General features: G+C 41.0%; 2 protein-coding genes across 2 annotated transcripts; both read left to right on the top strand.

The window, feature by feature from the left end:
* The first annotated feature begins 6776 nt into the window (after positions 1 to 6776).
* entpd3 (ectonucleoside triphosphate diphosphohydrolase 3) lies at positions 6777 to 85849 on the top strand. Its single transcript, XM_028817945.2, has 10 exons — positions 6777 to 6910; positions 12725 to 12852; positions 18973 to 19090; positions 29955 to 30114; positions 33607 to 33766; positions 36318 to 36545; positions 52712 to 52984; positions 68832 to 68942; positions 80195 to 80332; positions 84193 to 85849. The coding sequence occupies exons 2-10, from the start codon at positions 12733 to 12735 to the stop codon at positions 84412 to 84414; spliced, it is 1530 nt and encodes a 509-aa protein (XP_028673778.1). The 5' UTR covers positions 6777 to 6910; positions 12725 to 12732; the 3' UTR covers positions 84415 to 85849.
* On the top strand, positions 44565 to 112356 carry rpl14 (ribosomal protein L14). Its single transcript, XM_051935691.1, has 5 exons — positions 44565 to 44570; positions 108587 to 108681; positions 109112 to 109211; positions 111732 to 111785; positions 112240 to 112356. The coding sequence occupies exons 2-5, from the start codon at positions 108629 to 108631 to the stop codon at positions 112306 to 112308; spliced, it is 276 nt and encodes a 91-aa protein (XP_051791651.1). The 5' UTR covers positions 44565 to 44570; positions 108587 to 108628; the 3' UTR covers positions 112309 to 112356.
* Positions 112357 to 121896: the final 9540 nt, after the last annotated feature.

Raw genomic sequence — 121896 nt, 5'->3', positions numbered from 1 at the left:
GGATGGCTTAGATTTACTGACAAGATCTGAGATTTCTGAGAAAGTAGGAAGCTGAAAAGAGGAAAATGAGTGAGTTGGTGGGTGAAATTTTAAAGTCAATTCTGAATGACACAGGTAACCAGTGTAGTGACACTAAGACTGGTGTGATGTGCTCGGATTTTCTTTTCCTAGTTAAGATTCTAGCAGCTCCATTCTGCACTCGTTGTAATCGATTGATGTACTTTCTTGGGTGGCCCTGAGAGGAGTGCGTTACAGTAATCTAGCCGACTGAAAACAAAAGCATCAACTAATTTTTCAGCATCTTGCAAAGTTCTAAGGGGTCTAACTTTTGCTATATTTCTTAAGTGAAAAAATGCTGTCCTAGTATTCTGATTAATATGTGATTTAAAATTCAAGTCAGACTCAATAGTTACCCCTAAATTCTTTACTTCCGTCTTGACTTTTAATCCTAATGCATCGAGTTTATTTCTAATAACATTATTATATCCATTATTGCCATTCACTAAAATTTCTGTTTTCTCTTTATTTATCCATCCATCCATCCATTTTCCAACCCGCTGAATCCGAACACAGGGTCACGGGGGTCTGCTGGAGCCAATCCCAGCCAACACAGGGCACAAGGCAGGAACCAATCCCGGGCAGGGTGCCAACCCACCGCAGGACACACACAAACACACCCACACACCAAGCACACACTAAGGCCAATTTAGAATCGCCAGTCCACCTAACCAGCATGTCTTTGGACTGTGGGAGGAAACCGGAGCGCCCGGAGGAAACCCACGCAGACATGGGGAGAACATGCAAACTCCACGCAGGGAGGACCCGGGAAGCGAACCCGGGTCTCCTAACTGCGAGGCAGCAGTGCTACCACTGCGCCACCGTGCCGCCAGTTTGAGAAAATTACTACTGATCCATTCAGAAACACAAGTAAGACATTGGGGTCAGTGAATCAAGAGAGTCGGGGTCGTCAGGCGCTATTGATAAATACAGTTACGTGTCATCAGCACAGCTGTGGTGGCTCACATTATGCCCCGAGATAATCTGACCTAACGGAGGCATGTAAATCGAAAAAGAGCCGTGGACCCAGGATAGAGCCTTGTGGACCACCATATAGAATATCAGGGGTCTTTGAAATATAATTACCACAACTAACAAAGACTTTTCTACCTGCCATGTAGGACTCAAACCAATTTAAGACCCTGCCAGAGAGGCCCACCCATTGACTGAGGTGATTTCTAAGAATAATTACCTGTGTTTGAGCCCTGAAGTGGATCCCCTGACCATTTCTCCTACCTGCCATTGCTTGAAAAAAGTCCCAAAAAGATGTCCCTCTGACTCCTCTTTCATCGCGACAATGCGCCATCACACAGGACACATGTGACAGTGGAAACCGTGCAGGAACGCAACTTCAAACAACTGCCTCACCCTCCTTATTCACCAGATTTGGTGTCTTTTGACTTATTTCTCTTTCTTGAGATGAAATAAAAACTGGCTCCATGTAGCAGGACTTACTAAGTTCAAATCTTTCCTGATTTCCTACAGAGTAGTCAATGAGTCCACACCAACAGTAGAAAAAACACGAGGGGTGTCTGATGGGCGGTGAGTCTTTACTACGAAGGAAGGTTTCTTTGTAAGTAGACCAGACCTTGTTCGTAATTCCTGTCAACTTTCTATCCAGCCACCATGTCTCCTTCCAGCCATTGCTGAAAAACATCTCACAAAGTTGTCCCTCAGAGTCCTCTTTCATCACGACAAACACTCCACCACACAGAGCACTTGTGACACTGGAAACACGTGCAGGAATGCAACTTTGAACTGCCATCTCACTATCCTTATTCACCCGATTTGGCTCCTTCTAACTTCTTCCTTTTTCCCGAGAAGAAGAAACGCCTGTGTGGTCATTGGTGAGGTGGTACAGTGAGGTGACTCACCAGAAGTTCCTTTTTTGTCCCCTGGAGGACCACACGGTATCGGCTAGGATCTCGGCATGCATGAAGGAGGCACCATCACCAACCCAACCTGGCACAGGTGACCCTTCTTATTATCTCAGTTCATCCATCTCTTCAGCTTGGATCACCATTTCCAACATTCGCCAAGTGTCTACGCCACCTTGATGACCTGCTGTCCCGCAATGACCACATCGAAAATATCTCTCGATCATGCAGATTCACTCTTGACGACATCCAGAATGATCAGACTATATCTGACAAAGTATGTAGCACATCTGCTGGTCCAACCTTTGGAGTTGTCACATCTGGACCTGCTGCAGATCTCTGCTGGCAGGAGTACTGACACATGTCACTGAGCCGCTGCAGGTGATTCAGAATGCGGTGGCATGACCAGCCGAGGTGGGCTCTCGTCACTCCTCCTTTCAGATAACTACACTGGCACCCTATAGTGGCACTTATTAAGGTCAAATCCTTGATGCTCACCTCCAGAGTAGTCAATATATATGGAGATCCTGCAAACTGTGCCCCCCCCATCCTTATTCACCAGATTTGGTGACTTCTGACTTCTTCTTCTTTCCTGAGATGAAGAAACATCTGTGTGGTCACCATTTTGATGCAGGTGATGCTGTCATTGATGAGGTAGTGCAGTGGTGGGACTCACAAGAAGTTTCACTTATTTCCAAAGGCATTCGCAGGTTGGAATACCGGTGGGAGAAGTGCAGGAAGACTACCTTCAAAACATCCCTAAAATGGCATCGTGCTACTCCACTTCCTTCCCAGGTAGGACTCACTTCCCATCATCCCGTCCCTTATCATCTATGGAGGCCTGTGAACTCATCTGCTCCTTGTCACATACTCAAGTCTGTGGATGCCACCTCTGAATGGGGTCAAATCTCAATCCAGACTATTCATGTGTAGCTCCTAGTGGTGGGACTCACAAGAACATTTTTCCCCCCCCCCCAAGGGCGTCTGGATGTTGGTAAACCGGTGGGAGAAGTGCATTCACCTTCAGGAAGACAACCTTGAAAACATCCCTAAAACAGCATTGTGCTGCACCACTTCCTTCCCAGGTAGGCCTCACTTCCCATCATCCCATCCCCTTTCATACAGTATATGGAGACCTCTGAGCTCCCGGGTTCCTTCTCGCTCACTCTGGTCTGCTGATGAATGGCGTATGGTGAAGCCCCCTCTGTGTGACATTGAATCTCAATGCACATGTAGCTTGACGCTGGTTGAACAAACTGCCCACCTCCTTTCTCAGTTCTGCTTCCCTCCATGTATTTATCGTATGTGAAGACCTGTGAGTTCTTTTGTTCCTTCACACCCACAGAGGTCTGGTGATGGCACCTCTGTGTGGGATCAAATCTCAATGCAGATTCCTCAGCTTCTAGCTTGTGGAATGAGCTGCCCACCTCCATTTGAAGTTCTGACACCCTCAAAGGATCTAAGAAGCATTTGAAGATCCTCTCGTTCTAGCAATTTTTGGCCTACGAGAATGATGGCTTTGACCGTGTAACCACAAGTGGGGGCACCAGAGAGCCCCAAACCACAGACACAGTAAAGCACCATGCATTGATGGGGTAAAATAACGGAGTTTTAATTCCTTTCCCAAGCACCTCTTCACAATCCTCCCAACAACAAGCCACAATTATACAATAAATGAACATCAATCATGCAATTCTTTCTCCTTTTCTCCTCCGCTGAATGTTGCCCACTGCCTCTGACACATCCATGTGTGGAAGTGGGCTTCCTTTTTTTTTTATGCCAGGCCTGGGGCCATTCTGTCTCCTCTTGGAAGTACTTCCAGGCCAGAGACAACGAGGGATGGTCCTCCCCTGACAGCGCCCTCTACCGATCCCAATGGACTGCACTTCTGGACTCCCTAACACCTCTATGTTCTCATAAAAGGACCACCGCCACCTAGCATACGGGGGATGGAACCACTCCCAAGTTCCGGCTTCACCTGGTCCATCCATTATTTTATACCAGCTGGGCACAGAGTTATGTTTCTGCCCAGCCGGCCAATCAGTGTAGCATTCTTCTCGGGCCTCCAGTCCAGGTAATAACCCAGGCTCCACCTTTGTTCCCCCCTGGCTCCGCCCCTGCTCCTCCCTGGCCAGGATGCCCGTTCTTATCCCACAAAAAGTTCTTGTAACCAAGGAAGTGTAACTAGCTGGCATTTTGTCCTGAGATCCCCCAGAGTGATGTGACAACATATAATAATAATAATAATAATAATAATAATGGCATGGAGAGCTCTTTGAGTAGTGAGAGAAGTGCTACATAAATGTAAAGAATTATTATTACTATTATTTTTATAGTGCCTTTCCCATGCTCAAGGTGCTTGAATATCAGTGAGTATTTTTTGATTAATAATAATACATTGTATTGTTAATAGAATTGTCAGTTCATTCTTACTTAAAAATTATTAAATAATTATAATCACTAATGATTAATGGCTTCATATTCATGATTATTTGAAGACAGAAGGCTTTTTTGTCATATTATTAATACACCATATTGCAGCATACAGTGGCACGAAGTAAGAGCACCAGCAGCAAATACTAAAACACAGGACAAGTGCAACTATTCTTTAATGGGGACCGGAAGTGATGTTCTTGGGGGTGGGGACAGAAGTGACGTTCTTGGGGGTGGGGCCGGAAGTGACGTTCTTTACTGGGGACTACAAGTGACATTCTTGGGGGTGGGGCCGGAAGTGACGTTCTTTACTGGGGACTACAAGTGACATTCTTGGGGGTGGGACCGGAAGTGACGTTCTTTACTTGGGACTACAAGTGACATTCTTGGGGGTGGGACCGGAAGTGACGTTCTTTACTGGGGACTACAAGTGACATTCTTGGGGGTGGGACCAGAAGTAACGTTCTTTACTTGGGACTGGGAGTGACATTCTTGGGGATGGGGCCGGATGTGACGTTCTTTATTGGGGACCGGAAGTGATGTTCTTGGGGGTGGGGACAGATGTGACGTTCTTGGGCCTGGGACCAGAAGTGATGTTCTTTACTGGGGACTGGAAGTGACGTTCTTGGGCCTGGGACCGGAAGTGACGTTCTTTATTGGGGACCGGAAGTGATGTTCTTGGGACTGGAACCAGAAATGACATTCTTTAATGGGGACTGGAGGTGACGTTGTTGGAATCAGGCAGAATTTCCCGTGTCTGGTCTGCAAAGATAAAAGAGAAAGGTTTACTGCAGCTCGCCACTCCCTGGCCTGGCGTGGAATGACCTTCCTTTGGTCCTTCTAGCTGCACATGTGTGATTTAGGTAAGTGAACAGATAGTAATAATTTGAAATAGATAATAATAATAACAAAAACAACAGTAGCAACAAGTGTAAGAAACGTACTGCATATAAATAAATTACCAGGAGCAGATGTGAGGGCAGCACTGACCTGGTTCTTCTTGCTCCTTCCTTTATTTCATTAATTATTAGTTTAATTTTGTTAGCTGTTGTATCTCATTAAATAATAAGTTACAATCCCGATCAATGAGAAGTCAAGCCAAATGACACCTTTTATTGGCTAATTAAAGAGATGACAATATGAAGTTTTCAGGCCCCTTCTTCAGGTGATATCTAATGATGTAATGATGGAGTTGATCACATCTCGCCTGAAGAAGGGGCCTGAGTTGCCCCATGCATATTGTAATCTTTCTAGTTAGCCAATAAAAGGGGTCATTTTGCTGGACTTCTCCCTACATCCATAATTGCTAACACAGTACAACACCCTGGTACTAATCCCAATCAATATCCTGAATATTTATTTGTGGTGTGGCTCTCTCAGGTCTTCTCCTTCAGTGACTCCCGAGCGCGGCCCTCAGCGGCTGCTCCCTCCTTGTTTGTGCGCCTGAGCTGATCCTCCTAATGAACGTTGATTAAGCGCCTCTCGTGTCCAGACTTGCCTAATTAGGGAAGAAAAGTCACATGACACAAGCACTCAGATCAGCTGTGTGCCCCGACCGTCCACTCCGGTTACTTCCCAGGCCTGATGGCCACCGTCTTCTGCTTCATTCCCTCTTTCATTGTTTATTAATGGACCATTCTGTTCAATGAATTATTCATTCTTGCTTTTCTTTTTTGTGGTTTCGTTTAGTCCTCGTTTCAAAAATGACATCAAGTGAAGATTTTAAGGACCATCCCACACCCAGGGTTCTTCTTAAGACACATTTTCACGGTCAGGTTGCTGAACTCACAAACAGGGCCATTTTTATGGACGTGGAGCTGAGCATCGGGTGCAAGGTGGGACTTCAATGAGCCCACTCAGGAACCGTTTTAGGGCTATGGATGGTGGGCAAAGAGCACCCAGATTATTTACATTTACATTTATTGATTTGGCTGACTCTTTTATCCAACGCATCTTACAACATTTGAAGTACACTCGGTTCCATTTCTTTTGTTTTTCCAACTGGAGCACAGGCAGGTGAAGTGACTTGCTCTTCATCACAGAGTGGTGTCAGTAGTGGGATTTGAACCCACAACCTCAGGGTTTGAACTCTAATGCCTTACCCCTCTGTGACACGCTGCCGAAAGCAGGGAGAACATGAAAACTGCACATAGATGGATTGAACTGGATTACAGATTGACTCAGCAGGGTCCTGGAAATGTGTGGCTGAAGTGCTAACCACTGAGCCACCCCAGAGAGCTGCAGTACCTGTTTATTTCTCTTGTGGCGGATTCTCAATGAGCCATGAAAGATCAAGGAAGAAGCGGGCACTGGCTGGTCTGGCCGGTCGGTGGTGGTGGTGGTGTGGGAGGGGTCGCTCCATCATAGTAGCCAATCCTGAAGCCGGTCTGCTAAATATGGGAGGGGCTTCACCACAAAGACGTACAAAACTCCACAGGAGGCACAAATCTGCTTATCAGCATCAACAGAGCAGCACAAAGCAGCCGGTGGAAACCACAAGGCACTCCGCTGCAAAGAGGCGAGTCTGCTGGGAGACCTGAGAGGTACGCGGAGCGTTATTAGTCTCATTTCTGCATGCTTCTGGGTTATAAAATGAATGTTGTGGCAGGAAAAGAAGTGTAGCCATCAAAGACGAGCAACACGTCTTAGCCTGCACAGATAGTCCGATTGCCAAGGAAGTGCTGGAAAAAAGTCAGAGCTCAGAAAAAGAAATCCGATGAAGGTTAGACAGTCACCTATAATAAAGAGAAATGTCTCTTAGTACACTGGAAATCAATTTATAATGAAGAAAAACAGCCAGCAGCACTTTAGGATAGCCATTGAAGCAAACAGAGATATCCATTTATAATAAAGAAAAATGTCTCAACACATTAGATAACAACGTACAAAAAATATCAAGTAGTACATTAGGAAGTTTCAAGTAGTGCATGAGATGCACATTTATAATAAAGTAAAATCTATTAGGACATTAGATATCCGTTTATAACAAAGAAAAATGTCTCAGCACATTGTGTATTGATTTGTAATACAATTATATATATATAGAATTTGTATGTATTTAGGTATTTTTATAGATATGTATGTATAATAAAGTATATATATGATAGATAGACATTTGTCAAAATAAAAAAAGATTTCTTAAATTACATAAAATGTGATATTTCTGAACCAACACTTACTGTATATGAGTATATTATACAATGCAAATGAAATCTCAATAACATCAAAATATGACAGTCAGATTAGCAAGGAAGAGCTGAAAAGAATCAGAGCTCAGACAGAGAAACTCAGTGAAGGAATTTTAAGGCAAATTGCTATCAGTACATTAGATATTCATTTATAAGAAAGAAGAATATCTTTTTGTATATTAGATGTCAATTTATAAGGAAGATCTATATTACTAACCGAGAATGCTAAACCGGATGATGGACGCAGGCACATCCGGCCATGGGCCGTAGCTGCAAAAAGACGTACTGCGCAGGCGCAAAAAGAGTCCGCGAGAGGCGGATGAGGAGCCGCGAGAGGGGGACAAAAGAGGCCGCGAGAGGCGGATGAGGGGCCGCGAGAGGGGGCCAATCACGTGGCAGCAGCAAAGTACATAAATCCCTGCAGGTACAGGCGAGGAGCTTCAGTTCAAGTTCACATCAAACACCAGAATGGAGAAAATGCTAAACCGGATGATGGACGCAGGCACATCCGGCCATGGGCCGTAGCTGCAAAAAGACGTACTGCGCAGGCGCAAAAAGAGTCCGCGAGAGGCGGATGAGGAGCCGCGAGAGGGGGACAAAAGAGGCCGCGAGAGGCGGATGAGGGGCCTCGAGAGGGGGACAATCACGTGGCAGCAGCAAAGTACATAAATCCCTGCAGGTACAGGCGAGGAGCTTCAGTTCAAGTTCACATCAAACACCAGAATGGAGAAAAATGACACCTCGGTGATTCTGACTGTGGTATGAGTGTTGGTGCCGGATGGGCTGCTTTGAACATTTCTTGATCTGCTGATGCACATAATTACACTCGCACATACTGTATCTACAGTATATGTATATGAGGTGTGGCAAGTTAATTCCCCAAAAACTGCTGTGTAGTGACAATCTGAAAACCTTTCAAAAAAATGTCTTCACTTTGTCATTAGGGGTCACTGAATGTGATGGGCACAAACAGCAAATGCCTGCATTTAAAATTAATAAATTAAAAATTAATCTCATAAATGGATATGTAATGCAATAAGAGAAAATTTTCTTCTTTATAAATCGATATCTAATGCACTAATAGAATTGTTTTTACATTATAAATGGATGTCTAATGAAGTAATAGACTTGCTTCTTTTGTTTTAATTGAATATCTAATGCACTAATAGAAACTTGTCTTAAGGAAAAAGTCCTTGATTGGATTTTTCTTTCTAGGCTGTAATTCTTTTTAACATTTCTTGGGCAAAGTGACGTTCACATTTAATGTTAGTTGAGATTTCTGTCGATTTAAATGCACTTTATAAAGGAATATCTAATATACTCACATGCTGCAAGTTTTGTTTCAGAAATATGACATTTAAGATTCATTAAGATAACTTTCTTATTTACTAAATATCTGTGTGTCTGTCTATTTACACATTATGAAAGGATATCTAATGAACTAATAGAGTGTTTTTCATTTCAAACAGATATTTAATGACGGATTTTGACCTTCACTATAAATGGAGGCTGAATAGAAGGCACTCATAGAAATTTGCCTTAATATTGTCACATCTATCTATCTATCTATTATATAGAGCCTTTCATATCTATCTATTTATTATAGTGCCTTTCACATCTATCTATCTATCTATTATATAGTGCCTTTCATATCTATCTATTTATTATAGTGCCTTTCACATCTATCTATCTATCTATCTATTATATAGAGCCTTTTTCATCTATCATATAGTGACTTTCACATCTATCTATCATTATATAGTGCCTTTCATATCTATCTATCTATCTATCTGTCATTATATAGTGCCTTTCACATCTAGCTATCTATCATTATATAGTGCCTTTCATATCTATCTATCTATCTATCTATCTATCTATCTATCTATCTATCTATCTATCATTATATAGTGCCTTTCATATCTATCTATCTATCTATCATGATATAGTGCCTTTCACATGTCTATCTATCTATCTATCTGTATGTACTGTGTATTAAATGGATATCTAATTCTCAATGATTGCAAATGACATTCATTAATCAGAATGAATTTTCCTGGTGTATATTTTGCTTGTGCCGTTTGAGAGGCGCGTTGTTGCATGTGTAGTATTTGGGACGTGTTGTTTTGGAGCTGTAATCGATTTGCCTGTGCTGTGTGAGAAGCCCGTTGTAGCCTTCCTTGCCGTTAACGTATGTCTGAGACGGGAGCAGCTACGGCCCATGGCCGGATGTGCCTGCGTCCATCATCCGGTTTAGCATTCTCGGTTAGTAATATAGATACCTTCTTACATGATCAGAGTAAAACTGAATGTGCCACTTTAATGATGCCATCAGTTGTGGTTAAATCAGTATACCTCCCAAAAAGACAAACATACAAATGACAGGATTTGCACGGCTTTGATGCACAATTGTCACTGCTGTTAACATTTTTCTGCTTTGCATCTGCAATGGCTTGACCTGTGACATTTACTTCAACACATCAACCTTTTCTAAATATGCAATGAATTTTTGTCATTTTATTTTTCTTATGCATACCATAAATGCATGCATTAGAAAGTACTGCGACCTCAAAGTTTACTGGATTTATATATTTTAGGCATACTTAACCACAATTTGATCAGCTGTAAAGCTACTATATACTAGTTGGGTAGATGTTAAGACACTAAATGATAGATAGATAGATAGATAGATAGATAGATAGATAGATAGATAGATAGATAGATAGATAGATAGATAGATGTGAAAAGAACTATATGATAGATAGATGAAAGGCACTATATAATAGATAGATATATAGATGTGAAAGGCACTATATAATAGATAGATAGATGTCAAAGACACTATATAATAGATAGATAGATAGATGTGAAAGGCACTATATAATAGATAGATAGATGTGAAAGGCACTATATAATAGATAGATAGATAGATGTGAAAGGCACTATATAATAGATAGATAGATGTCAAAGACACTATATAATAGATAGATAGATAGATGTGAAAGGCACTATATAATAGATAGATAGATGTGAAAGGCACTATATAATAGATAGATATATAGATGTGAAAGGCACTATATAATAGATAGATAGATGTCAAAGACACTATATAATAGATAGATAGATAGATGTGAAAGGCACTATATAATAGATAGATAGATGTGAAAGGCACTATATAATAGATAGATAGATAGATGTGAAAGGCACTATATAATAGATGTGAAAGGCACTATATAATAGATAGATAGATGTCAAAGACACTATATAATAGATAGATAGATAGATGTGAAAGGCACTATATAATAGATAGATAGATGTGAAAGGCACTATATAATAGATAGATAGATGTGAAAGGCACTATATAATAGATAGATAGATGTGAAAAGAGCTATATGATAGATAGATGTGAAAGGCACTATGTAATAGATAGATGTGAAAGGCACTATATAATAGATAGATAGATAGATGTGAAAAGAGCTATATGATAGATAGATAGATAGATAGATAGATAGATAGATAGATAGATAGAAAGAAAAGGCACTATATAATAGAAAGATAGATAACTGTGAAAGGCTCTATATACGCCATCAGTGTTGGTGTGTCAGAGAGAGGATGTGCAGCATCATTCACAATGGCACTCAGTTTTGTTTTACTTCTCTCCTGTGCCACGACCTCTAGGGGGTCCAGAGTGTGTCCCATAACTGAGTTTGCCCTTTTAATTAGCTTGTTGATTCGGTGGGCCTCTCTTGAAGTGATGTTACCAGCTCAGCACACCACAGTGTAAAAAATCCCACTGGCTATCAGAAGAGTTGTAGAAGATGTGGAGGATGTCACTTCTCACATTAAGGGAACACTGAAAAGCCTGATGCTGCCACCACCATGCTTCACTGTGGTGTATTTTTGATAGTGTGCAACATGTTTAGTCTGATGGCCAAATTGCTCAATTTCAGCTTCTCTTCAGACCACAGAACCTTCTTCCAGCTGACTCCAGAGTCTCTCACTGGTCTTCTGCTGAAATGTCTTGTATGTTTTCTCTCTTTGCCGCTTTCCCATAAAGCAACTGGTGAGGCATGTGACTGGTGAAACAACCGGGCGCAGTCCAATGTGAGCCACAGTAGCTTGTGACTCCTTCAGAGTTGTCAGAGTTTCCCTCGGTGGCCTCCCTCCCTCATTCTTTTTAGTTTTTGGTGGATGGCCTGCTCTAGCAGATTTCCAGCACTGCCATATGTTTTCCATTTCTTCATGACAGATTTAACTGGATAGTCAGTGACTTGAAGATTTCTTTGTCTCCATCCGCTGATGTGAGCTTTTTGTAGATTTGCTTGTTGTGTTCCTTTGTCTTCATTGTGTTGGTTAGGCCTCCATACTGACTTGCAGCACATTCAGGCTTATTTGGACTTTAATCAAGAGAATCTCCAGGCAGGTGACCTAATAAGGTGACATCTAAAACCGATGTGTTACACCAGTGAGGTGTCATATTAAAAGGGGGGTAAATACTTATGAGACTAGTAACTGTATGTTTTATATTTGTAATTGGTTTAGACAACTTTGCAGAAATCTGTTTTCACTTTGACATGAAAGAGTTTTCTTCTGTTGTTAGGTGTCAAAAATAAGCCATTTTAAGTTATATTGATGTTGTAAAAGAGACAGAACACAATGAAATAGGTTTGGGGGTCCTCCCTGCATATATTGTGAGGTTTGTCAAAGAAAAATGAGCCGTGTGATACTCTGAGTCGAGTAACCTTAAGAGACTGAGACCAAAACTGGACTGACTGCGCAGCTTGGCTGTTGGCTTTTATTGCTGTGGAAAGGAAGAGGCGGGACATCAGTGGGCGTGATCTGGAGTCAGAGGAGGGAGGAGTCTAGGTCTTACTGCTCCAATAGGGAGGGAAGAAGAGGCTTTAGCACGCCTGGTTACCCCCTGTATCTGTGTGACAGCGGTAGCTAGACCCCCCATGAGCGCATGTGTGACAATGTATAACAAGGGAATGTGAGAACTTCCATAAGGATTGAAGATTTTTTATTGGAGCTGAACACCAGAAGGCCATCCCACTGCCAGAGTCAATTGATGAATTCCTCTTTCCTTCACATCACTCACGCACTGCACAACAAGCTCTTCCTTCCATCGCAGCGCATAACTAAATGCACATCTGCTGTGTTCTTCTCATGCAGGAAAGAAAATGACTTCCAAGCCCACCGGAGCCGCTGCCCTCTGTTTCCTCCTGATAAGCCTCGCCGTCATCATTGCTGTGGCTGTCATTCAGATTCACAAGAAGCGTTACGTGTCTCCGGGACTAAAAGTAAGTTTGGGGAGCAATGAAAGCAAAGAGACAAATAAAAAAACCAAACCTCAGAATGTCTGAGCAGGCAGGGCTGCCTCTTTATTATCCATCCATCCATTATCCAACCCGCTGAATCTGAACACAGGGTCACGGGGGTCTGCTGGAGCCAATTCCAGCCAACACAGGGCACAAGGCAGGAACCAATCCCGGGCAGGGTGCCAACCCACCGCAGCTCTTTATTATCACGTTAGAAATAAAAAAGGGTGACGGGGCAGATCCAAGTAACTAACTGTAGGCCAGTAAGCTTCATGTGCATCACAGGACAATTAATAGAAGGAATTATTAAGGAAAAGATTGAGCAGCACATGGCAAGAACAGGAATTTTACTGAACAGTCAGCATGGGGTCGGTGTTTTACTAACATGTTGGAATTCTATGAGGAAGCAACCAAAGGATATGACCAGAGTAGAGCAGATAATATTATTTATCTTGACTTTCAGACAGCATTTGATGAGGTGCCATATGAGAGGTTGGGCATCAAATGAAAAGAAGTGGGATGGGTACAGAATTGGCTCAGACACGAGAAGCAGAGGATGATGGGGTGAGGGCCCTCATCAGAATTGGGTGACATTAAGAGTGGTGACCAACAGGGGGCAGTGTGGGGCTGATGCTAGTTTTAATACACAGAAATTATTTAGATAGGAATAGCACTCGGGTGTTGTACCGTGTTAGCCGTTATGGATGTAGTGAGAAGTTAAGCAAAATGACACCTTTTATTGGCTGACTAGAGAGATGACAATATGAAAGTTTCAAGGCAACTCCGGCCCCTTCTTCAGGCAAGACGTAATGTTTGTGCGAAATTTCCCCTTCACAAGTTTCCAACTGTGTCCCCGTGTTCTTGATAAACGCATTTTAAAGTCTCCGTCTCGATCCACTGGACTAATTCCCGTCATGATTTTAAACACTTCCATCATGTCACCTCTTAATATGGCAAGCCGAATTAACATTTAGAGAAGATTTTTTCTCTAAAATAAAATAATTTCCTTTACATTTTAAGATATCTGCAATACATTCTGAGATATCTCAAATGGATTTCATCCATCCATTATCCAACCCGCTATATCCTAACTACAGGGTCACCCCAGCCAATACAGGGCACAAGGCAGGAAACAAATCCCGGGCAGGGCGCCAGCCCACCGCAGGGCACACACACCAAGCACAATTTAGAATCGCCAATGCACCTAACCTGCATGTCTTTGGACAGTGGGAGGAAACCTGGGAGGACCCGGGAAGCGAACCTGGGTCTCCCAACTGCGAGGCAGCAGCACTACCCACTGCGCCACCATGCCACCCAAATGGATTTCAAGACATCTCAAATATATTTTCAGATATCTTAAATTCACCTATCACGTATTTTAAGGTACCTCAAATGCATTTCAAGATATCTCAAAGCCATTTCCTGTAAAAATGCCTATTTTTTATGGGACTTCCTGTTTATTGTAAGATATCTTAAATTAAATTGTAGATGTCTGAAAATGATTTTGAGATATCTTGAAATAATTAAGTGTCTTTTTAAAGATATCTAAAAATGTATTTTAGATATCTTGAAATACAACTTGAGATATCTAGAAATATATTGTAAGATATCTGAAATGGAGTAGAGACCCATTTTAAGATATCATGAAATGAATTTTACATATATCTAAAAATGTATTTTAGATATCTCAAACAACAATGAAATTTAAGTTATCCTAAATGCTTTTAAAGATATCTTAATTATATATTGAGATATCCTAAAATAGGGGCGGCATGGTGGCGCAGTGGGTAGCGCTGCTGCCTCACAGTAAGGAGACCTGGGTTTGCTTCCCAGGTCCTCCCTCCATGGAGTTTGCATGTTCTCCCCGTGTCTGCGTGGGTTTCCTCCCACAGTCCAAAGACATGCAGGTCAGGTTCATTGGCGATCCTAAATTGTTCCTGGTGTGTGTGTGCCCTGCCTGGGGTTTGTTTCCTGCCTTGCGCCCAATGTTGGCTGGGATTGGCTCCAGCAGACCCCAGTGACCCTGTAATTAGGATATGGTGGGTTGGATAATGGATAGATGGATATCCTAAAATAACTTCCCACTAATTTTCAGATATCTCAACATAACTTCCCGTGCATTTCAAGATATCTCTAATACATTTTGACATATCTTAAAATAGACAGGAAGTCCCATTGAGAGAACATGAAATTTTACAGGAAGTGATTTCGAGATATTGTGAAATGCATTTCCGATATCTCAAAATATACAGCATATCATTTCAAGATATCTTGAAATCTATTTGAGCTATCATAAAATGCTTTTTAGATATCTTAAAATAGATGCATTTTTAGATATCTGTAATTCAATTTGAGATATCTAAAATGCATTTCCAGATATCTTAAAATTCATTTTGAGATATCTCTAAATGTTAATTTGGCTTGCCATACTCTTAATCTTCTTTTGCTTAAACTGTAAAGACTCAGTCCTGGGAACCCCTCGGGATTCTCCCGGAACAGCTAGAAGAAGTGGCCGGGGAGAGGGAAGTCTGGGCATCTCTGCTCAAGCTGCTGCCCCCGCGACCCGACCTCGGATAAGAGGAAGAGGATGGATGGATGGATGGATGGATGTAAAGACTCAGCTCTTTTAATCTTCCCTCATAACTCATGCCCTGTAGTCCTGAAATCAGCCCAGTCGCTCTTCTATGGACCTTCTCCAGTGCTGTTATGTCTGGTGGGCCCAAAACAGCACCCAGTACTCCAGATGAGGCCTCACCAGTGTGTTATAAAGGCTGAGCAGAACCTCCTGTGACTTGTACTCCACACATCAAGGCGCTATATAACCTGACATTCTGTTTGCCTTCTTAATGGCTTCTGAACACTGTCTGGTAGTCGATAGCTTAGAGTCCTCTACGACTCCTAAATCCTTCTCATAAGGCGTACTCTTGATTTTCCGACCGCCCATTGTGTATTCAAACCTAACATTTTTACTTCCCATGTGTAATACTTTACATTTAGATAGATAGATAGAGATAGATAGATACTTTATTAATCCCAATGGGAAATTCACATACGGACATTAAATGGTTAAAGGCTCAGCTCTTTTAATCTTTCCTCATAACTCATCCCCTGTAGCCCCATAATCAGCCTAGTCGCTCTTCTCTGGACCTTTTCTTGTGCTGTTATGTCCTTTTTGTAGCCTGGAGACCAAAACAGCACCCAGAACTCCAAATGAGGCCTCACCAGTGTGTTATAAAGCCTGAGCAGAACCTCCTGTGACTTGTACTCCACACATCTAGGCGCTATATAACCTTACATTCTGTTAACCTTCTTAATGGCTTCTGAACACTTGTCAGGCAGTTGATAGCGTCGAGTCCACTACGACTCCTAAATCCTTCTCATAAGGTGTACTCTCAATTTTCAGACCTCCCATTGTGCATTCAAACCTCTTGTTTTTACTTCCTAATTTCTAGAGAGATCTAGAAGGACAGATGGACATACTGGTATCTATAGCCAGCTATAATATGTTACCAACAGCAGGTAGAACCATTTTGGTGGAGTGGCCCTTCTTGAAGCCTGACTGATCAGGACATTCATTCAGTGCATTGTTAATCAAAGAGTTGCTGACTTTCAACGCAAAACTCAAAATCTTAATTTATTCATAAAGACCAAGTCTCCGTCAATACAATCCCAAAGTAAAATGGATGATCATGTAATATCATAAAATAACACACTACACAGATCTGGCAGCATTGTAAAATGTATGCATGTACAGTGCAAACCAGGCAGGGAATGCCAATTGGGCAGCCACACTCACCTCCTCGAGACCCGCTCTTCAAGATATTTATATTTTACTAGCTGTATAAGCCTGTGCTGTAAAAAGCCCAGGGTCCTAGAAACTATTGAAATCGTCAGAAAAAAAAATTGAAATGTAAAGACGTCAGGTCATTGAAAGGAATTACTATGGGCGTCTCTCTCCTAGGAGGATTCATTTTGCTGACATGCTTGCATCGTTTCTGCATTAGTGGCGGGAGGAAAAGTAAAAGGAATATCATTTTGCCGATGTTAGCAGCTAAGCGACTTTGTCTTTCTTTGGTGGTTTTGTTTTGCTGACGTACTGACCCCACTTGTGTTATTAACAGCTAAGCGAGTTTTCTGTTTCCCTTACCCCGACTCCACCTCTCACTTCTAGGCCGGACAGACACACACACTTCCACACATAGACGTGTATATATAAGATTTACTAAGAAACGTGTGTAACGCAGCTAAGAAAATTCTAGTTAAGTCAGTAATTATAATGTGATGTCTGACTTTAAACTGTAACATTTGTGTACTAGAAAATGTAATTATCAAAAGCTAATATTGAGAATCGATAACATTTTTTACATTTGGGGAGAAATTAACAGATGTTTACCATAACTAATAAAATAATCTGTTTGCTGTCTTTTTCTAGTATGGGATTGTGAAGTAATGCAAGATTGTCACTCTCTCTACTAGAAAATGCAATTAAAAATCAATAAAATTCAAAAATTCTGGGGAAAAATTAACAGATGTTCATCATAACTACTCAAATATTCTGTTTATGGATTAATTTAGTATGGATTGTCTTTGATTGGGGGTTGTCGTTCTCTTTACTAGAACAAGTCATTAGATTAAAGTAATGCGTTACTTCGTAACGTTTGGCACCCGCCTCTTCATGCAACTGGCTACAGTATTGAAAATCGGGGAAATATTAACAGATGTTCACCATAACTAATCGAATATTCTGTTTGCTGTTTTTTTCTAGTATGGGATTGTCTGTGATGCGGGGTCGTCGTTCTCTGTACTAGAAAATGTCATTTAACATCGATAAAATTAAAATACTCTGGGTAAACATTAACAGATGTTCATCATAACCACTCAAATATTCTGTTTATGGATTAGTTTAGTATGGGATTGTCTTTGATGTGGGGTCGTTGTTCTCTCTACCCAGAAATTGGCATCAGATTAGAATAATGCGTTACTTCATAACATCTGGCATCTGCCTCTTTGTGTAACTGGCTACATTATTGAAAATAGGGGAAAAATTAATAGATGTTCGCCATAACTAATCAAATATTCTGTTTGATTTTTGTTCTAATATGGGATTGTCTTTGATGTGGGTTTGTCGTTCTCCCTACTCGAAAATATAATTACAGTAAAGCGTTGTAGTAGCGCTACATAAATAGTAAATAGTACTATATATCCCAGTAGCCCCGGCAGTTTTGGAATGGAGCAGGTGCTGCTGGGAAGAAAATTGAGCCAGCAAGCTCTTCAAAAAGGGAACTGGCAAAACGTCAATGGCTTGCAATCGTCCGTCTGTCTAGTCATATCCTATTCACACCAAATTGGATTACAGCTCATCCTTTGGATTACAGTTTCCGTCTGGATGTTTGTGCTGTCCTGTGCCTGTCTATCTGTGTAAATTCGTTGAGATTTAATATGTCTTCGTCTGGGGAGTGCTCGCCATCACCTCCTGGCAAATCAGGAACTGGTAGGACAAAACTTTACATTCCTTTCGGAGAGCTGTTCACGAGGTATTCTTTTCGCACATCCATCGTGATCTGCCCCTGCTGCACTGCACTGTGTTTCGGACATTGTTGTTAATGTTAATTGTTAGGTGTTTATTGTTGTTGAGCTGCATTACAAACGTTGTTAAGTATCTGGGGAGGGCATTTTGCATACATGTTTTTGTTATTTCATGTTCTTTTTTTCATTCGATGAATATATTTCATTATTATTTGTTGATTCATTGGTCTTCTAACTGCATCTCTGTGAGTGAGTATATGTGTGTTGGGTCAAGGCTGGGTGAGTTCTAAATAAATCACCGTCTTTCCCAAACGGTGTACATCTTAGCATCACCCCGACCGCTACAACTTCATAACGTTTGGCACCTACCTCTTTCCGTAACCGAAAATCAGGGAAATATGAACAGATGTTCACCCTAACTAATGCAATATTCTGTCAGCTGTTTATTTTACCATGGGAATGTCATTTCTCTAATAGAAAATATACTTAAAAATTGATAAAATTAAAATATTCCGGAGAAAAATGAACAGATGTTCACCTAACTGATCAAGTGTTCTGTTTTGCTGTTTATTCCAGCATGGCGTTGTCCTCGATGCAGGGTCATCACGAACGACGCTATATGTGTACCAGTGGCCTGCCGAGAAGGAGAATAACACGGGTGTGGTGGATCAGACCCTGAGGTGCGACGTCCAAGGTAAAAAACCCTCAATGAACGACGAATGCAGGCCTGAGGTTATCTTACCATCCATAGCCATGTTTAATACAACTGCCAGTCCGTTTGATAAAACTGGGGGACTGAACTGGTATTGTGATTTGGGTGACACTTGACAACTGGGGATCGAAGGGCTTGCTGTGGCCACTTATTGCTATTTATGAAAATCAGCAACAACATTTATTTTTATACAAAGTGCTTTACAACATGTCAAAGAAGTAGTGACTGCAAAGCAAATTACATTTAGATAAGGTATAAAGAGTATACAAAAGATAAATAAATAACGCACACCTACATTCAAAAGATAGATAATTAAGAGAGATAGAGGCCTTAAATGTAGAATTGTTCTGAATGACAGTCCAACGATTTGGTCAGATGGTCAGGGTGGGCAAAAAAAAAACAAAATCTGCAATTTTTCCAGCGAGGGGCCAAAAGACCACCCAGCCCCCATTGGGCATTCTGCTTAATATAATTGTTCTTGAGTTGCTCTTTATTGGTCCTTCTTAGGCTCCATCGTCTTCGAGGATTCAACGCAGTGGGTCTTGGGGCAGGTTGGGGTATCCGCTTTCATTCAGGCATCACCAGCGGCCACACAGGACTTTGATCAGGTGGTCCACCTAGGAAGGAACCGCAAAAGAAAACCAAGAAAAGTAAAGATTAATAAAGATTGCACGTCCACGGAAGAGAATTATAATTGTATGCATATCTAGGTACGAAAAAGCACATTTGAAGAAAGTGAGATTCTAGAAGCTTCTTAAAATGTTTAATTAGCCTTGGCGTATCTCAGTTGGTAAAGTATTCCAGATTTATGGTGTGTGATAACACCAAAAATATTGCAAAAAAGTCCTCCTTTAGCCTGAATATTTTTTGAGTCAAAGTTATTTCTTCATGATCATGGTATTGATTAATCTGCCACATGAGACTGCTTTCTGAAGTGAAATATATTTTACTAATATTTAAAAATAACTATCACGCTCTTACATTTTATAATGGAGTCAATGGGTACTGGGGTCCCATTGTTTAAAAACAGCCTTCTAAAATTACCGAATACGTTGTCCACATTGAAGCAGCGAAGGTTCTGACTTAAGAAAAAGTGCCTTCTGCATTTCAGAGGCATCCTTGTGATAACAAAAGTAAAGCAGAATAGTAATACATTTTATTCCCAATTCTTGCTACTGTTTTCATTGAGGTGAGGGTGCGTTTCTGGCTCGCTTGTCTGCTCGCAGCGGCCGTCAAAGGTGGAGTTATGACAGCCCACCTTCACCAAGCTCTCTTCTGCAGACAGAAGTGCTCTCAGATCATACAATTGCGAAGATTACATTTACATTTATTTGCTTGGCAGACGCTTTAATCCAAAGCGACTTACAAAAGAGGTAAACATAATCAAGTAACATTAGGCTGGGGCCTGTTTGTTCAGCAAGTGGAGTAGGACAGGTAACAAAAGTTGATTGTCGCAAGTGAAAAGAGGTGATAACTAATAAATACACAATCATAGATTACAATCAATACCGCATTTAAACTTAAACATCAAATCAAGGTTATTATAGTTAATGAAAACTAAAAAAAAAACTGAAACTATTATTAAAATAACATTTTCGTAAACTGAAATAAAATAATGAAAAAAAATTAAATGAAAAACTCAAACTAAACAAAACTATTAAAGTAGTTGGAAAGACTAAGTGAAATAAAATAATAATTTAGTAAAGTATTTTTAGTTTTCGTTTTTGAATGAATATTCTTGCTGTTAGTCTTTAACCCTTGTAATTTTTAACTATAAAACACAGGTGTCGAACTCCGGTCCTCGAGGGCCGCCGTGGCTGCAGGTTTTCATTCTAGCCATCTTCTTCATTAGTGACCAGTTTTTGCTGTTAATTAACTTCTTTTGCCTTAATTTGAATTAACTTGACTCAGGCCCCTTGTTTGTCCCTTCTTCCTTAATTAGCAGCCAAACAATAATGAGACACAAAACAAGCCACCACGTGACCAGCTCACCTGTGCCCATCACACAATATCTGAAATTAAAGAAAGGTGAAGGTCTCAGTAAGGTTGATCTCACAGAAAATCATCAGTTTTAGAAATGTCTACTGTGGTAGAATGAGAGCAGCAACAAGCCATGGAATTAAATAAGGAGTTTAATTAACAGCAAGAATCAGCTTATCATTAAGAAAGTGATTGGAGTGAAATTAGTTGGAATTTGAAATCCCAGTTTAGCTGGTCATCTGTTGGTTCATTTCACGTATCATTTCTGTTTAGCTGCCATTTAATGAAGAAAGAAATCAATTCAGGGGACCTAATCCTTAAAAACAGGGCTATTGAAATGAAGGGAAAAGAAGTTAATTAGCAGTGAAAACTGGTCACTGATTAGGAAAAGGGTCTGAATGAAAACCTGCAGCCACTGTGGCCCTACAGGCCTGGAGTTTGACACCCCTGCTCTAAAACATAAAGTCATCCACCACGAGCCGCCGCATATTATTCATCCAGTGAACAGTGGTTGGTGATGGAGGGCGGGTGTTCACACAGCATTTGTGGTGACAAAGCCCGTGTGTGAAACAGAAAGCGATTTACATGCCGCCTTTCTTTGCACTTGTTGTATATCAAGATGTAATTTAAATGGCTGAAATCCGAATGTGCTGGTCAACAAAACCTTTACCATATGGACAGAAAAATCACGAGTGAGTAACGTTTCTGTTTTTTACTCAGGTGACTGCTTTTTGTTGACAGCAATTCATCTGCCATTTAGCACAGGAGAAATCGTTTTTACTTTAGTATATACTTACTTTACTTTACTTTAGTATAGTAATCATGAGAAAATGGAATGATCTTTGTGTTTGTGTGTGTGTAAACATGATAACTCAAAAACGCAACGAGCTAGATGGATGAAATTCGGCATGTGGTTGTTACAACAAAATTGTAGATCTGTATTAACTTTTGGGCCAAATCCATTAACCAGAACTGGTATTTTACCTTCCATCCATTATCTTCCATCTATTATCCAACCCGCTATATCCTAACTACAGGGTCACGGTTCCCAGCCAACACAGGGAAAGGCAGGAAACAAACACTGGGCAGGGTGCCAGCCCTCTGCGGGGCGCACTCACACACACACACACGACAATTTAGAATTGCCAATGCACCTAACCTGCATGTCTTTGGACTGTGGGAGGAAGCCAGAGTACCCGGAGGAAACCCACGCAGACAATGGGAGAACATGCAAACTCCACGCAGGGAGGACACGGGAAGCGAACCTGGGTCTCCTAACTGCGAGGCAGCAGCACTACCCACTGCACCACCCTGCCGCCCATCCATTATCAAACCCGCTATATCCTAACTACAGGGTCACGGGGGCCTGCTGGAGCCAATCCCATCCAACACAGGGCACAAGGCAGGAAACAAACCCCGGGAAGGGTGCTAGCCCACCACAGGACACACACACACACACACACACACCAGGAACAATTTAGAATCGCCAATGCACCTAACCTGCATGTCTTTGGACTGTGGGAGGAAACCCATGCAGACACGGGGAGAACATGCAAACTCCATGCAGGGAGGACCCAGGAAGCACACCCAGGTCTCCTTACTGCGAGGCACTGTGCCGCCTTTACCTGAACACATACTCGATTTTTGCTTTATTCATTCAGCTGCAGAGTCCGATTTATTCAACTTTACTTTTATAATAATTGTTCAACATATTAATTTGATTTCATTTGATGTTGATGGTTCTTTGATGTACATAATGTAAAAATATAATCATTGTCTTGCGGCTTACTTCTCAAATATTCATCCCCATATCTGAGTATAAAGTCAAGGCGAGACCACTCACGATTATTGAAAATAAAACGGCGCTGAGCAAGAGACTGATTAAGTCATCATACAAGATCAGCATATTGTTACTGACCAATCCCTTTGCTTTAAACGCATCGTTTAACAAAGAAGCGATATAAACAAAGGTAGGTAGGCGAAGAGAGTCTGCGAAGTGATGAAAAACTAAACATACTAATGTATTTTTGTATTTATTCTATATTTCTTTATCTTTTTTAGTTCATACTCACAACTCAAAATACCTGATATTGTGAAAATGATCCATTAGCAGAATTATATTTTAAAATATTTGTTCCCCTTTTTTCAATGTTTCTCTCTCTCTCAAAATAGATAGTTGATATATCATATTCTTTTTGTTCTTAACATCGCCCATATCATACATATTGCTTACCAGGGATTTTTCCTGCCTTACATCCAAACCTGCTGGGGTAGGCTCCAGGTTTCCTGTGATCCTACTCTGGATAAACAGGTTTAAATAATGTGTGTATATTGTTCTTAATCTCAGATGCTGTCTCTGTAATTTTGTGCCTGTCCATACTCTTATCACCTACTCTTACTCTGCTCATTCAGGGTTTACTGTTCTTATGGTGGGCTATTCAAGTCTCATCACCCCTAACCTTGACACTACATGCTTGTTTTTCTTTGTTTCCCTCTATACAGCTAGGTGGGGTCTGCACACTGATTCAAGCCTAAGACTCCTTTTCTCCCTAAGCCCCCGTGATTTTCATAATCACACCTGTCAGAACACAGTAGAATCTCTTTTCTGATTTTTGATATCTTTTCAGGCCTGCAGGTGGCAAAATTCTGTGTATAAATTGTATGTGCCTGAGATGGAATCAGAGATCAGTACGGCTGGTAGAAAATAACAAAGCCCAGTATGGAAGATTTTTTAATGAAATATTGAAGGCATTCATTATAAGCACATTGTTTTGGAGGAGATATGTTGTTTGTTTGAGTAAAAAACCCTCAAACCTTGAAATTCACCTAAATTTCATTACAAATTGGCCCATTTTGGGCAATAAAAGAAAAAGATAAAAAGTGCCAACAGTCAGCACAGATTTGTTCAGCATAAAAAATATTTCAAAAATTATAAAATTGTGTAAAATTGTTTATATTCAGTATCTGGTTTTGATTCTGCTTGTTTTTATCAGACAAAAACAAAACCAGATAGTAAACCAAGTAGTGTAGTAAGCGTTTATTAACATTAAACTCATATCCAAATCTATTAAGTGTATAGTTCTGTGTGATTATGACACAAAACTAAACTCCATAGGAGCTCCATGCCATAATTACTAAAACAGCAACTAATAGATATAAAAAAAAATAGAAATGTCTTTGTGAAATAAAAACTAAACTAAAACTAAAAATACATGATGAAGGAAAGCTAAAACTAAACTGAATTTCCAAGTAAGGTCAGAAAAAATATAGAAATAATAACTAATATAAAAAGGAAAAACTGTAACTGTAACTGTAACCCAATTGCAGTGGGTCACGCTTTGATGATTGCGCTTGATTCACTAATCAGGATCCCACCCATTTTGACCATCACACTTGAATCACCAGAGGGGACCCTTAAATGTCCTCTTTAGTGGAGTCACTTAAATGGGAAGAAGTGAATTGTGACACTAAAAGGGATGAGAACCGCTGGCATAGAAAACACAGACAGAGCAGATCAAACCATCAAAATGGCAGCAGGACTGCAGCGCTTGAAGGCATTGCTACTGGCTGATTTCATTCAAGCAACATTCTACATCTGGACATAATTCTTTTCCAGGGAGATATGTTACATCACTCATCCAAGTGACTTCCTCAGTCTTAGTTGACTACAGGTTTCTCCAACCTTATAAACAGTACCTTGGCATCATGACCGCGACTAGCACCATTGACTAACAATGGGCCGTGTGATCAATGATATGCAAATTGTCCATTGATCAATGGCCATGAATGCCATTCACAGAGAGTTGGGGAATGGCTGCAATCACAGCATTGTAAGATGGTGAAAGATGTACCGTTAGCCTCCCCAGGTTCAGAGATGGTCATTCCTTTTTCACGTAAATGGCCTCCTTGACTCCTCACTCAAACCAGCATTCCTCCCTGTCCAGGATGTTCACATCTTCATCACTGAAAGAGCGACCACTGTCCTGTAGCTGTAAATAGACTGTGGAGTCCTGGCCTGTTGAGGTAGCTCTTCTGTGTTGTGACATCCGCTTTGCCAGTGGTTGTTTTGTTACCCCGATGTATAATTCACAGCAATCCTCTTGGCACTTAACTGTGTAAACTATATTACTCTGTCTGTGCCGGGGCACCTGGTCCTTGGGGTGGACCAATTTTTACTGTAGCGTGTTTTGGGGTTTGAAAGCCAATGAGACCTGGGGCCTCATGTATAACGCCGTGCATAGAATTCACACTATAACATGACGTAAGCACAAAAGCGGACATGTGCATACGCACAAAAAAATCCAGATGCATAAATCTGTGCGAACGTCAACTTCCATGTTCTTCTGCTCCATAAATCCCAGTCAGCGTGAAAAGTAACACACGTGCACGCGCCTTCTGTCCCGCCCCAACTCCTCCCAGAATTACGCCTCTTTGAATATGCAAATCAATATAAATAGCCCTTAAGCTCAGCCTTCAGTGAAAATGCAATGGCAAATGCAAGAGGGAAAATAGAAGAATTTCAGCAAATACCAAATGGAGGCAAAGAAAAACGTACTATTTGTTGGTTTAGTGATATAAACAACAAAAGGAAGTTGATCGAGTGACATAGAGTGTCGGAGAAACTTGAAAGCTCACGTTCACAAAGTCGCAAAGTGCCCGAAATAAAAAAGAAGTTGTCAGATATCAAAGTCAAATGAAAGCTTATTAGGGTACAGAGAAAAAAAAAATAGGTACACAGTGGGGAAAAAGCACGAAATGTCAACTTTAATCTCAAAATTTCCACTTTAATCACATAGTTTACAGTATTTTGTCATTAAAGTAGAACATCATAAACTTCATCTTAAAATCGTTTAATTTACTAGTTTCTCAAATCCCATCGTAACTAAAGTAGCACATTAAATGCTTTGTTCTGTATTTGATCTTCTATGTGCTCTATGTGTGTGAATCACTATGTGCTTCTTAAACGGGCTTTCTCTTCCTCCGACAGGACACAGAATTCATCACATTCGTGATATTACAGTTCTCTGAATGATTAAAATACTGAGATGTATACGTGATATCATTTTCATGATGATAGGAGTTAAAGCATGTTATTAAACTTGAGAACACGGTGGTGCAGTGATTGTTCATGTCTCATGCAAGATGCTTGCTGTGTCGTGCGCGACCTTCGATGAAATACTTTATTACAGAAGTACTGTCTCTCTCAAACGTACTAACCTCCAATTCCTGTCCTTACTTTTCTTTTTCCAAGTAACCAATCGCCACACAATCAGCTCTGTAATAGACGTGAAGCCATCTGTAAGCTTAGAACTCCGATTCTTCAAAACTTTTAAGGAAAATTGAAATATCTTCATAGTAAATGTTTAATTATTCTATCCATCTATCCTTCCAGTGTCGTGTCAGCACCAGCAAGAATACAACACGAGGCAGGAGCTATCCGTGAACGGAGTGCCAGGTCCTCGCTAGCGCTGCGACACCGTCTCCTCACGTGTTTAATTATTAACTTTATAGATTATTTAAATGAAGTTAACGTTTTATCTGTATAATATAATAAATGTATTTTGCTGCATTTCATTTTAAAAATGATATCGTCATCATATGTAAATATGTGCTTTATAAAGTGGCTCAGTTTGTGCAATATTATAACTGTATCACAAGTTTACAGTGAGGTGATTGTACTTATAAGTACAGACAGTTCTACAAGGAGCACTTGATGGACTGATTGAGTGCGTTTAGAGTTCTTGGGATGAAACTGTTTGTGAACCGTGAGGTCCGTACAGAAAAGACTATGAATGAAAGCAGTCAGTAGACAGCATGGCGGAGGCAGCGTGTGCTTGATGCTGTATACCGATAATTCCTGTAGATCTGTGATTCACACTCAGACACAGTGATATAAATACTCCGAGTGGTGCAGTGAGAGTCATATGGAAAAAGATGATCCGCTGTGGCAATTGCTAACGGGAGCAGCTGAAAGAAGAAGGAGGTGCAGTGAGAGTAACAACGCTAAAGCAGTTATGGTATTTAGAATAGTTTGACCATTCTGTGGACCATTATATTGCTACAGGTTAATTACAATCAGATGCATTAAACTAATAAACAATATGCAGTAAGTTTCAGTGTATTTATAAAGCCGCGTCAGGGATGTGGATCTAAAAAAGAAAGGGTAACCACACAGGAACAGTAGCACTGCTTTGACGCTGGGTGCCGCCAGTCTACAAAACCGAGCGGAGAACTTGTGTATGACAGGGTATGACCTACCGTGGAAATGTGCGTGGCTTTATGCCAAGTGTAGGTTTTATACATCGCGATTCGAGCGTGGAAACGTTCGCTGACACATAAGGGATCACCAAAGGTTTTCGCTTAGGCAGCGGTTGTCCTTCCTCTCTCCTGGATTGCTTAGAGCATTCTTTAGGTGCCTTCCCTGCTTTGACAAAAGTCCAGCTGGGATAACCACATTTTCTTACATCTTTCACCATCTTACAATGCTGTGATTGCAGCCATTCCCCAACTCTCTGTGAATGGTACTCATGGCCATTGATCAATGGACAATTTGCATATCATTGATCACACGGCCCATTGTTAGTCAATGGTGCTAGTTTCGGTCATTACGCAAAGGTTCTGTTTATAAGGTTGGAGAAACCTGTAGTCAACTGAGACTGAGGAAGTCACTTAGATGAGTGATGTAACGTACAGTGCATCCGGAAAGTATTCACAGCGCATCACTTTTTCCACATTTTGTTATGTTACAGCCTTATTCCAAAATGGATTAAATTCATTTTTTCCTCAGAATTCTACACACAACACCCCATAATGACAACGTGAAAAAAGTTTACTTGAGGTTTTTGCAAATTTATTAAAAATAAAAAAACTGAGAAATCCCATGTAAATAAGTACTTTGCCTTTGCTCAATACTTTGTCGATGCACCTTTGGCAGCAATTCCAGCCTCAAGTCTTGTTGAATATGATGCCACAAGCTTGGCACACCTATCCTTGGCCAGTTTCGCCCATTCCTCTTTGCAGCACCTCTCAAGCTCCATCAGGTTGGATGGGAAGCGTCGGTGCACAGCCATTTTAAGATCTCTCCAGAGATGTTCAATCGGATTCAAGTCTGGGCTCTGGCTGGGCCACTCAAGGACATTCACAGAGTTGTCCTGAAGCCACTCCTTTGATATCTTGGCTGTGTGCTTAGGGTCGTTGTCCTGCTGAAAGATGAACCGTCGCCCCAGTCTGAGGTCAAGAGCGCTCTGCAGCAGGTTTTCATCCAGGATGTCTCTGTACATTGCTGCAGTCATCTTTCCCTTTATCCTGACTAGTCTCCCAGTCCCTGCCGCTGAAAAACATCCCCACAGCATGATGCTGCCACCACCATGCTTCACTGTAGGGATGGATGATGCCTGGTTTCCTCCAAACGTGACGTCTGGCATTCACACCAAAGAGTTCAATCTTTGTCTCATCAGCCCAGAGAATTTTCTTTCTCATGGTCTGAGAGTCCTTCAAGTGCCTTTTGGCAAACTCCAGGCGGGCTGCCATGTGCCTTTTACTAAGGAGTGGCTTCCGTCTGGCCACTCTAACATACAGGCCTGATTGGTGGATTGCTGCAGAGATGGTTGTCCTTCTTTAAGGTTCTCCTCTCTCCACAGACGACCTCTGGAGCTCTGACAGAGTGACCATTGGGTTCTTGGTCACCACCCTGACTAAGGCCTTTCTCCCCCAGTCACTCAGTTTAGATGGCCGGCCAGCTCTAGGAAGAGTCCTGGTGGTTTTGAGCTTCTTCCACTTACGGATGATGGAGGCCACTGTGCTCATTGGGACCTTCAAAGCAGCAAAAATTTTTTTGTAACCTTCCCCAGATTTGTGCCTCGAGACAATCCTGTCTCGGAGGTCTACAGACAATTCCTTTGACTTCATGCTTGGTTTGTGCTCTGACATGAACTGTCAACTGTGGGACCTTCTATAGACAGGTGTGTGCCTTTCCAAATCATGTCCAGTCAACTGAATTTACCACAGGTGGACTCCAATGAAGCTGTAGAAACATCTCATGGATGATCAGGGGCAACAGGATGCACCTGAGCTCAATTTGGAGCTTCATGGCAAAGACTGTGAATACTTATGTACATGTGCTTTCTCAATTTTTTTATTTGTAATAAATTTACAAAAATCTCAAGTAAACTTTTTTCACGTTGTCATTATGGGTTGTTGTGTGTAGAATTCTGAGGAAAAAAAATGAATTTAACCCATTTTGGAATAAGGCTGTAACATAACAAAATGTGGAAAAAGTGATGCACTGTGAATACTTTCCGGATGCACTGTATCTCCCTGGAAAAGAACTATGTCCAGATGAACTGAATCAACTTTCTAGAATTTCCTTACCTGGATTATTGAGCATGCATCGAGACAAATTCAAGCTACAATTATCCGTTGCAATTCACGGGGGAACAGGGGAAATGCAACAATCCATGAATACATTTTGAGTCCAAGATTATAAAGTGTTTTAAGTTTATTGCAGAAAGTTGTGAGAAACGTGAGCTAGAATGATCGCTGTGTGAGCAAATCATGTCTGTGAGGCTCAGACAAAGATGTGTGGTGTTCCACACTTCTTTAGTGAACTGTAACTTTTTTACTAAATTTAATATGATCATAAATGTGTGTATATTTCACCTTCTCATGGGGATGCATGGGTGTCCCCCTTCCACCAGTGGGACCATTCAGTCTCCCCATTCCTAATTATTAAACAAATAAAAGACTTTAGGCCTGCATTCCATCGTTTCTAAGCTTTTGGATTGATCAAAATGTTTACCAAAGGAAAGAAATATGAAATAAAGTAAGAGAAATGCTGTCAAACTGGTAACAAATTGTCATTCTGCAGGTCCTGGCATCTCCAGCTTGGGGATCGACACCAATGTGGATTACCAGATGTGGCATTCCATGGCAGACTGCATTAACAAGAGTAAAGATGTCATACCTCCCACCCTGCACAACACCACCCCCATCTACCTGGGGGCCACTGCGGGCATGAGGCTCCTGAGGTAACTCTGAGAGTTGAATCTTGTGGTCAATGCCACCCTGACTGAGTGTGATGTGGTTTTCACTTTAAATTTGTACCAGGGTGTAAAATGGGCAGGGGGGCATCAGAAACTTTAAGGCTGCTTTAAAGAACTCAAAGTTGACTGTCAAGGCTGAAGTGCTATCTGTGTGGAGCTGCCATGGTCTCCCTGTGTTCCTCTGGGTGTCAGTCCAATGACCGGCAGTCAAGTCAACGTGTGGTGTCCTGATTTACTCTGCTGTGTCTGTGTGCTTCCACTGAAGAACTTGCTTCCCCTGATACCCCATCCTTAATAAGTAGGCCACAGAATGGAAGAACATAAGAAATTTGACAAACGAGAGGAGAACATTCAGACTTGTTGGTTTAGCTAATAGCAAAGCTGTTCAAGAGTAGAAGAGTGAACTGATGTGTCGATCAATGAGAGGCTGGGTAAAGAGACAGGTGGTCGAATGAATGAACGTATAGAATGGAAGATAGGAGAATGAATGCGGGAGGGGAGAATGAAGGAAAGGAAGAATGAATGAATGGAGATCTGGATGGATGGTGTTGTGGAGAATGGACTCGCTCTAACCTCAAAGTCTACACACAGAGTCCCGAGATGAGCAAGCAGGATAGACTTTATTGTAAAGCTGTCTCAGTTCAATGAAGTGAGCGCCCTTTGTTGGGTGAATCTTACATTTATTACAGTTCTTATCAAGTATCTCTTTTGAACTTGAACATTTTTCATTATTATCTGACTCCAAAAACGAAAATCTTTCATTCCTAAAATGTGTCCGCACCACCAATATTTTTTCATGCCTTATCAGAAATCATTGCTTTTCTGCCCCTATGCTGTGTCTCCATTATTCCTAAAACTAAAACTAAAACCATCCACCCCTCAGAGTGACCACCTCTCTTTGTCCACAAAATCACTTCTCACATTCCTGATCTAACGGTGGTAGATACTGTAAGGGTGATTCTCCATACATTAAGAAAAGTAAAAAATATATATACAGTTGACCCCCAAAATTTGTGGGGGTTATGTTCCTAGAGCAACCATGAATTGTGAAAAATTGCAAATTTTGGATGTGGTCAAAAAATGCCTATTTTTATAGTTTAAACCATAAATACGCCCCCAAAACACTTTAATTTCATTTCAAACTCAGCTTAATACATTACAATACAGTGCTAGAATGTAAAATACCGATGTTACCCCTATATGTACTGTAATTCATGCAAGCACATTTTCTTTGGTATGCGCTGTAAATTTAATTAATAATTTAATGTAATAAAAATACAGTAAAATGTACGGGTACTCACCAATAATGAATGATCTTCATTGAAGATGATGATGAATTAGCTTTACAGTACGATGAAGGTATGTAATGAAGATAATGACTGCACAGCAAAGCAGATGATTTACAGCTCTTCGGGTGACGGTTCTTCTTCAGGCACTTCAGGAGGAGACGTATTTTCTGACGGGTCTTCTTCTGGTGGGGTTTCCTGCTGGCTTTTCTTGATAGGTTTGAGGAACATTGTGATGGGAAGTTGCTGTCGTTGTTTCTTCATGGTGGAGAGGAGGGTTTTATATGTCTAAATGGCAGCATCGATGCCATTATTAACTTTGAGAACCTGAACCATATAGGGATCCCATGCTTAGGTTCGTTGCCAGAAGCCTTGGAAGGTGCAGGGTGTTTGGGCTGACATCTTAGGGCTTTAAGAAGAACACAGCGAAGCACTCGAGATAGCTACACGCTGTAAACTGTTAGGATGCAGGAATGCTGATCTGCATCTGCTAGAGGTGCATCACAGGGCAGCAGCCAATCAGCAGCAAGGAGAAATTAATAATGCTCTTGGATTGGCTAGTTTCAAACCTCCTGCCTCTGAGTACAGGGGTACAGCATTTCACCGTCCCAAGCCGGGTTTTCCTCTATGGTTGCTTTGTGTTCTCTCTACAGTACTAAAAAATGTACACAGTATTATATTTTATATGGAAATTTAGCTGAATTTACGTTAATATTTATGATACAAAATTAGTAAATTATATTGCTCTTAATAATTTAACGTTAAAATGCACGAAAAATTATATATTGCCATAAAAAAATTGCGGAGGATATTTGCGAACAATTATTAGTAATTATTAAAATCTGTGAACGACGGAGGTCGCGAACTCTGAACCACAACTTTGCAGGGGTCGACTGTACAGCCAATGAGCCTTTAATGGCTTCACTCTTTCAAAACCAAAGGCTAGCTAATACACTATGGTCCATTTAAATTTGAATGGAGATTACATTAATACAAGTTTTAAATTCTCTGTATGGATGGATGACTTGACAGGTGCATAGGGAGTAGCAAAGATAGGCCAAAGGATGGATTGAGTGTAGGAGGATAAATGGCTGGACAGTATGAAAAAGTGGATAGGTACAGTCAGGGCCATAAGAATTTGGACAGGGACACAATTTTCTTAAATTTGTCTCTAAACGCCACCACAATGGAACTGAAATGAAGAAATCATTACATGACTGAAATTTTAATTTATGCCGTCAGGGTCCTTTAAATGGCGTTTGGCAAACTCCAGGTGGGCTGTCGTATATGCCTGATTGATGGAGGACTACTGAGATGGTCGTACTTCTGCCATCTCAACAGAGGACTTCTGAAAGTCCATTAGAGCGACCACTGGGGTCTTGGCCACTTCCCTGGCCAAGGTTCTTCTTGCCCAGTTAATCAGTTTGACAGGACGGCCTACTGTCAGGAGAGTCCTGGTGTTCCCAGACGTCTACCATTTTACAATTCTTGAGGCCACTGAGCTCCTGGGAACACTCAAAGCTTTAGAAACATCTTGATCCCCTTGTCCTGATCTGGACAGCCAACTCTAGAAAGGGTCCTGGTGCACCCAGACGTCTTCCAATTCATAATTATTGAATCCACTGCACTCCTGGGAACACTCAAACCTTTAGAAATGATTTGACCCTCCCCGCCCCCCTTGCCCTGATCTGTGCCTCAACAGGATTTGATCATGGAGGTCTACCTTGGACTTCATGGCTTGGTGTTTGTCCTGACCTACAGCCCTATAGACCTGGACACAAGTGTGCCTTTCTAAATGATGTCCAGTCAGTTCAGCTGGCCACAGGTGGACTCCAGTCAAGTTCTAGAAACATCTCAAGGAGAATGAAAGCAAAGCAGGATGGACCTGAGAACAATCTGGAGTACCACAGCAAAGGGTCTGACTACTTCCAGGAATGAGAGATCTCAGTTTTTGATTTTTAATAAACCTTTCTGAAAACATGTCCTCACTTTGCCATTATGGGTTATTGAGTGTAGGTTGATGGGCACGAATCAGAAATGTATGTATTAAAAAGTAAATCTATGACCCAGTAGAGTGTGTAGAAAGTGATGGAGTCTGTGGACGTTCTTAAGAAAACAACTTATAAATAATGACACACACTGGCTGGTCATTCCTAAAGCACACTAATGGCTTTCTGGTGCCTTCCTGCAGGTCACAAAATGAGACGGCTGCCGATGTGATCCTGTTGACTGTGCAGCGGTACCTGCAGTCCCTGCCGTTTGATTACAAAGGAGCCTCCGTCATCACCGGGCAGGAGGAGGGCATCTATGCATGGATCACTGCCAACTATCTGATGGGCAATTTTCTAGAGGTACGTGAAAATGCACAAAGAGTGCAGATTTGTTTTAGGAAGGTGATGTGACCTCTGGCGATGGGCAGGCACCAGGCTCCTGCTTTGGATGCCCAGCACTGCCACAATACAATATGGCACCCTTAAAGGAGTACTAAGTATGGCTTTTCTTTATATGTTATTTAGTGATGGCTGAGGAAAAATATTAATGTTCTGTTATTATGGAGAACGGAGATGACATTTCTGATAGAAAGGGACCCAATGGTGACTAACATCAGACAACAGCAAGTGGTATTGAAAACGTCCATGACAAAAATCTCAAATGCTCACAGCGTGCTTCCAAATGTGTTTTATTTTTGTTAAGATATCATTAAATAAAGTTGGCGCAGTGGTGACGCTAATGCCTTGCAGCCAGAAGACCAGTGTTCACAACCAGGATGCTACGTGAGGGTATCCTCTGGCTGCTCCCATTTCCTCCCAAAGACATGCAGATTAGGGGAATGGTCATTGCTAAAATGGCCCAAGTGTGTCTGTGTGTTCCCTCTATGATAGACTGGCACCCTGTCCAGGGGCTGTTCTGGCTTTGTGCCCTATGCTTGCATAGGTTTAGAAAATGGATCACCTGTGCTACCCGTCTAAGACTGCATGAAATTTGAGTAATCAACATAGACCTCAGTGGTAACGTTTGCACTGCAACACCTATTGGAATGTACAGTATTTTGTAATACATGTAGTATTAAAAGGCATTGCATTTATCATTTCAACAGATGACGCATTACAAATATTTCCAGCAAAATAAATGCATTACTACAACTGTTTGTGATGTGCCTTCTGTTGTAATGACAAAAGCAATGCACATGTCTCTGTTATATGTCATTTGGTTGGGATTCATAACAGCAGTTGGAATGACAAATGCAATGCATATGTCTCAGTTATATGCTATTTAGCATGGGATTTGTAAAAGCAGTGTTAGTGTTTGTGATGCATCATTTGTTGGAATGACAAATACAATGCACATCTCTGTTATATGCCATTTGGTTGGGATTCATAAAAGCAGTGGTAATGTTTGTGACGCACCATCTGTTGGAATGACAAATGCAATACATACAGTATGTCTCTATTATAAGCCATTTGGTTGTGATTCGTTAAAGCAGTGTTAATGTTTATGATGCACCATCTGCTGGAATGACAAATGCAATGCATATGTCTCAGTTATATGCTATTTAGCATGGGATTTGTAAAAGCAGTGTTAGTGTTTGTGTTGTGACATTTGTTGGAATGACAAATACAATGCACATCTCTGTTATATGCCATTTGGTTGGGATTGGTAAAAGCAGTGATAATGTTTGTGATATGCCATCTGTTAGAATGACAAATGTAATGCATATTTCTCAATTATATGGTGTTTAGCATGGGATTTGTAAAAGCAATGTTAATGTTTGGGATGCACCATCTGTTGGAATATTATATGCATGCATATGTCTCTGTAAGATCTCATTAAGTAAGTGGTTGCATAAAAGGAGTGTCAATATTTTTGATGTGCCATCTGTTGAAATGACAAAGGCAATGCATTTTATTACTACAGGTGTTTGTGATTTGCCATTTTTTGGAATGACATAGTTGTAGCAACCAGACAAATCCACAGACACTTGTCCTTTTATTAAGGTGGTGGATGGATGGATGGCTTGTTAAAGAAATAAATGTACAACATGAATGTAGTCCACAAGCAGTATCCCCTTCAAATAGGATCACACGTTTGAACTGAAGACCGGACTCATGACCAATGAGGAAGAGAGAGAGCAAGAGAGACAAGTCATTAATTCAAAAGCACAATCCCGTGCGAAGGGTCTTTTTGATTAGGAAAGTTATAATAAAAAAGTTGTTATGGTTTTGTACTTGATGAACAAGAGGATCATGAGTGAAAGCGTTTTTATTTTCCAGTGATTCACTTCAAAGCTCAAAGCATAATAAGTGAATGGAACGAGAATTGTAAATCAGACAGGTGAGACTCGCACATGTGCTTATAACATTTACCTGCGAAATGAAAGATACTGATGACAGCACGCATGCAGTGCAGATTTGTAACCAGTGAGGCAGCAACACTAACCACTGTGCCACTCAGTTATCGAAAGTCTTAATCCGAAAAGTCTTAAAAAAAAGCAAAGCATTATCCATACATATAGCGCCTTATACAGACAGGGCGCAGGCAGAGATTCAATTCTGGTTGGCCCTGCTGTGTGTTACTTTTGTGTCTGTTTATAACATTTGAATGAGAATTGAGAAGATTCATACCACAACTCCCTTTTAAAACAATGAAACGTGCTCTTTAATTTAAAAGTAATATGTCTACTATAGCGTCAGTATCAAAGAGCCCTTCAGATTTACTAATACTGTAATTTGCAGTTTTTCAGTAAAATTGATCTTTCCTCACAGAACTGGCCCCTGCCGTGTGACCATCAAGGGCTCCCACGGATAATTCCTGCGTTGCAGACACTCGGGGTCACTCAGGTTAGTGTAGATAATGACGTCTTCTGGTCAACTTTAATGAGCATTTTACTTTGATGTTGTTTAGAAAAACCTTTGGAACGCCTGGGTGCGACCCCACGGTGCTGAGACTTCGGGGGCCCTCGATCTCGGCGGAGCGTCAACCCAGATCGCCTTCACTCCAGAGTGGGAGGACCGAGGCGACAGCACCCTGAGCGTCATGCTGTACGGCTACGAGTACCACGTGTACACGCACAGCTTCTCGTGCTACGGCCGGGACGAGGCGGAGAGGCGTCTGCTGGCGACCCTCGTGCAGGTAGGTGCCTCGGGGCTCGTCCGTGCGGGTGGGCTTGAATTGGGAAATCAGAACGGGAGTCCATCATCGGATTGGAAGAAACACGTTATGCTGCGGACTGTGAATGGCGCTATATGTAATAAAAGGTTGAAGGAGTACATTTTCATTTGATGATTTATTTGTAAACATAATTCTTTTAAAGCTCTGTGAAAGGGGATGTGACTAATACAGTTTGACGGATTGAACTTGAATGTGGAAAGAGTTATTCTGCTGTCTGTGAAGAGTGCTAAAGATGATGAATATTAATTGAGCCATCGGTTCAGTCATTTAATTTGTGTATCTTTTAGTTTGCTTATATATTTATTTATTTGCTTATTCATTTTCAAAGGACAAAGAGGAATGCTACTAATGCGAAGGGCACTATGTAAAATAATTCATTTATTCATTTATTATGTAATCTCTTTATTCCCTTGAAAATCACCTTATGACACTGACATTTGAAAAAAAATAGTGATTAATTAATTAATTTTATTATTATTATTATTATTATTATGTAGTTGTTTGGCAAAAGCACCGTGTGATTTTTTTCATTCATTCATCTCTACGTTAGCTTATTGCTTTAAATAAAATAAAAAAAAATAAATATATATATATATATATATACATTGCATTATTTCGCAAAGGTATTGCATTATTTCAAAAAACACTTGTGTTGTTTTGCACAAGTATTGCATTTTCTCACATTCATTGTTGCATTATTTCACAGAAGTATTACTTCGTTTTGCGAAGGAATTGCCTTATTTTGCTAAAAAATTGTTATTTTGCTTTATTTCGCAAAAGTATTGCCTAATTTTAATACTGCATTATGATATTGTTAGAATTATTGCGTTGTTTTGCAAATACGAGTATTTTGCGTTATTTTAAAAAAGAATTGCATTATATTGTAATAAATGTTATTTGCAAAAGTATTGTTATTTCTCAATAATTATTACATTATTTTAAAAAAGTATTGTTTTTTTAAAGAATGATATTATTTTGCACAAATAATGCATTATTTTCAATACTTTTTTTGCAAAAACACCGTATGATTGTCTACGTAAGCGTATTTCCTTAAGTCAAGAAAATATATATATATATATAATGTTATGTATACTGTATATATATATATATATATATATATATATATATATATATATATATATATATATATATATATATATATATTGCATTATTTCAAAAAATAATTGTGTTGTTTTGCACAAGTATTGCATTATCTCACATTAATTGTTGCATTATTTCACAATACGTATTGCCTTATTTTGCAATAATTATTGTAAAAAACACTTTTGCAAAATAACACAATAATTATTGCATTAATTCACAAAAGTATAGTTTTTTTTTCGAAAAATAATTGCGTTATTTCACAAAAGAATTGCTTCATTCTACAAACGAACTGTGCTCTTTAACAAAGGTATTGTTTTATTTTCCAATAATTTTTGTTTTATTTCGCAAAACGTGATGTTATTTCTGAAAAGAATTGTGTTACATTGCACAAATTATTTCGCATAACAATTGCACTATTTTGCAAAAGTATTGCTTTATTTTGCAATAATTGTGTTATTTTGCGAAAATATTATTATTTCACAGTATATTACTGAATTGTTTCACTAAAGTATTGCTTCATTATGCGAAATAAGGCAACCCTTTTGCAAAACAGCGCCATTATAATTATTACGCTATTTTGCAGTATCTGTTGAATTGTATCGCAATTATGTTATTCCGAAAAATATCACTTTTAACAGAACAATTAGACATTAGTAGTAAAGGAGCGTCACTTTTATCCATCATACATTTTTGACAGGTGTTTGTCCCACCCCCCTGTCATTTCCGGTACCCACCGTATGCCACCTGGGTTAATTTGGGTGTTTCCCCGCGCTCTGATCTCTGCCTGTTGTCGGGGCTTTTGTCAGTCGTGCGTATGGAAAATGGTCGGCTGCTCTTAGCCTTGATCCTAAAAAACTGAGTCTGTTCATCTTTGTGATCCGAACCGGTCCTTCGGGGCCCCGGTAATGTGTCAAAAGTCAGCGATTTTGGGCGGAGCAGGCATCCAGCTCCTGTCTGCGCACAGCGCCGGGTGCGTGTACACAGAGTACAGCGTGCTTGAGTGAGCCTGCTCTTATCTGCTTACAGCGCCGGGGTGTGTACAGAGAGCTTGAGTGACAGACCCCTGCAAGAGGATGGAAAAGAAAACTTTAGAGAGACTCTATTACACACCCAAGGAGCCTGGCAGTTTTGCTGGTATTAACAGCTTCTTGAGAAACGTATCAAGTCGTCGAAAAAATGTTAAGCGAAAAAATGTGTTTGAATGGATGACTGGGGAATACACTTACAACGTGCACAAACCAGCACGGCTGAGGTTCAAGAGAAACAGAACCATTGTTTCAACTGTCGATGGCCAGTGGCAAGCCGATTTGGTAGAGATGTCTTATTACTCAAAATTCAATGATGGATATAAATTTATCCTTACGTGTATCGATGTACTGTCAAAATATGCTTGGGCTGTACCGTTAAAAGCCAAGACAGGGAAAAAAGTTTCTCGGGGTTTTAGTTTGATCTTTAGACAGGGTCGTGCTCCTAAGAAGCTACAGACAGATCAAGGCAAAGAATTTCATAACACTTTGGTACAAAAACTACTAAAACAGAACAATATTGTACATTTTGTCACAAACAGCGATGTAAAGGCCAGCATTGTAGAACGGTTCAATAGAACTTTAAAGTCCAAAATGTGGAAATATTTTAAATATGCCATTACTTTTCGGTATATAGATGTCCTGTCAGACTTTCTAAAGAGTTATAACCACAGTTTTCACACCACGATTAAAACAAGACCTGTAGATGTGACTCCGGAAAATGCTCTGAGTGTTTGGAAAACAGTCTATGGTAGGGCCGGGCAAAGAACATCTACTCCGTGCACTATGAAAATAGGGGATCATGTCCGAGTTTCAAAATTAAAAGGTGTATTCGAAAAAGGCTATGAGCAGTCGTTTACAGATGAAATATTTATTATCGTGGACTGTTTTAAACGGATCAAACCTGTCTATAAACTAAAAGATTACGCAGGTGATGAAATTCAAGGGACGTTTTATGCAGAAGAGTTACAAAAAATAAACCCCGTTTTGGGCGAAGCCTTTTACAACACTAGGGCCAATCAAAGCATTTAAAGATAAGATTTTTTTAAGATAACCCGCCAGCATATTTTTAACCAATCAACAAACACAAGCCTCATGTTAAGCTTGCCAATGACATTACACCAGGCTGGTTCGGGCATGCGCTGGCTGCATCGAGCGCTTCCTATGTTCATAACAGCCAATCAGGATACAGATCTGTTGGCGGGGATGTGAAAAGCCTATGGATTGAAGGCAACATGGCGCCGCTGTCAAAAATGTACGAACGACTCTGTCCTTGGAAAATGTATTAGCATATGAATTAAACAGCAACAGACAAAAATATTGTAATACATACATTGATGGTTCGGGTATTCGGGCGGTCGTTTTTCTAAGCCAGGAGATTTCACTGCGCATCCGAGCAGAGTGCAAAAGTAAGACATTTACCCTACTTTTAAAGTGTGCATATTATTATGATTGTGCATTACGTTGTGATATTCTATTATAGACCGATAAACTAAAAGGTAAAAATGAAATGCTCTTGTTGTCATTTTTAATACGCGCCATTTAAATGGTCTTGTAAAATAAATAATGGTAAATAAAAAAAATAAAAAATGGTCTTGTAAAATAAATAAAAAATCCGATAAAGCGTTAATATTTATGTATATATAGGTTATGATGGTGTGTACGTTTCACTAGTCTTTTTATCCCTGGTATGATGAACTTGTGCCTTAAAATAAGTATAAGGAAAAAAGAACCGGCGCATTTAGTACGTATGTTGCCGGTGACGCTGCACGCATAGAGCTGTCATTTTCTAAGCCAGGAGATCAGGGGTCGCATCCGTGCCGAAGAGCAAAAAGTAAGACATGTACTTTTAAAACTGTGTATATTATTATGATATGTCATAAATGAAATGGTAAAATGGAATTCTAGGTGTCTTTACAAAATTAACATCTGTTGCTGTTTGTTGAGATAAGACGCGTGTACTTGATCCCGGGGCCTTGTTGGAACATTCTAGAGGCAGCCATAGAATAAAATTTCATAAAAATTCATTGGAATATGCCTTTCACCGGCTGTCTATAGGTGATAACGTTGGAACATTCCAGTGGTACCCTGATACATGGTATAAAATGATAAAATTCCATATGGAATATTTTTATTTACGTTTTCACCGTGTGTTTATAAACGATAATGTTTGATTAATGTTAGATGGTTATCGGCCTAATATATATAGCTGACTTGAGCCGAATTACACATTAACATATGTATATAATATATATATATATATATATATAATGTATAATTACTGAAAAAAAACACCTTAAATGCTTTACACCTTAAAGGGTTATAAGGATATTTGTATGTACAATGTTAATTTTAAAAATACAGCCACCACCTTATTATTATTATTATTTATTTTAACAATATTTCATCACGTGAGAAATTGCTTGAATATTCCTCAATAAATAAATGACCAAGTATAATATTTTTGTCTAATTTATTTAACTTGTTTCTCTTTATCTACTTTTATAACTTGAGTGAAAATCTAATGATGTTTTAGGTCATAATTATGCAGAAATATAGAAAATTCTAAAGGGTTCACAAACTTTCAAGCGCAACTGTATTTCTGTATATTTCCGTTTCAACATTTCACTCTTAAAATGGACAGGAGTTTATACACTACCTACAGTATTTCACAGACTGAAACTGTGTTTGCATTCCCTCACCACAAGGAGACGCTTCAGGTAGGAGCCGATATCACTAAGCCAAAGGCCAACTCTGGTTATTATGGCGTATTAACAATCAACAAAATGAACTCCCTACTTTAAAGTAATTTTAGCACTGGCAAAGAGAAGCCATCAAATCTCTTATTGGGATTACTTCTGGGATTCAGTGGCAAGTCAGACTGTCCGCTAGCGATTTCTGGTATACCAAAGTTGCCCTTAAAGGACCAGGCCTTTTATGCCACTTCAAGACTACCTTCCTTTTAGGACAGCTGTCCCCCTTATTTATTACAAGCTGAATTCCTGAATAATACTGGTTAGACTGAAAGGAATTGAGTTCTCACCCTTCAGCCCTCCATGGCATCTCAGTCTTTACCTGTTTTATGGAACTCTTGGCAGGCCCCTGGTTACTACCATTCTAGTATCAGGACAACAGAGCCAAATCCTGCTTATGCTAACCTCATGTTCTCTAATGTGTCCCTGGAGAAACGGGTAATCTTCCTCCCAGAACACCAAACTCTCTTGCATGTAGAAGTGGTCTCTTTCTTCCAAGTAGAGTTTCATATTCAAATAGTACCTGGTCCAATGCCACCCACTAGCCAAAAATGTGCAGTGTATATACTGTATATTCACTCACACAAGAGTACACAGAGAATAGACTTTGCAGAAGTCTTTGTGACCACATTGGGTAGCAGATGGAGGAAAGGAGACAGTTACCAATACAATCTACTTTTCCCTCACCGGTATGGAAGACCATGCTGATGAACATGTCATATTCACACAACTGTTAACTCCATCCTTTCTGGTTAAATTGAATAAGGGAACAACATAAACTGGCAAAAGGCTGTCATTTTATGGACCACCTTCTGTAAGAAAGGAATGACACACATCATTCAGTACTATTAAAACAAACAACACTAAATTATCTTTTCGAGCCCATGTGACACAGTTACCGTATGGCTTTTTCTTTTCTTTTCTTTTGTTTTTTGTTTTTGTCATTGTTACCCCAAATTATGCAGAGAAATGCTTAACAGTTAAACATATAAGCCAAGACACATGCAAATAGGACATGAAAATGTTTTATAATAGAGCAAATCTTTTCCATAAATGTCACAAAATTAAATTTAACAAAACTACTGGTTTATAAGTCTTCCATTAACATACTGTTTCGATCATTGAACTTTTCTCTGATGAAAAAAATTTAAAAAACTCTGACAAAAGTAAGGTCCAGATGAGCTCAAACTAATGTTTCAATAAGAACATTTCTCAAAATTTAGTGTACAGGATAATCATTTAAATTAATGATTCAAAATGAAATTTGCAAATTACCTTAAAAAAATGCAAAGATAGGTTAAAAAAACAAGACATTAAACTATAAAAGGGGTCAGGAACATGCTGCTTGAGAACATGGATTATCAAGTGTCTATCACAGACTATTCGCAAAATGCTTTTCTGCTAAGAATTTCTGATATGATTACTGAAGCACCCATTTATTTATATAAACATTGACTAAGGCTTAAATATATATTCATTTTTAAAAGTGCACTAAATTAATTTTAGTGAAAATGTTAACAAAAATCATATTTACTTAAAACATCTTTGGTTACACCAGTACTAAATAAAATTGTACATTAAGAATTTTATAGTTGCCAGTTAAATAAAAACTGTACTATTCAGAAGCTCAGTATTATTTAATTACTGGTGAAAGAAGGATAAACTCCTATGAAATTCTGAAATCTCCCTTGAAGCTCTACCAAGAGGTGATGAGAGCAGCAAAATCAAATTACAGTATCTATCGGACCTATTGCAAATGATGCCTCAAGACCTAGAGTGCTTTTTAACACCATGAACACTTGCTTTACCCCACCTGTCAGCAGCTTCTCTGTGAGCTCGCCTGAGAACTGCGAGTTATTCCTAAACTTCTTTCCTTTGGGCCAGTGCAGAGACAGTTTATGTTGTTTCAATCAGTTTCCATCTCCCAGCTAACTGATATAGTCAACCATTTCAAACTTCCGCTGATCCTCTTGATATTTAACCTGCACATCTGTTTAAAGATTATTTTGGAGACGTCAGTACACTTGCTTTCGCACATAATTAATCACTGTTTAAAACTGTGGGGAAATGCCGGACAACTTCAAGCATGCAATTGTTCAGTCACTATTGGAGATGCCTACTCTGGATCCCACAGTGTTTTCAAATTACAGGCCTATCACTGAGCTCCCCTTCCTGTTCAAAATTATGGAAAAGGTGGTTAATGTGCAATTACTGTCATATTTGGAGGAAAACAATCTATATGATGTACAGTATTTCAATCTGGTTTAAAAAACTTCACAGTTCAGTAGTACAAAAACTGATGGAGTGTAAAGATAATATTAAACTTTGGATGGTGCAAAATTTCCTCCAACTGAATGACAATAAAACAGAGGTTATTTATCTTTAGCCCTACTTCTTTTGCTAGTGAAACTGGCACTCATTTAGGCTCACTGAAACTCCACACATGCAGTGCTAGCTACACTTACAGCAAGTAAAAAATCAAAAAACCTCTAAATCAAGTGGCTAGCTCTGAATTATATATTGGTGTACAGCACTGAGTTGTCAATCACATATTTCTACACAGGAGTCATGACTGATCCAGAGAACTACTGCATTAATGAAAGGCACAGATAGTTATTGAATAACTCTACGTGCCCATGCTCAAACAAAATTTGCACACCCCAAACTGTCAGAACCCTAACACAATATATACACTGAAAAACCACACAATGTGCTTTTACATGTACTGCATTACAAATCCAGACACTGGACTGCAGCAATGTTAATGTTTGCTGCTTGAGTAATAAGGTGCAATTACACTACCAAACAATGCAGACTCCATACTTCCTATAGAATAAGACTAATTCTTAATGTATACAAGCATAATTACTTGTGAGAAAAATTATGGGGTTGAACAAAAAGGATACAAAAGAAACCTTAACACTTTTTGAATATATTTTAATCAAAATTTTAAATTGTTTTTATTTAAGAACAGTGCATTTTTTATTTTAAGAGATAGTGTAGAGTTTTATTTAACCACCTTATTAGGAAGTGTGACGACACCTCGGCAGGCTACAGGTATGAAAATAAAAAGAAAAAACGTTTGTTTTTAATACCAAAATCGGGTCTGTATGTGTTTTGGCGTTCACATAACAGGCAATAGCACTGGTGTGATCTGCAGGGCCAGTTGTCCATGTATAGCTTCAGTTGTATAGCGCCCACACTCTGGAATGACCTACCACAAATTAATTAGATCAGCTGACTCCATGAATTCTTTTAAAAACAACTCAAAACTCATGTGTTCAGGAAGGCTTTTAGCTCTACTTGACTTTATTACGCTTCTCTCAGTTCACCTCAATGTCAAGATGCACATGTAACCTGTGTGTGTTTGTGCGAGACCATCACATATGTTGTCTGTTAGGCTTTTTATTTATTTATTTTTCCTCTGAATTCATGGTCGTAATCTTCTTTATTTATTTATCTGGTTTGTACAATGCTATATACTGTATATAACGTACTTCTTATAATCTGTAAGTGCCTTGAGCATGGGGAAAGGCTCTATATAAATAAAATTTATTATTATTATTATTATAGTACTCAATGCACCCTAGCGTTAGCCAAGAGCAACACACGGACACGGGGCCCCCCTTGCTTAACCCTGTGTGCAAACCACTGATAAGAACTTTGCTGCCCAAAAACCTCAGAAATAGCGACACACGCCCAACCTTTTTTTCTATGCAGTTTTGCCCATTTTTTCTGAGGCCTTTGGGCAGCAAAGTTCTTATCAGTGGTTTTTTGATTTTTTTACTTGCTGTAAGTGTAGCTAGCACTGCATGTGTGGAGTTTCAGTGAGCCTAAGTGAGTGCCAGTTTCACTAGCGAAAGTAATCCGAAATACGTTTCTAACGGTCCAAAGTCCTTATAAATAATTTTTGGATGACCGATTGGATATCATTTGGTTTTATTCACATATGGATATAAACTCGTAAAATCATTGTAATGGATTTTTTCACCAGCGCAAACCTTGTAATATAAACGTGCTGCTTTTGTTCGTCCGCCAAAGAGAGATTCCCTAGGGTTCAAAGCCTCTGGGAGTCGAGCGGTTTTCAAGAAATTCTGCACACGGATGTTTTCACGAACCATTTGTCGCCAATTATGTTCCCAGATTTGATGCACCTGAAAACCCTGCATTTTTAAGTAGTGAACTTTTCCCATAGTTCTTGAATAAAGCGAACCGAATGACGTGTTTGTAACACTATTCCATGATTTTTCATTATAACGGATATTACACCCGTGGAAAAAACAACCGTTAAATTCAAATGCTATCTTTATGCCGTTATTTTCGGCATAGCCGTCTAGATAATATTTTCCAATACGCATTTCACCTCCGGGTTTTAGCGCGTGCCGAATATCTAGTTTATCTTCGGCCTCTAAATACATGATCCATTGAATGGCCGGTGTAGAATAGCGCTTCTGTATTCTGTGATAACTGTCTTGTAACGGCAAAGCTATGGTTTGCTCACGCAAAAATTGAAGTCTAAACATTGCCATACAAACACTCGCTAAAGTAACACATTGAGAAGGATCAATCGATAATATTTTGTAGGCCTATTTGATCTGAAACTGCTCGTCTAAATACACCTTTGTCGTTTTGGTGATCTCCATAACCTCTTGTCTGAACAAAATACAAGCCGACCTTAGAATCTCTACATCTAAGCGACAGTACATTTTTAATTCCTTTTGAAAATCAAATGCGTCATTCTTGTGATTAGAATACTATAAAAGAAATTCTTTCTTTTCGTCTGGCATCATACTTTCCACACCATAAAATTCTACAGCCGGTCTAGGCCCGACATAATTTTGTTTCTCAATCGTGTTAAAAAAATGAGGAAAGTATCTTTTAGCCCCTTTAAAACCCAAAGCCTGCGGTAATTTAGACAATTTTGATGCTAAAAAGTTCAGAGTCTATGAATCTGATGTTTAAACCTTTCACTGTTATCGACATGATTTTTCCACCGATCGTTAACAAATCCATTTTCATTTTTTCTTTTATTAATTGACTAATTACAAAATAACTGTCATAGGATTTTGCATTGTGTGCAATAAAAGTGTAATTCTTAAACTTACTATCTATAAATGTTGATATAAATCTTTGAACACAATCGTTTCCGGCAAATTCCCAGCTTGTGTTACCATCCATGTGTAAAGCGTATATGTAATTCGGTTCGTGTATACCCGTGTCTTGCCGACATTCAAAATCATAAAATATATATTTTTTTGACATCGGACTCTTTAATAACGGTTGCATATAACATAAGTGATTGTCGCAGCTTGTGATTGTTTCTTTACAATGAGGACATAGCCTCGGTTTGCAACTGTGGGTAAGCTCTGTATAACACTGACAGTAAGTACAGTACAGTATTCTTTCCACTGGCATGCTTGTTTGTTTTGGTGTCTCTCATGGCAATCGTTTGATTGACAGATGATTTTGCATATCCGGCATCTAATTAAACAGCCTGTTACTTCAATGCAGGAAGCATCATGGCAGGCCCTGCAAGGATTGGCACAAACATGGCGAACTTTGTGAGAATAAGCAGCATGGCAAATTTCGCAAAAATAATTAGCCCCGATAAATTTCTTCACGTTTAAAATCCCATAATAATGCTCATTGTGTAAGAGTAGGAAAATCACTTTAGAGTTTGGAGGCGTAGGACCCGTTGTGAAGTATTTCCACGTACTCTCATGCATGTATAGTACCTTTATAGAAACATCTAATAGACGCTCAAATTTTTCTACATCTGAAAAAGATATTTTCTTGTCACCCGAAAACCCCAATTGTTTATGCATTTGTCTAGCTTTTTGCAGAATGCAGCTATCCGGTTTGGCTTTCCGACTGAGTAAACGGATGACAACGCCTGCAAAACATAAATTACCCCGATATGAGAAATCTACTAATAGACGTCGTTTAGTATTAATAATTTTACTGAAGAGTAATGTGTTAATTCTAAGTCTTGCACCACCACGCATGTTTTTCACAATGGTTACTACAAATCGGAGAGAAGAATCTGTAATAATTTCTGTATTACTTTGCAGCATCTGAGACACGTAATTTAAAAAGCCTGTGGTGTCAAAGCTGTCTAGATTCTTTTTTTGGGAATAAAGATTGTTTTGCAAACTCGGGGAAATAAGTCGCAATTGAACAAAATCACATGGTGCAATATTCGGGGATAATGCATCTAAAAGACCCTGAATACTTTGATGAACAATGTTTATGGCCTGTGTATACGACTTAATCCTATCCAAATCGATAAAACGGAATTCATAGTTATGCTCTGTAGCTCTAAACCTTTTCATCCGTCTTTCAGATTCCCTTACAATTTCAACATGTGCATTAAGAGCCGAAGAATCTGTTTGGTCTCTTGTTCTATTAGCCCTAGGACCCCCGGTACATTTCAATCGCCTTTTCTGATAAGCAGACAGCCGTTTGTATTTACTTTTGATCTTTCTGATCATATTTAAAAATGTGTTACTAGCTTTCATTTTAGCTTGCCTTAGTCATATAGAATTTGTACCAGAACCGGTACCCAGACTTGTGCAATCTTTTAAGATCACGCTTTCCAGTCTATGCAGCCTTTGGTAAGCTGTCTGAAGTTCAACTACAGTACTGGTATCTGGTCAGAATCAAAAATGCCTGAGATACAGGTCTGAAGATATTTCTTTAAAATATTACTCTCAGGACATAATATCTCCTCGATAAAGGCTGATAAAAACTGTATACCTTTACGTCTGTTGCTAAATGAATTAATAATTCTAATAGCACACATCAGTCATTTCTCGATTAAATGATGCACATGGTTATCAACTTTATCATCTGAATGAATGGTTTTTCCAGACTTGGTTGTTGCTTTCTCTGTTTTCTTTCCTTTGGAAATGCTACCAACGGATTGCCCAAAATCTGAAAAAAAATTAAATCAACCACAATCTTAATAGCTATGTAATATAAATATGGATACGTACAGCAATTCATTAAGCTCGCCGACCCAAAAGGGCCCGAGAAACAGCGACACACACCCAATCTTTTTTCTATACAGTTTTGCTCATATTCTGAGGCCTTTGGGCGGCAAAGTTCTTATCAGTCGGGTGCACACAGGGCTAAGCAAGATTAGCAGGCCACGTCAGGGCGTTGGTCAGCAAAGTTCTTATCAATGGCTTGCACACTGAGTTATGCAAGCCGGGACCCCTATCCATGTGTTGCTCTTGCCTAACGGTAGGGGTACATTGAGCGCTATAATAATAATAAAATAATAATACATTCTATTTATATAGAGCCTATTCCATGCACAAGGCACTTACAGGATATAAGAAGCAGATCATAACGTCATAAATAAATAAATAAAGAAGATTACGACCAAAAATTAAAAGAAAAAAATAAATAAATAAAGCACAAACACATACAGGCCGACCCCTGAAGTTCACAGGTGTCCTTATTGTCTGTGATGTGAACGCCAAAATACATACACACCCCAATTTTGATATTAACAACAAAATTAATTTTTTCTTATTTTCATACCTGTAGGTTGCCGAGGTGCCGTCACAGTTCCTAATAAGGTGGTTCTGTGGTGCTTTTTCTCGTTGTTAATCGAGATTCAAGCAATTTCTCACGTGCTGAAATATTGTTAAAATAAAATAATAATAATAATAAGGTGGTGGATGTATTTTTAAAATTAACATTGTACATACAAATATCCTTATAACCTTTAAGGTGTAAACCGATGTTTTTTTCACTAATTATATATATATATATATATATATATATATATATATATTATATATATATATATATATATATATATATATATATACAGATAGATAGATAGATAGATAGATAGATAGATAGATAGATAGATAGATAGATAGATATTATACAAATCTTACCGGACGATTCGGTACTAATTCTATGTCGATCGGAAAGCTGAGCATCAAATTCAACCGAATCTAAGAAGCGAGCCATAATGCTCCAGGAATGCAGAATGCATTAAAATATTTTAATGTGTAATTCGGCTTATGTCAGCTATATATATTAGGCCGATAACCATCTAACATTAATCAAACATTACCGTTTATAAACACACGGTGAAAACGTAAAAAAAAATATTCCATGGAATTTTATCATTTTATGTCATGTATCAGGGTACCTCTAGAATGTTCCAACGTTATCACTTATAGACAGCCGGTAAAACGTATATACCAATGATTTTTTTTATCAAATTTTATTCTATGGGTGCCTCTAGAATGTTTCAACAAGGCCCCGGGGTCAAGTACACGCGTCTTATCTCAACGATCAGCAACAGATGTTAATTTTGTAAAGAAACCTAGAATTCCATTTTACCATTTCATTTATGGGTTTTAATAGAATAAAAACTGTAATGCACAATCATAATAATATACAGAATTTAAAAGTACATGTCTCACTTTTGCTCTTCGGCTTGGATGCGTGCAGTGTCAGCGGCAACATACGTAACAAATTGCGCCGGTTCTTTTTTTTCTTATTTTAAGGCACAAATTCATCATACCAGGGATAAAAAGGCTACTTAAACCTGTACACACATTCATGACTTATATATAAATATTAATGCGTTACCGGATTTTTATTTCAACCAGATAATTATATTTTACCATTTCATTTATGGGTTTTAATAGAATAAAAACTGTAATGCACAATCATAATAATATACAGAATTTAAAAGGACATGTCTTACTTTTGCTCTTCGGCTCGGATACGACCCCTGATCTCCTGGTTTAGAAAAACGGCCGCCCGAATACCCCGAACCAGCATTGTATGTGTTACAATATTTTTGTCTGTTGCTGTTTAATCCATATGCTGATACATTTTCCATAGACAGAGTCGTTCATGCTTTTTTGACAGCAACGCCATGTTGCCTTCAATCCATAGACATTTCACACTCACGCCAACAGGTCTGTATCCTGGTTGGCAGGCATGAACATGGGAAGAGGTCGATGCAGCCAGCGCATGCCCGAACCAGCCTGGTGTAATGCCATTGGCTAGCTTAACTTGAGGCTTGTGTTTGTTGATTGGTTAAAAATATGCTGGCGGGTTATCTTAAAAAAATCTTATCTTTAAATGCTTTGATTGGCCGAGCGTTGTAAAAAGCTTCGCCCAAAAACATATTTAAAGAACGGTTTTTGCATCGAAAGCCTCATGCCTCCTCAATAACAAGAATTGAGTATGTTGTGATGAGCGAAGGTGTCCACTCCGTTATGACTGATACTTAGCAGGTTGGCATCGACCACCGCTGTTAAGGTCAGAATGGAGACACTAACACTTGTTTACAGCTAACCATTCTTCTGACCGAGCGATTGCTGGCTGGCTGAGACCGCCGCTTTGCATGGTTTTAACCGACCACTTACCAGTGTCCCTGTGTCGCTGGGGCCAGTCGAGCGTTCTTGCTGGGGATTAATAAAGTATATCTGTCTGTCTGGGGGCTTAAACATTTTATTTAGATGTATTACCGGCTCACTGATGGGTTGGGACATGGTTTGCAATTTGATTTGTGTTTTCAACAGTGTATACAATTCTTGTATTTTCGCTTCTTTTTAAATTGAATTGCTAATCTGTATTCAAACAAGCTTGTGTGACTATTTTACAACTTTTTAACCTGATTTTATTCAGACTTTTAAGCAATTAATCTATAACAGTGTGTAACCCGGAAAGTGAAGACAACATGTTGTTTTGCTATGTTTGGAATTTTGCTTCAATAAAAATTGTTTAAAGCACTTTTTTGGTATCTTTTTGATTCATTCAATAAAACTTGTTTTAAATCACTTTGGTATCTACTTTATGCCTTGCTTTATAAAGGGCATGGTTTTACATGGCTGTCAAGGTAACGGTATGCTCTGGACGTGTTTGGGATGCACTGCCAGGCTCCTTGGGTGTGTAATAGAGTCTCTCTAAAGTTTTCTTTTCCATCCTCTTGCAGGGGTCTGTCACTCAAGCTCTCTGTACACACCCCGGCGCTGTAAGCAGATAAGCGCAGGCTCACTCAAGCACGCTGTACTCTGTGTACACGCACCCGGCGCTGTGCGCAGACAGGAGCTGGATGCCTGCTCCGCCCAAAATCGCTGACTTACCTTTTGACACATTACCGGGGCCCCGAAGGACCGGTTCGGATCACAAAGATGAACAGACTCAGTTTTTTAGGATCAAGGCTAAGAGCAGCCGACCATTTTCCATACGCACGACTGACAAAAGCCCCGATGCCGGTGAAACAGCGCACCCGACAACAGGCAGAGATCAGAGCGCGGGGAAACACCCAAATTAACCCAGGTGGCATACGGTGGGTACCGGAAATGACAGGGGGGCGGGACAAACACCTGTCAAAAATTCATGATGGATAAAAGTGACGCTCCTTTACTACTGACATTAACATAATTTTAATTTAAATCTATTTTTTAATTGTAATTAATTCAAAATGAACAGAATAGTGTTATTCCAAAAAATAATTTCTAAATGGCCGGCGCAGTGGGTAGCGCTGCTGCCTCGCAGTTAGAAGACACGGGTTCGCTTCCCGGGTCCTCCCTGCGTGGAGTTTGCATGTTCTCCTTGTGGGTGCTCCGGTTTCCTCCCACAGTCCAAAGACATGCAGGTTAGGTGCATTGGCGATTCTAAAGTGTCCCTGGTGTGTGTGTGTGTGTGTACTGCGGTGGGCTGGCACCCAGCCCGGGGTTCGTTTCCTGCCTTGCGCTTTGTGTTGGCCGGGATTGGCTCCAGCAGACCCCCGTGACCCTGTAGTTAGGATATAGCGGGTTGGATAATGGATGGATAATTTCTAAATTGATTTACCTGCTTGTTTATTTTAAGCACACCTCATTAGGATGCTCTCCGTGAAAGGCGCTATATAAAACAAAGATCGATTCTTTCATTCGCATATTCCTTTAGCATTTCATCTTTTTACTTATTTGAATAGCACGTTATGACACTCGCATCTGAGAAGGGCACTAAATAAAATAAAGATCGATTGATTGATCCGTGCGTGCATTGAATTCCTTCATCCTTTGACTTGCTAACTTGTCGGATTATTTTTCTGTACCTGTGAATGGCGCTACAGAATATAAAGCTGCAGAGATTGATTCCAGTGATTTATTTTTCAAATGGAGCTGTTTAGGCCATTGAAAAAATGAGCTGTATATATTTGTTTACATGTATGTTTAACATGCTTTTTATATATATGTTTGAATGTTGTCCTCAGAAAACATCCAGCAGTGCCTTTACAGAAAACCCCTGCTTTCCTCAAAATTATGTGACGACGCTGAGTGCCAAGTCGATATTCGGAAGTCAGTGCACCGCCATCTACAGGACGGAGGACTACAACCCCAACAGCCGCATCACGTTTGTGGGGACCGGAGACCCGGGGCTATGCCGAGAGACGGTCTTCTCCTTGTTCGACTTCACGTCTTGTCACGGGAAGCAGCAGTGCTCGTTCGATGGCGTCTATCTGCCTGAGGTCATCGGCAAATTTGTGGTAAGAGTGGCAATCGTTTTTTCCCCAACAGAAGAGCAGTGACGGTCAGATTGGGGGCTTGTATGAGTTATAAAATAAGAGATGATGGCTTAGTGGACTAGCTACATCCAAAATAATATGAGTTGTCCAGGGTGGTCTTAGCAGCATCATAGGCCCACCAGGCAAACTAGTGCGCTGAAGCCCCTGTTTTGATAGCAAAACAAAAACACACATAATCATCAGAAAGATCGTGGGCACCTATGCTCCTGGGACCCCCGGCCAGTGCCCATTGGGCCCATAGGTTAAGATGGCCCTGTCTGCTGTGCAGAAATCAATGTGTCTGAAGCAATGCAAGCCACTCAGGTCATAGAATCTTTAGTTGACCCCATGGAATCAGGTGCTGGTCTGTGATGACAGAAGTGTGACAGCCCGGCACACGCATGGATTTATTGGGATGTTTTCACATAAAGTGGCTTACAAGTCACCAGTATGTGGACCTCACGAGTGGTATGGCGTGGTGTGTAACGCCTTTCCAAAGTCCTCAGACCCTTCACCGTTTTCACATTTTGTCACATCGCAGCCTTGTGATAAAATCGTTTTCATTCATTTTTTTTGCCCCCTCATCAGGCGACACTCAGGAGCCCAGAATGACAAAGCAAAAAGAGAACTTCAGAAATGTTTGTACATTTATTAAAAAAAATAACAGATTGAAATCCCACAATGACACACGTTTTCAGACCCTTTCCTCAGAACTTCGTTGAAGCCCCCCTTAGCAGCCAGGCCAGTCTGGAGTCTTCTTGGGTCTGAGGCGACAAGCTGCCCACACCAGGATTTGGGGATTTTCTGCTGTTCTTCTCTGCAGATCCTCTCAAGAACTGTCAGGCCAGCTCTGTCACACTGACACAAGAGTCCGGGACATTCCCACCACAGGGACCAGAGTCTGTTTAGAAACTCAAGAATGTTTGTAGGGACTCAGGCCATTTGTAGTTCCTGGTGGGTAATTCCTGGTACATTTTGTAGCCCCCTACTCCAGGGTTTGTACATTTCATTCAACCAGAAACTGTCATGGGTGGGGCTTGGGGAATGAAGTAAGCTGATTGGTTGACAATAAGCACTGGTGCCATCTTACAAATCTGTTAGCAGTTTGAACTTTAGAGATTTGCCAGTGAAGATGGAGCACCAACACTTCACACAGCAATCGCTTTGAAGCAATAAATTGCGGGGGGTGCGATGTGAACTCTTCATAGCCGTCTCCCATCATGCACCACATCAAAACTATACGTGGTGGGGTTCCCCATGAGGTCCAGAGCACGTCAAAGCAGTAATGAGGGGGTCCTCGTCACCTCACTTTACACCGTGTCTCTCCTCATAGTCGACTCCCTGAAATGCCGCAGTGTGCGCCTTATTGAAGCAATAATTTCCCCTGTGAAATCGCGTTTGCTTCAGAGCAGTAAAGTCAGAGGGTCCCCCTGTGATTTCCTCATCACACTGCATTAGTCTTCCCACCACATCAAAGCAATAATTTTTCCACCGTGAAGTCACAACCGCATCGAACCAATAAATTCAAGGGGGTCCCTCGTGAGCTCTTGACTGCGCCGTACGTCGTTCTTCTTTGCATGTCACAAATTTTGCATAAAGGTTACAGTTCCTGTTGTGTGGTGGGAGCATAACACACAAAAGTGCGCCAGGGCTTTACATAGTCCAGGAACTCATCACTCCCCAAAAATAAAGCTCATGCAGTGGGAGGGAATGCACTCAAATATTCAGACCCTTAGCTTTGGCTCAGAGATATTTCAGCCAGGTCTCCTCCTCTGGCTGAGGTTCAGTTCATTATTTTTGTTCGTTTTTGAGTCATTTCTTTATGTTAACGTTACTTTTGTTAATTATTGGCTTTGTTCTCCATGCCTGTGTCCGCTGTTGCCAGCTCTTTTCAATGGAAAGTCATAAACACAGGCTCAAAAAGGGGCTGGATGATGTCATTACCTCATTTGCATATCTATATTAACTCTTTAGACTCCACCCCATCCTTCATAGCCATCATGCTATGTCAAGCTGTCATGTAATGATGTCATTACCTCATCTGTATATCCTTATTAACTCCTTAGACTCCACCCCATCCATCATAACCGTCATGCTATGTCAAGCTGTCATGCAATGATGCCATTACCTCATCTGCATATCCTTATTAACTCCTTAGAATCCACCCCATCCATCATAGTAGTTGTACTGTCATTACCTCATTTGCATATCCTTATTAACTCCTTAGACTCCACCCCATCCTTCATAGCCATCATGCTATGTCAAGCTGTCATGCAATGATGCCATTACCTCATCCTCATATCCTTATTAACTCCTTAGACTCCACCCCATTCATCATAGCAGTTCTGCTATGTCATTACCTCATTTGCATATCCTTATTAACTCTTTAGACTCCACCCCATCCATCATAGCAGTTGTGCTATGTCATTACCTCATTTGCATATCCTTATTAATTCTTTAGACTCCAACCCATCCATCATAACCATCGTGCTATGTCAAGCCGTCATGTAATGACGTCATTACCTCATTTGCATATCCTTATTAACTCCTTAGACTCCGGCCCATCTGTCATAACAGTCGTGCTATGTCATTACCTCATCTGCATATCCTTATTAACTCTTTAGACTCCGCCCCATCCATCATAGCTGTTGTGCTATGTCAAGCCATCATGCAATGATGTCATTACCTCATTGGCGTATCCATATTAACTGACATTAAGCTCTTTTTTCCAATACAAGTACTAGAGATCATTCATTTACCAAGCGAGTGCAGGTGTTTACCGTTTAAATGATGAATTGTGTGGGCCTGTACACTTCTGTGTTGTTTTTCTACCTGCCTGCAATGACGGCTGATCTTAAGTGTCACAGTCCGGAGCAAATATGGGACCGTAAACTTCAAACAAGATCATTATTTCCAATGCGGTGTGGATTGTGAGATAAGGCAATTTGGAAATGAATGTGTCAAGGTCTGTCTTTCCTTGTCACCCATTGGATGGTCAATTTGAAAATTAAAATGATTGACTTTTTGTTTCACCAATTGGTTCTCTAAATTTTCCAGGCACCGCCCATTCAAACAAGATTTAAGGGTCGAATGCGCTCTGTCAAACTGCATAACAATCAGTTGTTACATGAACTGTTTTCAGCGACCTGAGGAAAGAAAAGTTGCTTATGTCAACTGAAAATGTCGCTAGACTCTTTATTTTTTTAAATAAAGTCGCCAAAGGGGTCTTTCCAGTGACCTCATGACCCCCCATGCTCTCCCAATCCATCTACTGACTTCATAGGAAGAGCAACCAGAGACATGAATGTCACTGCCTGATATAGCGACAAAGTCACCAAGTTGGCAACACTGCCTGTGTCATGTGGGAGGTTCCTCAGGAGGCGGGGCCACCTTCCCATCACTGCCAGGGACCGCCCACAGCCCTCTAAAGGTGGGACATTTCCCACAGTCCCTTGTAGCTCATTTCAAATATTAAACTTGGGAGTGGTGAGTTGACTTGTGTTTTTGCTGTGCTTTGTGTTTTGTGATTATTTCTTTGACCTTCTGCTTTGCTTTTTTTGGATTACAGTATTGGGACTTTGTTATCAGATTGCCTTTGTTACGGGCAACTCTTTTTGCCTTTTGTGTTCTATGGTGCTTTCCTTTGTTTAAAAACATAATCTTTATATTTTATTATAGCGCTGACACATAAAAAAAAAAAATGTTATGTATTTTCTGCTGTCTGTCTGGTTTGCTAGTTGCGGGTATCAGGATAGCCCAGGGGTGGGCATTAGTGGTCCTGGTGGGCCAAAGTGGCTGCAAGTTTTTGTTCCAACCCAGTTTCTTAATGAGAAGTCACTTATTGCTGATGACGCTTTTACTGCTTAAGTGACATTCTGATAGTTCATTTTAGTGGTCTCGCTTGTTAAACCCCCCCCCCCCCCCCCCTCCCCTAATTGCTTATTTCCATCTTAAACAGCTGCATTCTCTGTTTAATGGCTCCTTATTAGCAATAAGATGTAAATGACAAAGGAGCCAGCAGTTCTCTATCTCGGTCTCGCTTGTTAAACCCCCCCCCCCCCCCCTCCCCTAATTGCTTATTTCCATCTTAAACAGCTGCATTCTCTGTTTAATGGCTCCTTATTAGCAATAAGATGTAAATGACAAAGGAGCCAGCAGTTCTCTATCTCGCTTGTTTCGATTTACATCTGTGTGTGTTCTTCCTGCACTATTTGATTTAATAAAACACTTCATAGAAAAATGCGACAGACTGAAACTGATCCATTTTAGGCTTAAAATCATTTTGATGGCATCCTTGGAGAGGAAAAAATCTATGATAGAAGAACCTAACATTGCAGACTAACAAGCCATAACATTATATAAGGTCTGAGACGGGCAAGGATTGGTTTCTAATTAAGCAGTTGGGTTGGAATGAAAACCTGCAGCCACTACGGCCCTCCAGGACTAACATTGCCAACCCTGGGATAGCCCATACAGCCTGTGATTGACAGTGGCGCCCTCCAGAAGGCGGGACATCTGGTGTCTTTCGTCTGACGGAATTTGCATAAATCACGCTGTCTCGATGCATGCTCAATAATCCAGGTAAGGAAATCCTAGAAATTTGATTCTGTTCATCTGGACAAAGTTTTTAAGTGGGAGAAATATTTCGAGACCTATCCAAGTCTCTTCCTCAGTCTCAATTGACTGCAGGTTTCCCCAACCTTATAAACAGTACCTTTGCTTAATCACAGAGACTAGCACCATTGACAAAGGGCCAGTTGATCAGTGATATACAAATTGTCCACTGATTAGTAGACGTGTAAACCATTCATAGAGGGTTGAGGAATGGTAAACAACTCACCCAAGCAGAGAAAAACGTCCTTTCTAAAGGGTTAAATTTTGTGGTCACACCGAAACAAATCCCGCTAGTGGAACTGATTACAGCCACAGAATCTGCTATCAGAAACAACAAGATTGCTGATTTGGAAGCAGAACAACTGCGGATAAAAGTTTCGGCATGTCTCAGCAATGCAAAACCCCCTGCATCCAATATCAGCATTGAGGAGAGGAAGGCCTTCACGGCACTCAGCAAGGACAACAACATCATCATCATCCTTCTAGCGGACAAGGGGAGATGCACAGTTGTGCTAAACCAGACAGACTACCATGAGAAAATTTTATCTCTGCTCAGTGACAAAAATACTTATGAGCCCTTAAAGCGAGATCCAGGTAGTGGTTACAAGAAAAAGGTGATAGATTGTCTTAAGCAGTTAGTTCAGGACAATGCTATTGACCGGATCACATACCACAGATTATACCCAGGGGAATCTACACCAAGTCTGTATGGTCTACCAAAAATACACAAACAGGGTGCTCCTTTAAGACCCATTGTCTGCATGATCAATTCAGTCACGTATAACATCTCCAAGTTCCTGGCCGTTGTTCTTAACCCGGTGGTAGACAGCTCAAAACACCACATTCAGAACACATTGGATTTCATGGAGAAAGTGAGAGAGGTCATTATGGAGGCAGAAGAAACCTTGTTCTCATTTGATGTTACATCTCTATTCACTTGTGTCCCAGTGACTGAAGCAGTGGAGGTAGTACGTAAGAGATTACAGAATGACCCCACGCTCAGTAAAAGAACCTCTCTCAACGCAGACCAAGTGTGCCTGCTTTTGGAACTGTGCCTTCAATCAACATATTTCATATATAAAAGCCAGTACTACAGGCAGAAGCACGGGTGTGCCATGGGTTCCCCTGTTTCACCTATAGTAGCCAATCTATATATGGAAGAAGTGGAAAAGAGTGCTCTATCATCCTATCCTGGAACACCACCGAGCCATTGGTTCAGATATGTGGATGACACCTGGGTGAAAATCAGATCTCAGGAGGTACCACAGTTCACAGACCACATCAACGGGGTGGACAAACACATCAAGTTCACCAGAGAGGATATGAAAAATAACAAGCTAGCCTTCTTAGACTGTGAAATTTCCATCGTCAACGGGGGACATTTGAAAGTGGATGTGTACCGTAAACCCACACATACGGACCAGTATCTAAGGTTTGACTCTCACCATCCACTAGAGCACAAACTAGGTGTCATTAGGATTCTACAACACAGAGCTAACACCATTCCCACAGACTCAGAGGCCAGGGAAGCAGAAGAACACCACGTCAAAAAGGCCCTGAGTAAATGTGGATATCCCAGCTGGTCCTTTGTCAAAGCAGGGAGGACACCTAAAGAACGCTCCAAGCGATTCATGAGAGAGGAAGGACATCCACTGCCTAAGCGAAAACCCTTAGTGATCCCGTATGTGTCAGGAGTATCAGAACAGCTGAGGCGCATTTTCTCGAAACACCAGGTCTCAGTGGCTTTCAAACCCCAAAACACGCTACGCCAAAGATTGGTCCATCCCAAGGATCGGGTCCCATGGCACAAACAGAGTAACATAGTTTATGCAGTTAAGTGCCAGGAGGAGTGCCGTGAATTGTACATCGGGGAAACCAAGCAGCCACTGGCTAAGCGCATGTCACAACACAGAAGAGCTTCCTCGTCAGGCCAGGACTCCGCAGTCTATTTACATCTACAGGATAGTGGTCACTCCTTTAAAGATGAAGAGGTGCACATCCTGGACAGGGAGGAGCGCTGGTTTGAGAGAGGAATCAAGGAGGCCATTTACGTGAAAAAGGAACGACCATCTCTGAACAGAGGAGGGGGCCTAAGGGTACATCTGTCGCCATCTTACAATGCTGTGATTGCACCCATTCCTCAACCCTCTATGAATGGTTCACACGTCTACTAATCAGTGGACAATTTGCATATCACTGATCAACTGGCCCTTTGTCAATGGTGCTAGTCTCTGTGATTAAGCAAAGGTACTGTTTATAAGGTTGGGGAAACCTGCAGTCAATTGAGACTGAGGAAGAGACTTGGATAGGTCTCGAAATATTTCTCCCACTTAAAAACTTTGTCCAGATGAACAGAATCAAATTTCTAGGATAAATCACACCGTTTCTCGAAAGGAGAAGAGAGCAGCCATCGTGGAACAAAAAGACGGATAAGAACAATCTGAACTGATGGAGGTCAGCAATTCGTTCTTAAGAACGTGCATTTTGCATTCTATTATATCTAGTGGATTCGGGTGAGCTCATGAAGTCATTTTTTTACTTTCTCATATACGAAGTATAAGGAAAGTATTGTAATTATCCAAAAATGTGATGTCGAGATTTTAATGAATCTCAATGTTTTAGACCTCCCTGAGTCCAAATTACCATTTTGGGAATTATGTCAGTGTGTTTGTATAGGTGGAGGTCAGCGATTCACTCTAAGAACGTGCATTTTGCATTCTGTTATATCTAGCAGACTTAGGTGAGCTCATGAAGTCCTTCTTTACTTTCTTGTATACAAAGTCTAGGGAAAGTATTGTAATCGTCCAAAAATTCGCTTTCGAGATTTTGATGAATCTCGACGTTTTAAACCTTCCTGAGTTTGATTTACTTTCTTGTAGGGAAAGTATTGTAAACATCCAAAGATTCAATGTTGAGATTTTAATGAATCTCGATGTTTTAGACCTCCCTGACTTTCTCGTATATGAAGTATAAAGAAAGTATGGGAATCGTCCAAAAATTCCATTTTGACATTTTGATGAATCTCAACGTTTTAGACCTCCCTGAGTCCAAAATGCCATTTTTTGGAATTATGTCCGTGTGTCTGTATAGGTGGAGGTCAGCGATTCGCTCTAAGAACGTGCATTTTGCATTTTGTTATATCTAGCAGACGGGTGAGCTCATGAAGTTCTTTTTTACTTTCTCTTATACAAAGTATAGGGAAAATATTATAATTGTCCAAAGATTCAATGTCGAGATTTTAATGAATCTCAACATTTTAGACCCCCCTGAGTCTGAAAATACCATTTTTGGAATTGTGTGTGTGTGTGTGTGTGTGTGTGTGTGTGTGTGTGTGTGTGTGTGTGTGTGTGTGTGTGTAAACATGATAATAAGTGCGCTTTCACTTTGGTCAACCAAATTTTACATACAAGTCAATTGGTAGATTTCTATTAACTTTTGAGCTATTTCCGTTAACCGGAAGTGGTACTTTACCTTTTATTTATGCCACTGCAGAGTCTGATTTATTCAGCTTCACTTTTATAATTATTGTTCAGTATATTATTAATTGGATTTTGATTTATTGTTGATGGTTCTTCAATGTGCATCATATAAAAATATAATCCTAGTGGCATGGATCGTGGACTATCTTACAGACAGACCTCAGTATATGCGTCTCGGGAACTGCAGGTCTGACATTGTGGTCAGCAACACAGGAGCACCGTAGGGGACTGTACTTTCTCCGGTCCTATTCAGCCTATAGACATCGGACTTCCAATACAACTCGGAGTCCTGCCACATGCAAAAGTTCGCTCACGACACTGCTATCGTGGGCTGCATCAGGAATGGGCAGGAAGAGGATTATAGGAACTTAATCAAGGACTTTATTAAATGGTGCGACTCAAACCACCTACAACTAAACACCAGCAAAACCAAGGAGCTGGTGGTGGATTTTAGGAGGACCAGGCCCCTCATGGACCCCGTGATCATCAGAGGTGACTGTGTGCAGAGGGTGCACACCTATGAATACCTGGGAGTGCAGCTGGATGATAAACTGGACTGGACTGCCAATACTGATGCTCTGTGTAAGAGAGGACAGAGCCGACTATACTTCACTAGAAGGCTGGCGTCCTTCAACATCTGCAATAAGATGCTGCAGATGTTCTATCAGACGGTTGTGGCGAGCGCCCTCTTCTACGCGGTGGTGTGCTGGGGAGGCAGCATTAAGAAGAAGGACGCCTTACGCCTGGACAAACTGGTGAGGAAGGCAGGCTATATTGTAGGCATGGAGCTGAACAGTTTGACATCTGTGGCAGAGCGATGGGCGCTGAGCAGACTCCTGTCAGTCATGGAGAATCCACTGCATCCACTGAACAGGATCATCTCCAGACGGAGGAGCAGCTTCAGCGACAGACTGCTGTCACCGTCCTGCTCCACTGACAGACTGAGGAGATCGTTCCTCCCCCACACTATGCAACTCTTCAATTCCACCCGGGGGGGTAAACGTTAACATTATACAAAGTTATTGTCTGTCTGTATACCTGCATTATTATCACTCTTTAATTTAATATGGTGCTGCTAGAGTATGTGAATTTCCCCTTGGGATTAATTAACTATCTGTCTATCTATCTTGCGGTTTACTCCTCAAACATCCATCCCCATATCTGAATATATGAGAAAGTCGAGGGGAGACCACTCCCGATTTTTTACAAAGGCGCAGACTGACTGAGTAACATTTTACAATTAAGATTTCAACCTTTTTGGGTCAGCCAGCATTCTACAATTCCTTCACTTGCTGTTAACAGTTGGCTGGAACTTTGGACTTGTGTGCGAACTTTGGAAGTAGTAGTAGTAGTAGTAGTAGTAGTAGTAGAGCTTTATTGTCATCCTAACAATATACTTACAGTACACAGTGGGACGAAATATCGTCCTCCAGAGTCAAAAGGTGCAGTACACAAGATATATATATAACTAAAAAACATATACAGTATTAAGTAGTATTTTGTAATCCAGAGAGTGTGTGGAGTAAAGAGTCCAGTGTGGAGGAGGGCAGCATGGTGTTCAGGAGCCGGACTGCTTGGGGAAAGAAACTATTGCACAATCTCGCAGATCTGCTCCTGATGCTGCAGAGTCGTCTTCCAGATGGAAGAGGAGTAAACAGTTGGTGGGAGGGGTGGTGGGGGTCAGCCATGATGCTAGTGGCTTTATGAAGGCAGCATGAGGTGTAGATCTCCTGCAGACTGGGTAGAGAGCTGCCAATGATGCACTCAGCAGTCCGCACAATCCTCTGAAGGGCTTTGCAGTCGGAGGCTTGGCAGTTTCCATACCAGACTGTAATACAGCTGGTCAGGACGCTCTCTATGGTGCCTCTGTAGAAGGTGGTAAGTATGGGTTTAGGGAGGTGCACCTTCTTCAGTCGTCACAGGAAGTAAAGACGCTGCTGGGCTCTTTTTGTAAGATAGTTTAATATGGTGCTGGGGAAGGGGGGCTGGGGGTGTGATTGTTCCACTGTTTGTATATTTATTTGCACGTACTGTATACAGTAAGGGGTGGTTTTGTGCTGGTGAGGGGAGGAAAGGGATCGCCGTTGTTTTTCATCTTCTTGACTTTCTTTTTTGTATAACATATTTCTCTTTGCTTATGGATGTTGCCTTATAGCTGTTTTTATGTATATATTGTAAAATAAGCACACAAACACCGTCAAAGCTTCAGGGATCTGAACCTGTATACTGTAGAGCAGCTGAAAGAAGGAAATGATGTCTGTACAGACTGGATTTCAAAACAGAACTGAAAATGGCAAAAATGGAGGTTGTATATGTAGTTCGAGGAAGGAAGTGATGTCATGGGTGAATGGCATTCTGAAGCCGGAAGTGTCATCAGGAGGAGGAGGCGGGGTCTTGAGGACTGGAACCAGAAGGGACATTGTTATCTGAGGTACTGGAAGTGCTGGTTAGGTTGTGGAATCATTGGTGTTTCTGCAGGGAGAGAGGAGAAAGAGTTAGAGGGCAGCGCCAAGCCCTGTTTCGGTGGGTAAATGCATTTATTTGAGCCTGTAAACGCAGGTGTGTGACAATATTCATTCATTTCTTTGAGCTGTTCATTTCAAAAAGGGGGCATATGGCGGGGCGCTGCAGGGTGTCATATTCGCTGCCTTCAGGTTAGGAAAGGTGAGTGGTGGCATTCGGCCAGTTTCAGCATGTCGGGGCCGATTCGTTACATTATTAAGATCAAGGGTTTGCCCTTATATTTAGCCGGGGGTGTGATGGTAAACCCCCTCTAGTGGGCATTTGTGGAAGTGTTTTAAGGACTTGGTGCTTTGGGACTCGAGAAGGGTCTAACTGCAGCGTGCAATACCTATGAGATACATCAGGTAAGGCCCACAACGTCAGCCACGAAACACCCTTTGAGTCAGATAATCCCCCCCCCCCCCCCATAATAACCATAGTGTAACGAGGCCCTGATGTTAACCACAGTCTACTGCGATGGGTGACTGACGTTGAAGGCGTTTCGTGATATTAAGGCATTACATCAGTGGTTCTCAACCTGTGCGGCGGGCGCGAAGATGTGAAAAAAAGAAAACAAGAATCGACAATAAGAAAAATACATCTATTGAAACCAAAACAAATTAACTTAAACTACATTCTGATACTAGAAAATAAATATAGTTAGATAAATGTCGAAAAAAGTTAAGTAGGTATAATAAAATATGCATCTATGACATATCATTAATTTAAAAAGAACAAATTGGTATTAGTGGGCTCCTTTCAAAAAAACGTTAGGGGGGCGCAATTAAAACTGTTATTAAAACTCGGGTCGCAAATACTTAAATGTTGAGAAACGCTGCGTTACATGACTGACCTCATAGGTACTGTGGTCTGCAATTACACTCTGTGGTGGGCCTCTCATGCAGCGTAACAGTCGACATGTTTGTACATTTCATTTGGAATCCACCTGTGGTCGTCTCCACTGATTGGACCGATTAGGAAAGCCGCACATACCCGTCTATAGAGAAGGTCCAACAGTTGAGGACAAAGGAATTGCCTGCAGAGCTTAGCAACAGGATCGTGTCAAAGTACACGTCAGGGGAAGACTACAGAAAGATTCACTCTGATGTCTGCCTCAACGTCCTGCTGGATTATCCAACTTGTACTGAGCTTCAGCTGGCGGACGGCCACCCTGACATTACTCCGTAGGACGCCCTGAGGATTCATTTGTGCCTCGATGAAGGGAAGCCGTCCAGGCCCAGAGGCAGCATAGCAGCCCCCCAAATCATCTCCCCTCACCGTACTTCACTGTTGGCCTGATGTTTCTGTGACTTTTTTACACGAGATCTACTGCTGCATGTTCTTCCTAAACAATTCAACATTCATTTCTCCAGTCCACCAAGCATCGAGGAGTTTCAGGGTGGTCTTTGTCAAACTTTAGACATGGAGTGCAGCAGCTTCTTTCTTGGTGCCCATGGGCATCGTGGCTGGTCCATGTTTTGGGTATAGTAGACTTTGGAAGACAACAACAACATTTATTTCTAGAGCACATTTTCATACAAGTGATGGAGCTCAAAGTGATTTACAAGAATGAAAAATATAAGATTAGGTAATACAAAGTAGCAAAGAATAAAGTAAAGTCCGATGGACAGGAGGACAGAAAAAAACAAAAAAAGACTCCAGAGGACTGGAGAAAAAAACCAAAACAAAATCTGCAGGGGTACTGAAGCCATGAGACCACCAAGCCCACCCTAACATTAATGATCTCGATTAGTCCTCATGGTTTTCAGGCTTCACGTGGAAGAATTTGATGATGATGATGGTCATGTGGACCTCTGGCCTTCCATCCATCAATGGAGGGACTACTGCACAGTACCCTGATCAGGTGGTGTGGGGGGGGGGGGCAGAGATCGGCACCACAGAGAACCAAAAAGAGAACAGCAGAGAAACTTGGGGTTAGTATGGAGTGTGGAGATATGATAAAAACAATAATTCAATGCATATACAGAATATCAGGGTTAGATAGATACACTAAAATGAAGCTACGAGAAAGCCATGTTACATTAATGGGGTGTTAGCAGCTTTTTAAAGTGCTCCACTGTATCAGCCTGGTCAATTTCTAATGGTAAACTCATATTCCAGATTTGAGGTGCATAACAGCAGAAGGCCGCCTCACCACTTCTTTAAAGTTTAGCTCTTGGAATTATAAGCAGACCCTCATTTGAAGATCTTAGGGTACGATTTGGAGTGTCAGGTGACAGGCATTCTGAGATATAGGATGGAGCAATGAAGAGAGATGTTCGCCTGTTCTAATGATTGTTGTTACTCTGAGGTTCTTTTTGACAACTCCAATTCCTAAAGAGTTCATACACTATGTAAAATGTAAATTAGAACAGAATGCAATGATTTACAAATCCCATAAGCCCAATAGAACACAGAAAACATACCACATGTTGAAAGTGTACCATTTTAAGAAAAGAATTAGTTCGTTTTGAATTGGACGGCAGCAACACGTCACAAAAGAGTTTGGCCAGGGCCGCGTTTACCACTGGGTAGCCAGTGTTGTACATGAACGAATTCAAAAGAGTGCCTTCATTGAACAAGCTCATTTTTCTAAGAACGGTGAACTTAATGTAACTTATTTACAAGTGAAGAACTTGACCGTGTGCGCGTTCAGTTTTAGGTGACATTCTAGATCAGGTTTAGGTCCAGATTAAACATTTTTGCCTTATCCTGTAATATAGGGGTGGAGCCGACTCTGAATACAGTATTCGGATAAGCACAATAGTGGATTTTTACAAATATTTATTTTGTACAACTTTTTTTTCCTTTTATTTGTATTTGGAAAAAATAACATCAAATCAAATCGGTGCTGTCTGTGTCTGCCTGCTTGTGTTTAACGTGCACCCGTGCTGACATGAGCACACGGTGAAGCTTCGCTTTGCGAGGCCATTTTATATTTTTCCCCGTTGGACATGCAATATGTGATGCGAATTTTGACCGGCAGCGTAACAGGTATGTTCACCTACACGCTGGATGCACAGTCACCATTTGTGTTACACGGTTGGAAACAGAGCGGAAATTTATATGGATACTTGTATCTATTTAATTTCATTTTTGACCGGGATAATATTAGCATATATTTGGTTAGCTTCCCGCATAATGACTTCCCGTGAAAAGCACTATACAGAGCTTGATTTATTGATTGACTGCAGTGAAGCCACGAGTAAAGCAATTCATTGTTGTAGACATTCCATTCCATGTCTGATATAAAAAATGGCAGTCATTACATCCTAAAGTCAAGTAATGTTTTTTTTTTTGCCATTGTGTTTTCTGTGCAAGACACTATACAAATATTTGACTAATTCAAGTAAAAGGCACTATATTATATGAAAGGCACTATATTATAGATAGATAGAACTTTACTTCTTCTTATGTGATATCATTTACTGTTAAATTCTGCTCCGTACTTCTAAAAGTTTTATTTTTATATTGTATTGAGTATTTGTTCTGTTCTGTGTATTGTATTGTATTGACCCCCTTCTTTTGACACCCACTGCACGCCCAACCTACCTGGAAAGGGGTCTCTCTTTGAACTGCCTTTCCTAAGGTTTCTTCCATTTTTTCCCTACAAGGTTTTTTTTTTTTGGGAGTTTTTCCTTGTCTTCTTAGAGAGTCAAGGCTGGGGGGGCTGTCAAGAGGCAGGGCCTGTTAAAGCCCATTGCGGCACTTCTTGTGTGATTTTGGGCTATACAGAAATAAATTGTATTGTATTGTATTGTTCTTGTCACCAGGTGGAAATTTGGCATTTTACTGAAGCTCTTCACATAAATAAATACATAAATAAGTAGAAAAGTAAATAAACAAATACACACACACTGGTCTGAACACACACCAGAATGACTATAAAGCAAGAAATTCAAAAAATAGAAAAGTTCTGACTTTGCTGCCACAGTCACAGTGAGACATTATGCAGTGGTATTTCTATTGGTAGAAAGAAGCCCCCATCACAGTTCTTGACTCACTTCTGCTCAATCATTTGTTCGCTGAAAGTCCTCTCTGTTGGTGTGTCAGAGAGACAGGACGTGCAGCGTTGTTCATAATGGCACTCAGTTTTGTCTTCATACGACCTCCAGGGGGTCCAGAGTGTGTCCTATAACTGAGCCTGCCCTTTTAGTTAGCTCGTTAATTCAATGGGCTATTACCAGCCCAACACACCACTGTGTATAAAATCTCACTGACCATCAGAAGAGTTGTAGAAGATGTGATGGATGTCACCTCCCACATTAATGGAACGCCGCATCCTAAGTTAAGAGTCTGTTCTGCCCTTTCTTGTATAGTTCCTCTGTATTCTGAGACCAGTTCAACCTGTCATTAATGTGGACCCCCCAAGTACTTGTAGGAGTGGACCACCTCTATATCCACTCCTTGGGTAGGCTCGTTGGTGCAGTGAAAGTCAATTAGCAGTTCTTTGGTTTTGCTGATGTTAAGATGCAGACAATTCTCAAAGTTCTCCCTCTGACTCCTCTCCTCTGTCTCATCCCCCTTATCAGTGTACCCCATAAGTGCAGAATCATTTAGGCATTTCTGTAAGTGACCTGACCTGCTGTTCTATTTCTAGTCAGAGGTGTACAGAGTGACGAGCAGAAAGGATTGTTTTCTGAAGTGCTCCAGTGTTGCTCACACAGTCCTTGAGTCTCACAAACGGTGGTCTGCCCAACTGACAGTCCATCATCCAGGACACCACAGGCTCATCCACCTGCATATCTCAGAGTTCACCCCTTAACATGTATTGAAGTGAAATAAGTATTTACCATACCGTAGATGTTATTCTCAGTAAATGGTGCTATATAAGGTTGAGATGTCTTGATATATTAAAGCAGAATAAACATTTATTACACCAGAGAAGCTATTCTCTGTGAAAGGTGCTATGTACAGTAAATTTAAGACTGACTGACTGAATGGCAAGCCAATGTGTTAAATATCACCTTGCTGTCAGTGCCATCATGGCCGGTGTGACAATCCGGTTGTTTTTAAAGTGAAAGGGCGTGGCACCCTATGGTCGACAGTAACCCAGACAGCACCCCCGTAAGCCTCTGCACTCCACGGCCCCACAGACGTCTTAAGTGCAGATGCTCTTCCACGTGTGTAATTGAAGATGCTGACAAATAACTGAATGAGTGTAATTACAGCTTTACGGATCCAAATGATGACTGGCACTGAAACTGGAATGTTGTTGCTGTCTGCCATTTCAGGCCTTTTCTGGGTTTTACTACACAGCAGAAGCTTTGGGTCTCAGCGGCTCCTTCTCCCTCGACACCTTCAATTCCAGCACCTGGTCCTTCTGTGCTCAGGAATGGCAAACGGTGAGTTTGTTTTCTGTCCATTTGTGTCAGCATGGGCCGCAAAGGCATGGAATGTGCTCGGTAATCCTGTGGTGTTATGCATGAGGTTGGCGTGCCCACATTCTCGTTATGGCTTTGCCGGGTCACTGCGGTGAGTCGCCCCAGACTGGAAATGACTGTTTTCAGGTAGAGGTGATGTTTTACCTCAGGTAGCTAAACAAGACTAAATATAGCTTGACGGGCTCCCTCAGCCAAATTCGTATTTCTCTGTCTCTGTCATCGTTTTATTTTTAGCTGTTTACAAGATTTGCAGGTATGACTCTAAAAAAAGAGGTAAGACGCATCACTCCCTGTAATAAAATACATGAATGACTTTGCTAAATTGTTAACAAGGTGACTCCAGCCTTGGGTTTCCTGCACAATTATAGGGTGGTGACACTTACGTGACAAAATACAAATTATGACAAGACAATGCAATTCAGAAAAAAAGAAGACAAACAAACGTGAAGTATGTTGATTTCTGTCACAGTGTGCCATGTAGCACAATGGCAAGAAGGCCAGAGTCCTGCAGCGGCCCAGTCAAAGCCCCTATGCCAATCCAAATTAGAATTCATAGCACCATTCAAAAAGTCAAGCCAAAATTATTTATAAAAACACATTTAAAAACAACAGAAGTTATACTAATGTGCTATTCAAAGGAACCTTTTAGACCACCGTAAAGCAAATAATTACAGTGGGGAAAATAAGTATTGAACACGTTAACGTTTTTCTCAGTAAATACAGTCGTATGAAAAAGTTTGGGAACCCCTCTTAATTCTTTGAATTTTTGTTTCTCATTGGCTGAGCTTTCAAAGTAGCAACTTCCTTTTAATATCTGACATGCCTTATGGAAACAGTAGGATTTCAGCAGTGACATTAAGTTTATTGGATTAACAGAAAATATGCAATATGCATCATAACAAAATTAGACAGGTGCATAAATGTGGGCACCCCAAAAGAGATATGACATCAATACTTAGTTGAGCCTCTAGATGCTGTTCTCCTATAGCCTTTGATGAGTGTCTGATTCTGGATGGAGGTATTGTTGACCATTCTTCATACAAAATCTCTCCAGTTCAGTTACATTGCGTGGACAGCCTGCTTCAAATCATCCCATAGATTTTCGATGATATTCAAGTCAGGGGACTGTGACGGCCATTCCAGAACATTGTACTTCTCCCTCTGCATGAATGCCTTTGTAGATTTCCAACTGTGTTTTGGGTCATTGTCTTGTTGGAATATCCAACCCCTGCGTAACTTCAACTTTGTGACTGATGCTTGAACATTATCCTGAACAATTTGTTGATATTGGGTTGAATTCATCTGACACTTGACTTTAACAAGGGCCCCAGTCCCTGAACTAGCCACACAGCCCCACAGCATGATGGAACCTCCACCAAATTTGACAGTAGGTAGCAGGTGTTTTTCTTGGAATGCTGTGTTCTTCTTCCGCCATGCAAATCGCTTTTTGTTTTGACCAAATAACTCAATTTATGTCTCATCAGTCCAAAGCACTTTGTCCCAAAATGAATCTGGCTTGTCTAAATGAGCATTTGAGTACAACAAGCGACTCTGTTTGTGGCGTGAGTGCAGAAAGGGCTTCTTTCTCATCACCCCGCCATACAGATGTTCTTTGTGCAAATTGCGCTGAATTGTAGAACGATGTACAGATACACCATCTGCAGCAAGATGTTCTTGCAGGTCTTTGGAGGTGATCTGTGGGTTGTCTGTAACCATTCTCACAATCCTGCTCATATGCCGCTCCTGTATTTTTCTTGGCCTGCCAGACCTGCTGGGTTTAACAGCAACTGTGCCTGTGGCCTTCCATTTCCTGATTCCATTCCTTACAGTTACAGAAACTGACAGTTTAAACCTCTGAGATGGCTTTTTGTAGCCTTCCCCTAAACCAGGAGACTCAACAATCTTTGTTATCAGATCTTTGGAGAGTTGCTTTGAGGATCCCATGCTGTCACTCTTCAGATGAGAGTCAAAGGGAAGGAAGCACAACTTGTAATTGACCACCTTAAATACCTTTTTATCTCATGATTGGACACACCTGTCTATGAAGTTCAAGGCTTAATGAGCTCATCACACCAAGCAATCAGCATTGAGCAGTGACAGGCATTCAACTCAGCACAATGACAAGGGGACCCACATTTGTGCACAGCCAGTTTTTCACATTTGATTTAATTTCATACAACTAAATACTGCATCACTAAAAATCTTTGTTCGGAAAACACCGCAGTACTCAGATGTTACTAGGAAATGAAAGACGTGCCACTGTTATCTTTTTTGTTGACAGGAGAGTCAATTATTACGCAGGCTGAGAGGGGTTCCCAAACTTTTTCATATGACTGTATATTTCTAATGGGGCTCTTGACATGAACTTTTCACCAGACTGTCGGTAACATCTCAAGTAATCCACACATACAAATAAATCAAAACAAATAAGTCCATAAATGAAGTTATGTGTAATAAAGTGGAATGACCCAGGGAACACGTACTGAACACGCTTACTGAAATATATTTCATACTTAGTAGAAAATCCTTTGCTGGTGATGACCGCTTCAAGACATCTTCTCTATGGAGAAACGAGTCGCATACATTGTTCAGCTGTTATTTTTGCCCATTCTTCAACACCAACTGTCTTCAAATCTGGAAGGCCTCTTCTGTGAACTCTGACCTTCAGTTCTTTCCATAGATTTTCAATTGGATTCAAATCAGGCGATTGACTGGGCCATTCTAGCAGCTTCTTGATTTTCTTTATTCTGTGAAAACAATTGAGAGTTTCCTTGGTTGTGTGTTTGGGATCCTTGTCTTGCTGCAATGTCCAGCATCCTGGTAGATGGCAGCAGAATCTTATCAAGAATGTCCCGCTACATTTCTCCATTCATCCTTCCTTCAATTCTATGAAGTCTGCCAGTACCATATGTGGGGAAAAACAGCCCCCCACCATGATGTTCCCACCTCCAAACTTCACTGTTGGTGTTTTTGGGTTGAAGTGCAGTGCCATTTCTCCTCCAGTGACATCCAAAGAGTTCCATTTTGCGTTCCGCTGACTAGACTCTATCCTCCCCGTATTTCATTGATTTGTCTAAATGTTGTGCAGCAAACTTTAAACGAGCTTCAATGTGCTTTTTCCTCGTAGTGGAGTCTTGCATGGTAAGCGTTGTGCATAGAGGCCATGGCAGTGGAGTACATTAATTATTGTGTTCCTTGAAACAACTGGACCTGCTAATTCCAGGTCTTTGTGAAGCTCTCCGCCAGTAGTCCTTGGCTCTTCTGATTATTCTTTTGACTCCTCTGTTAGAAATCTTGCAAGGAGCAGCTGGTCATGGCCAGTTTATGGTGAAATGATGTTCTTCCCACTTTCGAATTAACGGTGCTCACTGGAACATTCAGAAGTTTAGAGATACGTCTGTCACCAATGCTATCAGTGTGTTTGGCCACAATAAGGTTGTGAAGGTCTTGAGAGAGCTCTGTGCTTTTACCCATCAGGAGATGCTTCTTGTGTGACACCTTGGGAATGAGAAACCTTTTTATAGGCCGTCATTTAGGACTAAAGCAGCTGATATTCATTTGCACTGATAGATAGATAGATAGATAGATAGATAGATAGATAGATAGATAGATAGATAGATAGATAGATAGATAGATAGATAGATAGATACTTTATTAATCCCAAGGGGAAATTCACATTATAAGGGGGCTATCAGGACCAACAGATGTCAGCTACTTTGTTGGCTTTCCAGGCCTTTTTGCACCTCCTTTTCTTTTTGTGTTCACTACGTATTCCCTGTGTCATTCCACTTTATTACACATAACTTCATTTATGGACTTATTTGTTTTTATCTCTGTGTATGTGTGGATTATGTGGGTGGTTACCGACAGTCTGGTGTAAATTTCATGTCAATAGCCCCATTAGAAATTACAGAAGCCGAGAGAGGACATGCAATATTGTTTTTTTTTTTTTTTATTGTCTCCTCGAGATAATGGACTAATTTTATCGAGATCTCGAGAAAACAAACTTTGCTTTTGTTTATTATTTTCTAAACTAAGGCATAAACATATTTCAGCCTGCGTCAGCCCTTGATTGAACAAAAATGTGACGCGCTGATCAATACAGTTCTGCTCTTCTGCCATTTCATACAGGACGCGACTTCCATCCATCCATCCATCCATCCAGCCTCTTCCACTTATCCGAGGTCGGGTCGCGGGGGCAGCAGCTTGAGCAGAGATGCTCAGACTTCCCTCTCCCTGGCCACTTCTTCTAGCTCTTCCGGGAGAATCCCGAGGCGTTCCCAGGCCAGCCGTGAGACATAGTCCCTCCAGCGTGTCCTGGGTCTTCCCCGGGGCCTCCTCCCGGTTGGACGTGCCCGGAACACCTAACCAGGGAGGCGTCCAGGAGGCATCCTGATCAGATGCCCGAGCCGCCTCATCTGACTCCTCTCGATGCGGAGGAGCAGCGACTCTACTCTGAGCCCCACCCGGATGACTGAGCTTCTCACCCTATCTTTAAGGGAGAGCCCAGACACCCTGCGGAGGAAACTCATTTCAGCCGCTTGTATTCGCGATCTCGTTCTTTCGGTCACTACCCATAGCTCATGACCATAGGTGAGGGTAGGAACATAGATCGACTGGTAAATTGAGAGCTTTGCCTTGCGGCTCAGCTCCTTTTTCACCACGACAGACCGATGCAGAGCCCTCATCACTGCGGATGCCGCACCGATCTGCCTGTCGATCTCACGCTCCATTCTTCCCTCACTCGTGAACAAGACCCCGAGATACTTGAACTCCTCCACTTGAGGCAGGATCTTGCTCCCAACCCTGAGAGGGCACTCCACCCTTTTCCGGCTGAGGACCATGGTCTCGGATTTGGAGGTGCTGATTCCCATCCCAGCCGCTTCACACTCAGCTGCGAACCGATCCAGAGAGAGCTGAAGATCACGGCCTGATGAAGCAAACAGGACAACATCATCTGCAAAAAGCAGTGACCTAATCCTGAGTCCACCAAACCGGACCCCCTCAACACCCTGGCTGCGCCTAGAAATTCTGTCCATAAAAGTTATGAACAGAATCGGTGACAATGGGCAGCCCTGGTGGAGTCCAACTCTCACCAGAAACGGGTTCGACTTACTGCCAGCAATGCGGACCAAGCTCTGACACCGGTTGTACAGGGACCGAACAGCCCTTATCAGGGGGTCCAGTACTCCATACTCCCGGAGCACCCCCCACATGATTCCCCGAGGAACACGGTCGAACGCCTTTTCCAAGTCCATAAAACACATGTAGACTGGTTGGGCGAACTCCCATGCACCCTCCAGGACCCTTCTAAGGGTGTAAACATTAGATACAATTATTTCATAATTTCGAGAAAACAAGATCTTTTGTTTTCTCGAGATCTCGATAAAATTAATCCGTTATCTCAAGGAAACAATTTTAAAAAAATAACAATATTGCACGTCCTCTCTCTGCTACCATAAGAAATGTATTTACTGAGAAAAACGTTGACATGTTCAATACTTATTTTCCACTCAGTATATAAAACAGTTTGTAATGACTATTTCATTTCCATCTGCCGACCTTACCCACAGTGAAGGATGGAAGAGAAAAAATGAGTTTTTAACCGAGTCTTAAAAACCTCAACAGAAGGCGAAGATCTGATGTGGAATGACAGACTATTCCAAAGCTTAGGAGTAACAAATGAAAAAGCCCTGTCACCCCGTAGACTTCAGCCGTGATCTTGGAACTGCATGGAGTAGTTGAGCAGATGATCTCAAAGCCTTCGTACCTGAGAGGGGATGAAGGAGAGTGCAGATGTATTTTGGGGCAAAGCCATGCCAGGCCTTAAAAACACACAATAAGTTTTTAAAATCAATCTGAAATATCACTGGTAACCAGGGGAGAGAGACCTGTACAGAGGAGATAGGCTCTCTTTTTCTATTGCTGGATAGAAAAGTCAGATGCCCATACTGCACACCATGGAGCAGATCTGTCTGGACGAATGGGCCAAAGGACAGCTGGTAAATACTGTGACAAGAAAATGTAGGTAAGACCTGAGAGGGTCTGGTTGGACTGCAGAACCCGAGACCGTCAATAGTCATGAGGCTAGGCAATGAGGACACAGGACAAGCAAGAGGTGGTGCAAAGTGGGCATAGTGCTTTTATTCGTGTAAACAGTGTGGTCTTTCAATAAATAAGTTCAAAAATAATCCAATCAAAACAGCGGAGAATAAAAAAAAAAATCATAGATAACCCAAATAAATCCATAACATCCAGGGCTCTGCAAGTGGGAGTAAAATCAGCAATAAATAAATTCCTCCTCTAAAACCATCAATAAAACTCCACAGACATCAGAATCCTTCGACTCCCATCTGCCCAGCATATCTTTTCTCCTTCCATATCCCACAAATCACCTTTAGGGTCTTGTAGTCGGGTAGCTGTGGTCCTACGCACTGACCCTCATTGCGGAGGCCTCCTTTGGCGACAATTAGAACCCGACTCCCTCATTCCTGCTGCCTCCGTCCACATCCTCCCGTAGTACTCGATCACTCACCGTTCTTCCATGTTGCTCAGCATGAGCGGCCTGCCCTTGGAACTGCACGTTCCTCTCATTGCTGACCACTTAGTCTCCTCTCCACCACATTGGCTCTCACTCCTGATTCTGTCTCTACCTTCTCTTTCAATCTGATCGCCCCCATCACTATCCTGCTCAAATTCCTTTAAAGCAGATAGGGATACGGGTGGGCTGATTACAGTCCCCAGAGCGCTAATGAGGCAATCATCTGAATCTCACATGGATATACAGCCACCCGATCTCCCCATCAACACTGTGAAGCTGCTTTGTGGCGCTACCATGCATGCCTGTGGCCCTCCAGACCCTGAACTTATAGGTCTTTATTTTAAAAGAACTTGCTCTGTCCTGGACCAATCTCCCTACAAACCCTTTTCGAATGACCTGCTTTTTGATTAACTGGTCATAAGATGTGATCTGATCTTCATCTAAGTCACAAGTACTGACAAACACAATATGCTTAGTCTAATTAGACATGTCATTATGGAACATACCCATCAAACCTTCATCGTGTGCTGTGGAAAAAGAAAGTGAACACTTAGGTTTAATAACTGGCTGAACCTTTTTGGCATCCATGACCTCAAACAAGCACTTCAGATCAGACCTGCACAACGTTCAGGAGGAATTTTGGACTATTCTTCCTTACAGAACTGCTTCAGCTGCGCCAATATTCAAGGGATGTCTTCTGTGTATGGGTCTCTTTAGGTCATTCCTATTTGCTTACGGTCTGAGCTCTGACATTAAAAATAAATAAATAAATAAATAAAAATTCATTACATTTATATAGCACTTTTTCTCAGTACTCAAAGTGCTATCCACACAGGGAGGAACCGGGATGCAAACCCATAATCTTCCACAGTCTCTTTACTGCAAAGCAGCAGCACTACCACTGCGCCACCTGTGAGGACAATGTCGATGTCATTGCCCTGCTGCATCTCCCAGCCTCGACTGAGCTTTAGCCACCCTGACATTATCCTGTAGGATACCTTGGTAAACTTGATGATGGCAAGGTGTCCAGGCCCAAAAGGCAGCAAAGTAGCCCCAAATCAGGATGGACCCTCCTGCATACTTCACCATTGGAATGATGTTTTCATATTGGGATGTGGTGCCCTTTTTACGCCAGATGTACTGCTGCATATTCTTCCCGCACAGTTCCACCTTAGTCATTTTCCACGGTAGTAGTGTTGTGGAGCATCAAGGTGGTCTTTGGCAATGCTTTTTTTTTGGAGAGTAGCATCTTCATTCTTGCTGTCCTGACATGGACACTGTGCCTGTTTGATATTTTGTGCATAGCAGACTGATGGACAGAGATGTTCACCTGTTCCAATGATTCCATCAAGCCTTTAGTTGTTTCTTTAGGGTTCTTTTTTACCTGACTCTGAACAACAATCGCTGTTGAGCCTTTCAAGTCATCTTGGTTTGGCATCCACATCAAGGGAGAGTAGTCCTAGTACTAAATCATCTCCATTTATTCACAGTTTGTCTAACTGTGGACTGATGGATATCTAAACTCTTTGAAATTACTTTGCAACACTTTCCATCTACATGGAAATCAACAATTCTTTTATTGTACATCTTCCGAGATCTCATTTTAGAGAGGCTTGCTTCACATCAGCAGATGTCAAAATGTTTGACTCTTATTTATTGGTCAAAGTACCTCTAAGCCACACCTCCAGTCTAATTTGATTGGCTGGACTCCAGGTTTGCTGACTCTGGACTCCAGTTAGCTTCTGTCGAAGTAAACAGCCTGGGGGTTTGCAGACTTTTTTTTTTTTCTGTTTCCATGATGGATTACACAAGAACAACGCACCATGTTGTGCGTTATTAGTTAAACCGTATTGTGTTTGTTCATTATTGTAATTTAGATGAAGATCAGACTGTATTTGAAGTAAACTTAATAAATAAATTATGATAATTTCCAAAGGGTTCCCATCACTTATCTTGCCACTGTAAAGGACTATGAAAAACAGGACACTGTGGCCTGATGAAACCAAGACTGAACTTCACTTCTGGAGGAAACGAGGGCACCGCTCATCTCCCATACGATAGTATTTCAACGCTGAAGCAGGGTGGTGGCAGCATCAGGGACTGGGAGACCAGAGAGGGCTGAGGGGCAGCTCAATGGAGTAAAGTCCAGACATACCCTTAATGAAGACCTCCTCAGAGAGCTCTGGTCCTCAGACTATCCAACAGGAAAAAGCAAAGACAACACCTGTAAATAACTGTCCACTGTCCACTGGTGGACTTTCTCAAACCCAAACTGAGTTTGAGATTGTTATATTTCAGCCAGCATTCCTCAGACTTGGTCGATGGGACACAACACTTGTAAATAACTGTCCAAAAGTACCTCTAAGCCACACCTCCAATCTCATTTGATTGGCTGGACTGCAGGTTTGCTGACTGCAGACTCCAGTTAGCTTCTGTCGAAGTCCTCAGCCTGGGGGTTTGCAGACTTTTTCTAACCGACACCTTGAAAGGTTGAATGATGGATTCCACAAGAACAATGCACCACGTTATGCGTTGTTAGTTAAATGGGATTGTGTTTGTTCATTATTGTAATTTAGATGAAGATCAGACTGCATTTGAAGTCAACTTTATACATAAATGTGGTAATTTCCAAAGGGTTCCTATAAATTTTCTTGCCACCGTAAAGGACTATGAAAAACAGAGCTTCACATCAGCAGATACTTCTTGTGGATAGCAGACTCAAAATGTCCGAGTCTTTATTTATTAGAACATTAGAACAATCTGGATGTGAACAGGCCATTCAGCCCAACAAAGGTTGCTGTTCCTATCCACTTACGTCTTGTACATTAACATCAAGTTGAGCTTTGAAGGCCCTTAAAGTCCTATTGTCCACCACACTACTTGGTCACTTATTCCAAGTGTCTGCGGTTCTCTCTGTAAAGAAAAACTTCCTAATGTTTGTGTGAAATTTCTTGTTAACAAATTTCCAACTGTGCCCCCGTGTTCTTGATGAATTCATTTTAAAGTCACCATCTCAATCCACTGGACTAATTCCTTTCATAATTTTAAACATTTCAGCCAGATCTCCTTTAAAGGCTCAGCTCTTGTATTAATCTTCTCTCATAACTCATCCACTGTGGCCCTGCAATCAGTCTAGTTGCACTTCTCTGGACATTTTCTAGTACTGCTATGTCCTTTTTGTAGCCTGAAGACCAAAATTGCACACAGGACCCCAGATGAGGCTTCACCAGTTCATTATTTTTTTTTTTTGGTCCACGTGTCTCTAAACCAAACCTCCAGCCTCATGTCATTAGTTGGACTCCAGATGCTTTTGTTGAAGTCTGGGGTTTCACAAACATTTTCCAGACTACACTGCAGTCCATCCAAACTACTAAGTTTTTTGTTGCAGACGTTAGTCTCCGTTTTCGCTTTTGTCCACAATAACCCATTGTTTAATGGAGAATTCTGAAAATGCGCTCCAGAGCCACTTACTTCTGCAGCATCCACGCCGTGTCACTGAATAAAGTAAAATGAAATGTGCCAAATACACACCATCCATCCATCCATCCATCCATCCCTCCAACATTTTTCTGTCACTTATTTGGATCTCAGTCATGGGGGCGTGACTTTCCATGTCGGCTCCATGCTCCCTTCTTGCTTATGGGAGCCTCTTGAACCCGAACTGTCGATAGTCATGAACCGAGAAGAGCCGGGCAAAAGAGAACACACACAGTCAGCGCTGGGTAGGTGCAAACGTGTTCAGTGCTTCTATTTAAAATAAGTCAAAACAGGGCAGTGCTCTATCCATTAAATAGTCAATAAATAAATAATCCATTAAAGCAGGAGTTTATGGAGTTTAAACAGTTCAATAAATAATCCATTAAAATGAGGTTAAAATCACAGACTCAAATCTGTTCTTTAAAAACTCACAAGCCCAGGTGCAGTCTTCTAAAACCGACGTCTCCTCTGCTTGTCCTGCAGAAACGGAGATGCCCATCTGACAGGTGGAGCCCACCTTCTTTACAGGTTCGGGTCTCTGCTGTCCCATGGGCTCCCAGCAGGGCGCAGCACCATGTCTCGCTCCTTCATCTCCTGCTGCCACTCCTCGGCCTTACGTGGAAGCCCCCTTTGAGCATCAGGTCACTCTAGCTACTCCATAAAAAATGTTTGGTTGGATTGATCCTCTTCAGCCCCCCGAGCGTTGGCCCTACTCTCCCCCTAAGGGCTCTCCTCCCAGCTGCCTGCGCCCTGGCGTCTCCTGATCCTGCCTTACTTTGTCCTCCTTTTCTTTTAACCTCTGTCTCTGATTGCGCTCTCACTTTCATCTCTTTCTGTTTCACCGTCTATCTCTCTCAGCCGTGCAGGCTCCTCTTATGTCGGCCTGATTGGGCACTCTGCCCACTCCGAGGTCGTGAAGGTGGCACCTGACTGATCCGCTGGCTTTTGCATGTCAATGCACAATCAGCATTCAACCCCGGAGCAGCACCGTCATGCGCACATCAGCACCCACTCTGAACTTGCACGCTCTCGGGACGGTGATTATTTATTTAAAACTAGTCCTACGCCACGGACCACTCATCACAGGGGGCAGCAGTCTAAGCAATGATAGGACATCATCTCACACACACACATGCAGAGACAATCAGCAGATGGCATAAGAAGCTGTTATTGAAGATGTGCTGTTTTGTTTCAGCTTAAAGCCAAACATTCAACAATGAAAGAAGGCTATCTGCGTTCCTACTGCTTCTCAGCAAATTACATCTACAACCTTCTAGTCCACGGGTACAAATTCAACTCGCTTACCTGGCCACTCATCAGCTTCCAAAGAGAGGTGAGTCTTTGTCTTTTCTCGACTCCTAGATTGCTTTAGTCCATGTTTTTCTTTGCTCCAACCAATCTCTTAAAATTTCTCCACAGGCTTTACTCAACTTCCTGCAAGTAATAATAATAATAATTAATAATTCTTTACATTTATATAGCGTTTTTCTCGCTACTCAAAGTGGGACCCACTTCAACCACCACTAATGTGCAGCACCCTTCTAGGTGATGTGATGGTAGCCATTTTGCACCACAAATGAACTGTTAGGTGGTGAAGTGGTGAAAGAGAGAGCCAATTACAGATAGGGGATGACTAGGGGACCAGAATAACTAGGCCATGGTGGAGAATTTTGCCAGGACATTGGGATACCCCCTTCTTTTTACAAAGGATGCCCAGGGATCTTTAATGACCACAGAGAGTCAGGACTCATCCAAAGAATGGTGCCATTTTGTGGTACGCTCACCACACATTAGCTGTTAGGTGGTGAAGCCAATTGGAGACGGGGGATGATTAAGGGGCCAGAATGACTAGGACATGATGGAGAATTTTGCCAGGACATTGGGATACCCCCTTCTTTTTACAAAGGACGCCCAGGGATATTTAATGACCACAGAGAGTCAGGACCTCAGTTTTATGTCTCATCCAAAGTATGGTGCCATTTTGTGGTACACTAACCACACGTTGGCTGTTAGGTGGTGAAGCCAATTGGAGACAGGGGATGATTAGGGGGCCAGAATGACCAAACTGTGGTGGGCTTCAGAGAACACCCTACTCCTTTTGAAAGATAACCACAGAGAGTCAGGTCCACAGTGCTCCAGATGAAGCCTCACCAGTTTGTTACTTTTTATTTATTGGTCAAAGTGTCACTAAACCACACCTCCAGCCTCATTTCATTGGTTGGACTACAGGTTTGCTAAATCCCGACTCCAGTTAGCTTTGGTTGAAGTATGGGAGTTCACAAACATTTTCCAGGCTACAGTGCAGCCCCGGTTGGCACAGTGGGTAGTGCTGCTGCCTTGCAGTTAGGAGACCTGGGTTCCTCCCTGCGTGGAGTTTGCATGTTCTCCCAGAGTCTGCGTGGGTTTCCTCCAGGTGCTCCGGTTTCTTCCCACAGTCCAAAGACATGCAGGTCAGGTGCATTGGCAATTGTAAATTGTCCCTAGTGTGTTCCTAGTGTGTGTGCGCGTGTGTGTGTGTGTGCATGTGTGTGTGTGTGCGTGTGTGTGTGCACATGCGCCTTACGGTGGGCTGGCGCCCTGCCTGGGGCTTGTTTCCTGCCTTGCTCCCTGTGTTGGCTGGGATTGGCTCCAGCAGACCCCCGTGACCCTATAGTTAGGATATAGTGGGTTGGATAATGGATGAATGGACAGTGCACCCCATCCACACTACTAAGTTTTCGTTGCAGACATTACTCTCCGTTTTTGGCTTATGTCCACAATAACCCAGCATTTTCAACCCCAGAAAAGTGGAGAATTTACCCTTAAACCAAAGAATGTCGTCATTATTATGTGATGCTAACATGTTTGGATGAACAGGCTAGAAACCCCAAAAATGTATTTTGTAAGCGGTGGAGATTGTAAAGAATTTTCGTTTCGGAATCATCAGTAGAATAGATGGGTACGCTACCAGAATCAATTTAAGGAACTTGTCATAAACTTTTTTTCATGGTACAAGAATTGAACTAGAATCATAGCCATGAAACATGGGCCCAAACCTATTTGTTTCCCCCCAAAACACTTTTTCACTGGTTTGCATACAAGCACTAATGCTCTGCCAGCCCAGAAAAAGAATTTTTAATTTTGATTAAGGACTGGGAGACGTGAGCCAATTGTAGCCAGAAATGTGCTGAGCTCAAAACCAGTGAAGAGCAACAAGGCCAAAACACAGAGCCCATGACACAGAGGAGGGAATGGTGTCTAATACTTGCTGTTTTCTCATAGGGTGGCACAGAGGGACCCATTGTCACCTATAATATGCCCAACTAACCTCTACCCATTTACATGATGATATTATTTATCTGAATTTTCAGAAAGTGTTTGATGAGGTGCCACATCAGAGGTTGAGAATCAAACTAAAAGAAGTGTGAGTTCAGGGAGTGGTGTGTAGGTGGGTGCAGAATTGGCTCAGGCATAGGAAGCAGAGAGTGATGGTGTGAGGACCTTCATCAGAAATGGGTGCTATTAGGAGTGGTGTCAAGCAGGGGGCAGTGCTGTGGCCACTGCTATTTTTAATAAATAGAAATGATTTGGATAGGAATGTACAGTAAATAACAAGCTGGTAAAGTGGGCAGATGATACCAAGATAGGTGGATTAGCAGATAATCGGGAATCTATTGAATCATCACAGAGGAACTTGGACAGCAGACATGCTTGGGCAGATTAAATTTAATGTCAGTAAATGTAAAGTATTACACATAGGAAGGAAAAATATGGAGTTTAAATACACAGTGGGAGGTCAGAAAATCAAAAGTCTACCTTTAGGAGTTGTGGTAGACTCATCGGTTCACCGACAAAAGCGCGATAGACATATGAGCGCCGACAAAACCGCGACGGACAAATGAGTGCCGACAAAATCGCTAACTGGTTTTCCAATAAATGTGCGCCGACAAATGCAGTCAGAAGAAATCAATTGAATAATACTATCAAGACGTCTTGCTGCAATTCTTCCTACATATGCAGGGCGTGATCTTAAGGACTATCTGCGTGCCGTGTCTCATAATATTGACTTCTAAAATAAACATTATTATATATGCTTTAAACTAGTCGGCGCGATTTTGTCAGCGCGATTTTGACGCCGCGTTTTAATCGGCGCTATTTTGTCGGCGCTCATATGTCTATCGCGCAAATGTCGGGTCACTAGACTCATCACTATCAACTGCCTGAATCTCGACGTTTCACTCCTCCCTGACTCCGATTAACTTTCTTGTAGGGAAAGTATTGTAATCGTCCAAAAATTTCGACCTCGAGATTTTGATGAATCTCAACGTTTTACTCCTCCCTGAGTCTGATATAATTTCTCGAAAAGAAAGTATTGTAATCGTCCAAAAATTTCAACATCGAGATTTTGATGAATCTCAGCGTTTTACTCCTCCCTGAGTCTGATTTAATTTCTCATAAAGAAAGTATTGCAATCATCCAAAAATTTCGACCTCGAGATTTTGATGAATCTCAACGTTTTATTCCTCCCTGAGTCTGATTTACTTTCTCATAGGGAAAGCATTGTAATCGTCCAAAAATTCAATTTCGATATTTTGATGAAATCTCAACATTTTAGACTTCCCTGAGTCCGAAATTCCATTATTGGAATTATGTCTGTGTGTCTGTCTGTCTGTGTGTGTGTGTGTGTGTGTGTGTGTGTGTGTGTGCGTTTGTGTGTCTGTGTATGTAAACACAATAATTTCAGTATGCTTTCACTTCAGTTAACCAAATTTTGCATACAAGTATTAGGTACAAAACGTAGATTTCTATCAACTTTTGGGCAATTTCCACTAACCGGAAATGGTACTTTACCTTTTATTCATGCAGCTGCAGAGTCCGATTTATTCAACTTTACTTTTACAATAATTGTTCAATATATTATTAATTTGATTTGATTTTTTGTTGATGGTTCTTTAATGTACGTAATACAAAAATATAATAACTGCCTTGTGGTTTACTCCTCAAATATCCATCCCCATATCTGAGTATATAAGAAAGTTTAGGGGAGACCACTGCCGGTTTTTTATTTCTTGTTGTTATTTTTTATTTTATTCAACAACAACAATAACAACCTAATCTCAAGAACAACGTCTGAAAGAAACACACTTGGACTCTCTATACCTCTTTCCTGCATGGAGGAAAATCTAATTTCAAAATGTGTTCTCTTTTGTGCAGGTCAGCAAAAGCAGCATAGCCTGGTCCTTGGGCTACATGCTAAACCAGACCAACATGATCCCAGCCGAGGCCGGGCACTTCAAGCTACCCATGAGCAGCTCCGTCTTCGCCGGACTCCTCTTCACGTTCTCCTCTTTGGCCATCCTCAGTCTCTTGTTCCTCATCATATCTTTCGTACATGCGTGCGAATTCTGCGGAAGAAGTGGCATACTGGCACTTTGACCACAGAAACCCTGACACGTTTGGCATTAGCGTTGCTGGAAAGGAAAGTCGGAAAGGATTTTTGGATTGGATTGGAAACACGAGATGAGGCTTCTCGGAGGAAAACTGCAGTTCCTAACATCAAAAATGAACTTTGAAAAGTAGAAATTGAGAGAATAGTGATAGATGTACAGAATGGTCTATTTTATATGTACTTCCAAAATTAAAAGCCTTGTTAGTGTGCCTGTGCCCTGTGGACTTTTAAGAAGGACAGAGGCCTTCTTCAGGGTGTCATCCAAAGGCCATGAAAGCCATTCTGGTGACATCGGAGAAAAGACTTTTTCATAAATATCTGGCTAGAGTGTTCATGGGTTTCGATGTTGGCAGCTCCCAGCCTACCCGATGTACGTGTAGTGGGACATGTGGTGTTATTGGGTGGGGGGCACCCATTGCAGTTGTTGAAGATGAATAAATACGGCATCGTTTGGTTTTATACTTCAGCCAATGACATTTTAGACCTTGTCTAGAGAGAGGTCCGGAGGGATACCTGAATTATCCATCTTTCTTTGCCATGCTAAGGGGTGGGAGATCTTGAGGCAACGGTAACCTTAGAGTCCATAAGGTCTACCCTGCAGTTCCAGAACTCTGGGCCTATCATCTGGTGTTGAGCCTTTAAGTGGCTGGAAGCCCCTCTCATCCTGTGCTTGACACCCACCCCTGCCTAGTCCTTCAAGAAAACTCTTAAGTTGACAGCTTAACCCTCTAAGACCAGAAAAATGTAAAAATGTAGACTAAATTAATAAAACAATTCTTATTTAAGATAAACGATTACATGTAAATGACATGGAATAGAGTAATTTTGCTTGTTGCTTGCTACAGCTATTGGCATGTGTAATACAGTTAAAATATAAGTAACAAAAAAATTTATATTCTTACAACAACGACCACAGATTCTGACCTTCCTCCCTGTCTTCAAGATGATCTGCTTTTCTTTCAGATCTCATTGGGTTTTTATTTAGAATTCATGTTCTAAAGTGTCCGGAACTTTCTAATTCTTATGGAACTTTTGTCCCACCCAGGACTGAGATGGTGTAATAAATTTTTTTAATCCTTTACATGTATGATTAAAATACATTTCCTTGCCTAAGTAATACTATATGGCCAAAAGTGTGTGATGTCCCTTTAAATGACTGAGTTCTGGTTTTGCATTCTTAACGGGTGCATCAAATAAAATAAAATAAATCAAATCAAATAAAGCATATAGCCATGGAACCCCCATGGTAAACATCGGTTCATACTGCAGAGGTTAGCGATTTTAAACGTGACATTGTCACAGTCATCCACTCTCACTGGACCAGTTAAGAATCACCAGACACTCGCGTCTTTAAGATGTGAGAGAAGCTCAGATTACTGGGAAGACAACCCAGAAGGCTACAGGGAGTACATGTAGACTCCACACTGGCAGCACTCAAGAGCCAACCACTGCACCACCAAGCTATACTCTACACTGCTGGTCAAAAGTTTTACAACACCTCAGTTTTTGTTCAAATTGAATCAGCCGTAATGCAATGAATGACCTAAAATGGTGAAAAGGTAAGCAGTAAACTACAAGAGGTTTAAACTTAGTTTAGGTTAGCAAAAAACAAAAATAAAGGAAATATCAGAATATTACAAATGGGCCTTCTTTAGGGAACACCTAATACGTTACAACCTACAGATGTTCTGCAGCAGTTCAAGTAAATTAAACCTTGCAAGTTGAAGCAAAAAATTTGCACAGGTGTCCCAACTTCTGCTGATTACTTAATAATAATAATTCATTTTATTTATAGGCACCCTTCATGGCACTCAAGGACACCTCATAATTAGTCAAAAATAACATTATATAAATATGATGATAAAAGCACAGAAACCAGGGGAGTAGGCCAGTTTAAAAAGGTGAGTTTTACGTCTGGATTTGAAGCTGGGAAGTGAATCAATGTGGCGGATAACAAAGAAGAGGAGCAGCAAAGCTAAAAGATCTAAAGCCCAAGGTAGATAAACAAGCAGAGGGTGTAACAAGGAGGGCTGACTTTTAAGAAGATCTAAAAGTACCAGCGGGCATTTAAGAGTGTAACAAATCCGAAAGATATAAAGGTGCCAAGTTATCAAGAGCTTTGAATGTTAATAACAGCAATAACAACATTTATTTCCAGAGCACATTTTCATACAAATGATGTTGCTCAAAGTGCTTTACAAGATGAAGAAAGAAAAAAGAAAAATAAAAAAATAAGATTAGGCAATACTAAGTAATAAAGAATAAAGTAAGGTCCGATGGCTAGGAGGACAGATAAAAACTCCAGGGTCTGGAGGAAAAAAAAACAAAATCTGCAGGGGTTCAGAGGTCACAAGACCAGCCAGCCCCACAGAAGTCCCACTTATTAGGGAGCGCATCTCCCAGCAGTGCCCCCTTGCGGCACCCACCGACCCCAGCTGCGCTGCCAAACTACAACTCCTGGTGTTCCCTGCTGGTTCCTGAATGGGCACCTGTATGACGGGTTGCTGCTATATAGTGCCTTGGCGGAAATAGAAAGTCCCCAGCAACCTCTTCCACTTCTGCTGGGCTGTCCGTCCATCTGGTCTGGCCATCTCTCCCGGGTCTGGTCCCTCTCTCTTGCCTGGCCAGGATGTCTAACTGCCTTCCAGAAGCCTCCAGTCCAGGTAAGAAACCATCCCCTCTTCTGGATGCAATGCCAGTCCAGGCCATGTGGTATACACAGCAGGTACCGCATTAATCCACGCAGATCACAGTTCTAATAATGCTAGATTGTAAAAAGAGGACTTCCAGACCAAGAAAGTGACAGATACAGGAATTGGATCTAACTGAGAAGTACAAAGGCTAGATTTTTTTAATTAAATCAGAGATTTCAGAAACAGTAGGAAGTGTAAAGGACAAAAAACAATTTAAGCAAAACCTACCAGAAGCAGAATTAGAAATACTAGCCATACGCTGCATAATTATGTATTGATGGGTGAACACTTCCTGAAAGACACAGTTGTCCAAATGGGGTGGGTTTGAGGATTGTAATTGAATGAAAAGATGGAACTCTGGAGAGAGCAACATACAATTGTCCGTGACTGAAAACTGGTTTTGGCAGATACAGGCGTATCTTTTTGAAAGTTTTTCCCTGCGCCTTATTAATTCCATCCATCCATCCATTTTCCAACCCGCTGAATCTGAACACAGGGTCACGGGGGTCTGCTGGAGCCAATCCCAGCCAACACAGGGCACAAGGCAGGAAACAATCCTGGGCAGGGTGCCAACCCACCGCAGGATGCCTTATTAATTGTCATTGCAAAGGCCAATCTAACAGGAAATAGTCTGCGTGTAAAAGTAAAAGGCAAATTTGAATCTGATGGGATCAGGGAAATCCGGGGAATAAGGACAGTTTGTGAGGTAGGAGCTGCGATTGTTTTACACCCCAGTACATTACGGTAAATGCTGGTAACAGTCCGTCTAGTGCCTTTACAGAGACTTCTTGCTGGCATGAGGTTTCTGAGAAGCATGACAACTGAACCAATTTTAAGTTTGACTTTATGCAAAGGCATGCCAGTGGGAGTATGGGAATAACGCCGCCGGATCGCCAGTCGGCATCGTTTATGGTCGGAACTACGACGGTATGTGATCTTCTTCGAACCTCCGACTTTTGTTCTTGATTAATGAAAACATTCTTGGCAAATGCTTTCGCTCTCGCACGAATTGTTGGCTCTGTAGTGCGTGTGCCATGGTCGGCTGCTTAGTGAATTGTTGGTGGGCGGGGCTCGGTCTTGCGTGCGTCTTGCTTGCCATGGACTTAGTGAATTATATATATAGATTGTGTAGTCCACAGTCAGTTATAAGAGAGTGGACGCTAGGTGGCACTATTGTCCATCTTTTCCCAACAGACTGATGCAGGACACAAGATAAAATCACCATGAAGTTGTTTAATTTCCTTTTCTTTCTTGTACTGTGCCCAAAGCACCTCCACTACAATAAATAGGCAATAATCAATAATACTCTAATTAAACACAATATTTTCTCCTCCACTCCTCCCAGCAAATTCTGTCACACACCTCCTATATCCAGCTCGCTGGCTGGGTCTCCTCCAGTCCTCTATATAGTCCTTGACCCGGAAGTGCTTCTGTCCTTCCTTCCATGTGACTTGTCAGCAATTCCGGGTCAGATGGAGAACTGTATTTTTTCCTTCAGCCCGGAAGTACTTCTGTGCTTCCATCCCCCTGACTTCCGGGCTATGTAACCAGTAAGGAATCCCCAGTCTCCCTGTAGCATCTCCTGGCAGCACCCACGGTACCCAGCAGGGCTGTTTTAGATGTAGATAGATAGATAGATAGATAGATAGATAGATAGATAGATAGATAGATATGAAAGGCACTATATAATAAATAGATAGATAGATAGATAGATAGATAGATAGATAGATAGATAGATAGATAGATAGATAGATAGATAGATAGATAGATTCTTTATTAATCCCAAGGGGAAATTCCCATACTCCAGCAGCAGCATACTGATACAAAACAATATTAAATTAAAGAGTGATAACAATGCAGGTATAACAGACAATAACTTTGTATAATGTTAACGTTTACCCCCCCGGGTGGAATTGAAGAGTCACATAGTGCGAATGGAGGAACGATCTCCTCAGTCTGTCAGTGGAGCAGGACGGTGACAGCAGTCTGTCTCTGAAGCTGCTCCTCTGTCTGGAGATGATCCTGTTCAGTGGATGCAGTGGATTCTCCATGATTGACAGGAGTCTGCTCAGCGCCCGTCGCTCTGCCACAGATGTCAGACTGTCCAGCTCCGTGCCTAAAATAGAGCCTGCCTTCCTCACCAGTTTGTCCAGGCGTGAGGCGTCCCTCTTCTTAATGCTGCCTCCCCAGCACACCACCGCGTAGAAGAGGGCACTCGCCACAACCGTCTGATAGATCATCTGCAGCATCTTATTGCAGATGTTGAAGGATGCCAGCCTTCTAAGGAAGTATAGTCGGCTCTGTCCTTTCTTGCACAGCGCATCAGTATTGGCAGTCCAGTCCAATTTATCATCCAGCTGCACTCCCAGGTATTTATAGGTCTGTACCCCGTGCATACAGTCACCTCTGATAATCACGGGGTCCATGAGGGGCCTGGTCCTCCTAAAATCCACCACCAACTCCTTGGTTTTGCTGGTGTTCAGGTGTAGGTGGTTTGAGTCGCACCATTTAACAAAGTCCTTGATTAGGTCCCTATACTCCTCCTCCTCCTGCCCACTCCTGATGCAGCCCATGATAGCAGTGTTGCCAAACTCCAAGTCCCATAGTACCCTGCGGGCATCTGAGGCACTGGTACAATTCAGGGAAGCTGCCATCTATCGTCTTGGGGGAGGCAGTGTCCTTGATCAGTTGCCTTCCCCCATCTTTCCTTTCCATAGCCAGGTTGAACTGCCGGGCGTCTCTCACATGGTATTTCAAGGCCCTATTCTGTCCTTTAAAGTAATGGCTTTCTTCCCGCCACTTGCCCTGTCAAACCTGTGGCACAAAGTCTCCTCTTCATAGTACAAACTGAGAGCTGCTTGTGCCGACCTGCATTGTTAAACTGTGCTTGAAGATAAAAGGATGGCAAAGTGACCTGTGTTATGTGTTTACAGCTGTAGCAGCGTTTACCCAAAATTACCAAAGTTCAGCATCTCATGTTTGCAAATGGGATTCAGCAAAAGCTTGACGCATTGAAATGATTCCACAGACAAAATATCTTTGTATTAAAATCTTGAGTAAAAATTCAAAGTAAAGCAAAGATAAGTTCTTGTTAAGAAAAGTTCTGTTTAAAACTTATATATCTTGTTTCATTTCTTTACATCTGCTTATACAGTTGAACCATTTCTAAAGGTCAGAAAACTGTATGCTATCTCATTTCTATGCTGTAAATGGGTCCCAGCTAAACAACAACTGACTCAATTAACACACTGTATCTTAGTTATATCAAGAAAGTTCTGTGTCTTATTAACTTACAGGGGGTAAAGGCTATGCCATTGTCTATGACAAGTCAAGTCAAGTCAAGTCAAGTTGGGGAGCATGCACTGGTACAGTGTGTTGCCGCACCCACTACACGACGAAACAACTCGGGATCCCGGTTGGCAATAACATGTAGTGGTTGCTCTGAGGCTAGGGATCTGCACTGGCAATCGGAAGGTTGCCGGTTCGAATCCCGTAAAAATGCCAAAAGGGACTCTGCTCTGTTGGGCCCTTGAGCAATCCCCTTAACCTGCAATTGCTAAGCGCTTTGAGCAGTGAGAAAAGCGCTATATAAATGCAAAGAATTATTATTATTATTATTATGTCTATGACTATGAAAGAAAATTATATTCTATTCAAATTAAGCAAATACTAATATGAGTTAAACTCAAAGCTTTAACTTTCTAAGAATTCTCTTACAACAGCAAAGTGATTGCAAAACCAGCTGATAACCAACATAATGGTGGAAAGAAAAAGAAAAGTAGCAACATCTGCTAAGCATCAAGCACATTACAGTAAGTGATCAAGTGACGAAGAACGAGAAGGGAGAAGTGGGCAAAATATTGACAAGCAAGACACAATCCTGAATATGGAGAAACTTAGAAGGCAGGAAAACATGATGGTTGATATGCGTGCAAGGCAAAGTCCAGGATACAGAAAGAAAGAACACCCCAGAGACCGAAATGCACGACTTCCATTATACTGATCTCCTGGTTCTGTAAGAGTCTTTAGTCCAGGCCCACTGGGACACCAGTGTACCCACTACTGTTTTTTGTTGAAGCTCCTGGCTCTCTTTCTGGTGTACACTGCAAAAAATGAAATCTTAACAAGCCAGACAATCTTGAAAAGAAATAATAGATCTTGTTTTTTTTATTTTAAGAATAACTGACTTGAGTAGATTTGTATGTGTAAGATATATAATCTCATTTTTAGAAAATTTAACAAGTTAACAAGTTAAACTTTCTCACTATATTGGCAGATAATTTTGCTTGATTCTAATACCTTTTTCTTGTTTTTTATTTATTTTTTCTCATTTTTTCACACTGATTTTTTGCAGTGTAAGCCATTAGGGGGCATACTGCCACCCTAACCCCTGGACACAGACAGGCAGGACACGGGTTCACTCAACACCCGTGTTTATTTACAGTTTGTGCACACATTACCAACATCACAATATACCAAAATGCAGTCCATTCCCTTCCTTGCCGCCAGTCCATCTCCCTCCACTCTTCCTCAGGCTTTGTCCACTTTGACTTATTCAGGTCCTGGGAGTGTTCCAGATGGCTCATCACTATTACCTGGAATCACTCCCAGGTGCGCTGGAGGTCCTCTACAGAGTTCTGCAGCTCCCCCTGGCAGCCCCCACAGAACACAACAGGGCTTCACCAAACTCCAGTTCCCAACATGCCCTGCGGGAATCGCCAAGGAGGGCTGCCCTCTAGTATCCCAGGGGAGGTATTGCCTCATCAATATTCTTTCCCCTGGTCCTTCCAACTTGCTGGCATCCCGGCCAGGTAGTGGCCATGGCCGTCCATCACACTGGCCACTCACTAACTTGGCCTCCTAGGGACAATCCCGGCAAAGATACCAGTCCATGTCTGCCGTCCATCACGTCAGGCACAACCTGTGTGGACTTAATATATTCTCTCTTCGTTTATATGGTACGCTGGACCTTCTGACACATCCCAGACATGCATGTGGTAGTTTAGTTGTTGATTCTAAATTATGAATACCGTATAAAAGTCAATGATGGAACCAAAAGATGAGCTGTGGCTGTTAAACAAAGCTAAGATTTATTGCCAAAAATCAGTGCTATCTTTAGTCCAGCCCAAAACTAAATCACAGTCAAGAGGTCATAGCTCAGTGTCCTAATGGTGTTAAATAAACATGTAAATGCCCACAACAGACCACACCCTGGTGAGCCTGGTGAAACAGTCCTCCCTAAGAGACTCTCCACGCTGCCATGTCTCACAGAGGTTGCTGGCCTCCTTCTTCACGATAAAATGTGGAGCTTCCCAATATGGGAGGACCTCAAATCAGAACTGCTTCTTGTCCAGATTGACACAATAACCCTTTGGACCTGTAGTTATGAGCCCACTGGGTACCCCCTAAGGCAGTGTTTCTCACCCAAGGGTATCGCAAGTGGGTCAGGAGTTACTATCATTTACAATGGTAGTTGGTCACGGTGGGTCGAGCAGGAAGATGTGACGGATCCCCCACCCACCTTGGCGGATTGTGAAGACTGCGGGACCCCACCTTCCTTGGGTCAGGATTTGCTATCATTTGCAATGGCAGTTGACCGCAGTGGGTTGAGCAGTAGGTCTGCGATAGATTCCTCCCATCTTGGTGGGCTGTGAAGACTACAAGACCCCACCCCTTGGGATTGGGAGTTGCTATTGTTTGCAAGGGTAGTTGGTTGTGGTGGGTCGAGTGGTAATAATAATTCATTACATTTCTATAACACTTTTCAAGGTACTCAAAGTGCTTTACATAGGGAGTGGGGAGTCACTACAGCCACCGCTAATGTGCAGCATCCACCTGGATGATGTGATGGCAGCCACTTTGTGCCAGTGCGCTCACCACACATGAGCTGTTAGGTTGGGAAGGGGTGAGACAGATAGTTAGCCAATCAGAGACAGGGGATGATTAGGAGGTCAGAATGACCAGGCCGTGGTGGGCCATTTAGGCAGGACATTGCTATCACTAACAATGGTAGATTGGTCACTGTGGGCCGAGCAGTAGATTTGTGATGGATTCCTCCCATCTTGATGGGCTGCAAAGACTGCCAGGACCTAATTTTTACAATGGTAGTTGGTCGTGGTGGGTCGTGGTGGGTCGAGCAGTAGATTTGTGACAGATCCCGCCCACCTTGGAAGGTTATGAAGACTGCGGGACCCCACCTCTCTTGGGTCAACCACCATTAATGTGCAGCATCCACCTAGAAGATGTGACGGCAGCCATTTTGTGCCAGTACGCTCACCACACATGAGCTGTTAGGTGGAGACGGGGAGAGAGATAGTTAGCCAATCAGAGACAGGGGATGATTAGGGGGCCAGAATGACCAGTCTGTAATGAGTAATTTAGCCAGGCCATTGCTATCATTTACAATGGAAGTTGACCACGGTGGGCCAAGCAGTAGATTTACAATGGATTCCTCCCATCTTGGTGGTCTGCGAAGACTGCAGGACCCCATCTCTTGGGTTGGGAGTTGCTATTGTTTACAAGGGTAGTTGGTCACTGTGGGTCGAGCAGTAGATTTGCGATGGATTCCTCATTAGAACAATCTGGACGAGAACAGGCCATTCAGCCCAACAAAGCCCGCCAGTCCTGTCCAAAATAACATCAAGCGGAGTTGTGAAGGTCCCTAAAGTCCACTGCACATTGGTAGTTGGTCGTGGTGGGTCATGAGGGTGGTCGAGTGGTAATAATAATTAATAATAATTCATTACATTTATATAGAACTTTTCAAGGTACTCAAAGTGCTTTACATAGGGAATGGGGATCTACTACAACCACCGCTAATGTGCAGCATCCACCAGGATGATGTGACGGCAGCCATTTTGTGCCAGTGCACTCACCACACATGAGCTGTTAGGTGGGGAAGGGGTGAGACAGACAGTTAGTCAATCAGAGACAGGAGATGATTAGGAGGCCAGAATGACCAGGCCATGGTGGGCCATTTAGGCAGGACATTGCTATCGCTTACAATGGTAGTTGGTCACTGTGGGCCAAACAGTAGATTTGCGATGGATTCCTCCCATCTTGATGGGCTGCGAAGACTGCCAGGACCTAACTTTTACAATGGTAGTTGGTCATGGTGGGTCGTGAGTGGGTCGAGCAGTAGATTTGTGACAGATCCCGCCCACCTTGGAGGGTTATGAAGACTGCGGGACCCCACCTCCCTTGGTTCGGGAGTTGCTATAATTTGTATTGGTAGTTGGTCACTGTGGGTCAAGCTGTAGGTTTGCGATGGCTTCCTACCATCTTGATGGGCTACAAAGACTGCAGGACCCCACCCCTTGGGTTGGGAATTGCTATTATTTACAAGAGTAGTTGGTCGTGGTGGGTTGAGCGGTAATAATAATAATAATTCATTACATTTATATAGTTCTTTTCAAGGTACTCGAAGTGCTTTGGATAGGGAGTGGGGAGCCATTTCAACCACCATTAATGTGCAGAATTCACCTGGAAGATGTGACGGCAGCCATTTTGTGCCAGTACGCTCACCACACATGAGCTGTGTGGGGGAGTGGGGGAGAGAGATACAATAGTTAGCTAATCAGAGACAGAGGACAATTAGGGGGCCAGAATGACCAGTCTGAATTGAACCATTTAGTCAGGATTGGTTCCTGCCTTGTGCCCTGTGTTGGCTGGGATTGGCTCCAGCAGACCCCCGTGACCCTGTGTTCGGATTCAGCGGGTTGGAAAATGGATGGATGGATGGAGTCAGGAAATTTCTATCACTTACAATGGTAGTTGTTCACTGTAGGTCGAGCGGTAGATTTGCGATGGATTCCTCCTATCTTGGTGGACTGCAAAGGCTGCCAGGACCCAACCATTTTTTACAATGGTAATTGGTCATGAGAGGGTCATGAGTGGGTCGAGCAGTAGATTTGTGACAGATTCCTCCCACCTTGGAGGGTTGTGAAGACACCAGAATGGTGGAAAGCACTGCACTATGGGTACAACCCTTTGGGCCAAAGGGAATGATTATTTTTCCCTGCAGACCTACAAACATTCTGGAATTTCCTGGGACAAACAAGAAATAAGATAGAACTGCTTGGTCTGTCCTGCCTGGCATGTTGTCATCAAGATCTAACTCACCGTTATAAAGCAGATTGAAATCGAAATAAAAATTGCTAGTTTGGATGGAGTGAAATTGATCAGAGAAATCACTGCATGCTATTGGGACACCACAAGATGGCACCCTAACACCGTGTTTTTCTGCCAGCGTTTATCAGCGGGCATTTTTTTAAAAAATTACAAAATGACTTTCGAGAGGATGTCCTCACAGTGCGTTTCCCTTCCTGTGCTTTGCTTGTAAGGAGTTTGTCCTCTCGATGAAGATTCTAAATAATACACAGGCCACCTAACCTTCGTATCTATCTACTGTGTGTTTCCTGAGCAGATTTCAGGGAACATTCCACGAGGCTCTCTCTTTGGAAAGGAAATTACATAAAAGATCTGCAGAATATTTTGTAAATGTTGGCATTTTCAGATGGGTTCTATAATCTTGCACATTTCTTAATACAATATACTCGCAGGGGTACTCCTTGCTGCTCAGGGAGGAATAAATGGCAGGTGTGATCAACTGAATAAATTCCCAGTGGGAGCACCAAGTCCCAAACAATGTCACTGATGGGCACTACATCAATAAAGCACAGCAGCGGGCACTAAATAAAGTTCCCCGTGGCTGTACGTGGTCTCACACTCGCACTTCCTCTTTCAACGGCATCTCCAAATCCAGAGTGGCCAATCAGATTGCTCAGTGGGACTGGACACACACACACAGACCTTAGTGTCTCAGTATACACTAGATAGAGTGCATGTAAGTCTGGATTGATTGGGCTTTTTGTTGTTTATTTGTTATTATTCATATCTAATTTTTAATTTGTTTTTCTTTTCTTGCATTTGTTTCTTTGAGGTACTATGAGCTTAATACTGTGTATGAAAATATGCTATAGAAATAAATGTTATTGTTGTGAATAGTGAAGAGGCTGAATGCAGTGTAAGGAGTGCCTACTGTCCTTGTAATCCCACAAAGCCTCCAACTGAGATGAATCTCACACTACATAGTGCAAGATTATATATATCAGATCAGTCAAAGGCAAATAATGTGCTGCGCTAATAGCAAATGTAATATGCACACACACTTCTGAGCTACGGGTTCAAACTCTGTCTGTGATGCTGTGTGTAACCAGACAGTGCTACAGTGGAAATGTAACTCTGATAGATAGATAGATAGATAGATAGATAGATAGATAGATAGATAGATAGATAGATAGATAGATAGATAGATAGATAGATAGATAGATAGATAGATAGGAGTTCATCCCCAGGAGGAAATTTTGCTTTTCACAGAAGCTTATTAAATACATATATCAAAGGACAGATGTAAGGCACTATATAATAGATAGGAAGGCACCATGTGGTGACTGGAGGAGACACAATATTCTCAAAGGAGAGATGAAAGGCACCATACAATAGATATGACACTATAAAGTCAATGGTAAAGACAATATGCTTTCAAAGGATAGCTATAAGGCACTGTATAATAGATAAGAGGTCACTATAAATTGCCTTTGGGTCAGATAAAGTATATTCTAATCTGTAAACTGGATGTTAAAGATGTCATGTTACCAAAGGACATAAGTAAGGCACTATGTAATAGGACAGCATTATATTGTGGATGGTGAGGACACTACGTTATTAAAGGACAGATGAAATACAGTACACTATATAATAGGATGGTACCATGTGATGATACAGTGCATCCAGAAAGTATTCACAGCGCATCACTTTTTCCACCTTTTGTTATGTTACAGCCTTATTCCAAAATGGATTAAATTCATTTTTTTCCTCAGAATTCTACACACAACACCCCATAATGACAAAATGAAAAAAGTTTACTTGAGGTTTTTGCAAATTGATTAAAAATAAAAAAACTGAGAAATCCCATGTCCATAAGTATTCACAGCCTTTGCTCAATACTTTGTCGATGCCCCTTTGGCAGCAATTCCAGCCTCAAGTCTTGTTGAATATGATGCCACAAGCTTGGCACACCTATCCTTGGCCAGTTTCGCCCATTCCTCTTTGCAGCACCTCTCAAGCTCCATCAGGTTGGATGGGAAGCGTCGGTGCACAGCCATTTTAGGATCTCTCCAGAGATGTTCAATCGGATTCAAGTCTGGGCTCTGGCTGGGCCACTCAAGGACATTCACAGAGTTGTCCTGAAGCCACTCCTTTGATATCTTGGCTGTGTGCTTAGGGTCGTTGTCCTGCTGAAAGATGAACTGTCGCCCCAGTCTGAGGTCAAGAGCGCTCTGGAGCAGGTTTTCATCCAGGTTGTCTCTGTACATTGTTGCAGTCATCTTTCCCTTTATCCTGACTAGTCTCCCAGTTCCTGACACTGAAAAACATCCCCACAGCATGATGCTGCCACCACCATGCTTCACTGTAGGGATGGTGCCAGGTTTCCTCCAAACGTGACGCCTGGCATTCACACCAAAGAGTTCAATCTTTGTCTCATCAGACCAGAGAATTTTCTTTCTCATGGTCTGAGAGTCCTTCAGGTGCCTTTTGGCAAACTCCAGGTGGGCTGCCATGAGCCTTTTACTAAGGAGTGGCTTCCGTCTGGCCACTCTACCATACAGGCCTGATTGGTGGATTGCTGCAGAGATGGTTGTCCTTCTGGAAGGTTCTCCTCTCTCCACAGAGGACCTCTGGAGCTCTGACAGAGTGACCATTGGGTTCTTGGTCACCTCCCTGACTAAGGCCCTTCTTCCCCGATTGCTCAGTTTAGATGGCCTGCCAGCTCTAGGAAGAGTCCATGTGGTTTCGAACTTCTTCCACTTACGGATGATGGAGGCCACTGTGCTCATTGGGACCTTCAAAGCAGCAGAAATTTTTCTGTAACCTTCCCCAGATTTGTGCCTCGAGACAATCCTGTCTTGGAGGTCTACAGACAATTCCTGTGACTTCATGCTTGGTTTGTGCTCTGACATGAACTGTCAACTGTGGGACCTTCTATAGACAGGTGTGTGCCTTTCCAAATCATGTCCAGTCAACTGAATTTACCACAGGTGGACTCCAATGAAGCTGCAGAAACATCTCAAGGATGATCAGGGGAAACAGGATGCACCTGAGCTCAATTTGGAGCTTCATGGCAAAGGCTGTGAATACTTATGTACATGTGCTTTCTCAGTTTTTTTATTTTTAATAAATTTGCAAAAATCTCAAGTAAACTTTTTTTACGTTGTCATTATGGGGTGTTGTGTGTAGAATTCTGAGGAAAAAAATGAATTTAATCCATTTTGGAATAAGGCTGTAACATAACAAAATGTGGAAAAAGTGATGTGCTGTGAATACTTTCCGGATGCACTGTACTGTATGTCAGATAGATAGATAGATAGATAGATAGATAGATAGATAGATAGATAGAACTTTATTTGTCCCCATGTGAAAGTTTGGCCTTCGAAGCAGCAGCTCATGTAAAAATGCCACGCGCCTGCGCTTACCTCCACATATGCGCACTCTGCGATGACTGACGCATCTTTGCACATGCGTAGTGACAACGTAGGCACCGAGCGGAAGGAGTGTCTCGGAGTAACGGAAGTGGGCCTTTCTTTTCTGCATTCGGACTACCATCATGGTGAGTGCACGCGGAGAAGTGGCTGTTTATAACAAGCTAAAATAAGGGTTAAAATGTATGGAAAAGCATATACGAACAAGTTGCCGACGTCTGTAACGTGATAGGTGATGTTTGGATTTTAATAGGTCGATATAATTCGGGTATCTGTTTAAGAAACGAGTTTTGTTAAACGAGGCCGGCAACGCTAACGTGTGTTGGTGTAAGTGCAGGCCGGGCGTTCTTGAATGTAAAGCAGCGAACTTCGTAAAAGATTAAAGCAGTGAGAGTTACTCCGACTAGAATTGGAGATAATTACTTGCAACCTGCTTCTGTAATAAAATATTTTGAGTAAATGCGTGTTCAGACGTGCTTGAGCAAGAAAAGTAATTATTTTAAACGCAGTACAGTGTGAAGATGGAGTATATTGTTTTAGGTCAGCTGTGTCTTAAAAATAATTGTCCGTTACCGGTTGTTTCCACAGCCAATCAAAATATATATCTTGTAAGTGGCCAGTGTTCACACTATCAATTTACATTGAATATACAGTTTATATTCTGTTTCCATATTTCCTGTTAAGCCCAGTCGTATTTGGTCCCTGCGTTCGAATTAATTCTAGTTTCGTGCAGTCCTGTTGGATGAAAAGTACAATTGTGAAAGTCACTTGTTAGTTTCCTGACTTTTCCAGATTAGAATTTGGCTATTTGGGGATTATAATTATATACAAACACTCAAGTTTTGACTTACCCATGTCTGTGATAGAAATTGATGTTCCTTTTTATCAATATGCCTTTAAATTGGTTTAAAAAATATAGCCAAAGCATTGCTCATGTTGCTATTGCATGTTACTACTTGAAATGGTTTGCTTGGTTTGGTATTTACATACGACCGTAAAGCCCCCTTGTCAGCAGCAATTCATTCAGTGTCCTAATGGTGAACTCTGTTAGCTTAACCATAATTATGTATAGGTGGTTTATTGGAGAATGATGATTATTAGAGAAAATTTTAACTGCATTAGCACTGTTGAAAACCTGTTCACTTGGGGTGTAAGGCTCTGGCATTCCTAAAGTTCAGTTCTGGGTTCAAAAATATCCAAAATGAGTCAGCTTTCTTGAGAAACATGGCAGCCTTTTTTGTAAGGTCAAAGTTGTTCCAGGTTTCATGCAAAGGAAAGTTTACACTCTTTGATAACCTGGTTATTCACAGAAATTTGGTATCTAAAATGCAATTTAAACCCTTATTCTGGTTAGAGAATCTGGGTTGAATCAACAGTGGCCTATGTCGGTCAAGGATGTAAGTAAATAGGGGGTGGTTGTAATTTAATTCGAAGAACTAAACGTTTATAAAATTAAATAAAGTGATCACAGGCATTTTGCGTGTTTTCAGATTCATGGCTGCCAATGATGTTTAATTTTTGTGTGTGTGTGTGTAATTTAATGACATCAGAATGTCTGGGAGAGGGAAAACTCCAGAATTGTACTTGCCCACGTAAACATAGGTGTTTAAGAAACCACGTTTCTTTATTTTTGGTTTTGTGTTTGCATATACACACACTGACCCTCTTGAGAGAAGTGTCCAAACTGGATCTCACTGGAGTACATAAAGAAGGGCAAGGCCCAGATACACAGCTGCATAAGAGAATAAGGACATCATAGTGTGTAGTTGGAGAAACAAATGCCTTACTGGTCCCCTGTTGGCTTCTTTCTTAATTAAATGCATGACCAATGTCATCAACAACAGAAAAAATGACTCTGGGATGCTCAATGGACTAAAGCTGCAGAGCTCCACTCAATTGAGGAGGTTGTTGCTTTATATTATACATCAGTGATAACACTTGATTACGCTATGGTTGGGGCAGGGTTATCAGAGTCAATGTGAGTAAACCAGGTGTCAAAAATCTGCAATCTCATTGGCTGTCCAGCAGAAGTACTGAATTGAGGAACTACGGAGGTCTGCAGCTGGACCTGTCTCAGGATGCTAACCGTAATACACTTTTTCAGTCATCTCACCTGTCCAATGTCTGTATTCTTTTGCCAATGTTAACTTTACTTGCCAGTTTTAGATACTGGTTTTTCTTTGAAACTCTGCATCTTGGACCAGAATCATGCAGTCATCTTTTCACTTTTACAATGGTATTTGGCTTGTATTTAAGGAAGAAGCCTACTACTAAGGACCTTATATGGTGTTTGTTTCCTCAAGTGGAGACTCTGATGTCCTCCTCCTACGCAATTGCACATCTGACCCATTTTTTTCTCTTGGTTAGATCTATTTTACTCTTTTGTCTCATGACAGTTACAGCATTTGTGCGAAAGCTTTATTTTCTTGGCAGTTTGTCAAATTGAATATTAATTCCTCAAAAAACAACAGACTGACATGTTTCTTGAGAAAGATGTTTTATTTTGGCCTTTATTGAACCCAGAACTGAACTTTAGGAATGCCAGTGCCTTGCAACCCAAATGAACAGAATAACAGGTTCCAGACATTCTAGTGCAATTACAAAGGCTTCTCTGATAAACAATTGGCAGGATAAACTAAGGGAAATGACTGTTAGGGCACTGCTTAAAATTTCACTTGGTTCAAGCAATAATAGCAGTTGATACCACTGGCAATGTCTTGGCTGTATTTTAAATCAATTTAATAGATACCTTTTAAACAAACTATTTCTATCACAGAAATGAAACTTTCTAGCTGTGTCCAGACTTTGACTGGCAGTGTATATGGCCTTTGCCGTAAGGGTCTGCTGGTGTGGCTTAATTAGCTGCAGCATATAAGTCAATGTTAATAATCCAATACTCTATAAAAAGTGTGTTTTACTGTATTTCTACACTGACTCTCTGAAACAGTGTTTGTGGCTTTGTGTCAGAGCTTTTGTGAATTTCCCATTGGGATTAATAAAGTATCTATCTATCTATCTATCTATCTATCTATCTATCTATCTATCTATCTATCTATCTATCTATCTCTATCATCTTATTTTCCACATTCTACTGCACCTTATGAGGTAAAATTATTTCCAAGCCCCAGGTTGCCTTTAAAAACTACAATTTTCATGTAAAATAGATTTTATTTCCTGCAGAAGTTTCATGCTTAGAAAATAACTGTGTGTCTTTGTGAAAAATCAAATTCGTTTTAGACTACTTGCTCTTTCATACTGTCTCATTTGGAACATGCATTTCTATAGTAAAGTTTGTCTATATGTGTGATTCACATGTAGTTTTAGAAGGAAAAGAAATGCAAAATGTTTCATTGTGTGCTGGCTTGAGTATTTGCTTTTATGTACTGTATCACTTAATAATGCAAATATAAAAATGCACTTGAGTGCCTTATAACCTACATACAGTGGTGTGAAAATCTATTTGCCCCCTTCCTGATTTCTTATTCTTTTGCATGTTTGTCACACAAAATGTTTCTGATCATCAAACACATTTAACCATTAGTCAAATATAACACAAGTAAACACAAAATGCAGTTTGTAAATGGTGGTTTTTATTATTTAGGGAGAAAAAAAAATCCAAACTACATGGCCCTGTGTGAAAAAGTAATTGCCCCCTGAACCCAATAACTGGTTGGGCCACCCTTAGCAGCAATAACTGCAATCAAGCGTTTGCGATAACTTGCAATGAGTCTTTTACAGCGCTCTGGAGGAATTTTGGCCCACTCATCTTTGCAAAATTGTTGTAATTCAGCTTTATTTGAGGGTTTTCTAGCATGAACCGCCTTTCTAAGGGCATGCCATAGCATCTCAATTGGATTCAGGTCAGGACTTTGACTAGGCCACTCCAAAGTCTTCATTTTGTTTTTCTTCAGCCATTCAGAGGTGGATTTGCTGGTGTGTTTTGGGTCATTGTCCTGTTGCAGCACCCAAGATCGCTTCAGCTTGAGTTGACGAACAGATGGCCGGACATTCTCCTTCAGGATTTTTTGGTAGACAGTAGAATTCATGGTTCCATCTATCACAGCAAGCCTTCCAGGTCCTGAAGCAGCAAAACAACCCCAGACCATCACACTACCACCACCATATTTTACTGTTGGTATGATGTTCTTTTTCTGAAATGCTGTGTTCCTTTTACGCCAGATGTAACGGGACATTTGCCTTCCAAAAAGTTCAACTTTTGACTCATCAGTCCACAAGGTATTTTCCCAAAAGTCTTGGCAATCATTGAGATGTTTCTTAGCAAAATTGAGACGAGCCCTAATGTTCTTTTTGCTTAACAGTGGTTTGCGTCTTGGAAATCTGCAATGCAGGCCGTTTTTGCCCAGTCTCTTTCTTATGGTGGAGTCGTGAACACTGACCTTAATTGAGGCAAGTGAGGCCTGCAGTTCTTTAGATGTTGTCCTGGGGTCTTTTGTGACCTCTCGGATGAGTCGTCTCTGCGCTCTTGGGGTAATTTTGGTCGGCCGGCTACTCCTGGGAAGGTTCACCACTGTTCCATGTTTTTGCCATTTGTGGATAATGGCTCTCACTGTGGTTCGCTGGAGTCCCAAAGCTTTAGAAATGGCTTTATAATCTTTACCTATCTATCTACCAGACTAATAGATCTCAATTACTTCTGTTCTCATTTGTTCCTGAATTTCTTTGGATCTTGGCATGATGTCTAGCTTTTGAGGTGCTTTTGGTCTACTTCTCTGTGTCAGGCAGCTCCTATTTAAGTGATTTCTTGATTGAAACAGGTGTGGCAGTAATCAGGCCTGGGGGTGGCTACGGAAATTGAACTCAGGTGTGATACACCACAGTTAGGTTATTTTTTAACAAGGGGGCAATTACTTTTTCACACAGGGCCATGTAGGTTTGGATTTTTTTTCTCCCTAAATAATAAACACCATCATTTAAAAACTGCATTTTGTGTTTACTTGTGTTATATTTGACTAATGGTTAAATGTGTTTGATGATCAGAAACATTTTGTGTGACAAACATGCAAAAGAATAAGAAATCAGGAAGGGGGCAAATAGTTTTTCACACCACTGTATACTGTACTCAAGACACTGCATGTTTCCACATTTTTTCTGTTGACTTCGTCAGCCTATTTTTCAAGCCTACTTAATGCCTGCAGAATTGGGAACAAGATATTAACTCTAGATGTGATGCAAATCAATTACAAGGCACTCACAAATGTATGGCTATGCTGGGTCAGTTTAGAAATTTTTATTAACCCAACTTTAGCCCATTTTGTGATAAAGTAGGACAGCAAGGAAATCTGGAGAAAAATTTGTACAGACAACAGCTAGACCAGGTTTAAAGCCTGGTACTGTGAGGGATCTGAGGTTACCATTGTTCCATTATATTGTGTTACATTGACGTTTACATTTTTACTTACTTGGCTGGTGCCTTTATTCAAACGACTTGCAACTTTTCAAGTACAGTTGGTTAAGGTTTCTTTTTTCAAATGGAGCTTGGGGTGGGTGAAGTGACTTGCTCATGGTCACATCTTGTCAGTATTGGGATTTGAACCCACAACCAAAGGGTATGAAATCCAAAGCCCTACCGACTACGCCACACTGTTTTAAATATGTAGGAACTTTTCTATCTCCCTTTTCAAGTCATTTCTTATTAATTGTAAAGTTTATTTTTATCAATATTTTATACTTTTCATTGTAGGTGTTCAAGCGGTATGTTCAGATTGGCCGTGTTGCCTTTGTTTCTTTTGGACCTCATGCTGGCAAACTGGTAGCCATCGTTGATGTCATTGACCAAAATCGGGTAAGTTTTATTTATAGTGCTTATTGTATTTGTTTGGTTTTTGTACAAATGGTTTTTGATCTTATGCTAATGATTTTAAGTTTTAAAAAGCAGAAGCGGCCACTTTGTTTTTAGGTTGAAAAATTTGAAGAGAGGACATTAGGATAGTAGGCTTGCATTTGATTGACAAATTAGTATTATTGCAGAAGTTTCATATTAAAAAGCTGAACTGCCCAGACTTGCTTTGGTTTTTTTTTCCTGTTTTTTTAACCGCTATTGCTTCTAATAAAGAGAAGAGTAATTTAGCCTTTAATGTATAGGTTGTGCTTTTATAAAGCCAGAATTTACTAGTGTCTGTAAAGGTAGTTGTATGTTACCAGTAAATCTACATAATGTATAGATAAATGCATATTTGATTTGTTTTTGCACTCAATTGTGTGGTTTGTCATAGTTGTCAAGTTAATGTATGTCACATGTACTTTATTTGTCACTGCTTGCTGGCTGAGAACATAATGATGCAACTTGTTTGACCAATATCTTCTATGGGCAGTTTTTCGCACGTTAGCATCAGGTAGACTGAGGTATTGGGGGGGGGAACCTCATTAGTGTAGAACTCTGCCCAGAAAACTGAACATTTCCTAGTGACACATTTTTATTCTTATGCCTTTGCAATTTTTTTCATTTTTATTCTTATGCCTTTGACATTTTTTCCTGAATAGTGCTTTACAAACATACAGTGCCTGTTTTTTTTGTTTTTTTTTTTTTTTTTTGATCAACCTCTGCTTAGGGACAATGTGATATTGTCCTGTTTATGTGGATAATGTTGTAGTGTCTTAACACCATTAAATTGGGCTGTGGGCAGAATACTGTGTTTCTTCTTCTTTCGGCAGCTCCCGTTAGGGGTCACCACAGCGGATCATCTTCCATATATTTGTCCTCCGCATCTTGTTCTGTTACACCCATCACCTGCATGTCCTCTCTCACCACATCCATAAACCTTCTCTTATGCCTTCCTCTTTTTCTCTTCCCTGGCAGCTCTATCCTTAGCATCCTTCTCCCAATATCCTCAGCATCTCTCCTCTGCACATGTCCAAACCAACACAATCTCGCCTCTCTGACTTTGTCTTTCCAACCTGAGCTGACCCTCTAATGTCCTCATTTCTAATCCTGTCCATCCTCGTCACACCCAGTGCAAATCTTAGCATCTTTAACTCTGCCACCTCCAGCTCTGTCTCCTGCCTTCTGGTCAGTGCCACCGTCTCCAACCCATATAACTGTAACATAGCCAGTCTCACTACCGTCCTGTAGACCTTTGCTGTCATTAATCTGATATGTTTTGTAATCTCATTTTCTATGAAGCCCTTAAGATTTTTTCATTTGCCTTTAAAACCTAATTCTTTTTAATTGGCTCTTGTACAGTTGGCTTGTTTATTTGTATCCAGATAGTGAGAAGCACAACACCATATATTCAAATGATAGCACAGTAGCAGCTAGTCCTGTGTTGATTTTATGTTTGTGTGATCATTAGCAAGCAAAATAAATAACCACAAAAAGTCGTACCTACTTGTGAACCATACACAATTTTAAACTCCTATCCTAATAATTCTTAACAGCTTAAAAAGAAGCATTTTTACCCTGTTTTGGAGTTCATATTTCAGATTTGAAACTGGACTTGCTGACAAACAATGTTTGGCAGTGGAAACAAGTGTTGACCTGCCAAAACCCAGCATTATTTACCCTATGGTAAGATGTTGTCCTAGGACACTTTGAGCAGAAGTCTTTACAGCAATTGAAGTTTGATTGTGGAGCACCCGTTTGTCTACGCCATCCTTCTGATTGAAATAACTCACCACAGCAGTACTTTTTAAGATGGCATAAAAGTGAACCAATAGAAGACCATTGTAGCCCTTAATTGTCTTGGGTGCTATGTGTCTCTAGTGAAGAAATAGCATTTTTGAGCATAAAAAAAATAAAACACGCTATTAAATATTGGCTGCATGGTTAACCACCTTCATAGTAAGAATGATGTGTAAATAGCTAGACATCTGCTTTTGCTTACTTATTAATATACTTACTGTGGTCATTTAACTGTTTGTGTTAAAGCTTTGCTTACCCCACAATAGTTGCACATCATCACTTGAGACAAGCCTGTTAAGAGAAATTCAAATGTTTACAAAGAATAAGTTTCCTCTTGTCTTCTTTGGCATAGCAGTGCAGACTATTAAATAAAGAAAACCAGGCTTTTAAAGTTGAGAAGTTGTTAGTGAATCACTAAGTTCCAATGAAGAGTGGAGGCAAAGCAATTAACCTGAAAAAGATTAATATCCATGTTTACTCTTTACAACCCTGAAACAGCAGGAAAATGTCAGATGTTAATATTTTGAATGTAAAAAGTATTCCAGATGAAAGCCGTTCCTTAATGTTTGATGTCCTATGAAAATGGAGCTGCTGCATTGTGCACATGCCTGTCATACCCTTGCAATCAACAATTTCAAATCATCTTATGTTGTGTAATAAATCATGATGTATACCTGCTTTTATACTCATCAACTTCCATTGCTTTTTTCTCTTTATACGATGCTTTTAATTTCAATAATGTTCACTTAAATGTACTGGTTAGTAAAAGTATAGACTGTAAAATGAAAAAAGCAGCATTAGAGTATTTTGTTTAAGACAACTAACAATGCTAACATTGTACTCCAAAGTCTACTCATCTGCTCAGTCTGTAAGAAGTAATAGAACAGATGGTGACATTAAAACTTGTAACATCGAATAGTTGAATGATAACCTTTAACCTATGAAAACTATTCTGTTTTTACAGCTTACCAAATTTTGCATTCACTTTTTGACAGCAGTGCATGTGACCTAGTTTATCATGAATGATAGCCACAGGAGTGGAACTAAAATTGTACTAACTTCAAGTAGCAAATCGTTTTCAGTTATTCAGGGTTCATTACAAGCTGTCAATTTCATAAACTGATAAGGTTCAAAATCGAAAAGAATATGATTTTGACACTTAATTGTTTATTTTTGTTGTTAGTGCCATTTTTAATTTTTATTTTAAAGGATCAACAAATTTTTTATACTGTTTTGCATGGCATTGGTTAGACATTTGTGCAAGATTCAATATACTGTATATTAACACGTTTGATTGCCACAGTGAAAATAGGTAAATTTGTTCCTGAGAGCAATGTAAAATCAGGCTGTTATTTTAATAATTAAATCCTTTTTGTTATTGGGCAATACAATAAAAATGTTTTCTCAAAAAATCTGTTTGGGCCACCTCATAATGGGATCATGGAACAGAAAATTGTGCACCCCAGCTTTGTGACAACTGGGTCTGACAAGTTAGATCTTGTACAATTGATTGCAGTCATGGTGAGACGCTGAGTGATATTCAAACAGTTTTGGCTTTACATGTGCAGATTACTTTTGTGAGAAGTTAATGTTACTCAAAATATGGCTAATCTGTGGTGGGTTGGCACCCTGCCCGGGATTGGTTCCTGCCTTGTGCCCTGTGTTGGCTGGGATTGACTCCAGCAGACCCCTGTGACCCTGTGTTCGGATTCAGCGGGTTGGAAAATGGATGTATGGATGGAAAATATGGCTAATAAGAATAAGCTTGCTGAAAAAGAAAATTTGCTGTTCTGTGATGTCCTGCTGTTTTTTGTTTTTTTTTTTATTCTTTATTCTTATTTCAAATGCCCACTATCCTCTATTTGCATGCGTTTCCAAAGAATATGCTCATATTTGGCACTACAGCCCCGCAAAAAGTTAATGGGAGGACTCGTAAGTGGGCTCCATCTATAGGTTTCCTACTCTGAGGTAACTTTTATTTAGCAGTCAACACGTAATAATGCAGTCATTAAATGTTTCCTATTAGTACTTGAAAGCTATTTGTCAAATCATTTGATGTTTTACCATGGTTAATTGGTAAGATTGCTGTCAGTTTTGAACCTACTGATTTATCATGTGTTTTTCGTAATAGTTTAGAGGTTAGAAATTAACTAATGTAGCATTTGTTATAAACATTTGAAAGGACCCTTATTTCTTAAAAAAACTATTAATAAGTGCTATATTTTGGTTATTCTGTAAATGTTCTGAGATTTATCGATAATTCTAAAGTCATGATTATTGATTTTAGGCACTAGTTGAAGGCCCTTGCACTGATGTAAGGCGACAGTCTATGCCCTTCAAGTGCATGCAGCTTACAGACTTTGTGATCAAGATCCCACACAGGTAATTTTTATTTTTGTATGTGTGTGTATATGTGTGTGTATATATATATATATATATATATATATATATATAAATTTTTTTTTATTTTTTTTTTTTCTGGAGTAGAATTGTTAATGTTTTGCTCAATAGTTTGGTTGGACTTGGTGTTTAAATTCTGATTTCAGTTCTTTCTTTGTCACTAAGAAAATTCTAGATAAACTTGAAGTGTCAGTTTGAAGTGTGTGGTTAGTTTCAGTATGTTAGAGGAGAACGTAGGGTGAAATGACACTTTCTTCTGTATCAATCTATGGCTAACACGGTATAACTCTACTGTTATCAGTATGTTAGGTGATACATAATATTGAAATTTGACATAGTTTGGAAGTAATGAATTCTAGACTTCTTTCCAGATTTATATTTTTTCTTGCTGTGTTTTTAACTCCTTTTGCAGTACTCGTTCCAAGTTTGTAAGAAAAGCTTGGGAGAAGGCTGATGTCAACAAGAAATGGACTGAATCCAGCTGGGCAAAGAAAATTGAAGCCAGGGAAAAGGTATGCATTATGTTTATGGGGAGAGGGAGAGCAGTATATTTACAAAGCCTATTGTGTTTTTCGATTATCTGGTAAATGAAATTTATTACCACTGAGGGCAAAATATTTCCTTTGTTTATTTAAACAATTTCTAATTGCCAAGTTAATGAGTGAAAATGGAAACAAATTTCTTTAAAAATTCAAAACAGTATATTTCAAACTGTTTTCTGATTATTTATTTATTTTTTTTAATATTAAAGATTCTAACTGTAGTTTTGAATAAGTCAAAATAATGTAAATAACACGGCGGCAGACTTTTTTTTTTTAATTGCATTATTGTGACTATTAAAATTGGCATATTGAAAGCAAACTTTAAATTAATGTCAGTGTAGGTTAATTGTGCCTAAGTGCTCAACTAAAATTCCACAAAATGACTAGAAAATTATTTTTGTCAGCATTTCATCTTTATTGTGTTAAAATCCATCGTTTTACATTTATGACATTTGGCTTTATTCTGAGCAGTGGCCCAACACAGTGGAAAATCTTGAGGGTATTGATTTACTAAAAACTCTGAAGTTGGCTATATTCCAAACAAAATAAAATTTTGAACTGCAAACTGATGAAATAGTTTAGAGGCATGTTCATTAACTCTTTTAGGGCTTTTTTTTGTTTGTTTGTTTCTTTTCACCTAGGGCTGAATATTTTTCCAAAAACTAATTTTTTTAAAAAAAGAACACAAAGCAATAGTTTAACATATCAGATCAACAGAAAATATTTATTTTTGGCAAATGTTACTGTCTTGCATATTGTATGAGCCTGCATACTATATGATTTCACATACATATCACATGCATGTTCCACAGCAAAGTCCTGCAAAGTATATCACTCAAAGCAGCCAATTGCATGTATTGCCACATTGCACTGCTTACAATAGGTGTTGCACTGGTGCCTCCTTTTCAATTGTCTGTTGCTGCACTTTCTCACATATATTGTTAGTGTGTACCGTAGAGAGACAAGTCACCCATTTCACATTGTGTCATGCCACTGCCACCAAAATTGTCTGTTGCTGCACTTTCTCACATATATTGTTAGTGTGTACCGTAGAGAGACAAGTCACCCATTTCACATTGTGTCATGCCACTGCCACCAAGTTTTCTGCCCGCATGAAAACCGTATTGTCACCTCTTTTCATCTTCAGCCTGTCTGGCTTCAACTGTGAAGGCCTGTGTCTCCTGTTCACCCTCACCCAGTTCCCCTTCTCTGTAGCTCCATGAACAATTCTGGTGATGTATAAAAATTGTTCTTCAGCACAACCTGACTTGTCAAGGGACAGTTCTCTGTTTGAAAGGAATACTTTCCTGTATATGTAATTACTTTCAGGCAGAAACCAGTGTTTGCTTCTGCCAGTACAAAATCCTTTATGCCATACTTTTTGGGCTTGTCTGCCATATATTGGTGGAAAAAAGGCGTCCCTTGTATTTTATCATAGATTCATCCACAGACAAATTACGGGCAGGCTGATAAAATTGTTTATATGTTGATTCCACTATGTCAAGCAGGGGCTGAACTTTATATATGGGGTCATAGCCTGGCTCACCCCTTGGGATTTGCTTCTGGTTATCACAGAAGTGAATAAAACTTTGTAGGAGCACGTACCTATCACACGGCATATCCTGTCCAAAGCCACCAGGGGACAAAGCACATTTGGACCAATGCTCCCTGAAGTTATATCACCAGTCTAGTTCCATGTTTATTTGTAATGCCACAGAGCCCTTCATCTCGTCTTTTGTTGTGGGTTTCCACTTTGTAAAATGAGAGTGCAGTGCAAGCGCAGCCCGTGATTCAAAAAATTGTTCTGCATTCTTGTTTGTCTCATCTAACAGTAGCTGAAAAGCAGCATCAGGAGAGAGCAGCCTGAAGTAGTCCAGCGGCTGGTAATCTGTCATGTCCAACAGCAAGCCATGCTGTCTTGTGAAGTCCGATAGCCAGTTTGGCTCCCACGGATCAAGGTCTGGGTATTCCTCCCACACGAACCTTGCCGTAGGTGCATCGGCTGCGCAAATGCGCTCAGCTGGTGTCCGAGCAGCTGATGCCAGTTCCTCGCTTGATCTCCTGATCACTGACAATAAAATCAGATTCTGAAAAATCAGAGTCCGTTTCCGCACTTGCTTCGCTCCCTCGTGAGATGTCGATGCCATCTTGCCTTTGTTAACATTTCGTAACTCACGCATACGCACGGATTAGATGCCGAGTCAATGAGTCTAACATTCCTCCAAGCAGAGAGGGCATGCCTGTGACATAACACTGAGTTTTATCGCTATTATCAGCTGATTGTCGCCCTCTACCCAGGATGTTGACAAAAGTTGTCATCCGCCCTAAAAGAGTTAATGCAGGGTTACCTTTTACAGGGATAAAATTTGGTAATTTGTTAGAAAAACTTGCACAAACAAGTTCAAATTGTAATTTATATTCAGTTGATGTGTAGCTAATACACAAATACGAAGGAACATTTTTAAGCAACTTTTCTTTCTCTACTTTCAGAGAGCCAAGATGTCGGACTTTGATCGGTACAAGGTTATGAAAGCCAAGAGAATGGTACGTTTGGATTTAGTAAAAGTTTATTTTGTAGGCCGAAGTATGCATTCTTAACTAATAAAGTCAATCCATGTGTGATAATTTGCGTTCCATATTTTAGGAATTTAAAAATATATATTTTAATCATTAACTGAATTAGTGGAGTTTCATTTTATAACGAGTAAATATTAAAGAAAACAAGTGTTTGTCACACATGAAGAAAAAATAATTTTGAATTGGATTGGTATCCTAAGTTAACTTAAATATTCAGAGTAAAATATTGGCTTTAATAATAAAAAGGATGTCGAATCCTGTAAATGCCAAAAGGGACTCTGCTCTGTTGGGCCCTTCAGCAAGGCCCTTAACCTGCAATTGCTGAGCGCTTTGAGTAGTGAGAAAAGCGCTATATAAATGCAAATAATTATTATTATTATTAATTATAAACAATGTGTTATTTTCCTTTATTTTTGTGCAGAGGAACAAGATAATCAAGCATGAAGTAACAAAACTTGTGAAAGCTGCAGCCGCAGCAAAGAAGAAGTAATTAAGCTGACAAAAGTTGAAATAAAGTTTGTCTTTTTGCTTGTGACAAGCTGGTTTTGTTATTAATAAATGTCAAGTTTTCTAGTATCAAAAATATCGTAAATCGGCAGCTTGCTTAGTTTTTGCATTAGTTACTAGGGCTGGGTCGATGATACCGTCCATCACCGATTGGCTGGGCACATTGTTGATGATATTGTACATCGTCAATTTGGTTCCAAACATTTGCAGAAATTTTCCTTTTATTTTTAATCTTGTGCGTCTCACAAGAAAGTTGTCGGACACTCATTTGCAGCATAAGGCGCATAGGAGTGCTCTGTGGCTGAGGGAGGTCAGGTTGGGGAGCATGCACTGGTACAGTGAGTTGCCGCACCCAGTACATGTCGAAACAACTTGGGATCCCGGTTGGCAACCCCCTCGGGCAGACACATGGTCCAGTCCCACCATCCGGAAATGACCCTCTGTCTGCCACAGCCAGGTATTACGTGGCCGACCCCTTGGCCTGCTCCAGCCACTCAGGTCCCCAACCATGAGGATCTTACGAGCTTATCACCCTCTGGGAAACGCGCCACATGACCATAGTGCTGTAACTGACGCCTTCTCACAATGCAGGTAATGTGCCTCATTCGGGACTCCATGAGCAACACAAAGTCAAACCAGTGGGACCCAAGGATTTTCCGGAGAGACACAATACCAAAGCAGTCCAGTCTTCGTCTCAAGCCACTGGATTGCGTCCATGTCTCACAACCATATAGCAAGACAGGAAACACCAGGACTCTTAAAGACTTGGACCTTCGTCCTTTTACAGAGATATCTGGAACGCCAGACACCCCTTTCCTGCGACCTCATGACCCCCCCCCCCCCCCCCCTGCTCTCCAAATCTGTCTACTGACTTCATAGGAAGAGTCACCAGAGACATGAATGTCACTGCCAAGGTAAGTAAACCTCTTGACGAGGTCGACACTCTCTCCGCAGACAGACACACTGCTGATGGCCGTGCCCAAGAGGTCATTAAAGGCCTGGATGTTGTTTTTTTATGAGGACACTCGGCAAGCCCAGACACTCTGACTCCTCACTCAGTTTCTCGAGACCCCCGATCAGAGCCTCCATTGACTCTGTGAAGATCACAGCAAAGTCAAGATCCATAAATCTTTCAACTGATGCCCCACAGCAGCTGGACCCCACGACCCTACCCAACACTCCGTCCATAAAAGCATTGAACTGAGTAGGGGCAGAACACACCGCTGACGAACCCCAGAATCAACTGGGGAAAAATGCAGAGGTCCTGCCTCCACTCTGCACAGCACCAAGCCAGCCATGATATCCAGCAACTTAGGGGGGATCCTGCAAACCCTCAGGATGTCCCACAGGGCAGCTTGATCAACTGTGTCGAACGCTTTATGAAAATCGACAAAAGGCTGCAAAGAAGCTCTGTCAATATTCGCGTGTGCACTCCATGAGAACCATCAGTGCCAGGATGCGATCAACGGTAGACCTCTTAGGTGTAAAACCGGACTGTTCCAGTCGCTGGTAGGTGACCAGGTGATCACGGGTCCTATTGAGGACGACCCTGGCAAGGGAAGGCTGCCTGGTCAGTTTTGAATTTGAATGGGAAGAGTGCCAGGTGTATTTTAGCAGAGTGTCACTGCAGTGCTCACAGGCTACAAGTGCCCATGGCTTCTCCCTCTTTACGTTGCTTTTTTTTGTTTTATTTGGACACTCGCTGCGGCCACAGAATTTGGAATTTTTTTGAGACTTTGGCTTGTTTGCCTGTTTTAAAGGATCTCCTGAAGCTGCTCATTCTGCTAATGAGTCACTGGGCAGCTGGAATTTACATACTTTATTTCACATAACCCATGCAGTCTGATTCAAGTGGAAAGTGGTGGCAGGGTGGTGGTGATGATTGTTTGGTCTCGTGGACGGTGCTTAAAGTGAACGAGTACCGCCGGCGCTCTGCTTCATGGGGATTCCTGTCCCTTTGATGACATGTACTAATATACAGGTACTCTGACCTCCGAGGGGGAAACCCCAACCCCGTTGTGTAAGAGTAATAAGGAATTGGGAGGAGGAACAAGGTGCCAACTGAAAAGAGTGCCAACAATAATTTGGTTTCTCTTTGAGCTCTCCTTGTGCACAAACAGGAATGTAATTATACTATAACCATAATAAATAAAAAAAACATTCTTTATATATCAAAGCAGTGCCTTACATTTTCATTTTTTAAGAAGCAAGTGCCCTTGTCATTCTTGCCCATCATACACTGCAAGTTCGCCATACCAGTCAACACTAGATGCTATGAGCTTTTACTGGCACCCCTGATAAGTTGTCGTCTTCTTTCGGCTGCTCCCGTTAGGGGTTGCCACAGCAGGTCATCTTGTTCCATAGGCACCCCTGATAGTAAAGATATATTTATAGCCAAGCCATGATAAAAGTTTTTTTTTTCTTTTTAATTATTTAATTTGTACAATGGATGCCAAATCACCTATTTGTTCAGAAGATGGTAGAAAGAATTGTAAATTCCTAAAAGCAAATCAGTCAAAGGTATCAAACCAGCCGCTGGTGGGCCGGCTCACTGGATCCTTATTGTTCAGGACCTGGGTGGCTGGACCGGGCCAATGGGATGCCCACATAACACCAGGTGGTCATTTCTGGAGAGTTTGCCAACTGGGATCCCAAACTGTTTTGTTATGTGGTCGGTACTGTACCAATGCATGCTCCCTAACCTGACCATGATGACAGGACTACACATTAGGAGTATCCATCATTTTGTAAACCACCTTCATGACTGCAGGACCACGAAGGGCTGTGTCCTGTTCCAGCAGCACCCACCACTGCAAGGTAGGGACCGGCGCTGGGCTTGCAGGGTCAACTTCAAGTCTTAAGTTCATTTAACTGATGGGTCACTGAAATTTCACTGACTGCCTGGTGGGACGTGCAGACTCCTCGTGGGCAGTAACTGGGTGCTCATTTGAACTCGGGACTGACAGGCGGCACCAGGAACTTGTAACTGTTGTCACGTATTTTATGTGCTTTTATCTGTTTGTGCCGCTTGCTCCCTCTAGATTTGATGTCCGAAGGAATGATTGTCTTAGTAATATCTCTTTAAGGGGAGCAGGGGGCCAAACCACGCCTGTGGATCCTTTCCTAACGCGTTGTATGTCATAAGGAGCATAGATATATATTCACTGTGTTGCCCAGTCGACACGATACGTCAGCGCGTCCGCCATATTGCGAATGGCAAAAGTGCCATTTACACTAATACAGGTAGACATGGAAACCGGGTTTTGTGATGAAAAAACAATAACGTTTAAAACAGTATCGTTCACATACAACTGATTTTGGTGAATCGTTTAAATGTAATTATTTATATCCATTTATACACCAATAATGGCAATTATTAAATAATAATAGCAATTATTATTATTAAATAACTCCTCCCATATAAGTAACATTTCTTGGACTGTCTTCTTCCATCTCCAAAACATTTCTAGACTTTGTCCTGTTCTTACCCAACACAGTACTGAAGTATCGGTTAATGCCCGAGTCACCTCACGTATAGATTACTGTAACGCAATTCTATATGGCATCTCACAAAAACATATCCATCGTTTACAACTTCTTCAAAATTCTGCTGCCAGGATAATAACCTGCTGTTCTAAATCCACTGAACATATTATACTTATTCTCTCTCAATGTCACTGGCTCCCTGTTAACTACCGATTACAATACTAAATACCGCTCTTAACATTTAAATCTCTCCACAGCCTCACTGATCTCCTCCACACTTGCACTCCTCTCACTCACTCAGATCCTCATCTGCAGCTCGACTTGCTGTACCATACGTCAGACTCAGTTCTATGGGAGCTCGAGCGTCTCTCATTGTGCTCCTCAACTCGGGAATTCTCTTCCCTCTCATATTCGTCAGCTCGATTCAATAACATATTTTAAAACTGCCCTCAAAACTTATCTTTTCAAGCTGGCATACCAGTTGTGAATTTTGCACTGTTACTGCCAGTTATCTTTGTCTTTCTTTTAACAGTGAAATGATACACTCAATGACAAAAATAAGCAATTTTATTGTATACAAATTGGCTTAATAACTTCTGAAAACATTTCACTCAATCTCTCTCTCACACACACACACATTGTGGTTACTTAAATATATACAGGATAGGATCTAAAATCCATGAAACAGAACTGTCTTCCATAGCTTTTTCCGTGTGATGCCACTGTGTAATTTGAGAGTATTCAGTCTGGCAATATGGTGCAGCCTTAATTTGTGGAAGACAGACACAACTAAAGACATGAGCATACAGTGATGGTTGTCAATTTCAAACTGTGTTTCCTCAATGTGCTCCATCATCTGAACCAATGTCAGCCCGAACAAACTGATTGATCACAGACACACTGACAGCTTGCCCTAATGTCGACTGTCGGATAACACGCTCAGCTACTTTGACCACCTTGACTGGACCCTCAGAAGGAATCATCAGACCTTCTTTGTTTTTATAATGTGAGCATTAAGTGGTAGCTTTGATCATATGATGCCGGTACAGCATCAGTTACCAAACTAGCACGGCACACATCACAGGACAGCTTTCTCAAAATCCTGTCTAAGGGCTACCTGACCTCCCACTGCTTCCTGAGGTGGATTTCTTTGGGAAACCTTCAAAGTTTGAAAAATGTTAACAGCTAACCACAATCTACATAGTTAGTGACTAAATACGTTTAGCCAGAACGTTGTTTGGAGGCTCACTTGAGCACATAAATGCATAGCTTTGCTAGCCTGGCGTAGCTAAAGTTAAGATTATAAAATGGGATTTTTTAATGGCCAAATATAACCAAAACAATTCTTCAGCTTTCCTATGAAATGTAATCCCTGTGATCTGGTTTGGAGCGTGCAGCGGTTTGTACAATCCCAAGCAGCACATGCGTGAGGCATCTTTATCCATTACTTCACTCCACAGCAGTGCCACTCGCAATATGGCGGCGACGTTGACGTACGATACTGCTGGTCATGCGGCGTCTAGTCTATGTCTATGGTAAGGAGAACCGACTTAAAAAAGGAAGGAGGCGCGCATTTAAAAAAAAATGAGAAGGATTGTTTAAAAAGGAGCTGGGAAGGTGAATATAAAAAAGGAAGCTATTGGTAAAGCAAATAAGGCTCAGTAACAAGAACGGTTCGGGCGCACGGAAAAAGAGAGTGCTGGCTAACCAGGAATGATCTTCGGAGCGCACGGCTTTACTTTGTATTTTTGATGCTGGCGTCTGCCACGGACGGACGTTAACGCCGATACACCCGGGTAAAGCAGACTTCTACATTATACAATCGCTTCTTTTATATGTATTTATAACGAGTTAGCGGAATATATTTGGCTCGTACGCTGGATTTATCGGCAGATTTCCAGGCCGGTTGGATGACAAACTTCAAATAAAGTTAATATAAAAGGGACTGGGGAACGTGTGGGGAGTTTGGGTGTATACTTATATATAGGCCTATATATATATATATATATATATATATATATATATATATATATATATATATATATGTGTGTATATATATGTACGTGCTGTGAATCTATTTGTGCAGTCTGTAAAGATCTGTCTGTCCGTCCGTTCAAGGGGGTGGGCATGTTAATTAGTGTTTGTTTAGTTGTTCCGGATTTGAGGAGGATTGCTTAAAGGGTGTTTATAGTTTTGTACGATTGATTATATATATTCTTGTTTGTTTGTTTAAATAATTTAAGTGTTGGGGTGGTTATTTCCTTTTGTAAGTTCTTAAAGGACATCTCCAGCTGAGGGGATCACATTGGGGCTAAGGTTCTGTCTGGTTCCGTTCCTAATAATATTAGTTTTTCCTACCAGTAGGAGATTTTCGTGTCTGTCGGGCTCCTCATCCTACTTTAAGAGGAACTCGCTACAAACTTTCTTGTCATACCTTCAATATTTCCAATTACTGTATCTCACATTATTTTGATCACTACTTTTTTTTTTATTATAATGGACTTGATTGTTAATACGGTGCTCTTCACCTTTTCCAATTTTCACTACACGAGTCAGTAGCATCGATAAAAGAATCGGACGTTTTTGCTTGACCGCTCCTCTGAATGGATCGATAATTATAGTGAAAAAAATCAAACTTGAGTTGGAGTCCACTGGGATGGCGTGTCTTTTTAAAATGACTGACCGCTTCTTCTATTAAATTTATTATTCACTTAATGCAGTGTTTCTCAACCTTTAAGTATTTGCGTAACAGTTTTAATCGCGCCCCCCTAACGTTTTTTTGAAAGGAGCCTGCTAATACCAATTTGTTCTTTTTTAATTAATGATATATCATAGATGCATATTTTATTATACAGTGGTGTGAAAAACTATTTGCCCCCTTCCTGATTTCTTATTCTTTTGCATGTTTGTCACACAAAATGTTTCTGATCATCAAACACATTTAACCATTAGTCAAATATAACACAAGTAAACACAAAATGCAGTTTGTAAATGGTGGTTTTTATTATTTAGGGAGAAAAAAATCCAAACCTACATGGCCCTGTGTGAAAAAGTAATTGCCCCCTGAACCTAATAACTGGTTGGGCCACCCTTGGCAGCAATAACTGCAATCAAGCGTTTGCGATAACTTGCAATGAGTCTTTTACAGCGCTCTGGAGGAATTTTGGCCCACTCATCTTTGCAAAATTGTTGTAATTCAGCTTTATTTGAGGGTTTTCTAGCATGAACCGCCTTTTTAAGGTCATGCCATAGCATCTCAATTGGATTCAGGTCAGGACTTTGACTAGGCCACTCCAAAGTCTTCATTTTGTTTTTCTTCAGCCATTCAGAGGTGGATTTGCTGGTGTGTTTTGGGTCATTGTCCTGTTGCAGCACCCAAGATCGCTTCAGCTTGAGTTGACGAACAGATGGCCGGACATTCTCCTTCAGGATTTTTTGGTAGACAGTAGAATTCATGGTTCCATCTATCACAGCAAGCCTTCCAGGTCCTGAAGCAGCAAAACAACCCCAGACCATCACACTACCACCACCATATTTTACTGTTGGTATGATGTTCTTTTTCTGAAATGCTGTGTTCCTTTTACGCCAGATGTAACGGGACATTTGCCTTCCAAAAAGTTCAACTTTTGTCTCATCAGTCCACAAGGTATTTTCCCAAAAGTCTTGGCAATCATTGAGATGTTTCTTAGCAAAATTGAGACGAGCCCTAATGTTCTTTTTGCTTAACAGTGGTTTGCGTCTTGGACATCTGCCATGCAGGCCGTTTTTGCCCAGTCTCTTTCTTATGGTGGAGTCGTGAACACTGACCTTAATTGAGGCAAGTGAGGCCTGCAGTTCTTTAGACGTTGTCCTGGGGTCTTTTGTGACCTCTCGGATGAGTCGTCTCTGCGCTCTTGGGGTAATTTTGGTCGGCCGGCCACTCCTGGGAAGGTTCACCACTGTTCCATGTTTTTGCCATTTGTGGATAATGGCTCTCACTGTGGTTCGCTGGAGTCCCAAAGCTTTAGAAATGGCTTTATAACCTTTACCAGACTGATAGATCTCAATTACTTCTGTTCTCATTTGTTCCTGAATTTCTTTGGATCTTGGCATGATGTCTAGCTTTTGAGGTGCTTTTGGTCTACTTCTCTGTGTCAGGCAGCTCCTATTTAAGTGATTTCTTGATTGAAACAGGTGTGGCAGTAATCAGGCCTGGGGGTGGCTACGGAAATTGAACTCAGGTGTGATACACCACAGTTAGGTTATTTTTTAACAAGGGGGCAATTACTTTTTCACACAGGGCCATGTAGGTTTGGATTTTTTTTCTCCCTAAATAATAAAAACCATCATTTAAAAACTGCATTTTGTGTTTACTTGTGTTATATTTGACTAATGGTTAAATGTGTTTGATGATCAGAAACATTTTGTGTGACAAACATGCAAAAGAATAAGAAATCAGGAAGGGGGCAAATAGGTTTTCACACCACTGTACCTATTTAACTTTTATCGACATTTATCTAACTCTATATTTATTTTTGTAGTATCAGGATGTAGTTTAAGTTAATTAGTTTTGGTTTCAATAGATATAAAGAAGACAAGAATCGAAAATATGAAAAATACATCTTCACGCCCCCCTTTTTGTTACTTCGCGCCCCCCTAGGGGGCCCGCCCCACAGACTGAGAACCACTGACTTAATGCATAATTATTAACACAACTACATTCTCAAAACTGTGGCACTCATCATTGATTTGTTACCAGGTGAGGAGACAACTGAGGAAGTGACGGGCAGGATGGAGTCCGTCCTCAAGTCACTTTGTGGTATCCTCTGTCACTGAGGTGCCATCCTGCATTGTAAGTTGGGCACCTCTTCAACTAATAACTAAAGACCAATGGCCCTCAAGTCTGGTCTATACGGTCCTCCTGTCAAAGACTACTTGGACCCACTGCAGCTTACCAATGAGAGTGGAAGATGCAATTATCAGCCTGCTACACAAGATTTCTCCTCACGTGGACAAAGCTGGTGGCACTGGGGACATCACTTCAGGAGAGGCCCACCAAATCAACAAGCTCATTGAAAGGTAAAACTTAGTTATGGGACACATTCTGGACCCTCAGTAGGTCATAAATGAGAGAATTAAATCAAATCCGAGTGTTATTATGAACAGTGCTCCACATCCCCTCTGTGACACACTGACACTGAGGACTTTCAGATATGGGGGCTTCTTAATACCAACAGCCACATGCCTGTAGAGCGCCCGCCTGGGACTGCCAAGGCAGAAGATTTCTTTTTAGTGATTCTAGTGTGCATTTGAGAGAGAAGGTGTTGTCTGTCATACTGATATTTATTTATTGAACGAGCTTCTTCAAAAAAAACAAAGACCTGTTATATAGCGCCTTTCCTAGCAATCAATTATTATATAGTGCCTTGGCTATCTGTTATATAGTGTCTGTAGTATCTATGTGGGTTCGCTTCCCGGTTCCTCCCTGTGTGGATAGCACTTTGAGTACTGAGAAAAGCACTATATAAATGTAATGAGTTATTATTATTATTTATTATATAGCATATTTCATATACATTATATAGTGCCTTTCATATCTATCTATATTGTATTTACTATTAACATTACACAACATTCTCGGCCTACTTTAATGTATTAATATTATGCAATAATATTAGGACGCTATCGCTATCTTGTCTTCTGGTGCTGCTGACATCTTCAAAATTCTGTTATATTTTATTAGTAGTATTATTAATAATAATATTAAATACATGTAATGCATTTTTATTATCATTAGCATAATATTCATAAAAACAGTTTGATGGGATTATCATTATTATTAAAACAACATTGTCAATTCCACTTAGTGCCTTATTATGATGTAATAAATATTATTACAGTCCCATATTTCTTTAAGTTATTGTCAGTATTAACATTTCACAACATTCTTAAACTCGTTTGATTTATTATTATTATTATTATATAGTAGTCATAGTATTGTCAAGCCTGCTTAATGTATTATTTTTTAGGTTAATTATTAGCAGTGTCAGACTCCTATTATTATTATTTATTATCATCATCAGATCTTCCCAATTCCTTATTATTA

Source organism: Erpetoichthys calabaricus, chromosome 13, assembly GCF_900747795.2.
Source record: "Erpetoichthys calabaricus chromosome 13, fErpCal1.3, whole genome shotgun sequence".
In the NCBI taxonomy this organism is placed as follows: Eukaryota; Metazoa; Chordata; class Cladistia; order Polypteriformes; family Polypteridae; genus Erpetoichthys; species Erpetoichthys calabaricus.
Note: the sequence above shows the minus strand (reverse complement) of the source record. Positions and strands in the feature narration are given on the sequence as shown.

Coding starts and splice junctions, on each gene's coding strand:
- entpd3 (XM_028817945.2), top strand. CDS start 12,733: ATGACTTCCAAGCCCACCGGAGCCGCTGCCCTCTGTTTCCTCCTGATA. Junction 30,115..33,606: donor GCGGGCATGAGGCTCCTGAG/GTAACTCTGAGA, acceptor GCCTTCCTGCAG/GTCACAAAATGAGACGGCTG. Junction 80,333..84,192: donor TCATCAGCTTCCAAAGAGAG/GTGAGTCTTTGT, acceptor TCTTTTGTGCAG/GTCAGCAAAAGCAGCATAGC.
- rpl14 (XM_051935691.1), top strand. CDS start 108,629: ATGCCCTTCAAGTGCATGCAGCTTACAGACTTTGTGATCAAGATCCCA. Junction 108,682..109,111: donor GTGATCAAGATCCCACACAG/GTAATTTTTATT, acceptor CTCCTTTTGCAG/TACTCGTTCCAAGTTTGTAA. Junction 111,786..112,239: donor TTATGAAAGCCAAGAGAATG/GTACGTTTGGAT, acceptor ATTTTTGTGCAG/AGGAACAAGATAATCAAGCA.